The sequence below is a fragment of the Vanessa atalanta genome, chromosome 24, assembly GCF_905147765.1.
Source record: "Vanessa atalanta chromosome 24, ilVanAtal1.2, whole genome shotgun sequence".
Lineage (NCBI taxonomy): Eukaryota > Metazoa > Arthropoda > Insecta > Lepidoptera > Nymphalidae > Vanessa > Vanessa atalanta.
In genome coordinates, this window is record NC_061894.1 from 1,161,557 (window position 1) to 1,269,204 (window position 107,648).

At 33.2% G+C, this 107,648-nt stretch overlaps 3 protein-coding genes across 3 annotated transcripts; 2 read left to right on the plus strand and 1 right to left on the minus strand.

Moving 5' to 3' along the window:
* Nucleotides 1–490: 490 nt before the first annotated feature.
* Nucleotides 491–4,435, plus strand: LOC125073567. Its single transcript, XM_047684430.1, has 3 exons — nt 491–596; nt 3,229–3,362; nt 4,172–4,435. The coding sequence occupies exons 1-3, from the start codon at nt 527–529 to the stop codon at nt 4,412–4,414; spliced, it is 447 nt and encodes a 148-aa protein (XP_047540386.1). The 5' UTR covers nt 491–526; the 3' UTR covers nt 4,415–4,435.
* Nucleotides 4,436–16,119: 11,684 nt separating this feature from the next.
* LOC125073593 (solute carrier family 2, facilitated glucose transporter member 8-like) lies at nt 16,120–84,284 on the plus strand. Its single transcript, XM_047684475.1, has 10 exons — nt 16,120–16,164; nt 74,325–74,395; nt 76,577–76,773; nt 77,319–77,482; nt 79,073–79,223; nt 79,458–79,686; nt 80,088–80,259; nt 80,788–80,902; nt 81,932–82,348; nt 83,230–84,284. Exons 1-10 carry the CDS (start codon nt 16,157–16,159, stop codon nt 83,485–83,487), a joined length of 1,782 nt encoding a protein of 593 aa, XP_047540431.1. The 5' UTR covers nt 16,120–16,156; the 3' UTR covers nt 83,488–84,284.
* Nucleotides 84,285–88,220: 3,936 nt separating this feature from the next.
* LOC125073470 (long-chain fatty acid transport protein 1-like) lies at nt 88,221–103,585 on the minus strand. The gene is made up of 12 exons (XM_047684317.1): nt 103,518–103,585; nt 101,125–101,376; nt 95,866–96,016; nt 95,187–95,424; nt 93,589–93,823; nt 93,217–93,418; nt 92,195–92,387; nt 91,746–91,824; nt 91,428–91,501; nt 91,154–91,349; nt 90,285–90,375; nt 88,221–89,685 (listed from the first exon to the last, which is right to left on the minus strand). Exons 2-12 carry the CDS (start codon nt 101,337–101,339, stop codon nt 89,374–89,376), a joined length of 1,986 nt encoding a protein of 661 aa, XP_047540273.1. The 5' UTR covers nt 101,340–101,376; nt 103,518–103,585; the 3' UTR covers nt 88,221–89,373.
* Nucleotides 103,586–107,648: the final 4,063 nt, after the last annotated feature.

Here is a 107,648-nt window from a genome sequence, read left to right on the forward strand (position 1 = left end):
AAATTGGCTTCAGATGGAGATATTCCTTAATGGCCAACAGCAGAGACTTTTGTCTGTATTTGGAACATTTTTTCTAGGGTTTCGTACCTCTAAAGTCCAATTGTCCGTCTGTACGTATATTTTTCTATACATCTGTCTGTTTTCTCAGGAACCCCTAAAGATCTGTCTGTTAATATTAAGACTCTAAGTCTACGCAATAACAAGTTAAATCATCAAGTACATCCCGTTGACGTTTGTTGCCAACATTATTATATTATATAGAAATTTTAACGAGAGAATCGTTGTTGACTTATATTTCTTGGCCACTAGTTTTATTGATGTTATATATCAGGCTGTAACGACAGACGGTCTTATTGTGTCGTTTCCTTCAAGACGAGATGGCAGCTGGCAATGCGACATTTGCTTAGATTTATAAAAAAAAAAAGTGACTTATGTCAGTGACTTATGACAGAAAATATATTCGATCCACATTGAATGTAATGTTATTTTATGTGTGATGAATAATGTTTAAAATAATCAAAATTAGATGACAAGTACAATTGCAATAGTCATTGCACTTTCCTTAATGATCAATGGAATCGATCTGCTTTATAATCGTAAGTTGGTGTTTAACATAAAAATGAAATCTTGTCTATTCATGAGACCCTAGTACTTTGAATATAAACAATTTCTAAGTTACCCGGATACGCTGTTGCCAAAAAGTGTTCATGTGTTTAACATCTTTATTAGTATATATAAATAGTTGTCTTAAGACTCCATATGGTAAGTACACTACCATATTACTGGTAATATTCTCTTAGCAGTCATTTGCGTTACATTAAAATGAATTGTACATTATTCAAACCAAAACCATTTTCCTATCCAAAACTAAAAATAGACAAAAAAATAAGTTCTTTCCAAGACGCGCAATGTCAAGTGCTCTTTACTACACCTTACAGTTCTGTATTCATGAAAATCTCTTCACACTTATCCCTTTAATTACGTGGAACGAACGTCTTTATTGTTTAAAACCTTAACTGACCGTAAGTCATAAATACTGTTGATATAACTTTATTTGGGAGTAGGATTTTGTGACATCCTATCTCAGTAGGTACTCCCAATTCATCATATATTCTACCACTAAACATTTATACTCAGTATAGTTGTGTTCCGGTTCGGTAGGTGAGTGCACTGCACAAGGTACGTAACATTGTTCTTCTCAAGGTTGGTGGCAGTGAGCCAGTGTAGTCACCAAGGTTGGTGGCGCATTGGTGATGTAAGGAATGATTAATATATCTTACAGCGCGTTTGTCTATGGGCGGTGGTGACCACTTACCATCAGGTGGCCCATATGCTCGTCCGTCAACCAATGCCATAAAAAAAAAATCAAGTAACTGTCCTAACGCGGTATACTTACATATTGTCCTCCAAAGGAGAAAGTGGTTTAATCCATTGGCCTGCTTGACTGTGACAAGATTGTGTGCAAGATATCATCCATAAGATTTAGTTTCCCTTACGATATGTTACATCCCCGTTGAAGACTAAATAAATTATTATAAACACAAATTAAGCCGTCATCATCAGTCAAAGTCAAAGTCAAATATCTTTATTCAATATAGAAGTGATTACACTTGCTTATTGATAGTCAAAAATCTGCCACCGGTTCGGAAAATAACACCTCAGACTTGAGAAGAACCGGCGTAAGAAACTCTGCGGGATTTTATTTAATTTTGTTTTTTTAAGTTACAGTTTTACAGCCATTGTTTTCATGTACAAAAACAATAAATATATTTTCGTTATTTGAAACAGTCTGGAGGCGATCATCTTATTCCCAAGGTGTGAAATCAACTAAGAAGTCATTAGTGTTGTGATATCCTTTCCAGTGAAAATTCTATCATTTGATGCACTGATCATCTCTAATGGATATTAATTAAATGTATCTGGATATTTTGTCTGCGTTTCTGTTTTTCTTTAAGTTCCATTTTTTGTAGACGGCAAAAAGAAAATATTCATCTTTAACGTAACGAACCGAACCTCTTTGCTAAATTAAACCAAATAGTATTCAAATTTCTGGCAGATTTTTTAACCCACAAAATGGAATGGTAACAAAACCACAGACGCAACACCATTCAATTTGAAAACCAAATGAAACTGAAAATTTTGAACGCGAATTGTTAAAAGATTTTCGTATTTTATGATGCGACAAATGAAAGGCGAATTCACACAGCTGAGATAAGACGCCTGAGATGAATATGGGCGACGGGAATGTATAGAATAGGTAATGATTACACAAGAGGAGCTCTGGATGTGACCTGTGAGAAGTGAAGCGATTATACGTGGCAAGTGGAAAGTGTAGACACTTGGTACAGAAATATTGATGTTATATTATGTAGTCGAGACACGAGTATGTACATTAATGATTGCGGTTTTTAGACTTTTCATGTGTTTGTATGATGTTCGATTTGTGTTTATAATTCATGTCATGCTCCGCAATGGAAAATATTGTGAGGATAGTTCTCGTGTCCGGTGAAAATTTTTCACATGTATATCCTCTAACCAACATTGAAACGGCGTATTATATAACGGAGTATTGTTGAATATGGTCCACCTCTTTGTCTCGTTTAAAAGGAAATGAGGGCTTAGCCCAGCAAAGGGATATTACATTTATTCACATGCTGTTTTATTTTATTTTTTCCGCTAAAATTTTAATTGCTTCTGTTATCTGTTATCGTTATGCCAGTTGAACTTCTCGCTGGTTTAGTGGTAACGCTTTAAACCTCGAAGTTCTTGATTCAAATTCTGGATCTGACCGATTTTCAATCGCTTGCCGCCCTAGAAATGTAATTTGAAACACGTAAAGCTGAATTATGTCCGATTTTTCTGTCCAACGGGATTATAAGAGTAAGTTCATGGAGATTGCACTTGAATTTGCGCCCACACATCTATGCTATAACATTTCCCGCAATACTCGGTTCACCAGGAAGTTAGGAATGAGGAGGATGTCCTCCCTGTCCATCATCAGATTTGTCATCACTCTGTAAAGCTATAGACCAACAAAATTCTCTCCAATTACATTGATATACCAAGTTTTTTCACACAAACATACTATATTACCTATGTTCGTCCTAAAACTGCTACCATAATCGGAAAGTTTTATATCAAGCGCATGAGGATCTTCTGTAAATTAAATATAAAATATATTTATTGTATAAAGTATTATTCTATCATAACTTATAAATATTCTTGCAGCTAAATTAATCACAGACGAACATCCAGAATCGAAGTTAACCTTTCTTTTGTCAACATGTTTGTTGCTGAAGAGAATAAGCTTATTACCAAGTTTCATTTGGAAGATATTCTTGCCAGGATATTTAATTTTGGAAGTTAGTATTGACATATATAATTAGTGGACAATAGCGTGGGATACTCAGTTGAAACGAAGTTGCTTTCTCTATATATTTTGTATGAAACAACAAACACAACAAAAAAGAAAAAAAAATTGAGAATAAAACAAATAAACAATTGCAAAAAATAAGTTTTAATAATATCATACAAAACCGTAGTCAATAGTAGTAATAGAAAGAGACAGAGATATGGGAAAGAGAGAGAAAGGTCGCCTGGATAACGTTTCTTCCATATGTGACAATTTCTGTCACTTTACTGTACTGTAAGTCTCGTAAAATAACTTCCTTCTAAAGGTAACTTCAAAAGTAAAAATACATTTGCCCACAAAATAAGCAAACATCGCACAGAAGTAATTTATAATGCTAAATCTAGGGGGGTTGGAAAGAATAACCCTTTGAAAATTTATGTGTTACATTGTAATTAAATACCAGACGTTAAAAATGTTGGCGCCTTCAATGAATATTATAGCAATGTTGTCATAACCTTTTATTGCTCACGAATTAAAACATCGGTATTTTCAATGTTTTTTTCAACACCTACAATAGTAACTTTTATGTAAACACTAACATTGTAAAAACAACTATGAACGATGCAAGAGCTTGTAACCTACTCATTTACCAAACTCTTTTCGATCCAATATCATATAATAACTTTTTTTTTTTTAATTTTTTTTTTATTTATTTTAGGCTACATTTTTATTTATTATCTAAGAAAGTATGACATCATCATTGTTTGAGATTAAATTAATAGAAATATGTATTTATTTTTTATTTTTGTATCATTTCAGATTCCATTGTCATTAATCTTTTTAGAAAGTGCACTTCTCTACGTATGGACGCCGTTCAAAGACTGTTTACTCCTTCACTCGGATGATATCCTGGTACATTTGTACGAGAATATGAACCTCGAGTGGCTCATATGTCCTATGTGTTGTGATAAAAGTGACTGCTCCTACGCTTTTGCTACCCTGGTTGTTAAAGTGATGAGTTTCATGCTGTTGTTGTCAATCTGTTTTATGACAAAAAAGTAATGTTTTTTAATAATTATTTAATGTATTTTATATAACCGTTTGTTTATTAATATATTTTATTACATGTGCAAATATTGTTTTATTTTTGTTACCTTGTACATAAAGAAAAAAATGTGTTTTTTTTATTAGCAGTTTTACGTATTGCGCACACTGTCGAATAATTTAACTTTATTACATTTTTGCCATCGTCACATGTAGATATACGACCTCTTTTTAAATTGGATACGATTTTTACGCCAAGTTAATGAAATTACTTTAAAAAATAACAATCAATAACACGAGAATAAATCCTTATAAATATAATGACGTGACCATGACGAAGATGTACTCCTGACTGGCCTTGGTCACGGCGGCTGTTCTCAAGAAAGACAAAACAATTGCGTAGAACATACCGTCGAATAAATGCATGTACAAACAATTGCACATAATCCGATAGAACAAGAAATCCGACAAGACCGGACCCAAGTTGAACGTATCAACGGCTTAACTTGCCGAGAATACTACTAGGATGAATTTCAAACCTTTGACTCTGAATTTTTAACCCAGAATCTCAGAAACTTCAGGCTTGTAAACTGGCCATTTGACCATCAAAGCAATAGTAATAAATATATGTATCTTAAGAAAATATTTTAATTAAGATTATAATATACATGTTATATTTGATCATTTAAGTTATTTCAGCAACAGAAGTTTATAACTAAAAGATCCGCTGAATAACGTTTAATAAGCCTGTAGCGCTTAATGCTGTAAATGGAATTTACATCATACTGGGAAATAATAAAAATAACTTATAAAAAAATTAAGCCGATTTCAAAATTAGAAACATCTCGTCAATTAAAAATAAAAAATAAAAATATTTTTTAGGACTTACGGAACGACAAACAAAATTCAAAAACGGATTTTGTCTAAGATATATCTAATTCACTTTCATAATTTCACTTATACAAATAAACAAATCTTCAAGGACACGAAATACACGCCTGTCTTTGATGTTATAATATATAATTACTTTGACTGGTTTTATTTATCATATTCTGATATTTTTAACATTTTTTTATGATATAAAATATTGAAAACTAAAAATTAGTTACGCTCGAGATCAAAATAAATCCTCTTTCGTTCGAATAATGTTTAAAGTTTCTCAAGTTGTATAAAATCTTACATTGTTACGTATTTTATAACTTTGTCATAATTATGCAGCTAACGACTCAGTTTAGTATTCCGTATAAACTTTTCTTCAACGTAATTATAAATAATACTATAAGTTTTCGGTTGATGCGTCACAATAAGTCCTGTATTGTATAATAAAATATATATTTGTTACTATTTTTTATAAATAAATAATAATATTAAATAATTTTTTCTTTTAATTTTTCAAAATTCGTCCATTAGATATATCTTTGGTCTGTCTTTGGTAAGTTTGATCACGTTTGTAACGCAGTATCAGTCTCAGTTAAATTGGTGCCAATCAGGCTTCTAACACCTTACCTTAGAGAACGCTTTATATTTTTTTATGTGTGTATTATTGGGATGTAGTTATGTGTAGTTTATTATTATACTTCAGTATAAATATTCTTATATTATAGTTTTTATCTCCTCTCTCTATCTATTTCTGCGCTTATCTGTTTCCGTTCCAAGCTTCTCTATCACCAAAGGTTGTGTGTGAGAGATCGCTATAAGCGATAAGCACTTTGCGGACCATTTCTCTATTTTTTTCTTCTTGCTTCTCTTATGTATTTATGTGTTGTGTCAATGAAGTATTTTAAATAAATAAAAATAAAAAGCCTCTATTTCTACTGCGATATTTTTCATGAGTTCATACGTATTCTAAATATATATGTATAAATAAATATCAATGTTTGTTCGTAGCAGTCGCCTCTGCTGCGTTCGCCTTACCTCAACCTATCCATACATCTCTTTACCGTGACTTTTACCCTAAAGTGAGATCCACATATCTGACTGAAAATATCTCTCCATATATCATTTGGTCTTCCTTTCTTTCTTTTCCTCTCTTATCGTAACCACAGACATACACACAGTACACGTTACACGTTTTGTGCATCTATTGTTACACATATTATAGAAGTGTAACCCATTATTACTATGACAACTCCACAATTCTTATAATACTGTTATTAAAGACTATACTGGGCCGAGATGGCCCAGTGGTTAGAACGCGTGCATCTTAACCAATGATTTCGAGTTCAAACCCAGGTAAGCACCACTGAATTTTTATGTGCTTAATTTGTGTTTATAATTCATCTCGTGCTCGGCGGTGGCGGAAAACATCGTGAGGTAACCTGCGTGTGTCTAATTTCAACGAAATTCTGCCACATGTGTATTCCACCACCCCGTATTGGAGCAGCGTGGTGGAATATGCTCCAAACCTTCTCCTCAAAATGAGAGGACGCCTTAGCCCAGCAGTGGGAAATTTACAGGCTGTTTATGTATACCAAAGGTATTACAGATTAGTTTTAACTGCAAATATAATTATAAAGGTACGTCATATACAATAATAAATTAATAGGCAGCTGACATCATCGCTTCTACTTAACAAGAACTCTTCGCTAGACCAAGTGATTAAAAAGCAAATTTTTCGCCGTTAAATTCCACGTGAAATGCACTCCGTAATATTTTCAGCAAACACCGCTTTAAAGCGCCATTCCACTTTTTTGATGTTCATTTCGCTGGAATGTTTTTCAAAACACAAAGGAGCCGTGTCCCGAATGCCCGTCGACTGGCGCTTAACTGTGACTTTATTCGAACCATTTTTTTTTTATTTAAATAAAATAAATGGAAATGGGATATCCCATCATCGTATACACGATGAGAAACAACGTTTTTTGTTAACCTGGCTTACTTGGTGGTAGGGCTTTGTGCAAGTCCATCTTTACCGACGAATTCTATTGCCAACGAATAATACTTAATTTTTTGTGTTCCGGTATGGAACCAGTGTAACTGCAGACACAAGGGACATAACATTTCAATGGTGACTTACCGTCAAAGGGCTCAGGGCCTTTGGCCTTGCGGACTTGGTCTTGTGAATTTTTTTTTATAAAATATTTACTTTTTAGACTAATCTTAAATTAGGAAATGCTTGGAAAATTGTTTTTTAAATAAAAAATCTATTAAAATTAAATCAATTTTATTCAAGTAAACTTGACAATGAACCGTTTTTGAATTAAATAAATATCTTAACTGTCTCTAAATACATTTTAATTATATAGATTGATGTGTGTTGGTGTGAATTCGTATGTTTAGTGAAAAATATTATAAACCTAAATGATACCCATACATGGTAGCCAAAATAGATTTACAAGTAAACACACAACACACACATACATAGTACATGTGTAAACACGGTAAGTTATTTTTACAACTCGAGCAACCGGGGCGTTTCCCACAGTTTAGCTAATTGAATGACCACCTACCACCAATTAAAGGAAATTACACATCGTTTATGTACCATTTGTGTAATACGATTGTTTTTACAAATGGAAATTAAACGATTAAAACGAATGGAATTATTCTAAAACATTTATCTGATTAAGTCTTACACGTATTATTTTGTAATATTTACATTTTCCTATTCATATTAAAGATATTTTGTCATCATTTTATAACCGATTGACTTTTTGGTCAATTGGTTAGATTATAAAGCCCGTAGTTCCCGAGTTCATGGGTTACGCTCCAAGTCCGACTAAGAAAAAAATATTGAGTTATCTAACGATAAATTTGCAGAGGCAGCCGGTGTCTTGAAGTAAGTGCTTACCGTGCCTCGGAAAGCACGCAATATCGTTAAAAAAATACTGGCTGACGTATAACGCACAGCCTGTGCCAGTGGGTTTGCCGGGACGAAATTTTGCTCGTGATTTTCCTACTCGTTGTGGTGGTGTGGTGAGAACTATGAAAGGTTTTTTCTAATTAATCTCTTAAGGGATTAAATAGGGGATGTAAGTTTGTATGGAAGTTCGTCATTTTTGAAAGTTATAAATATGAGAGGTAGCCCATCAACCATAAGTCCGCCCGTTGTACAGCACATAGTCATATGATTTCTGTTTATTATGATTGTGGTGCACAATAAGATACATATATTAATATAACCAATAAGGTAAAAAAACATTACGTAACATTAACAGCCTGTAAATTTCACACTGCTGGGCTTTGTACTCCTCTCCTTTTGAGGAGAAGGTATAGAGCATCTTCCAACACGCTTCTCCAATCCTGGTTGATTACAAATGTGACAAAATTTTAGGAAATTAGGTTTCCTCACGATGTTTTCCTTCACCACGTGCACTTCATGCATTGCATATGAAAATTCAGTGGTGCTTGCCTGGGTTTGAACCCGGAATCAGCGGTCAATCTTACAGTATACACAAAATTACAAATGGTTATCTAACCATTGGGTCATCTCGGCTAGGCTTTGCTTTCGAGTAAATTTTACAGTTGCTGCATCGTATTTGAAAATTCATTCCTTAATCAGCTTAAGTTTGCATAAAAGTTAATCATTTAAAAGAATCTAAATATGAAAACTATTCTATAGGCGACACTGTCTTTTTCTTCTTTTTTTTTCTTTTTCTTTTCATTGTTAGGCTAACGTTCGGTTGGGCCACTCAATAGGAAATGGTCACCATTGACCATACCCGTTGGCGCCGCATTAAATCTAGACCTAACCTAACCTAAGCGATGCGTTACTAACCATGGGAACTAAGATGCTATGTCCCTTGTACCTGTAATTAAACTGTCTCACTCACCCTACAATCCGGACCAAAACGATGGTGGATATTTCTGTTTAAAGGTTAAATAAATGATGAGTGATGATGATGATGATGACCCATCCAGGTGGGCTTGCATAAAGCCCATTTTGAGCGATAGAGCGAAATTAACAAATCGGTACCATCAAACTCATCAGTGTTGCAAATGTCTGTAGGCGGTGGTGGTCTTTTACCATCAGGTTTATCACCATAAAATATATACATATAATATGCGTTCGGAAAATTTGGAATCAGATATTCCAACTTTACCAAACGCAGTTTTAGTTTTCACAAGAATCGTCTCCAATAATCCTTTAAAGACTATTCCCTATTCTAGTTTCAAACTTTAACACGCTCGCTCACTTGAAAAATTAATTCTGGACTAACCCCTATTACAATACAAAGGGACAAATGTCAATGTAAGAAAACCTGTAATGTGTATCGTACAATTTAAACGAATCTTACCAAAGGGAAATTGCCATTTTGTAGGAATACGAGCTACTTATTTTGATTCCAATTGCTACAAACGTTTTAGCTTTAAACGCTTTCTATAACGCTTCACTTGTAATACTAAAATAGTATATTAGTAAATTTTGGAAAGTCAATTTAAATCGAAAAGGTGATTCACGTCACAAATTAAAGACAGAAATAATGAGTATGCTTCCACAATAATTCGTTATCAGAGATAATAATAAACAATTAGAGTACGTTAATGATGATCTTTTACTCGGCGTACAGTAGAGTGATCTGACAGAAATCATCACGTGAGGATGCGTTATGCCCCCTAGATGATCATTCTATCTCTTTTCTTTCTCGCTGTCTCTTTTTAATATAATAATAATAGATAAATATATTGGACAACATCACATACATTACTCTAATCCCAATGTAAGTAGCTAAAGCACTTGTGTTATGGAAAATCAGAAGTAACGGCGGTACCACATACACCCAGACCCTAGACAACATAGAAAACTACTGAACTTTTTCTACATCGACTCAGCCGGAAATCGAAACCGGGACTTCGGACTCGACCACGGAGGTCGTCAAATATTTAAGTTTTTATGTAATATTATTTTTTATTGTTTTTAATTCACACGGCATTTTTAAGAACAATTTAATCTTTTGTCATTATATATTCAAAAACGTGTTGAATTATTTTACAATCTGTTATTTAATACATAATATGTATATAGCGGAAGCAACTTCGTTTCTACTGGGTGTCCCACGACACCTCGCATGTCAGGATCACCAACCGCTACAGTGCAAAAATAAATCGACAAAAAATAACTAACACTTGGAAAAAATTTCGTAAGTAAAGTTTTTTTTTACGCCACAACACCTTAACGAGTGACGTTTTGTAAGACATTGTTCATGTTCTGCCATAAATAATGGGCTGGTCACGTGAGCAATGTACCAATCTGTCTATGGGCAGTGGTGACTACTTACCAGTAGCCTATTTTCCATCAATATAAAATAAATGAAAAAGAATCTTCTTCTGATAGAATATATCAGATAAAGTCATTTATGTGGCTTCTGTTAGATAAAGTATTTTCACTTGCATTGAAAAATTTTCCGCCCTGAAAAATATTGTTGATGATAACTATAATTAATTGAGCTTAATGGTCTAGTGCATAGTTTCACAACCCTGGGCTTACGTTTGTTAAAGTAGGTCGTGTTGTGTCAAGGAAAAAATTAACAATCTTTCTATAGCATTCTCTGGGTTGTGTATGTTTATAATTGTTTTAAATGTGTTATACAATAAAAACAAATTATTCTTTAATTTACATTTTATTTTTCTTTATTTTACAGCGAGAAAGAAAAGAGATAGAATGATCGACTAGGGGGCATAACGCATCCTCACGTGATGATTTCTGTCAGATAATATTATAGTTTTACATAAAATATATAAAAAAATTTAATATGAGTATTACATATATAAAAAGATAAATTGCACGTGATTATTACAATTTTATTTTTATTGAAATATTTTAGTTTAACTAATTTTTAAAAATGAAATGAAAATGAATGGAAAATTTACATTTGGAACCGTTAGTAGTTTAATATTATTAAATTACGATTCAAAAGCGTACTTTAATATATTATTATTTTGTTGTATATAATGTAATAACAGTTAACTTTAATTTTCTATCTAGGTGATTGTGGTGAAATATAGTTCAGAAAAAAATTCACCTTGCATACAAAATATATCAAAGCAACATTGAATTTTCATATAACATGCTTTCAACGTAACATCTTATGTGCAAGTAAATAAATAAAAGCGCGTCGGAAAGAAGTCTGAGATACAGACATCCGGCAACGCGCACTCTACACCAAGTGCAACGAAGCTTTGAACCAAAGTGACGTTGTAAAGGAGGAAACATTAGCCTTTTTTATTAGGACTGACGCAAATGTTACTAATTCTGCTGAGATACGTTTTAGTTAATGTAGGATATTGCATTAAGGTGAATTTTTACTATTGTTTTTTAAATAAAGTACTCTTAATTATTATTGGTACAGTATACACCTAAAGACGTCACTACGATTGATTAGCTATTGCGTCTAGTACTGTCCTTGAAATATTAGGTAGTCAATCTCAAATTCAAATTCCTTCATTCAATATAGAAGCATTACACTTACTTATTGATTGACAAATTAACACTACCGGGTCGGAAAAGAAAATACAAGAAGACCTGACCTGAGAAGAACCGGCGAAAGAAACTCAGCAGGTCTTTTTTGTCAAATATATATATTATTATTTAAATAAATAGCCAGGAGGCAATCATTCATTCGCAAGGTGTGCTATCAATCATAAACTCACTAATTCTGTAATAACCTTTCACACAGACGTTCTTCAACAATATTTTTTTTTAATTTGGTAAGTACTCGTTAGTGATTATATGTATTATATTTATTTATATCTCACTAGCTGGAGCCGCGGCTTCGCTCGGTTGGAATTTAGTTAGTGGCGAAAATTCTCCAATATCTTGTATAGTACTTATCCCCAAAATTACACCCTCAAAGGATGAAAAAAGTAGCCTCTGTCCGACTTTGAAGTTCAAGTATGCTTCGTACAACCTTTCATCGTAATCGATTCAGTGGGTTAACCGTGAAAGCGTAACAGACAGACATAATTGCTTTTGGGTTTATAATATTTGTACACATTACTGACTGCCCGTCCAGACCGCGTGTTTTTTTTTAATCAATGAGATATAAAACACTCCACCACACAGACCGTCCAACCGATCCATTTACCGTTACCGTATTATCGCTTCGCGTATTTTTTCAAACCTTTTCTTAAATCTCATAATATATCAAAAGCAATTATTCGTTATACTAAATATAAATATTTATCTTCATAATAAACTATTTAATTTATTCATTAAAACTTTAGAATTTATCTTAAAAATATGTGTCGTTATTTTGTCCCCTTTTCTTTAAACATATAGCTTCTGTACGTTTTATAAAAGATACACATTGTCATCGACTTTTGTATAAGCTTTTTGGTGAACTAGAAATATTACACACAAAGTTTTCTATGTCTGTTCCACTTTTGGCGGCGCTTTCGACTCGCGAGGACCATTAATCGGATAAACATAAACCGTTTTGATATATCTTGGAGTGCAATCGTAATGTGACCTGAACGAGGTATCACATGTACCGCCTGTAAATTTCCTACTGCTGGGCTGAGGCCTGCTCTCCTTTTGAGGAGAAGGTCAGGTGCATATTCCACCACGCTACTCTAATGTGTTAGTGAATTCACATGTAGCAGAATTTTGTTGAAATTAGATACATGCAGGTTTCCTCAAGATGTTTTCCTTCACCGCCGAGCACGAGATGGATTATAAACACAAATTAAGCACATGAAACTTCAAAGGTGCTTGCCTGGATTTGTACCCGTAATCATCGGTTTAGATGTACGCGTTCTAACCGCTGGGCCATCTCGGCTCTTTAACGAGGTGTGGCTTCTATTTCTCTTTCAAAGCCTTAAGGTCATGAGCTGAAGCATCGCTCGCCGTCTTATTGGTTTTATCTGGAGCAATCACAATTACTCTTTTGAAAGCGTTTGGGGAAATAGATTCTCGTGTGACATTTATTTATTTTACTTTGTTCTCCTTTACCAAAGACTTTAACTTTGATTCTGTTTCTTTGTTTTTGGGTCTGTTCTGTTAGATCACAAGATCGGGTTCCTTGTGCAAATAGCCGATACAATAGTTACACAATACGCATGAATTATTTTTGATACACAGGACAGAAAAAGGGTTTATGTATACAACATACATACGTACGTATTTGTATGTACATAGTTTTTACAGGTACACTCAAAAAAATGGTGATACGGCTTTTTGCAAGGCCGTCTAGGTAGGTATCACTCAACCATCAGATATTCTATAGCCAAACAGCACTACTTATTATGTGCAGGTTTAAGGGTGAGCCAGTGTATCTATAGGAATAAGGGACATAACATCTTAGTTCTCAAATTTGGTTGCGCATTGGTGATGTAAGGAATGGCTTATAATATTTACAGCACCAATGTCTATGGGCGTTGATGACCACTTTCCACCAGCTGCTTCATTGGCTTATCCACCTACATTTATCATTCAAAAAGGTACTTCGTTTCGGTTATCGTTCAATCGTATTGTTGCCAGTAAGTAAGCAAGTACTAGGAAATCAGGTGTTAGAAATCCTATGTCATTTCCTTACCCCCAATATCGTGTATACAAACTTTCAATTTGACTGAATACACTCGCGTTATTCATTCGCTAAGAGGAAGTTCGAAAGTGGCACCGGTAACTGAAAAGCTATCTGGAAACCGGCTGTCTTGGTATAGGCATGTTATGCGAAGGAATGAGGACCATGTTGTGAGAAAGGTTTTGAGAATGGATGTGGATGGATATAGAGGTAGGGGACGACCAAAGAAACGATGAATAGATTGTGTGAAAGACGATATGGTTAGAAAGAATGTTACTTGTGAGATGAAGTCCGACAGAGAAGTATGGAAGAAGAGGACATGCTACTCTGACCCCAAGTAAAATTGGGATAAGGGCAGGAGGATGATGACTTGCGTTATTCACTCGACCATCTCTCATCGACCATACAAGCCGGGAATCGAGTCTATTACCCCACCTCAAGCAAAGGTATTAAAGTTCCATCTTCTTTCATAACCCTACATTACCATTAAACCTTGTCTCTTAACTAACAACACAATAAGCGTTCATATGATTGATGCTTTCAATTTAATTTTAAATGAAATAAAGTTCGAACTTCAATCTTATGTAAATGAAATTATAATTCATATTGCAATGAACTCCAGTTATACAGCCTCCGGTAAAACACGACCAAATCAAGAATGTAGTTATTAAGCAGTAAACTGAGTGTCGTTTCTCGTTATATCGAATTGGTCGCGTTTTATTTCTTTTTCACGTGAATGTGGTAGTGTTGCCATGTTTGTTTTTTTTATTGAATGTATATTAATGGAGAAGTTTTCACTAATTCGTAGAGTAAAGGTATTCTGTAAGAAGAAAGATGAAACTCGGAAAGCACACACATGTCAGAATATCATATGTGAAATTGACGAGAATAATTATAAAATTCATTGGATTTACGAATCAAAATGGCGTATCAACGTATGTTGATGTTGATGTTGTTGTATGTCAACATTTCACCTCTAAGATATGAAATTAATTCTTACAGAATTACACCATGAATATAAAAGGTGAGTTAGCCAGTGTTAGTTAGCCTAATTTAAGTGGGTTATACAAACTATACAGGTTATTTAATCTACTGAAAAATAGCAATACATTTTCTGTAGCGTTCAATTTAATGTATCAGTTAGTGTAATTGCAGGCAAAGACTGCCTCAGTGTCAATAATTCGAAGCACAGTGATGGTGCTGAGATTGGTTAATGTTTCTTGCGATGCTTATGACTGCGGTCGGTAAGACCACTTATCATCTGGATATTAGCTGACTGCTTTCCAATTTCTAAATTATACTAGAATATATCTACTAATGAAATGAATAATCATCAACCATAATAATCTACCAGTATCCATATAATTATGATAGGTTTTTGCCGAAACTGAGCAGAGCAAATAATAGAGCACTCTCTGCTCTTATTTTTACTCAAGGTTGTTAAGCAGACGCGTTCATGCCGTTTAAAATAAAAATTAAAACGATTCAATGTATAATCCAAACGTCATAGCGTTATTTTAACTAATTATGTGGGTAATATTAGATCTAGCAACCCCATGGGCAAACTGTTGCTGGGTGGGCGGGCGCGGGGCTCAGTGTAGCTACTATTTCAAACTCAATACGTGAAACTACATAGAGATGTTATTACAGCTCAAATTAATTTAAAAAAATATTTTTTCTTAGTAATATTATAACCATTTCAATGTTTTTAAGTACAACTTTCCGTTATACGTTTCTGTGTTTAAAACTAAATTCTAATTCTGTATTGTAGAGCAAAACGCTTAACTATCTACAAGAAAGACAAAATAATACACATACAATTACTATGACCTAAGAAAAACCAGGGACAGATACTTTCAGTTTCAGCCAGATTTTTCGTCTAATCTGGAAATCGTACACTCGTACTAAGCACGAAATTTCTTTTCGAAATAAATCAAGATCTAATAATGGCTATTAAAAAAAACTAATCATGTATCGCTAAAATGGTTCAATACTTTGAGTTAATTTGAATGATAATATTAAGACATTATCAAGAAAAGCTGACAAAATTGACTCCAATCCTATATATAATAAAGAAATGTAAAATGCGTTTATTGTGAATTACAATAATATTGTAATTTCTCAATTTCATTTTGGTCTACACTAATTTCAACATATATATGCTGTATCATCAAAATGGTAATATAATAAATATATGGTAATGGCAGCTCTGTATATATCCAGAATCACCCCTAACAAATACGCTCGCGTTAGTACGCCCCTGCCCTTCACAGTGCTCGGACGTGTACTTATCACAGAGATGCATAGGTAAGTCCTTTGCGAAATACCTTAAATATTATTTAGTTCCAAACATAAATTGATAAGCCTTTAAATATGTCAGAATATCCTAGATATTAATTTTAAAAGTACCAGGGTAGCATGTGCTCGCAGGATTCAAGGCGTTTTCTAAGGAGATAATTTCCGTCGAACAGGCTCTGAGCTGAAAAGGATCTTATTTCAAACGTCCGTTCTATTTATGCGTGACAAGTCTCCTTCGATTTTACGTTTCGAAAGTCGCCCTTTCGATAAAAATAAATTGTATTAAATCATAAACCGCGAACACAATTCATTCATGTTTGTTTTATCTTGAAAATATCAATACATTTTTATATTAAAATGTTTTACTGTTACAAAATATTTTACTGTAAGATATTTTCGTTAATATAAATTTCTACACGAATAATAACTTAACCAGCGATTAATTAAAGCTTACTAATAAATTTGCGGTGCGTGTATTAATTAACATATTTTAAAGCTGAAAGTTATATATAATTAATGAAAAAAAATAGTTAAATGAAGGAGAGGATTGTTGAATGTTTTGTTTAAAATAAAATATGTATACATTTTTTTAATTTGAAAACATTGAAAGGTAAAAAAGTAATTTATCTTAATTTTCCCTAAACTTTGTTCAATTAACTAATTTTCTTTCAATCGGAATGGTCATTGGTTGATGATAACCGATGACGTAATCGGTGACCAATGGGCGATCAGATACAAGCCAATTTAATCTGACTTTGACCAACGTTTCTGAATTGGAGGTTAATGTGAAATTAATAATATGTACTAAGGCAGCATAACACTTCTCTGAGAATTTCCTTTATTATATGTAGCATCATCAAAATTGATTTTATCATGTTTTCATTAGAAGTTGCTTATATGATATAATTTCAAATGTCCATTGTGTTTAACATATTGACGAGAGATAAATTGAAAGGATCATTTCTTTTCTATTATTGAAATGTATTATTTTCTTTTTTTGAGCCGAGATGGCCCAGTGGTTAGAACGCGTGCATCTTAACCGATGATTTCGGGTTCAAGCCCAGGCAGGCACCACTGAAATTTCATGTGCTTAATTTGTGTTTATAATTCATCTCGTGCTCGGCGGTGAAGGAAAACATCGTGAAGAAACCTGCATGTGTCTAATTTCAACGAATTTCTGCCACATGTGTATTCCGCCAACCCGGATTGGAGCAGCGTGGTGGAATATGCTCCAAACCTTCTCCTCAAAGGAGAGGAGGCCTTTATCCCAGCAGTGGGACATTTACGGGCTGCTAATTTTCTTTTTTTAAAGGCTCAGTGGATGACAATCGTGGTCAATCGTGTTACAATTTTTTTTACTATCGTTACTTGCTTTAATTAAATATCGTAACAGAAATAGCTTGTAAAAGTACCTACCGCTGTATAGGCGCCTATAAATTGTACTTGAAACAGACTTAGTGAGACGGATCATTTTTTCCTGCTCAAATAAATCGTTATCATTATGATCTCAGGTAGAATATATTTGAACAAAAAATGTTGCCATATTAATACAAATATTATTGACGATTATTTAGAATTTTAAACACTCTTATAGCTCAGAAGTTGAAGGTCTAATCCCTGAGAGCTTATCTTGCTTACATATGGTAACGTTTTTCACAATATAAGTCACTTGTTCTTCTACAAGATACGACCTCCCTAGCGATTTTTTAGATTTAGCGTTACAGTCAGAGCAAAGGGTACTATGTGTCACAATTTGGTTCCAATTTTAAAATGGTCGTGTTCTATGAATGTATTTTTAATGTAAAGTTGTATAAAAGTTAGTTGCCAGGGAAACAGCATTGAGGTAAAATATGAACACTAAAAGAACACAATGAAATAATTATATTTGTCTGTAAAACAAATTGTACATACGACCTTTTATTATCATATATTGGTATTTATTCGAACCCGATCTTTAACAATTTGAAATCAATTAAGTACCAGCAACCAAATTTATATTACTAGAATAAAAAAAGCTAATTTTTTTTTTTACCTACCAGTCGATATAAAATAATCATTTTTTTTAGATAATAATATCACGCTACGACCCTCGAGAGCGAAGCAGTAGCACTTAACGCAAGAAATGTAATTAATTCAAGAAATTAACAACGTGTAATTAACCATGCTCATAAAAAAATCCTCTCCTCTTAAGGAAAAGATTTGGAACGCTATTATAATAATCCCCTGCTCCTCTCAAGTTACTGCCTCGTTTGTCTAGATATCAGGCTGCAGACTCTGAGGTCCTGAATGCAAAACCGAGAACAGGCCAATAAATATTATTGGGTTTTTCTATCGGAAAATTCTCAATAGCTGCCTGGAGCCTGATAGTTCCAAGTGTATACATTACCGTGGGTCAGAAAGTAAGTAAAGTCTTGCACCTGACTTCTCCCCGTATTAGCTTTTGTTGCTTCACTATAACATAACAATCCATTAACATTACATACATTAATAGCCTGTAAATTTCCCACTGCTGGGCTAAAGCCTCCTCTCCCTTTGAGGAGAAGGTTTGGAGCATATTCTACCACCCTGCTCCAATGGGAGCGGTGGAATACACATGTGGCAGAATTTCGTTGAAATTAGACACACATAAAAGCACGAGATGAATTATAAACACAAATTAAGCACATGAAAATTCAGTGGTGCTTGCCTAGGCTTAAACTCCAAATCGTCGGTTAATATGCACGCGTTCTAACAACTGGGCCATCTCGGCCATACATAACAATTCGAGACATGAAAAATAAGAAAATACAATGGTGTTAGACCAGAATCAAATAGCGAATTTCTGTTTATTTACACTTAACCACTGAGTCGATATTATAATGAAATTTTCTCATTGATTACTTCGTTATTGACTAATATTGATATATTGAGAAAATATGGGTGATCCAATTACTTTTAAATTATTTAGTTATTTACTTAGAGCTTATTAGAACTGTGCCTGCACACGGCCCTTCCAATTCCAAAATAATAAAAACTAACAGCCGGTTTCTACTATAAAATGACGACAAAGATAAAAATTACCAGGATAATATAAATGCTCAGATGATTATATTTTTCTCGTAATAATGATAATATCACCAAGTTTCTCAGTAGGAAAGTTTTAAGTTGGAATGAAGTTTTTATTTTACTTGAAATCTTTCTTCAATTTTGTTTTTCTTTACGGGAAAGTTAAATCAGTGCTAGTGATTTCTTCGAAATGGATCTGTTAGATAATTTAGTATTACTTGAGATCAAAAGATAGATGATTTATATTAAAGGTAGTGTAAGTGTTCTTAATTTGAAATTTAATTGTATATTTTTGTTTGAAGGGTGAGTGAGCTAGTGCTCCAAAAGTTAGTGGCGCATTGGTGATGAGTGAATGATTAATATATCTCATAGCGCCAATGTCTATTGGTGACGATGATGCTTACCATCAGATGGCCCCTTTGTCCAATCTTTAATATAAATGTATATACATAATAATTCAATCATACCTTTGTTATTTAGTTGGTGAGAAACTGCCGAGTTAAATAATGTTTTATGATGTTATTTTCACAAAGCATACTGTTAATCATTTTGCTTGTATTTATAAATATATATACTTTTTGTTTAATTCAAATTAATTTGTATTCATGCGGATGTTTTGATTATTTTTCTGTCTGGATAGAGAGTCGCGCTTCAATCGTAACAAAAGATGAAGCTAGATTTAAAAAGCTTGTATGAATGTATACATGCGTAACTTTATCAATGTGTGCGTGCTGACGTATTTGACGTCTGACTTTATATATACACTATTTAAATTATGAAAATAATTGTATATATATATATTGTAGATTTTTGACAATCAATAAGCAAGTGCAAACACTTCTATATTGAATAAAGATTTTTGACTTTGACTTTGACTTTGATATACTTTGAGAAAACCCCGATGAGTTTCTTTCGACGATTCTTCTCAACTCTGAGGTGTTTCTACCGCACTGGTGGTAGAATTCTGACAATCTTTATTTCTCAAAATCTAAGTTTAATATTTATAATACTTGATAGGACTTTTTATAAGACCGTCTGGATAGGTACCACCTACTCATCTTATATTCTACTTCAAAGCAATAATACTTCACATCTGTTGTTTTCCAGTTTTAAGGTTGCGTGAGCTAGTTTAACTACAGGCAAAAGAGACAAAACATCTCAGTTCCCAATGTTTGGGGGGCATCAGTTACGTAAGAAATTGGCAAAATCTTATAATGTCTTAATAGGTTGTAGTGATTACCTATTAGATCAATCACTTACGTATATTATAAAAAGAAAAAAGCTTCTATAATGGTGTATGGAGTGGAAGAGGATGCTAGAATATGCACTAAGGCTTCATGCAGAAGTTGGACGTTCACTGACTTGTACTGATAATTACATTTATTTACAAAGAAAACAAGCAGATAATTGAGTCGTTGGTCTAGAAGTTGGATATGAGGCCGCAAATCCCAAGGTCCTGGGCACAAGCGCCAGGTCGGGCAGTTAAGAATTTATTGGGTTTTATTTTAGAATTTCAGTTTTCTCAGTAATAGCCTAGCCTAGGAGTCTGGAAGTTAGAAGAAGAAGATACTCCTGTGGCTCAGAAAGCACGTGTCGGATAAGATTATATGGGTGAGCGATTAGAGACAGCGACCTATGCTTGCACTCACTTGTTCACTACAATATATATTTTTTAATTACTAAAATATAATTCATTAACGAATGATCATCATCAAACAAACAGATATAGGTTTATTTAGGACTGTTGGAATTTTCCGGAGATATGTCTCCACCGTTATAGCATGCTGAACTGGTATTAGACGTGTTATGTATGAAATATGTGCTTACATTGTCAATGTCACCAACCGTATTGGCTACCGAGTCCAATTGTGATCGGAATATCGTGATTTATTGGACATATGCGTGATATGCGGAAATGATTTATGGGTACAAAGGATTAAGTGTCAAAATCAGAAAGCATAACTCGATGTTTTATGGTTTTGTTCAAATTAAATATAGGAATGCAGTACATGGGCTACGGATTGACAGTGTATGAAATTAATCATTCCATTTATGGCCAATGCGAAGGATTTCGTGATATGAACTCACTCATGCTTTAAACTGGAACGTATGTCTGTTATACTAATTTTTGTTTGGCGCTAGAATAATTAATAGGTAAATATAGGAAGGCACGAAACCTTTACCGTAAAGTTATTTTTGAGTAAATACAATATTTTCTTTTTAAGTAGGTTGTTCAGGCAAATCGGTTACCTGATTAAACGTTATTTTTACTAATATATTATCAATGTGAGAAGCATAAAACTTTACTTAAATTATTATAATATAATAATCATGATAATATTACGACCATTGTGAATGTAATCGCTCACTCAGCAAACTGCAACATTATGTAGAGCTTTTTAAATTTACTGGATTAATTAGTACCAAAATCTATCCAGACGCTTGGCCATTAATTTTCTGTGGCCAAACCAACTGCGCAGGCGTTATTTTAGTGCATTATTTTTGTGTATACAGGACACTCTCACCCTTACTGTCACAGTCCTTAAATAAATCAACTGAGGAGCTAATGATCTCTACACAAGCTAGCCACTACACAGCTATAAACTATATAAATCAAAATGAAAATATACTTTATTCAAGTAGGCTTTTACAAGCACTTTTGAATCGTCATTTAACAAACTATTTAAAGTAAAGCTACCACCGGTTCGGAATGTAGATTCTACCGAGAAGAACCGGCAAGAAACTCAGTAGTTACTCTTTTTCAACATCTAAAAATACAGTCATGTTAGTTAAATTACTGTGTTACTGTGGTGTACAATAAAGTATATTATTATTATTATTATTAAATACAATTATATATGTATATTATGTCTCCTGTCTGGAAGTCAATAAGCATTAACTCCACGCTTTTTTACCATCTGTATAATCTTGTATCGAATAAATATGCCTTCTTTACCAATTTTTTTATACAAATGATTTGAATTTACGAAACGGCAAAGTTAAAAATGTCTGCGGAATAGACAATCAAAACATCCTTTAGCTTCTAATATTATATTAAAAAATATCTTAAAACGTATAACTGTGTCAAAATTAATGGAACGCCCGTATTTATTTTTATAACTCGCCAAAAAACATTGATGTAACTTAAGGGAAGGTTCCTGAAACGCAGTTGTCTAGTTCAGGAGCCAGGGTAACATTGTCCAGGGCATTATTTTTTTACAATAAAGTTTTATAGTACTATGAAAATTAAATTTTGACCTTTGTGTTTTATGAAATAAATGGAAGGTTTAAAGTTGGGATACTACGGATAGACACATAAATATCAACCCTTTTCAAAACCGGGTTAGCACCGCTGAGCTTTATAGTAGTTTAGTGTTTACATTTCATCTTTCTGCTTAAAATATCGGTTGGAAGTCAAAATATATTCGCCAACATTCAGATTTAGATAAAGTGCTTAAAGAAGAGTTTACACAGTTGCATGTATGACTTCATCACACTACACCGACGTTGGTTTCAAATCGATGCGTGGTTTCAAATGGGCCAATTGATGGTTGATCTGCTCATATATATATAGACTTTAAGAAATACTAATCATTCCTCACATCACCAATGCGCCACCAACCTTTGGAACTAAGATATATCTGTGTGAAGTTACACTGACTCGCTCACTCTTCAAACCGGAACACAACTATACTAGGTATAACTATACTGTTTAGTGGTTGAATATGTGCTTTTTTATGGCATTGGTTGGCGGACGAGCATATGGGCCACCTAATGGTGAGTGGTCACCACCCATAGACAAAGGCGCTGTAAGAAATATTAACCATTCCTTACATCACCTATGCGCCACCAACCTTGGGAACTAAGATGTTATGTCCCTTGTGCCTGTGATTATACTGGCTCACTCACCCTTCTAACCGGAACACAACAATACAGTGTACTATTATTTGGCGGTAGAATAAAATGCTTAGTGAATACCTACCCAAACAAACAGACATAAATAATAAAAATAAATTAAGCGCGTGATATTCAATAGCAAATGGCAATTGTGTTCCGGCTAGAAGGGTGAGTGAGCCAGTGATCCCAGGCACAAGGGACGTAACATCTTAGTTCCCAAGGTTGGTGGCGCATTGGTAAGGAATGGTTAATATTTCTTACAACGCCATTGTCTATGAGCGGTGGTGACCACTTACCATCAGGTGGCCCTATTGCTCGTCCGCCTACAGATATAATAAAAAAATGGCGTTTCCCGAATTGGAAGCCGCAATCTTCCGTCTTGTGTTTGACACTAACTAACCAACTTATTCATCCGAATTAAAAAAAAAAAATGGCCGGTTCTTCTCTGGTCCGAGGTATTTTCATACAGAACATTAATAGTTCTTTAGATAATAAGTACGCAATGATACGTCATCTATATTGTCTAAATAATAAATAGTTTGTTATTTGACGATTTAAACGTGTTCGTTAAATTGAATAAAGAATTATTTGATATTTGATCAGAGCCGTGTTTATAATACACCTCGTGCTTAGTGTTGGAGTAAAGATCATATATAGAAAATTCTGGCAAATGTGTCTCGACTTTTCCGAATTGGAACATTATGGTAAGGTTTAAGCCTTCTGTTCTAGAGGAAATAAGTTCTATGTATGATATTATTGGATATTTAGTGGGAGAAAAGGCTGTTACTATCATTTACTTATAGTTCGAATAAGTTACTTGATCCAAAATTGTTCAAAACTTGATAACTATATGCAGAATTCTACTTGGAATTATATTATTATTGATGTTCCTCAGCAGTTTCGGAGCATAAAAGCGCTCTATTTGAAGCGTCCGTTGGATGCATTTGAATTGTTGAACTTCACACATTTTTTAAATTAATTTTTCTTTTAAGTTTTATACAAAACTATTTTAATTGTTTCACGGGTAGTTTTATATTAATCTTATTTGATGAGATTCATTTGTTTCTATAATTGATTTAATAATAATCAAAAAATTATAATATATATTTTGTAAATATTTAAATTAATTCAGATTAAAAATAAAGTTTAAAATAAATCTATTTAATATTATTTTTATTTATTAGTTGAAAAAAAAAATTTTACTATAACGAAATACGTGTCCATTTCAATAGGAAAATACATAACGAAAAAACTTTCAGCTTACTAAATGTAAAACCATATTTGATTTTTCATTAAATAGGCAAAGCATATCACTGACGTGTAGGAAATCCATTGTAGACTTTATCAGAACTTAATGTCTATAAAACACGCTAATACCTGAACGCTTGGTTATTTATTTTTGTTATCTGTAACCAGTGTTTATATCTATTTGTTTATTGTACCTAATCTCAAAAATAATAGAACTATGGTCGTATTACTCGATGAAGCATTTAGATAACCACCCTATCTATGATTTAAACACAAAGATAGATACAAAGACAAAAGATATATTAACTATTACACAGTCAACAACGAGATTTTAATGCATTTTCGGATTTTTCTCACTCAAGCACGCTGATGTACGTTCAGCGGTCTTCTTTCCAAACTGATACAGCGTTGCAGTCCTATCGAGTTTGATTATCGATAGTTGACCTCGAAAATTATTCAGGATATCGATAGTACTATCGATAGTATTGTTTGATCAATACTCTTGATACTATAGATAGTATCGATAGTTTTGGACTTTCGATAGTTTAGCTTAAAAGTAATGGTTTTTGCAATACTATCCATGGTATTACTCATGTGGAGCTATCGATACTATCTTATATATAGTATTGACACGTGGCAACACTATCGATAGGCTATTGATACTATCGCTAACATCTTCACTATCGATAGTGGACTATCAATATGCAAGACTAAACTGATATGACTTGGGAACCTTCAAGAAAAGCCTGCTTATATATACATCAAAGGCCAGCAACGCACTTGCAAGCCTCAGGTGTTGCAGATGCCCATGAACTGTGGTAGTTCTTCCATCAGGTTAGCCCCCAATCAATTTGCCACCTATAACATCAAAAAATTGTTGAATAGTCTTTTAACAAAATAAATATTTAACCAGTTTCAAACGGAGTTAATCCATTCATTTATGTATATAGTTAGGTAATTATTTAAAATTTTTGAAGACGGTTTTTATGTTTTTGTAAATAAATATTAATATATATATTCTTTATTGCACTTAAAAAGACATTACAGAAAATAACAAAATAGAGAAAACATAAGCAAAGGCGGACTTATCTCTAAAAGAGATCTCTTCCAGTCAACCTATGGAGGTGAGTGATAAGAGTCAATCAGCGGGCAATGTAGTGCATCATTACTTATAAAAATAATAATAATAATATCACAAGTTCTACATATATTACTCGGAAAATATTTGTTATTAATCTTCACTTCAACCGGAATATAATAATACAATAATTGCAATTGAGTTGGTTAGAGAGCTAAGCTATCAGGCCATAACTGCAATTTAAATGACCTCCGTGGTCGAGTAGTGTGTACACCGGTTTTAATGGGTACGCCACTACGAGGTCCCGGGTTCGATTCCCGGCCGAGTCGATGTAGAAAAAGTTCATTAGTTTTCTATGTTGTCTTGGGTGTATGTGGTCCCGTCGTTACTTCTGATTTTTCACAATACAAGTGCTTTAGCTACTTACATTGGGATCAGAGTAATGTATGTGATGTTGTCCAATATTTATTATAATATTATATTATATGAAATTATTAATATATATACAGATATCTTCCGTTAATCGAGATTAACTTTTTTTTTTTTTTGTAGAAATAAAAAGAGTACCGAGTGTTCTCTTCGCTCGTATCAAGCCCGCATCCCAGCGTAAATACGGCATAAATCTTTCTCCACGTCACACCTTTACCGACGGCAAAAAATATAAATACCATTTCGTTAGTTCTCGGATAAATTCGGAAAATAACAATCGTTCCTCGTTTTTGTATATAAAATTTCAATGTTGACACACATCGTTTATTCAGAGGTGTTGAAATGTCGTACAGCTGTTATTGGCAGTTTCGTAAAGGCTTATGCTGGTGTAAACTGCAATAGGATTTACGTAAAAGTACGACGTTTCAATGTTTATCAAGTATCGCTTAGTTAGAAATATTTGTAGCATTGTAAAGAGTCTTTTAAATATTATAAGTGAATTATAAATGCCACTAGATGGCGCTAGACTCTGGACTTGTGGTCAGCGTGCTTTTCGATCAGTTGCTTAGAGAACGTTGGTCAAGACACTTCCTACCTAGAAACCTCTCAGAGGTTAAATGCAATTGCACAGTATTCAGTAGAAATTAAAAAAAAATGCATGACATGACTGGCATTTGATATGCGTGACTTATTTCTTGTGTATTGAGTCCGTGTGGTAAGAAACCTGTCCATTTTATTAAAAAATGGGGATACGAAAACATCTCAGATGTTTAAAATCATATTTAATATTATATTATTCGACGACAATCTTAACTCCTTTCACCTAAACTATACTCTTGTGATTATAATAGACATGATACAAAAAATACAATAAAACGTCTTACAAATATTGGACGCTCTTTCTGACAATCAGCTTATAAACTCCAACGACCACAAACCCACTACGGTTAAAGTAGTAATCGGTTTTCTTCAAGAATATTTACTGGAAAAGTAGAAGATACTGGGAACATATTATTTCTGGATTATATTTAGGGATAATTCGAAAGCAGGTAAATGGACCGTTGTATATTATCATTACGGTTGTGATACTCTGTGGAACCAGCTTTCGCCAGCGGTTTTTCCGAACCGATACGACGTGGGAACCTTCAAGAAAAGAGCGTACTCCTTTGTGAAAAGCCGGCAACACATCTGCAATCCCCCCGGTGTTGCAATTGTCCATGGGCACTGGTAGTCACTTTCCATCAGGTGAGCCTCCTGCTCGTTTGCCACCTCTAACATTAAAAAAGAACCCGCGTTAAATTGCGATTAAAAGTAATATTGTTTTATTCTGAATTTTCCTGCATCACTCGATTATAAACAGCTTGTAATAGATAGGTTAGACAGCGTTAAGTCAGAATTAAAAGTAATTTTTATGTAGCCTTTATCATCCACTCAAACACAAACAAGTATTTCTTCAAAGTCTGCCCAGTTATTTATGAGGACATAAATACATTATATAAGTACAGAAGTATTAACTTTATATAATTTTAAATTAACTGACTGACATACAACGCACAGCCTAAACTGATGGATTATAACAGGATAAAAAATAATTTTGGGAATTCCTAATGGAATTTAGGTTAGCACTAAGAAAGTAATTTTTAAAATTCATCTCGTAAATATTCGGGGTTAAATGGGGATTAACGTTTATACAGAAACTCGTCAAATCTGATGTTAGAAATACGAAATTCGATATTTAGGTTTCTATTGATGAGGTATAGAGAGTTGATAAAGGTTTTCATCTAAGAGGAAGAAATCTAGGATAAAAGTTTGTATGGAAGTTTGTAATGTTTAATGTTGGATATTTGGAAACCGGTCTTTCGGCTTCTATTTATATTGGGTTATAGTGCAGTAAAAGTAACAGTCTGTAAATGATCTGATGCTGGACTATGAGAAATTTTTTACTGATCTTCTCCGGTAAATGGCCCACGGCTGGGCCGAATCTCCGATTGAGGAAAAGGTTAGGCGCTTATCCCACCCGGTACTCCAAATTACACATGTGACAGATTCTTATCCAAAAAATGCAAATTCACTCACGATGTTTTCCTGGAGCACAGAATGAATTATGAAATCAAATTTATGATCTTCAGTTCGGATTAAGGTGTTCTAATTACTGAACCATCTGAGTTTATGAACTAAATCGTAATTACGATATTTATTTCTCAATTAAAGCTATTATCAAATATATTAAACATTCCGTGTTCAGTTTCATAATAACTTGAACAAATAACTAGAATGAAATATTTCTATGACGCGCTTTAATAACTTCCCCTTAGGGAGGCGCCCATTGTTTGGGAAGATCCGTGGTAGAACATCCAAGCAAGTAAATCTACAAATATTAAATTATACGCTAATACAGAGAGTTTATAGTTGTTGTTCAGTTCATATAATACAAATAACAATAGATCCTGGAAGCTGCGAATCAAAGATAACACCATAATCCAATCCTATTTCTCTTCATCGTTTGGAGTTGAATGTTGGTTTTCAGCCGGGACTTGGGATTTGAAATAAGTACTTAAGCGGAATACGGTTTTCTGATTAACTCTTTTCATTTATTTTTATTGGGTAACTGGTTACATGTTTCGGCTCTACAAGGGTAGAATAAGGGTCTGGAAACCGTTTATATTGAAGGGCAATATTACGAAGAAAAATCTTATTTTATTTGGACCAGAAATTTCACAGGGGTATGCAGATCATCTTATATAACACACACAAGCAAACAAATTCATATAAATTTAAGGAAATGATTTAATAACAATTCATATTTTTTTTATAGACATTGGTACTGTAAGAAATATGATTCCTCATATTACCAACGCTAGACCAACCTTCGGAACTTAAGATGTTATGTCCCTTGTGCCTGTAATTACAATGGATGTAATTATTAGACTGATTATCCTTAACACGGGTTATTTAATTAGCCTAGCTAGGATAGCCAGTACTTGACCTGTGTTTCGTTTGATTAGCATGTTATTATACATAAAGACTTTTAAAGATGATTTTTGTGTGGAATAAATATTATTATTATTTAAAGGTAATTTGAGTTTTGTTTAAATGAATTCTACATTATGGTTATGGTTACGTTACATGTTACATAGTTACAATAAAATGAACGCTATGAAAGCATTGAAGATAAAAACAGTTGTTTTATGGTTCTTTTAGTCCTTTATTGCCGACACGTGTTTGAGTCTAGTCATAAAATTGTATTGAAGTATATGTAGTAGGTATTCAAACAATCATTACTTGTTCATGGTATTGGTTTTGTTTAAGAAATCATTTTTTTTATATTTGAATTAATTTTTCTACCGCCAAACAGCAATATTTAGTATTGTTGCGTTCCGGTTTGAAGGGTGAGCCAGCGTAACAACAGACAAAAGGAACGTAGCATATTAGTTCCTAAGGTTGGTGGCGCATTGGTGTAATATAGGGAATGATAATTATATCTTACGGCGTCAATGTCTATGGGCGGTGGTGGCCACTTACCATCACGTGACCTATTTGCTTGTCCGCCTAAATAAAAAACTTATGTAATAATCTATCGATAGGATTTTAATATAAAAGCTTTTAAATGATTGTCAGACATATTATAAATGCGTAATGCCTGCTATCTCTGTTTGTTATCTCATCACGAATCAAACTGAATTAGCCTAGGGGATATTTATACGCCAATTATATACGGATAAAATAGATTTAACGCAGACGGCTATTACGTAACAGTATAATCATTTGTATTATGATAGGGATTTGTGCAGTCTAAGTAGGTAGCTGGCGACGCGATGAGGAGGGTACTAACCGTTCATCAGATGTTATACCGCCAATCAGCAATATTTAAAAGTGTTATGTTCTAGTTTGAAAAGTAAGTGAGCCAATGTAACTACAGGCACAAGTAACATAACATTTTAATTCCCAAGTATTTACGATGTTAGAGAATTTATAGTTATTGCAATTCCAATGTCTGAGGACAGTGGATACCTCATACTGGTGGTCCTTGCTTGCTTACCCTAAAAATAAAATTTTGAAGTGGCTAGCGCTGAATAGATTTTCTCTTTCCATCATCAGGAATTCGACATTTGAAAGAAGGTGACAAAGCATAGTATAACCAAACAACCATGCAAAGTTTATTTTAAAGGAGAAATATGTTTGGTATATTATTGTTGTGATATAATTTACTATCTGAACGTAGTTGGAGAGTAAATCTTGTAAGCGCTTTTATGGCATACGCTAGCGAGGCGATAAAATTTTGTACATATCATAAATTTTCTACAGATTGCAAGAGTACTTTAATCTATTTTCTATACATGAGTTTGGTCATAATTTACATATTATCGTTTTCTTTTTGTGATATAGGTTACCGTACGAGCAAATAGTGAACACCACCACCCATAGACAATGGCGTTGTAAGAAGTATTAATAATTAACCATTACTTACATCGCCAACAGCCTTGGGAACTAAGATGTTATACCGTTCAAGCCGGAACACAACAATACTGAGTAATTCTGTGTGCTAGAATATCTGATGAGTGGATAGCTTGCACAAAGCCCTACCACCAAGAATCAGTGTACAGTGAAGTTTTAATTAACTTGAATAGACGATAAAATATTAGTTTTAATTAAGAATAACATCCCGATGACGACGGTTCTAAGCTGAGGTCACAGCTTACAGGACCTCAACATCTGGCTTAAGTCTCAATACTTGTTCTCCCAATCAAAACATATTAGAATATTCATGATTCATCGCGTTGGCGTTGTCAAGTTTAATATAATATTTAATTATCGAAATGATATGTAACTTGTTTTGACCTACGTGTACGGGGGCGCTTGATTTATTTTAACTGTTAGGATATTTCGCCTTAGAGAGGATAACGAACCTTTAATTCCTCTATTATTTACTTCTATAGCACCAATTATATGACTAAGCAAATAAAACAATTAACAGTCAAACTTGTACAATCAACGAATATGAACCATGTTTTCCTAGTGACATCAAAAAGTCAAAATAAAAATATTACTTTTTTCAAGTAGGCTTTTTTTACAATCACTTTTGAATCGTCACCACAAAAACTTACGCCAAATATAAATTTAAACTTGCATATCAAAAGGATTGTTAAGGTTTCGGTACCTTGTGTAATATGTTTTTTGGAGTTATTTTTGATGTGTGCTTAGTGAGCCGAGATGGCCCAGTGGTTAGAACGCGTGCATCTTAACTGATGATTTCGGGTTCAAACCCAGGCAAGCACCACTAAATTTTCATGTGCTTAATTTGTGTTTATAATCCGGTGAAGGAAAACATCGTGAGGAAACCTGCATGTGTCTAATTTCAAATTTTGCCACATGTGTATTTCACCAACCCGCATTGGAGCAGCGTAGTGGAATATGCTCCAAACCTTCTCCTCAAAGCGAGAGGAGGCCTTAGCCCAGCAGTGTGAAATTAAATTAATTACAGGCTGCTAATGTAAAAAATGAATGTAATGTAAAATGACTATCTATTTATATCACTTTTTTATAACATAGCAAAAACCACTTTAATACTAAGTAGAAAAAGAGGCACACGCTAATGACTGTCTCACAAACTCGAAGGGCGGTGTCTCCTTGAGACCTATTTGAGATTATAAGATCAAGGTCAAGCCACAGCTTGAAGAATGTTTGACACGATAACTAGAGAGAGTTGATTTATTTCCCATTAAGAACAAAGTTCACTTACATAGGAAACTTAAACTAGTAACATAATAATAAACATATATAGAGTTAATGGTGACCTTATTTATACAAACATTCAAATATAATTATAAAGTTTGACAGTATGTTTTTAATTTAGCCTTAAATTTCAAAAAAGATTTTTTGTAAAATATTTCTTTCGGTAGATTATTGTACATTAGCGTTCCCTCAAATTGTATAGTTTTGTTACCATAATGTTTATTTTAAGACTTAGGTATTTGTAATTTATGTATATTTCGTGTATAGTATTTATGTGATTTAGTCTTAAAAGTAGTTTGTGTGTGTATAGATCCTGAGAGAATTTTTCTTATAAGTATGCATGTTTTGTATTTGTATAATTGTGCTATAGATAGTGTATCAGTTTTCTTGTAAAGTTCATTGGTTGGAAAGCGCTAGTCCAGTTGGTGTAGTGTTTTTAATAGTTTGTTTTGTGATATTTGTAAATCTTTTAAATTAGTTTTGTGTGCAGATCCCCATACTTCTATTAAATATTCAAGTCTGGGTTTAGCTAATGAGTTATAAATAATAGTTCGAACTAGCGATATATTTCCGCTTTGACGACCTCCGTGGTCGAGTAGTGTGTACACCGGTTTTCAATGGTACGCCACTCCGAGGTCCCGGGTTCGATTCCCGGCCGAGTCGATGTAGAAAAAGTTCATTAGTTTTCTTTGTTGTCTCGGGTCTGGGTGTATGTGGTACCGTCGTTACTTCTGATTTTCCATAACACAAGTGCTTTAGCTACTTACATTGGTATCAGAGTAATGTATGTGATGTTGTTCTCTATATATATTCTCTATATTTCATATTACCAACGAATATGTAATGACTATTATATAAACAACACTGCATATTGCATTGTTGTTTAAGAAACGATAAAAAATTTCATACGACGTCAATGTCTATGTACAGTGGTGATAGGTGGCCTTACATCAGGCAGGCCCGGACCTTAAGTTTAGTGGGCCCTGGGCTAACACTACTTAGAGGCCCCCCTAAGACATATCTGAACGTAAACTTTAATCAAATTTATTGAAGGCGTTTGTTTAATTGCAGGACTCGCAGGACTGCAAACCATAAGATCTGTTTAATTTAAGAAAGTGGATTCTTTCGCATTATCGTCTATTTTTTACTTTGACTTGACTTAGCTGAGGCCCCCTTTTACGGGGCCCTGGGCTGAAGCCCAAAAAGCCATATGGTAGATCCGGCCCTGCCATTAGGCGGCTTTTTTACCCGTCATAAAAAAGTAACAGAAGCAATTTGGTCGAATTAAGAATTTATAATTAGTTTCTTTTGTTATTGGTATATCGTTTTGATAACTCACTCAACAGTTCATATTAACATTGGGTGAATCTACTGATGGATTCTCAACTCGTTTTCTACCACACAGTTTCAATACAGATTGTGGATATAAGCGGGTATAGTGCGACACAATTTAAATGTAGCATCGGCAATTAAAAACAATCAATCGTCAATTTTGGGAATGTATTTGGTTATATGACATTACAAATTATTACGTTTGCTTAAAGACTATTTTCGCATAACAAATAAATAAAGATTGATGATTTCTTAGTCACTTAATTCGGTTTTACGAATTTTGCTGATGCTACATCTACGTTGTGTCGTACTATATATTTCTTCATCAGATGCCAATAGCCAGTGAGATTAATAAACATAAAGATGCACGTCACTTAGCAGTGGGTTTAAATCCGAAATATCTGATTAACGACTGGCGTTCTCCTAATTTATTATATCAATTATACATATCGTTAGTGCATGCTAGTAGTTAGTAGCTTTTCTTATATAGAAAAGCCAAAGTGCCAAAATGCTTGGAAATGGTTTAAATTTGAGTTAATAAAACGCATTTTCCAAAAGTACCATTTTGGAGCTATAGTCGTTCTTCCTTTCCGTTGACGATATGTGAATACTCCCGGTGAGTGTCCTTTATGTCAATGTTTGTTAAATGAAAAATTAGTGTAGTTTGCCTCTTGTTAACATCTAGGACATCTAGTCCTTACAAAGTATTATTACTAAGCACAGTATATATATATCAATAGTGCTTGTAAAAACCTACTTGAATAAAGTATATTTTGATTTTGATTTTGATAATGGATGGAAATTTATACCACAATCCATCATTCACATCACCATTTCGTCTCTTGCTAATTACAGTATGCTACTGCAGTACTTATTTATTACAATATGACAAAACAAGTTCCAATTTTAAAATATAAGCAATTCGGATAAGCTTAGCGTACCAGCCCAGTTTTTTGTTCAAAGCTTGTCAAAAATTTGATAGATTTTTCCAGGTACCGTAACTCAACGCTAGAATTTATGAAGGCTGAATGGCAACTATACCAGTCGGCCTTTTATCAACGATATTGCAGAGATGCGTTGTCAGGTTATTTTTTAATACACAAGTAAATTACAACTAAGCGGTTCGTTCGTGTTCAAAGATTGCAGGTTCAAGCCCACGTAAGTATCTCCTTAACAGAGAACGCCTTGGCCCAATTGTGGGACATTTTCAGGCAGTAACTTGTATAATAAAAAATATAATTTCTGACGAAACAGATATAGTATAAATGACAGGTGTTTCATAATTTTAAAAAACATAACCTCAATAGAGTCCGTAAAATAAGTAACCTGTTTATGTCCCACTACTGGGCTAAGGCTGTCTTTCATTTATATGAGAGGGCTTATTAAGTAAATATAAATACATATACAAATGAAAATTTCAAGTAGCCATCGTTTATGCTATTACCTTATCTTGTAATTAGTGGAGACAATAGGATGGATATCTTTAAGATATCCACCAAACTTTATAGGAGTTGCGTGGTGGTCTAAGGTCCAGACCTTCTACGCAAAAAGAAGAGGAGGCCTTAGCTCAACAGTGGGTCATTTTCAGGCTGTTAAATTACGTTATTAAATTATTTTAAGGTATTTGATCTGAACTGGTCGAAGGAAACACAAAGATTTGGACTTTAATAGATATTTTTAACGAAAAACTGTATTACTTTCAAGTTTCACTGGACTCTAAATCTCCATATAAAGGGTTAGGTATATAAGGTTATATTAGTGATGATTTAGTTGGTTTTCGATATTGTTTAGAGATTTATTTGTTATTTCACAATTTTTTAGTTATATATCTGTTAATAAAAAACTAACATCGAGAATGTTTAGTAATAAATTGTATGAAAAACATAGTTGAGACGAGTTGCTAGTAAAAGATATTTTCTCAAGCTTAAATGTTGTATGAAACTTGTGTTCAGATCGTTAGTTCCATCTCTTTCAAGGCGATTAACTTCACAATAAGTGGGACAAAGACAGATACCGTGGAACTATTTTCTAAGAATTATATTTTATAATGACGACCTAAGTTTTCTACTTCGTACCTTATTAAGGAGAAACTTTTGCTGATGATACTTCCTACTTTTCTTAAAAACTCTTATTCGTAAAAGCAGAACGACTTCTGTTTGTCAACATTTGTTTTTTTTTCATTAATATTTAGTCAACAGTAGTAATTAAAAGATACAAAATTTTCGGACCGATAAATATTCATAAGTATATTTTGGGCCCCACCCAGTAAAGCGTGTACAAGGACTGTCATTTTACATTTAAAAAAAACGAGCCAAATGCGCACATAAGTGAAATCTCTAATTGAATCATTTTAATACTCTAAATTGAATTATAAAACCCAATGTCAACACCTTTACTATTAGAGGTGTAGGTGGTAGGGCTTTGTACAAGTCCATCTGGGCTCATTGAACATAACATCTTCATTCCTAAGGTTAAGGGCGCATTAGCGATGTAAGGAATGGTTAATCATTCTTATAACATCAATAGGTGAACACTTACCATCAGTTAGCCAATTTCTGCATCCATAAAAAAAGCCTTTCCTCATTCTAATCTGCTGATATGATATAACGAAGAAACAACATATTTATTAGACCGACTAAAGATTTGAACCTAGAATTATGGGATCATGAGCCTTATAGGCGGCCTATACAAGACGAACGAGGTAAGACGAGGAAATCTAAACTAATACCACAGACCAGTTAAATCAATGACACGCCTGCATCATGTATTCCGTTTGGGGAATACAGAAGACACAAACTGAAATGAACTTCCTGTGGCTGTCTATATATTATTTAACACACGGTTGTAGCTCTAATGAACACCGGCCATTCATTAGTTATTCCATTATTATCAATCAACGGTATTTCTTTTTCGTATCTGCTTGAAGGTGCCAATAAGATGAACGGAGTACATCGATCTTCTGAAAGCATAAGAAAAGCAATAGGAAATAGCACTATTTTTTTGACTCGATACTATAGTATCGGCCTATGTTCTTATACAGGCTTAGAATTGCTATCCCAAATATTATTTTCCGCAGATTCAACGTATAGAATAAACATATAATGTAACTTATACCCTTTAGGGAGATCACCGAGGTTATTTAAGATAAACTGATTCGACTCCAATATCGCTAAGTGAAGTCTGAACGCAATCGATACAGAAGTTATATTTTGGTGTGTTTTTGGCAAGAGGAACATTGTTGTTACTCAAATTTCCCTTGAAAAACCTTTGTGTGGTATATTTACTTTGCTGTTGGTATTTCATTATACATTTCTATTCTTTTATATGTTCATTTCAATATAGAAAGTCATTAATGCTATGAAATGTTTACAGTGCTAATATTTGGTTATGAGGAAAGTTCGTGTTGATTTGAAATCAAATCAAAATAGTATTTATTGTACACCAATAAACAAAGACATAAATTACGTACAAGAGGCGCCATTACCGCTAAGATCAGCGATTACAGCGATCTCTTCCAGACAACCTTGAGGTAGAAGAAACAGTAGAAAAAATAAACATAATATTCACGTATATGTACATACACATTGCACATACGTACATATACATTGTAATTATACTGTAATAAGCTTTATACAAAATATTAGATGTGAAATGTGGAAAACCATGAACTTAACGCATTTTGGAAAAGTCCTAAGTCCAGCAGTCGATTGGTTAATGACAAAAAAATCCCAATGATTTTCTTGCCCCGGTTCCGCTAATCATGTTAATTTTTCCAGTCAATGTGAGCCCAAAAATACGAATTTGATTCATACAGAATTTTTAAATTATGGTAGATCAGAGCTTAAGAAAGGCTAAACTTCAAAATCGATAATTTTTCAAACGAAAAATAATTGTAAGTACTTTCAGATTTCACCTTGAAAATTAAATAGTTTAAATGAGTTACAATTCAAATATCTGAAAACGATTTAGTTCAAAAAATAAAATACAAATGTATGGAAAAAACAAACTAGGAAATTAATTGGTGAAGTAAATTGGTACGTGAATGTAAAATGAGTTCGGTGTATTGGTTCCATAAATATCAGATAATAACCGACCGTCGATTCTGTGGGTACTTCTGACGTACTTAGACGCGATTTTGAATATTTTATTACCCACACGATGGCTCCCACTTCTATTTGTGGATGTCGAGTAATTCGATACTAGTTTTATTATGACTTTATAACTGAGTCGATCTTATTTTGTATTTATTTTTATTGACTTTATATATTATAATATTACTTGGTGATAGGGCTTTGTGCAAGCCTATTTGGGTAGGTACTAAATCACTAATATCTTATTGTACCGTTAAACAATTCTTAATATTTTGGTGTTCCGGTTTGATGGGTGTGTACTCTGCAAGTTTGGCGTTGAATTGGCGTTGTAAGGAGTGGTTAATATTTTCTCAGCCCGTGTTGACAGTTACTACGTGGGCTAAATGAAGGCATTTCTGCCTACCTATTTAAAATTTAAAAATAGAACACCAATAGTCGATAAATAGTGCTGGTGTATTAATCGACAGTATTTATAACTTGTCTCTGAATTATTTTTAGTAATAGAGAAAACCACAGCCTCAAATGTTCTTACAAAATGAATTTCAAATTTTATAAGATACTATAGCTCGAAAACATTTTTGTGACATTTTTCATTTTAATCGTGCTAATAAAAATGGTATAACACTAACATTTTTGAAGTACTAGTAGATTTTTTTTAGTATAGTTATAAGATATTTATAGAAAACCACCACTTGGTCTTGAACGACATGGTGATGACGACAGTGACGTCATGACTAATTTCTGAAAATATATATTTAAGCAACTCGAAATGGAGCAGCGTGACTAAACCTTCAAACAGGCGGCTTGGTACTTCTTTTTTAATATTATAAGGAAAAAAGATAAGATCATCCATTAGAACTGTCTTGTGCGGTGTCTTACGTCCGATCCTTTCTCCTATCTAGAATGTTTTTGACTTGCAGTAATTAATCTTCTATTGGTTTATATAAGTATTAGTTTTATCACGCGATCTTACTCGCTCTAAATTACAATTAATGTTTCTGTTTCCGAATCAATGATAGCCCTTCATTTATTTAAGTATACGAATAATTCATCCATCAATTATGATATTTAAAACGTTATGGAAGGTTAAATTTTGTTTTCTGAGTAAGCGTTGTCATAAGACATATTATCATAAATTTACGATTTTTATTTTGTAGATATATATTTTTATTATATAAAATACAATTTCAAACAAATGAAACTTTTCTTTGTATGTTCGTTACATAACTGTGTGATACTAAGATACCCTTTGGTGTGCGCAACTGGATACAAGATTTCCTGAGGAAGCACTCAGTTTGAGTAGTTGTAGACGGGTACTTGTCTGACTTGAAGGCTATCGATGTCGATGAGTGCCTCAGACATCAGTTATCTCTGTTACATTGTTCTTGCCGGGAATCATAAATCTAGACCATACTTGGTATTTTTGGATACGTAGATTAGAAAGCTGTTACGAAGAAATGTATAAGCAGTTCAAAAGGCAATGGTGCTGTGATCTTAGCCCAATAAGAATCCTTAATAGAATGCGTTCATTTCATTTTATAGGAAATACCAGATAAACTGATTAAACTTGACTTTGGCATGTCATAATAAACGCCTACACAAAAGCCGCAAATCTCCATTTGTATGAAACCGTGAAGCATACCAAGCTCTTAAAAATGCTGTTCATTTTGTAAAGTGAAATTAAATGAGATACATTTTAAGCGACTTCAAAAAAACAAGGAAATTAATCATTTCATTTAAAACTATGTTTTTTGTTTTAGTTTAGAACTCCGTCAGTTCTGAGCCGATTTGGAAAAATATATATTTTTAGTTTGGAACGATATATTTGGTCAATTTAATTTTGCAGTCGGTATATTTTCTGTTAAAATTTTATTTGAATCAATTCCCTTTATTCTAATAAGCATAAAATATTATGTTCAAAAACTGTCAACTGCCAAGATTACACTAAATTTTTATAGAGCCATAATTAAGTCATTGGTATTCAGGGGCGCTTTTACGAGCCCACGAAAGTCTTATTCATTAAATTCTGGCTCACAATCATACAAAGGGAGGTAAATTCACTTTATACGCGTTCTGGTTAGATAAATAATTCTTCAATTGAATTTTCGAACGAAAAGGGAGTGATTTCCCGTTCTTGATATGAGGAAATTGAGCACGAACACGGACCGAATGGGGGAGTAATGAGAATCGAGGCGACAAACCGATGGTAACACATTTTATCAACAGATTCAATGCATTTATTATCTTAGTATGTCATCTTATATCAGATTTACGAGCAATTTTTATAGAATCCAATTTCAGAAAGAGCGATTAATTAAGATCGCCCAATCGTAGATCGGAAATTAAGTCATATGACCATCTCTAATACATCTGCATAAGAAACTCTTTTTTTAACTATCATTAAACGCGTATCTAATTAGTTTCCAGAACTTATTGTTATTAATTATTCAGTTATTCATTATAATATCTGTCGACTGCCTCTGCTCTGTTAGTTTAGTGCCTAGTCTTAAGTCCACAGATTCCGAGGTCCTGGGTTCAAATCCGTTCAAAAGTTATTCGGTTTTTCAATCGAAAAATTCTCATGATGTTGTTGTTGGCTGTATGCATTTCCGTGCCTCGGAGAGCACGTAAATGCTGAACTCGAACTCTTTCCGGTCTTGTCGGATTTGCCGTCTGTGGATTATGAGAGTAAGGGAACAGAGAATGTACCTGTGTTTGCACACACACTAGTGCACTATAATAAATCCAGCGTTTTTGGTTGATCTTCCTCGATATTAGACGCCGTGGCCGATCGGCCAGGACATCATCATCATGATATGTGTCATTGCCTTCTAACTATCTTTCACCTATAACAAGAGATATATGCATTATATATATATATATATATATCTTATATGGATTTATTTGAAATAAACGCCTTCGGTGCATTTTCGTACTTTCAATCCATAATGTTCTTATGAGACGGATACTCACAGTTACGAAGATGAATGGTTACATCTGACTTCTATCGACTTAATATTCACAGTATCAGTGTTGCTGTCGTTTGGAGTAAGATGGAATGCACATTACGTTATCTCAAATACTTTGTGATATTTAAAATTTAAGTACCTAAATGTTCATATTTCATTAGTTATATAAAATATTTAATTTAAAAAACAATATTCCAAATTATAATCTGAGAAAATAAATTATGATTAAAAATTCGAGTCCTTAAAAATTTTTACCCAATTTTACACCCAAAGCGGTTTTTTTTTAATTTAACCAAACGGAAAGTATTATTTATATTGGGGTAGGTAGCTTGTATATTACGTATTTGTCAAGAGTCCTTTAGAATTCTCTTTTATGGAACAGAATGGCTTTAAAATCAATCCCTATAAGCAAGCGAGACGATTGCGTTTCTATTCAATACATTGAATTTATTTTGGTGTGGAATTTTCCAATACGTTTAGTATTTGAAGTTGATACACAGCACGTGCATTATAAATATCAGATAAACTTGTCCTCAAAACCAACTTCTAAAATCACAGTACATCCATGTTATTATACACGTAATTTATTTCGTGCTCAGTAGCAACTATTGTGAGGAAATTTACATCTTTCGGATGATATTCTGCCACACGTTAAACCAACCAGCAATGAAATAAAGTTTTTGAATCAGCTCTTTTCATTATAAATGCAGACTGTCACATTGTTTTATAATAGCTAGCAAGATTATAATGACTGGCACGTCGGCCACCAGATGGTTTGTGGTCACCACCATTCATAGACATTGGCATTTTAAGAAAAAATTACATCGCCAATACACCACCCAACCTTGAGAACTACGCAGTGTTGATGTAGCTACCTGTAGTTCACAATTCAAACCGGATCACGACGATACCATTGCTGCTTGGCAGTAGAATGAATTAGGAATTGATGGTAGAAGTACCTACCTAGACAGGCTTGTACAAAGCCCTACTCAATGGTATGGTCGAAAGCTTATATTTTGAAAGAGTACCATATTAAAATAAAAATGGGAAACAATTTTGTAGTGAATCCATTTTCATTGCTTTAATATGGAAGTAACCTCAGACGTTTCAAAGTCCAGTAATTATTCTGTACATAAATATAAAATAATAGTAGACGAGTTAGAGTTTAATTTTCCACTGAGAGTCATTATTATACGTCTCATTTAATACAAACAATTAAAAGCGTTTCAATAATGTAATTAGAGATCCTTCCTCGAGAGTTGAAGGTTGAATGGAAGAACGAACAATGGTTCCGTGGAACGATAATTATTTTTATCTGCTATTATATTTAAATGGTACTAAATATTAAATTCTTATAAGAATAAAGTGTATGGAAAAATAAAAACGGTGTCCATCGATCGTTTTTAAATATAGCCATTGTATCGACCATGAGATTTCTGGTGACGTCATGAAGTTTTGTAGGTTTTAAGTTGAACGTTATAGCATATTAAGATGGAAAAGCGCTTAAGGTAAAGGAAAATATCGTGCAGAATGCTGAACATTTGAAAATCTACCAGAAGCAGCTGAAGAAGCTATCCGCATAGAAGCAGCCTGTGATAAGCTTTTAACCAATACAGGGATATTCTTTCGTATTACTTAAATGAAGCATATAAAGTCTTTATATTTTTATGGTATTAGTAGACGGACGGGAAAATATATTAACATGGTGCTGTAAAAAATGTTAATCAATCTTAGATCGCCATTGCTCCACCAATCATGAAAACTATGATGTCCCTTGAGTGTATAGTTACACTGGCTTAATCATCAAACAAACTGGAACACAACAATACTAAGTATTTCTGTGTGTGAGTGGAATATATGATGAGTGGGTGGTAGCTACCCAGACGGGCTTGTACAAAATCCTACCATTAAGTACCGTAAATATTGTTAACTTAATTAAGGACGATGACAGCGTAGGTTAAAAAAAAATCATTAAATTAATTTATTAAAACTAATTATTATTATTCCGCCAACCCGCATTGGAGCAGCGTGGTGGAATATGCTCCAAACCTTCTCCTCAAAGGGAGAGGGGGCCTTTATCCCAGCAGTGGGACATTTACGGGCTGCTTATGTAAAACTAATTAATTCTGAAATACACGTGACGATTGGTCGACGTGAGAACCAATGTTAACAATTTAAAATAAAATATTTACTTAATTTAAATTCACACAGAATTACCAAAACTTGTCATCAGTGTCAACAGTGTCATCAACTATTATTATTTCATCACTTGAATCAAAATAAAATCAAAATATTCTTTATTCAAGGAAGCTTTTACAAGCACATTTGAATCGTCATTTAACAAACTATTTAAAGCAAAGCTACCACCGGTTCGGAATGTAGATTCTACCGAGAAGAACCGGCAAGAAACTCAGTAGTTACTCTTTTTCAACTAAAAATACAGTCATGTTAGTTAAATACAATAATATACGTACGTTATGTCTCCTGCCTGGAAGTCAAAAAGCATTAACTCCACGCTTTTTTATCATATATATAATCTTGTATAATCACGCCACATATTAACGTAATCAGAAGATCCCACGACGCGGGAGAATGTATCAATTTTAAACCAGTCGATCAATATTGATATTCATCAAGAGAACGTGCTTGAATCAAATCAGATTGTAAGGGAATTGCATGCAAAACCGATGAGTATCTAAACAAACAAATATTATTGGCTGTGGCTTGAGTCTTCCTTTGCAGCATCTTTGAAGATGAAAATTAATTGAAATAGTTGATTATATTATCATTATAATTATAACTATTGTAACAAAAACTGAAAAAAAATATCAAAAATAATAATAATAATTATTACATTACATTTTGCAAATTATAATATAACAATATTATAATATAATATAATGTTGGTGGTAGGGCTTTGTGTAGGTGCCACGCACTCATCAGGTATTCTACCGCCAAACAGCAGTACTCTGTATTGTTGTGTACCGGTTTGATGGGTTAGTGAGCCAGTGTAACTACAGGCACAAGGGACGTAACATCTTAGTTCCCAAGGTTAGTGGCGCATTGGTGATGTAAGGAATGGTTAATATTTCTTACAAAGCCATTGTTTACAGGTGTCATAGGCGGTGGTGACCACTTATCATCAGGTGACCCAATTGCTCGTCCGCATGTCATAAAAAAAAAACAATAAAACGTACCTATGTAAATAGACTTTGGTAATTCTAATTATGATGATACTTTTAAAGCTTTAAGATTATACAAAATTAGGACATTTAATATTTTACAACCGAACGAAAAAGATAATGTCACTAAAAATAAACCGATAAACTCTATCGCCCTCGTAACTGCTGAATTATCTTTAATCAAGAAATCTGTTAGACGGTCTAACAGATTTCTCTTTGTCTTTCAGATCTATTTATATCTACTGTAATAAATAATTATATGTTTGGCTCCGATTTTAAACGAAATGCCTTTTCGTTCTAAAGTTAACATATGTATGTATGTATATCATGTCGAATCTTATGATTGAATTCATATTAATGTTTATTTTGTAAAACAATGTACGAGAAATATATCTGTTGTCTTATAGTTTTTGTTTTTCAGTGATTTTTATCTTTTTCATCTGATAACATATCATTACCAATAAGAAGTCGAACTTAATAAATATACCAGCTGAACCTGTGGCTTTACTTTATAAATTTATAAATTACAAACTTCCAAACCCCGTTTTACCCGCTTAGGATAGTTTCGTAAAATCCGTTCTTAGCAAATTTTAATTTTGTAGGTGTTATAGTTTCTGAGATACCGTGATTAATCAGTGTGTGTGTTTTTTTTTTTTTTAATATATCGTTTTAAAAAAAATCGGCTACGGCAAGTATTGAAAAATTTTATTAGTACAAAATACTCTTTTACATTACATCACATTAGCAGCCCGTAAATGTCCCACTGCTGGGATAAAGGCCTCCTCTCCCTTTGAGGAGAAGGTTTGGAGCATATTCCACCACGCTGCTCCAATGCGGGTTGGCGGAATACACATGTGGCTGAATTTCGTTGAAATTAGACACATGCAGGTTTCCTCACGATGTTTTCCTTCACCGCCGAGCACGAGATGAATTATAAACACAAATTAAGCACATGAAATTTCAGTGGTGCCTGCCTGGGTTTGAACCCGAAATCATCGGTTAAAATGCACGCGTTCTAACCACTGGGCCATCTCGGCTCTTACTCTTTACAGACTTAAATACTCTTTACAGCCCATAAAAGATGTCCTAGCTTCTGCTGGGCAAAATCCTCTTCGCTTTACGAGGCTTTAGGACTTATTCCACTTCGCTGCTCCTGTAAGACTTATGTCTAAGACATGTGACAATTTATTCGTAACGATATTTCTTCATGATGCTTTTAACAGATTACAAAAAATTATCGATTTCCAAATCGGTTTGATTTTTTTTAATGTGTCTTATCTTAGAACTCCATTATTTATGAACCTATTTGGAGCATTCTTTTTTTTGTTTGAGAAGGTTTACTTATCGTTTTGTTCCATTTAAATTTGTAGGAAAAATACTACCCTAAACCTAAGGGAAAAAAGTAAGAGATGATATTTATTATGGTGTCGAATTGTATTTTTTTTTTTCTAAGTTTTTTTTTTGATTAAATTTTATAATATTCTTGACCGCCTAGTACACGATTACATTTATGTCAAAAATACACTGAATCTCATTGATACTTGGATTCGAATCGGCGATATTTGGGTGATGGGTGATTTCGGCTTTTAACGCTCCATGAATTTAGTAACGATCGAAATTAATTCTGATCTACGACTCTCGACTGTCAGATCTCTGCATAAATTTACTCATGTTGTAAAATATTTATTATTCGAATCGCTTCTATTCGTATTGTCATCATTTTCGAGTTTAAATATTCGATTATGATTCGTTAGGAATCATAATCGAATATTTAAATTTTACGAGTAGATCCGCTAATTAATAATTGTTTCGCGTGTTTCCGCTTTGTTCTATTTATTTATAGACACAACGTTGACTGATCCATTTCCTTGATTTGTTTCATACTTTATAAAAAAATATTAAGTTTTTCTTCAAAGCATTCATGGTCACTCATAAGCGAAGATACAGAAACAATTAAAGTTGAAACTTATATGATGATGTTGACTATTAGAATTAATCAAACAAAATATATTGAATATAGTTAGTCCCAATTTTGTTAAATATCCCTTCCAACTAACTTCTTAATGGAAGGGTTTCCATTTCAAGTACAATAATATTAATAACATTATGAGGTAACATTTATTTGTTTGTAAGTCAGGGGTAAAATCAAGAACTAATTATTAAATTCCAAAATTTATTTCATTAGCAAGATACATTATTCCTGAATGCTTTAGGGTATCAATTATATTTATATCATAGCATTTTCTTTATTAATAAACTGCACCCGCGCGAAGCCTGGCCGAGTCGCAAATTATATACTTTTATGTATATTCGGGATTAACTTTTGTTTATGAACCGATTTTGGTAGTACTATTGCTGCTTGGTGGTAGGGCTTTGTGCAAGCCCGTCTGGGTAGGTACCAGATACCACATCAGATATTCTACCGCCAAACAAGAGTACTCAGTATTGTTGTTTTCCGGTTTGAAGGGTGAGTGAGCAGTGTAATTACAGGCACAAGGGACATAACAGCTTAGTTCTCGAGGTTGATGGTGCTTTGGTGATGTAAGGAATGGTTAATATTTCTTACAGCGCCATTGTCTATGGGCGGAAGTGACCACTTACCATCAGGTGGCCCATTTGCTCGTCCGCCTACCGATAACATAAGAAAAAAGATAAGAGATTTAGACTGATTACTCAAAAATTTTATAACTGAAAACTTCACGTAATCTCGCTGCTAGCGAGGGTCGTCATTTTGAGGACATTGATGGACAATTTCGAGCATAAATTCTTAAACAAATGGTAATTACCTAGGCTGCTAAACCAGCACGTAATTAGGACGGCAACTGAACTCTACGGAAAGTTAGGTTCTAATTAAAGTTTCCCTCGCTTCCCGAAATTTAGGTTATTTGGTTAGAAAAACCTCTTTAACCAATTTTCGTTCTTTCCCTAGTCTATTTTTTTTATATCCCGATGAATCCGGATGTCCAGATCGTATCGAACGTAAGTTCAAAGATATCTTTAAAAAGGTATATATTTTGTAACTTATATAAAAAACACCTTTTATGTGGTAGGTATTTACTAGTAATTATATTTAGTACCTACTATTTATACATATACTGACAGTAAGAGCCTATAATATTCCCACTTTTGGGCTAAGGTCTCCTCTTTCTTTGAAGAGCATTTGGAGCATATTTCACCACGCTACTACAATGGGTGTTGGTGGATACACATGTTGCAGAATTTCGTGAAAATTTGACACAAGCAGCAAACACGATGTTTCCCTACAACGAGCACGAGATGAATTATAAAAACAAATATCCGCCCGCAATGATCAGTTAAGATGCACGGGTTCTAACCACTGGGCTATTGGCTTATTTATATACATATATACTTGTTTATATACAGTTTTCATATAACACTTATGTGTGATGCTCACGTATTGTGATTCGTATGAATTTGCAAGCGTATAAATGCACGAGCCACTCTAATTTCAATTTGTCAAATTGTCTGGTGATAAAGCCGGCGCTTGTAAAGTAAAGTGACTGTCCGTAAATGTTCCACGGCCGCTCAAGGCCTCATCTCTTCTCTCTAATAAAGCTTGGAACTTATTCCAACATACTTTTTCAATGTAGATCTATGAATGCAAATTTGAATGATTTTTATCCGAAACATGCAGAAGTATGCCTCACTATTGACTCCTTTATTTGGCCGAATTATAATAACGAATTCAACATATATAAACTTATTGGTTCTTTCAGCACTTCTTAAAAAATAATGAATATGATTTTAAAATCACATTTAAAATTCGAACACACTAAGTACAAGCTCACACCTCGTTCGATATAACCAAGTGATCATCAAAATGTGTCGGTATTATTAAACTTCGTGTTCACTCGCCTGCCGCTGTGAATCGTTTAAGCTTACATATTTAGGATTTTTAAATTTAGAATGTATTATGGTTAAAGAGTACAAAATATTCGCCTATACTAAGTAAATACACACACACATAAACGTTAATTAAAATCTTAACGAATATTATAAACGTGTGAGATATTCTGTCGCTTGAAAGTAACCCGGCATAAACAATGATATTACTAAATCTTTGAGAACTTAATAAATGCGATATCATTAGTGTCATAATGGCCAGAGTCATTATCTTGCAGGGGTAGTGAAATCTCGGCAGCATCGATTAATACCGTCGTATCTTCGTCCTTCGTGACTGGCGAAATAATCTTTGCCCATAGGATAAAAAGAAAGGAAAAATAGGTCCATATTTAATGTACAAAAACTGGAATATTTTCTAAATGAACGTGACCCAACTTTATATAAATGAGCGAAATTACTGGTTTTATTTATATCTTGCCCGAGAAATAAATAATGCTATTCACTTAGCATTCATATTCGGTGTCAAGGGTATTGAAAAATATTATAATATTTTGGGTCTAATATTCAAGTAGGCTCCTATAAGTGGTATGAATAATTTTGTTACTGAATTTAATTTAATATGAATCTACCATAGGTAAGAAGTTTTGTAACAACAAAAAAAAAGGCAAATAATTCAGTAGTTATATTTTTCTCAAATAAGGTACGGTTGGTATGGCTTTTTATAATGAAAGGACCTTGAGGAATTCCTTCTTTCTTAATTTTACTTAATCATTTGTACTGATCTGACCTGATCTGGCCGTTGATTTGTACCCGCAGCAGCGGCAAGAGGATAGCCCAATGAAACAGGATAGAACCTGCGACTATTCCATCGCTAGGCGACCCGTAAACCATTACGCTATTAACGCTTTGTAAATATATTTGAAATAAATTTGAAGAAAGGGTCAGGAAAGGTACACTACCAAAAAAAATTTAAGTAATTTATGGGATATCAAATTGTTTCCCAAAAAGGTTATATTTTACCTTTTTTAATTTATACAGAAATTTACGTTTTATATACAAGGAAATACGTTTATGATCAGTCTGTCTCGTTGGTCTAGGGATCCTGTTGGCCAATAAAGAGACGATTTGGGCCAAGAAATTTGTACACTTATTTGCGTTGAACGACCGCTGTGGCTTAAAATGGTCAAGTGGATCATAATCACCTTTACTTGTTGGTAGGGCTTAGTGCAAGCCAATCTGGGTTGGTCCAATTGTCATATAAGTTAACGCCAAGCAGCAATAGTTTATAGTGCTGTGTTTCGGTTGAAGGTTTAAGTGAGCAATTGTAGCTACAGGCACAATTGACGTAATAACTTAGTTTTCAAGATTTATGGCTTATTGGAGATGTAAAGAATGATCAACATATCTTATGATGCCAATATCTAAGGGTGGTGGTGACCACTTATCACCAGATGGCCCATGTATATTTACTACCAATTTAAAAAAAAAAAAAAATATCCCGCTGAGTTTCTTTCGCCGGTTCTTCTCAGGTCCGAGGTGTTAAATTCCGAACCGGTGGTAGATTTTTGACTATCAATAAGCAAGTGTAAACACTTCTATATTGAATAAAGATTTTTTACTTTGACTTTGATAAAAAAACCATCAGCGAAAAAATTACCAAGGAAAATCTATCAAGTAAATATGTAATATATGACCATTAAAGTCAAAATCAAATGCCATTTCAAAACTGCCAAGCAATCAGGGAACACCGAGTGAATGATGATGAAATACATGTATAAAAACCATAGCTAGATTATACTCTTGTATTGAAATATCTAGAATGTTTCAACAATGGTATTCTTTTAACGGTCGTTCTATTTTTATGTGAATTAATGCAGCTACTATTATTATCAGTAATGTGCCTTTACAATGTTACGTTACGAGTTATTTTTATTGATTGTCACAGCAAGGCCACGTGCTGATTCTCACCTTTATCCGTAATACTTTACAGGTGAACCTGGTGACTTGATCATGTAGATATTAATCGTAAAGACCGTAGGGGTTGTAGGTTCGATTTTATTTTTTGTGCTTAACTTGTAGTGAATTTCTTGAAGGAAAAGATATCGCCCCCTGGTAAGATGGGAAGACGAGCATATAAAATTCGCAAACAAAGGCTGGATGATCATAGCACAAGATAGGAAAAAGTGGAGTGGGATGGAGGAGACCTGTACTCGACAAGAGGACCTTAATTAAAATTATATAAAAAAAAAAACTGTTTTATTGATACTAGGAATTAAATAAATAATAAAATAATTTGTGGTGAATAGTTCTCTCGTGTTAGTCAAAATAGAATTCTTATAGAAACCTACACATATTGATGGAATTCTGTAGTAGCGTAAGCATTCAGTGGTAGATCGTTTAGAAGTTCAGGGGATTCTAGTACTGTTACTGTAGAACGTGTTTATTTGTGTAACCAACAATCATGGCATGCTGCCAACTATACGACTTTACTTTTCTGTCGCTGAAATCATTTTGTGGCTTTAAAATTAAAAATATAAGTGGCAGCTTCTAAGTATCCCCATACACATATAAATATATTTAAAACTGGCTGAGCCTGCGGCCTTGCCCACACGATATATAAAAAACCTTTTACCTCTCCATATATATCTTGATTCACGTCTATATAGCACACCGACCATCACCCCTATTTTAGACCCTCGAGGGGTAAATATTATAAAAAAAGGAACTCAACTAACTCCATATCAAAATTCACCTAAATTGGTTCAGCGGTTTAAGCATGAAGATGTAACGGACAGAGTTATTTTCGCATTTTTAATATTAGTATAGATTTCTAATGTAATTTCTTCTCCCATAATAAATATATAGGAGCTGGCTAGACTTAAGGCATAGCAGTCCTGCTGAGATAGGCTGACCGTCTGGACGTCATGATAGATACGTGAAAATTCCTTTACAAAGCTTGATAATTATATTACGGCTGAAATTAAGAAATTATTTAATAACCTCGTTGTTTTGTATATATCTCACACAACTAGTTTAATCAACCCTTTAATTAACGGCCTAGCTATTTTACTGTGACGTTCAACTAGCGGTCTGAATGACATACAGCTAATATATCTTCCGTTCATAGAATAGGATAATATTTCTTAGGGTTAGAATGTCATTATTTGGTTATATGACATTCCATAAATTAAATTTTCAACGTAAGCAACTTAACCTATTCTATGAACAACACCTAGTGGTCAAAAGGCTAGGCTACTAATTGCCAAATATATATGCCAAACATATACATATATGAGCTGAGATAGCCTGATTAAAATACGTGAACCTAAGATTCTGGGCAAAACCCACCCAAGCACCCTTAAATCTTTATATGCATAATTTGTGTTTGTAATAAAACATTTTGTACATAATAAACAAAAAACGATTGAATATCTGCTACCTGTGTATTCCCGCCTTAGAGCAGAGCAGTGGCATAAGCTCTAAAACCGTCAAGTGTTGGAAATACCTTAGCCCATCAGTGGGATATTTACTTATCTTTTATACATATATTAAATTAAATGGACAACAATATCTTGTCGTCTCAATATAGACTAGTCACGAGTGAGTTAATCGATTGGAATTTCTATTATTAATTCAAAACTACTGCCCCAAGCGCTTGGAATATTGAAGGCTTTGAGACATAAGCGGGTTAGTTTTTTATTTATAGCGCGTATTAATTTGTCATGTGAAAAGGCTTAGCGTATAGTGCATTATGAAGGGCGCTTATAAAGGTCCAGTTACACGCAACGATGTTAATAAGAGTTCGCGCAATGAAGCGCAAAATAATGGCATATATTTGGTTGCATGCAATGTAGCATTATATTTTTGATTTGAACTTACAGTAGAGTATTGAATTAATATTTTGTAACGACAATAAAACTTCAAATCACATAAAGATTGCCTAGTCAGTTGGACAGACAGGCGGTGTGTTTAGAAAAAAAAAAAATCAGAAATAAATAAAATACTCTTGATTCATACTTATTGCTTTATGATTCAAAGTGGTAGTACAAAGCACAACGATAAAACCATACTCATCATTTCGCTGTATTCTTATAATCGTGCAAACCGAACCAATAATAATAATATTCAGTTAGTAAATAGTCGTTATATTATATAATTGGTGTAGGAAAATTCATACAAAGTTAACCCTTCCACTCAACCCCTTGAAGTAGAAATTTCCAAAAAAATTTTTCTTAGTCTACGTTGCGTAAGGAGTATCTTTAAGTCAGTCAGTGGTATTTGAGTTTGTTTACTCGAGGAAAATATGATTCCACACTGATAAATAATGACGCAGAGTATTTAAGCAAACTGTCATAAAAGTAATGTAAATATGACTATTAGTACCAGAGTAACGTATTTAGTAGTAAGTAATCTTCAATTTAGATTCTCGTACTTACCACGGAAACGTAATAATAATTATAACATTAACATTACATTAACAGCCTGTAAATTTCCCACTGCTGGGCTAAGGTATCCTCTCCCTTTGCGGAGAAGATATGGAGCATATTCCACCACGCTGCTTTAATGCGGGTTGGAGGTTACACATGTGGCAGAATTTCGTTGAAATTAGACACATGCATGTTGCCTCACGATGTTTACCTTCACCGCCGAGCACGAGATGAATTATAAAAACACAAATTAAGCACATGGTGCTTGCCTGGGTTTGAACTCGAAATCATCGGTTAAGAAATCGGCTCATATAATAAATAGCGCCAATATTCGATGAATCGTTTTTCTCACGCGACCATACGATGCAAGAATTTGATGTCTTTCATAGTTGACAAACTTTTCAGTACCTGAAGAGTTACAAGGAACGATCGTGTGCAAGAATCCGAAAGCCAATCATGTGTCGCTTCAAACTAAAACCAGTTCTTTGAAATATCTAGAACATTCCGCCGAGTATATATCGTGACTCGTCACGTATAAATCAAAGCAAAATTGGATTTACATAACATAGGACAGCTATATTTTTCTGATCAAAGAAAGATACATTTAGATCACTATGATCGCAACATTGCGCAATTATGTAGACTGATGCATTTATATCCCGGGGGTAAGGGAGCTAATATTAATATTGTGATACTATTATAATATACATACATGTACTGCCTCATTGGTCTTGGCTGACTGTCGGTGGAAAGGACGTACTAAGTTCAAGTCAACAGTAAGCAGTAAGTTATTATGGAGCCTCGGAGCTCGTTAACTGCCTGAAATGTGAAGTCGTATTTGTCATCCTGTCCGATTATGGTAGTGTCATACTCTCGCTCCTGAGTTGACCAAGAAGACGTACTTGTATATGTAATTACACATGGTCCTGCTCGCCAGTTCTTTTACTTGAACTTGGCTTGACTCGCTACCGCGTGTCTAGATCCGACATGATTATAATTCGCAGTAATTAAGTTGGCATGGTTGGTAAAGAGAGTCAGGGTTTAACTATAATAAACCATCGGAATAAAGAATAGTTTTCATAGACAATAAAGCTGTCCAAAATTATCTTATTTATTAACTCTGAACTTCGGCCATTTATCCAAACAATTGATTTAATCTACACATTTCTCTTATCCAACGTACCCGTAGTGAAACTAAAATCACAGCTTTTATTGTGATTATGAAATTAGCAAAAGAGTAATTAACTGGAATGGAATAGTGGTATCACCATCACCATTACAATCGTGAGGGAATTTTCATATATTGGTATATTGGTAAACAATACTGTTGTGAAAGCCATCTCAAACTTCAAGAAGCGTAGTGTACGCTTGTGTGTGTGTGTGTGTAGTGTGTACGCTTCTTGAAGTTTGAGAAGCTTTATATCACCATGCGATAATTGACTCTAAAATAATTATAAAAACTTTATAAATTGACCACAATAGTCGTAACTTAAATGTTATTTATACTCATTTCGTTTTGTTTTTTTGTATGTAATAGGCGGAGGGGAAAATGGCTATGTGGTGGTAAATTATCACCACCACCCGCAGACAACGGCGCTGTAAAAAATAATAACTATTCCTTACATCACACTTCTGAGCAACTAACCTTGGGAGGGATATTAAATCCTTTGTGCCTGTAGATACACTGACTCACTCACCTTTCAAACCGGAACACAACAATACCAAGTTTTGCTGTTTCGGTAGAATATCTGAGGAGAGTGTGGTTCCTACCTAGACGGGCTTGCACACAGCCCTGCTACCAAATAAATTAATACAAATATATAACAACAAATCTAAGTTGTAACTTCTGAGTTCCTTGCCAGATTTTGTTTTTCTCATTAGAGTCTACATTTCCACTTAGTGATCATTATTTTCTCGTTAAGCAGAAATCTGAGAAGTGATAATAATTGCTTAAATGTTCAGTTTTGCGATTTTGTAAGAAATCGCTTCGCATCTCACTCGTGAAATGTTGACAATCGATTTACGGTGACACGCCATTATGATACGTGTACTTACATATATAGTCAAATTCGCTTATCTCATCCGACATTTCACGTTTGTGTCCTACGGTGAGGTACTAGATTTTTCCTACCCAATACTTCTACAAAATAAATCTTAATTTCAATCGTTAAACTGCTGTTTTCATTAAGGATTTTTGTCTTTAGCTTTACTTACATTATATTTAATCTACGTACTTGAAATCACACCAATATACCAATAGTTGTTTAGTCTATCGCAAACAAACTCGTACATAAAAGGCCATACGTGATCGGGCAACAAGGTTAAGAGCAACACAATCGATCAACACAACCTAAAGCCTAGTTCAACAGCAGCCTAACTGACCTTGGAACACTCGATTCGTTCCGCAGCAGCGCTTTTTTTGAACAATGCCCTCAATGGATCCTAAAGAGCTCTTCGGTAATCTTGGGCTAGAGGCGGCTACGTTTTGTCGACACACAGAGATCATGGGAGTGTATTTTGAAATAACTTCTATTAATAACATATTAGAATAATAATAACATATATCACATATAAAAAAAAAAAAAACAATTTTAGTCTCCAGAATATTTATGATACATAAGGCAGATTTAACGCCATTTACATATTACCTACCAAATATATCCTTTTAATAATAATAACATCATATATAGTTAAACAAAAAGACACAAATAAGAGGACTCGTACTACAAACCTAACAGCAATAAAATTCTGAATCATGAACGTTTTATTTGGAAACTTTGCGTTGACCTTGAAATTTTACTTACTTCCAAAGGAACCTTTTTAAATACCAACAAACAATCTTAACTTTGACACGTAGATAATTGTTGCAATTATAGATAAATAAAAATGTCAATAAACTGAATTTTCATTAAGATTACTAATTAATGTATTGAGTAAACGAATTTGCTAGCTATTATTAGGTTATCGAGTTAAAAAAGGGCGGGGTGTCTTACGACATCCGGTTGGAATCAAGTTGTTTCCACTATATTATGTTTTAAAAACACACAATGAAATTAATTACCAAAGTTTGAAAACAATTGAATGACAATGATATAATTGTTTTAAAAAATCTCGTGTGCATTAAAACAATAACAAAAAATCAGTTAAAACAATTTTATACAAAACCGTATACACCAGAAAGCGAAAAAGAGGCATAACGATTTTTCCTTACGTGACGATGTCTACCAGCTTACTCTATCATAAGCCGTGTAAAACAACTTCGTTCCAAAAAACCTTTACAAAACAATTTTATACATAACGTACGTACTAAAATAAATTCAACATCGTTAACTATATTATAACATCAAAGTATGTATAATAACATCTCATTGACTTAGATGGAACTGGATAAAAAATTCAATTGGAAAAATCTACGTACTTATATGACAAATAAAAACCTTACGAAAAGTAATCTGTGACCTACGACCGTTTTGAGGTTTCATTTAGTCTGGACATAACCATGACTCAACAGATATTTTATATCAAACAGGATTGCTCAGCTTACTATAATCTATATGAATCTTATGATCGTGGATATTACAGATACACACATTGAAGAAGTAGATAGCGACTTGGATACGTGTGTGTGTGCGTATCGAAATAGCAATTTTACATTTATAAATTTTTATATAAGAATAATTAATGAAATTCTCATTCATTTATCAGATCACCAACAAAATATATACTTAAAAATTACAAATCATACAGTTTAGTTGGTTGTAGGGCTTCGCAGGAAGGCCATCTGGGTAGTTACCACCAAGTCATCATATATGAGTGAGCCAATGTTACTACTGGCACAAGTGACACAATAACTTCAACAATCATTATCATAATCCACACAAAACCTTCCTTATAAATCACTGACTACATTAGTACAAATCGTATCAAATTCGTTTGGTTATTTTTGAAATTATTGAAGTTTTACTGGAGAACACAGTGTTAATTATCATAATTACACTGCAATAATCTAGTGAATATTCCAACTTCAAAGGTATACTTAAAAGTTTGCAATAGAAAGTTTGAGGGAATTAAAGCATTCCCAAGAAAAGAATGTTAAATTTCATTATTTAACGAATAGTTTTCTTAAAATTATGGGACTAACAGTTTATAAAACATTTTAAATTTTGAGAATATAATATAATATCGATCACAACTACATAACTGGTGGTCGATGCTCCAAGCATAAAGACAACAAGATAAACTAACTTATTGTGACATAGAATCATAATAAGAAATAACTAAAACATGTTACAAAATATCGGGTATTTAAAAAAAAGGTAGGTAGTTTGGTCGTCAAATGGCAATGTTAGATGGTCGCCAACATGCTCACCTGTAGTTTCACTGAATTATTCAATGTCAAAACTCGAACCCAACATTACTCAAGTATTTCTGTTTAGCGCGATATGTACGAGCCGAGACAACCCAGTGGTTAGAACGTAAGCAAGCAACATTGAATTTTCATGTGCTTAATTTGTGTTTATCATCTCGTGCACGGCGGTGAAGGAAAACATCGTGAGGAAACCTGCATGTGTCTAATTTCAATGAAATTCTGCCACATGTGTATTCTACCAACTCGCATTGGAGCAGTCCAAGTTTACTTGGTGATACGCCATTTTTGCTCACCTTATATAAAGTCTTTAATTTTATCTGATTTACAAAAAAATAAACACACGCTATAAGCTAAAAATATGTTATATCCTCATGTTAATATTAAAAAAAAAGATTTTCATTGAGATGTCTAAGATATTTTATCCGTTGCCTAAATGAAATTTTTTGTTCAACGTCGAACTTTGTTCAATTAACCGAAGAAAGAGTTGGACTCTTTTAATTAAGGAGACATTTTCTAGAGACATTTTCTTCTTTTTTAGAACAATGTTGGATAGTTAGTTTGTTTTGGTTGCTTTCGCTCTCCTGTAATTTATTTTTATTCACAAAATTCGTAGGAAGACTAGCAAATAGGCCATCTTATGGCAAGTGGTCACTTTCGCCAACAGACTGCGAATTCGCCACCAACATTAGAAACTAAAATGTTATGACCACAGTACTTACTGGTTCACTCACCCTTCAAATTGGAATAAAAAGTACTATATATTGCTGTTTGGCGGTAGAATATATTATGATGAATGGTGGGTACTGACATAAAAAGCGTGTATTAAGCCCTATCTATAAGTACGTAAATAACCTTCTCCTCAAGGGACGCGAGGGGAGGCCTTAGCACAGCAGTGGGAAATTTACAGGCGGTTAATGTAAAAAATATGTAATGTAAGTCATACCACCAAGAAATGTATGATATTGTGTTAAAAGAAACGAATGAAACAAAGCAAATGTATTTGCGTCTTTTTGTAATCACATATAATTGTGGCTTGTCACTCAAAACCGTATATGTGCACTTAAGACTTATTTCATACTCTCATTATGTTATTCTTGTTCGTCGACGCCTGGTGTGGGAATTTCCGCTTGTGTGAGTTGGTAACTAAACGCATTATTAAGAGTAAGAGTATTTTGTCTGGTTATATATGCATGTGTGAGTAAACTGTCTGTATAATAATATATTTGTCTTTTATTCGACTCTTTTTTTGTCCGTTTTGTACTTTCCTAAGATTTAACAGTAGAACAAGGTTAGTAGGCAGTTGTTTTGATTAAAAGCTTGAAATCAATATTATTTTTTCTCAATTATTCTTTATATAGATTCTCGTTAACAATACAGACGTTGTACGAAAAAAAAACAGATTAAAAATAAATAAAATATATTAATCAATTTAAATAATAATCTCTCACTTTTAACAAATAAACAAAAGCATAAAAAACGATCTTTCTCATTTTTGTTTTAAAAATAGAAATTTTACTTGTTCATTTCGATGTCAGAAAAAGGCAATTCTAGCGTGATAGAATCGACGTCAGGTACTAGGGAAACATATTACAGTAAAATGTAGCGCGGACGTGTTATGCATCCGGTTGTAGGCGCTGGATAGACTTTAGTAGTTACGAGCTAGGGCTATTGATCTTCTGAGACTTATAGTCACCTGGTATCATTTTGTAATTTGAGAAAGTGATACCAACTTACAAAGAAAGTGGGCTGATTTGGTTCATAGATAAAAAAAGACATATAAATTTTCAATTTTTCCAAATGCATCCTTAAAAAGTTCTTTTGGTTAAATAAAAATATTATTTATTTTATGATGGATTGTGATAAAATATTTGTGAGGCGTTCTGAGTAGTCCGGGGAAGGCTCTTGTTCCCCAAAAAACAAGATATGTCCTTCTAGCACAAGCGTTTTTATAATGATTCTTATTCTATCCGCGTTAAACGTGATTGGGTAGCTAGAATACAATCAATACTCCAACTAATTGCAGAAATTGCTTAATGGTTGTTTCACGTCTCAATTACTCAACCGAGCATCAAGACACTTTGCATACACGTTCCCTAACATCTTCCCCGCAACGCCCTTCTACGCAGGCAAATCCATGTTCGTCAAGGACAGAATTTCGTTGCGTCGAGAACACTAAGTTTGTACATCATATTTATTTAAAAATGTTGCTCTTATTTAAATTATTATTTAAATATTTTTTCAGATATTCAAATTACAAATTACACGCTTAACAACTTTTAATTCGCTAGTAGTTTATGTATGATCGTTCATGATAGTTTTGTCAGTTGAATTTGATAAAAAGGCTGTCGTTTACTACTACAGTAGACTTTTTTTGCAAGATGAAACTTGATACTCACTGTAGAACAAGGTCGTATATATCAGAATGTGATAAGCGATACTGAGTTTAATAATTATAAAATTTATAGGATACACGTATCAAAATGGCGTATCAGCGTAAGTCGGTTGTCAAAATTTTACGAATGTGTTACAAAGTGAATTCACACAGAATCACACTACTGGTCGCAGCAAATGAGTTTTGTTGTTTGTTTTATTTGATATATTTTAATTTCTTTCTTTAATGTATTATTTAGGCGTACGTATGGACATCTGGACTCATGATGGTTAGTAGTCAATGTCTAGCTTTGTAAGAAATATTAACCATTCCTGACAACACCAATGCACCAACCATGGAAGCTGATATGGCAATCACACTGGCTCACTCATCCTTCAAGCCAAACAACAATCCTAAGTATTGTTGTTTGTCGGAAGAATATCTGATGAGATACCAACCCAGACGGGCTTGCACAAAGCCCTACTACCAGGTATAATCAAACTCCTAGTAATGGTATCCGAAAATAGTTTATCAATGTATCCACTTGACCGGTTATGTAATAAAATTATTATAATACGGTAACCTAAAGAGGGAAAGTTGCATAAAATTTGCATAATGCCTCATGAAATTTACATGACATGCGAACTGTCCGTGAAAACACATCAGCTGTGACTAAAGTTTATTACCTATATGAATATTATACATACCTTACTTACAACTCTGCTCTGGCTAGATGTTTTCCTTGGAGGTCCAGGGTTCAAATCCCGAGAAATTTTGATAATAAACATATTATATTATTATTTTTATTTTTAGTGAGATTAAGTTTTATCAAGCGTTTTAGTAATTAAGGTGTCTTTGTTTTGTAGAGCCATAGTAATATTATTCCCCATTTACTACTTATTAATATTACTAATATTTGGCTTAAAGCTTACAGAAGTAACAGCGACAATAGCCCAAGGGGTCAGGATCGAACCAGCGACGTTTTACAGACGGTTCCTAAAACATTGCGCTGTTGATATTAATTATTTTTCCCTTATTGCGTTATCGCCAGGGTAGTGTATTTAAGACAAAAAATATCTTCGTTAAGATAATATTGGTCTTGCGGAGTATTATTTAAAGATATTTGAAACGAACTAAAGCCATTTATTTAACGCTTGACAATCAACTGTAAGCTCTGTTAGCGAGACGTCAGAGTTGAAAATGTCAGAATACCTAAAATGAATGTCCATCGGTTTAAACAAAATAGTATAATATTTCGCAAAACGCCTCCACTGCGATTAACTAATGAAAATATAGTTATCGTCTATTAAATCGTTTAAATTGCACTTTGGATCGTTTTACTGAGGTCATAGTGATTGACATTGCAATCATTTTGAAATAAAACAAGCGGCCTTGCTGTCATCACTAAAGTATCTTTGAAGCTAGCGATGATATGAGGTCGTCATTATACATATGTGTGTATTATATATCTGTATAAGTGTACACTGTATCTAAAAGAGCCTAGAGGGCTCAGTGGTTAAAACGCATGTTAATGTGCTCAACTTGTATTTGTGTAGTTGTTGTTCTGCTTGGCAAAAAAGGAAACCATCGTGAGGTTACTTTCATGTGTCTAATTTCAATGAAATTGCTACATGTGTATTCAAGAACTCATATTAAAGCACCATGGTAGAATAAACTCCAAAAATTCTCCTTAAAAGGGAGAGGAGCCTTAGCCCAGCTGTGGAATATTTTGACGCTGTTACTTTTACATAATACCTATAAATATTCCACTGTTTGGGGTATTCACTAGTCTCATTGTGCAGGATTCGGAGGTCATTTCCCAAAGATGGCCATACGCGGCCTGATGGATAAATTACGTCAGTTACGTCTTTAAATGAACACCAGTGCTGAGATTATAGTGCTTACTGCTCGAATGCTGTTGGTGGACACACACGTAAATGCAGCTCATCCGACACATGGGAGCCATCACCGAGCACCAGATGAGCTAAAATCGTTCATTTAGCATAATCAGTTATTTGAACTTCAGCTCTTATAATAAATAAAATTATCAAAATTATCAGATTTATCAATCCATTTTGAAATTTTAACACAAATTTAAAAATTTTAGTTAAAAATTTAAAAATAGTAAGAACAAATGAAGAATGAACATTTATGAAAACCAATCGGAAGTTAGGAAAACTAAGCTTCGTCCGTAAGCGACAATCAGATTTTTATTGAAAAAAAAATGGAAAAACATTTCAGCTATAAGATTTAACGCTCTCGCCATAATAGAAAACTTCAGAATTTTCATTGGCCTAGTTTCATTGTCAGTTATTTGAGAATCGTATCATAAATTGCAACTATACCTACTGAATATACGAGGTAAATAGAGATGAACTCGTCACGGCTGGCCGAATACCATCCAGGTCAACCTAAAAATTCAGAATCCACTAAGATCAATTAAACAACGATGGCAACCGACACATAACTATAAAGAAATCACAAAAAAATATGACCACGAAAACTAATTGTAATACCAATTTTAAACTGTGATGATGTCTGGAAATTGACTGGATTGAGTTAATGCTGTCACATCAAACTTTCATATAAAGGCTTGGTGGTAAGTTTTTTTGTGCAAGTCCGTCTGTGTAGGTACCATCCACTATTATATATAATGTACTACCAAGCAGCAATACTAAGTATTGTTGTGTTCCGGTGTGAAGGTAAGTGAGCCAGTGTAACTATAGGTTGGTTAATATTTCTTACAGCGCCAATATTTATGTAGTATGGTGACCACTAACCATCAGGTCGCTCAACTGGCCGTCCGAATATCTATATAAAAACAACGGACAACAAGTCTGTGGAGTTTAGTAAAACGAAATAAAAACAAATACATAAAAGCTTCAGGTATTACGCCAAAAGAGCTTTCCCAATTAAGCGTTGCGTTCGAATGAATTCAGGGTCGAAAATTTAAAAACAATCTAATCGCTGAACTGTGACCGTAGCGCTGTTTGTATTTATATGAATGTTTTCGCGAAACATCCAGATGGAATGTGTCGAGTAGATTACACGAAAAAATTTTGTTCGACGACTTTTGTTAGAAACGAAACCGGTGCGATTTTTTTTAAGCTGTTTTCAATTATTTTATCTTTATAAATACCAAGGAAAACAATGTTTCAATTTCAAATGACACTTTTTTAATGCGTGTGTTTTTCTAAATTATGAGAATGATAAAACAAAAAACACTATATAATGTACATTACCATGCAAAAGTAAGTAGTTTTTTTAATACGTCATAAATCGTAAACCACAATTTGCCTTTCATTCAATAAAATAAAAATAAAAAAAAAAACATTTAATTTCATAAACATAAGCAATATGCATGAACCGTGAATGCCTAAGTAATAAAAAATACGCTATTATTAAAACATCGATCAAAGTTACAACGAACAACAAGACCTTTTATATTAAGTTACTCGCTGCTACGGAACCCTACATGGGCGAGTCCGACTCGCAATTGGTTGCTTTTTAATTTTTTTTATATAGCCTCTTATGTCACATTTCGTATACATCCAAAAAGGGAATTAAAACATTTGATCTTCCCGTTGAACCATAAAATTTGGCAAGAAGCAACATCTGTTAGCACAAGTAAAAAAATCCGAAAACAGTAACTTTGTTGTTTCATAAGTGCCTGTTTGTATTTGTCTGGTGGTACGGACCCTAAGTAGACGAGTCCGAATCGCACTAGCTGTTTTATAATATATATACAAAGTATCAATTACATCTAAGTCTAACTTGCATCATATATTTTGATATATAATATTTACATATAATTCGACGGAAATATGATTAAAAATAAAATTCCGTTAAACCAATAATAATGAAACAATAATATTTCGGATATTAGAAACAGCAAATATGTATAACGTACAAGTAAATTTTATCCAACCAGTACACGACTTGAAGGCAATACCACTAATCTCAGACAATTATTGTCATTTTACATAACTTTCGAATGTTACGTGAGAATACTGGATATATTCAAGCGTGCCAAAACTTTTGGTCACAAACATAGCAATGAATCTTATTAGTTTTAAAAGTTTCAAGGTATTATCTAGTATTACATTCTATTCCTGGAGGAGTTAACTGGGTTTAGATTTTGGTACTGATAGGAAGAAAATAAACGACTTACTGGACCGCATTTTAAGTGCGTGTGAAGATATTTTGGCAACAATAGGTGATGGCCAAAAAAAAGAGCTGAGATGATCCAGTGCTTAGAACACGTGCATCTTAACCGATAATTTCGGGTTCAAACCCAGGCAGACACCACTGAATTTTCATGTGCTTAATTTGTGTTTATAATTCATCTCGTGCTCGGCGGTGAAAAAATACATCGCGAGGAAACCTGCATGTATCTAATTTCAACGAAATTCTGCCACTTGTATATTCCACCAACCCGCATTTGAGCAGCGTGGTGGAATATGCTCCAAAAACCTTCTCCTCAAAGGGAGAGGAGGCCTTAGCCCAGCAGTGGGAAATTTACAGGCTGCTAATGTATGATGTATGTAAAAAGGTGATGGCCATTATATTCACTAGCGTTTTTAAATTGGCGGCTTACATCAGAGGGAACTAGTGGAAATCATCACGTAAGGAAAAAGTGTTAAGGCCCCCCCAGGCGACCATTCCCTCTTTTTCTTGTCTCACTATCTCTTTCTGTAATATTATTTAAAGCTTTTTTTTTATTTACATTGAATTTTTAATAGCAATTTTATATCTTGTCATTTACTAATTCTCAAAAACAACAGCAAACCTAACTTCATTCCGACTGGGTGTCCTTTGACAACTCTAATTTCGTTGCGTTTATGAACTTTTACAATAAGAAATTTCTGCTCTTATAAGTTTATGAATTAATATTGAGCTAATTATTTGATTAACCTTGTTATATTATGAATATTAAATAGACAGGCGAATAAATGTTCTACCTGATTAAAGCGATCACCTTCGGTATTCATGGTATTGCAAAAAGTCACTCTGACAGTATGCCCTGCCAACCAAGTGATTCAAAATGCTATATCCCGCAATAATTACGATGTTTTCGTCCTTCAAACTGGAACGAAGAAATACTGATTATTATTGGTGGTTTAATAATTGAGGAGTTGGTGGTACCCAAGCCTAATAATAAAAGGTTGAAGATGACTAACCTTATTTTTATTACACAACGATATTTATAATGAAAGATAGTTGGCCTATTCTTCCTATTTTTCTCTTTGCAGTTTTTCTCCCGTGCCTCGTAAAACAGGTCATCTATAATCCTGCGCCTGAACTCATGTCAGTAGTTTCGAATTAGACATCCCATCGGAAATTGAGAGTGAGTTTAGGGTGCATCACTTGTGCACTACGCACATAATTGTGCACTAATATTTATCCTGCGCATTTGGCTAGACTTTTCTGAGAATAACCACTGTTGCTTATGTCGGTCAAAAGGCCATCATATAATAATAAAAATCAATAATTAAACATTATTAATCAACTGTGCTGATAATCATTATAGACTAAATACAAAAAAAAAACGTTTCTCAATACTAATAAAAAAATATATTATCCTATCCAAAAAGATAGCAATATCATCCTTATAATTTGGTTTTTTCATAGTCTCTTCTGAATTTGTTACCATTGTCGCATTGATGTGGGTGTTTAACCGCGTCGCCCACACTGTTCCCCAGAGGATTATATCAAAACAAATTGATTGAATGAAAACATTAATCAACTTTGCGTAGAAGTACAATAAACTGTCATTGGTAAATAAATACGCTGTTTTAGTGATGATTAATAAATTATGAACATAGTTGTTCTTGTAGAAATTTTATTATGTTAAGGCTTCACGTCCGTTTTATTAGAAAACGAAAGTACCACTACCACTGTACTGGTTATATAGTCATGTTTCGAAATCAAGCGTATTATCCATTTTCTTAATATTTGAGGTCGTAGAAGTATATTAGAAAAGTTCTTCAAAACGATTTACCGTGCCAATTCTGGGAATGTTATATCTCTTTTCTATATCAGATATTTTACTCGGTGGTAGGACTTTATGCAAGACCGTCTGAGAAGGTACCACTCATCACATATTCTATATACATACTTAGTACTGTTGTGTTTGTCTTTTAAAAGGTAAGTGAGTCAGTGTCAGTACAGGCATAAGGGACGTAACATCTCCGTCCATAAAGCGCAATAGAGAGTTAAGGAATAGCTAAAATTTCTCACGTGATCCATAGTCCTTCTATGGGCTATGGTGACCACTTTAGCTGAACTATTTTTGTATTTTAATAAATTTTATTAGTGTATTATTTATTATAATATGATAAATACTACTACGTTTTCCTCCAAACCGAAGACTTCCAAAACACCTCCAGCATACCTCTACAAATAATATCCGTGAAAACGGAATAATAATAATAACTATTATTTTATTATCTCTTGGCAACATTATTAAGACGCTTTATACACACCTCGCAAACACACGCACACACATAAACACATAACAACATTATGGAGTGTTATGATAATGGCGATGGCTTTTTTCTGAACGGGGACCAATTCTACTAACAAATTGACACTTTATCGCGATCGAATCGAAAAACAATTGTGGCTGTTAAGCTGTTTTCCATTTCTATTAACACAACAAACCAGATGCGGCTTGGTCGGATTTGTATCAAAGTAGAATCGGGAAGGTATCAATAGTCAATGTTGAATCGGAATTACATCAGAAACTGGAATAGAATTATAATAATTACATATTTTTTTAGGTTTCATTTTATATTTAATTATAGATTTTAACTTTTGCTTTTCTACTCTTAATATAACGCTTTAATTTAATTATAAATTAAACGATACTTTGATTCCTCCTTTATCTTATTCATTAAGCTTCCCCGCCTATATTAATCCAAAGAGGCTGTTGAAAGTTTTAGACTTCAGAAATTCTTACAAAAGTCCCATTGAATATAAATAGTTTAAACTAATTTTAAAGCCATTTAATTTAACGTCCATATTTAGAAACAGCTTGTAAATATTTTTTTATGCTTCGCGGACTTGCGTGTTACTTTATTTACACTTAGCCAAGTAAATAAGTACTACGGTAGGTCTTTGTTTATTCGTGATTGTATCTTTTTAGTATTAAAAAGTCCTTCGTTTCAGGAAGTTAAGGTAATTTTACTGTATGTCGATTTTACACACGAACATTATAATTTAAGCCTTGTTTAATTACAATCGTCTTGTTTCCGCCCACAGCTTTATTGACGTGTGTGTAAAATTTCACGATGATCGGTTGAGTATATAAGATTAGGATGAGATGTAAATGAATTTCTTTATGTAGTTTTGTTTCATTTACAGTAATATTATTTAAAAGTAAGTAAGTAACGACGATCATAACCAGTTTTGTTCCTTTCAGTGCCTTACGAAGGTCAATTTGTATGGAAACCGCTCGCTTCCCGACTATTCTACCACTGTCAAGTTTATATATAGTGTTTATATCCATTCGTTTGTTCGGGTTTAAATTATAAGGAAGCCATATAGAAAACAACTAAGTAAATGGCCTAGTTGACGAATCATTGACTTTACGATAAGTCAAACTTATTTCGTCATTATAAGTTCATCGTAATTATAAATCCGTAGTTGAATAAAAGTAAATGTGGCAAGGCTAGAAAAAGTAAAAAACTAGCTCTCAGACGACTCACAACATCCACCGCTTAAATACAGTACGCCATTACCACTTGTCCTTGTCAAAAATAAATGCCTGAAATCCATATAAACATAGCCCATTGGGTAAGCTGAAGTAGCAATGGTAAGGCTACGTCATTCATATCCTACGAATCACGTGGTTAAGCAGAAATAACCTTGAAATATGTAGAACGATTCGGAAAATGCAGGCTCTCAAAATAATTAGATCAGTTGAACTGGTAACCATGGCAGAAAATTGGATACAGACGGTACAGGATTCATTTAGTTACTAGGGTAGACGTTTAAGGGTTGAATAGAGGGAGTTATCTGGGAACTTAAACGGTGTTTAATATTTGCACGACTTGTCACTTAGTAACAACACGTAATTTGCATCAAAAATGCATGCAATTTTACCCGTTTAAGACGGCTAGTCGGTTCTTGGTCATTACATGTAGACGTTGCTGATAGCTAACACGCGATTTGACGTAAAACATATACAGGCGGAATGAGAATATACTGCTTTTAAACTCGTTCATATTCAAATTATACGTGCGTTAATTAATATCTTGAGGTTATTCCCGGGTCATTTCAATCCAAAGGTAGTCATTTTAATTCAGTTAGTTTATTCATAGATAGACACCTTTTAATTGTTCACACCAATAAGAAATAAATACAGATGTATCTATACTAAAAGCTAGTATCTTTTCTGAACTAGGTGGCCTTATCGTAAAATGGCGATTTCGTTGAGACAACATTCTTGAAATATATATCGCGGGAAGTGGCGGAATAGTATATAAATATTATTTAAATTTTAAATTATATCTGTAAACTATTATTATTGTGTAAAATATTTATATAATATGACATCATACGTCACGACCAATCAGAGTAGAGTCTAGGCATCGCTTGGTTGAGACGCCATCTTGACTCGTTCCCGCCAAAAAGTCAAGATGGCGGTCATTTGATTATATGAATGGCGGAATTCACAATCAAGGTGCATAATTGTGAGAGTTAATATTAATAAAAATATTGTTGAGTGAAGTTCGACCGCATCGAACCCACGACTAGATTGTAACTGTTTGATTGATGTTTTATATTAGTGACTGTGTAATGTAAATTATAATTATTATGAGCCTACTTGAGTAAAGTATATTTAGATTTTTGATGATGTCAAGCAGGATAACGTTTTTGAAGTAATAATTTCTTATGGGAGGGTAAACCGCTTCGTTACGTAACGCGTTACGGCGTCAGTTTGTCTGGCTTCCCTTTCTCTTAAGCATACGGTAGCGGTAGGCAGGCTCCTCTTCTCTCACTCTTACCCACAGCGCTAATCATTTCCATCGGGCTTCCCGATACACAAACGTATATTTACATATATTTTTTTATGTTTATAATAGGTTATATAAATTCGATCTTTTACTTTGGTTATTTTTACATCTTAAAATTGAATAAATATGTGTTGTGTCATTTTTATTACTAAAATGGATATAGATTGCTAAAAATTCAAATGAAACCGACATAGATCTATCCCCGTTCCTCCACAATGGCTTTTTTGTTTGATTTAACCAAAAAATTTGAATTTAAAATACGGGTAGGTGCTTTCATTTTCGCTACACTCTGTATAATTAATTCGGTTTTTGGCGTTTTAACGAGGCCTAAAGACTTATCTTTTTTGAATACTAGTTTACTCAATATAGGCGTGTTAAGGTTACCTAACTTGGTAAGTAGTTCTACCGAAAGAACTACTCCTCACACGCGGAAACGCCGAGGGCAGAAATAATAGAGAATGATTATATTTCAAGGTTGAATTCGTCTGTGGTTTCGGATGCAAAAAGATTTCTTCTGTAACTGTAAAGTTGCACGAGCTTTACTTTATTTCTTTCATTTTAATTTAAAATATTATGAAAAGTTCGTGTTATTAACGAGCGCAATGTGACACGCCAACTTAGTTCGGAACTTCGCTAATCAGCGCATTGGCCTTCTAAAGCGTGACTCTTCTTATTTTGTATTGTATAAATATACCTAAATAAATCATTACAAAAGCCATTATAATACCGTTGGAACGATAATCTATAACTTTAACATGGCGTTGATATTATATTATTTTACGAATTTTGTATTGCAAAATAAGAAAATGAATATGAGTTTATAAATAAATATTTATTATTTAATGATAAACGAAAAAATCTTAATTCAAAATATAAATATATAAAATTACATTACTTCAAACCTCATTTCGAACGGCTGCGTTTTTTCTGTGTTTTTGCCCACACTTGTGTATTTTAATGTGTCCTGCGTAGTTAGCTGGTTTCAATTTTACGTCATCACGACATCATCCCAGGGATATATAAAGATGAATATATTATTTTTTAGGTAATTATAATATTTGGAAGGGGTTTATAAAGCTGTAAATATAATATCGAGTAGATAAAACGTAACTAGAAGATAAAGGCGATCTCTTGTTATAAAATACAAACTAAATGAACACTGAAACTATTTTAATCCCATTTGACGTTTTTATTTTAAAGAAAAGTACATCGGAATCTGAGCGTAAATTAAAAAAAAATTGCTATCTTTATCTATCGGTGATTATTATTATTATTTATTTTTATATTTATATTGTAAATATAAAAATTATATCAATAAAATCATTTCGCTTTTATGTATCACGAAAGCTACCAAACACCATAAATTATCATAGACTAAAAACATTTAGGTTTTTCCGTACCTCAAATATCGAATTATTTATTATACGATTTGATTATTTTTATATACATATTTATGGATAGAGTTTCGCACCAAAAACTAACTAAAACCAACTATTCAACTGTATTATCTTTGTATGTGTGACAGATACGCTTGACGCTCGCCAGACATCACACTAATTTACTAGTATGTATGTACTTAGTAGCCAACCAATGGCTACTATTTTTTCAACGCATTCTCAGTTTTGACAGTCTAATGTGATTCTTCGTGACTTCTCCTTTGATTATATCTTTAGTTGATTATTTTTAATTTTGTTTGTGAGATATTTAGTAGATTTCGTTTGGTTTCTTTAGTTATTTTTTTCATTCTGTTTTATCATAAACGTACCGTACCATGCGGAAAAGATTAATATTCAGCTCATTTGCAGCCTTGTTGTCCGACAAGTTCGTTCGGACGTGACGTGTGTAATATTTAATCAAGTCAGCCTTTTTATATTCAAATTTATTCTTTTCAGTTCATTATAATCGTGCTTAGGCCTGTATTTGTCAAAGTTCAACCATGAAGGTTGATCAGCCGAGAATTAAATAGAGAAGTTACTCTGTACGTTACTTCTTTGCTATCTGAAAACGATGTTCTTTCTCATTTCGTAGCCATCCGTCTGTTTTCTCAGTAACATCACACTTTCTAAATTCAATGTATATTAGGTCAGTCCTTGTCAAACTGCTATATGCAGTTTGATAGTGTTGATATTTAGGTGGAAATAAATAAACGATTACTGAGAAAAATGCAACGAACGTATATTGTTTGTACAAAAGGTTACAAGCTTACATGACAATCACCGAATATGAAAAAAGAATAAATAATTAGTTGTCAACTAATAACGGAACAAATAAGGTTGCGTTCTTATATGCCAACAGATAGGTACTGGCCCCGTCAGATAGCAAAGACTGGAAGATAAAGTTAATTGTTAATCTGCGTCTTGTTATTCAACCAAGTGTGTTCGTCCACGTCAGTGTTTCTAAATTCAAATATATGACTTTTAAATCTTTTTAATGGTAATGAAGCCAGTCCTTGTCGAATCCAACCATGTACGTTGGACGGCAAAGACTGAAAGATAAAGTTAATTTTATTCATCTGCAATCTTACAATCCCAACGCGCTTGTATTTTCCCGTCACATTGTAGGACTTCATTTTCAGAGTCACGTTCTAATTTCAAAAGTTTTTTTTTTTAATTTACGTCTAAGTTTATGCTAGTTCATGTCCATAAGTCTAATTATGTAGGTCCTGGACGGCACTTTACAATTTTTGTATTATACATACAAAAAAAATAATTCGATTATACCTTACGTAGTCATTTAAAATGGACTCAGTATAAGGAAATTTGGAGTTTTTCCCTTAGCATGAATTTTATTAAAAAAGTTTATAAACATTGAAGTATGAAGTAGGGTCGAAGTGAGGGTCACATGGAAAACAAAAAACTTCTAATTTCTTTGTTAAAAGAGGAAACATGTTTTAAGAGAACAGTGAGATTACTTTAAAAATAATAGATTTTTTGCATTAAGTTTTAAAACATTTTTTGATTAATATATAAATCATTTCGTTTATTTATTTACATGCATTATTGCATAATTATGCTTCTCTACATGTATTACAAATAGTCTGAGTTAATAATGCATTGTTTATAATTAACGCACAACAGCAAAATAGGACCCACAAAAATGTCCTCGAGATCACGATAGAATAAATTCTAAAACGTTAAAACGACCTTTTAAAATTACAAAAAAGTTATGTCTATTTTTTTTCTATTTACAAGTCATTTCGAGTACAAATATTGAATTTTAATCATGTTACAACATAAAAATCACACACATCTCTGATTCCTATTCATAAAATTGTTGGTCAAACTGGCTTATAAAAATGCCCGTAGAAATACTTTACTGTCAAAATATTCAGATGCGAGAAAATTGTGCCTGATAAGCTTCCACGGATCAGCAAAAATACTATACATCCTAGGACATGTTCCTATGGCCGGACTCTCCTGTTGAATTCCAAATAAGACTGAGGGAGCAGAACCGTTGCGCACAAATTTTTGCAATATAATATCACAGACGACTAGTTCTTGAGATTGGTTGCCAAAATTCGCACAGAACATTACATACACGAAATGAAAATGGAATATCAAAATGAAATTTTCATAATACGCCCGTTGCTTGAATGTATTGAAAGCATACCAAATGTGCGACGTTTAAATATGCAAAATTCTCTGTTTTGCATATTTGCATAAAACGTTACTGTGATTTTATGACACGTCCGTCGTGGAAACTGCGCTTCTGTACTTGACTTTTAGTATAAGATTAGAATATTATACAATAATGAAGTTATTTATTTGATGAATTTTTAATAGAAGATGTTTTTTATCTTTGCCTTTTTGAGTCCAGGAAATATAAGCCTTAATTGCGAAAAAATCCTTCAGTATTCATTAGGGGATCCTTCCGGGGAATTACAGTTAATGTAATTCCCTAAAAGTATCCCCTAATGAACATATCTTATACATTAAACGAAATAATTATTTTAGCTTTTAAATTTTAGCTTTTATAATATGTTACTATATGTTCGTTCAATTTTATAGTTCTGAATTTTACACTAGTGCCACCATTAATTAAACAGATTATTTGCACTAGTAATTATTTTTTTTTTTAATTATTTACATTGAATTCATTAAAATGGTCGTAATAATTTCAAAGGTCACACTGTCAAATTTGAGTTATCAATTCGAAAAGGTATTCTAAATAAATTATCTTGATATATGTATTCTTTTTTGTTTTTTTTTTAAATTAATAGCAAAAATAAATCGCCCTAAATTTAAAATGGCGTCTAGTGCAACGCTGCAGTGATTATAGGTTATAGCAATTCATTTTATGAGAAGATCTTTTTAAATAACAGATTGGATAAAAACAACTAAATATTTTATACAAAAACTTTTGACATCTGATATTTTTATAACAAAAAAATGCAACCTGGTCGCAAGTGTGAACACCGCCCATAGACATTTGCACTGAAAGAAATGTCAAACTTGGCGATTAAGATGTCCCTTTTGCCTGTAATAACACTTACTAACTCTCTCTTTAACCACAAAACAGTACTAAGTATATTTAAAACTCGATACCAGTATTTGTATTCGTGTAATATCAGAATTTTAATCGCTTAAGTTTTACTAACTTTTTTCTTATTATTTATTTAAATGCAATAATAATATAAAATAACAATTATTTGTTCCCGAAATACATTAACAAATAAACATGGATTTCACGCTTGTCTCATCAATGGTATTAATATATAGTGGGGTGTCTCGGTGTAAATAATATTATATACAAAAACTTTACATTATATACTTTCCGGAGCACGCTGAGTCATCGGGTATAATTTTTATTTATATTGTTTTCGGAGTATATCATTACAAAAAATAACATGTTTTGTTTGTATCGCGTTTCTAAACCATTCGCCTCTTTGAGTTGCCGCCTTCTATGTACATACATAACACTCGTTATTGACACTCGCGTGAATGCTCGTGGGATAACAACGTACAACGTACGTAATAGGTACCGCGTGAGTAATATTACATAACCTTGTCATTATTAAAAACCATCATTGAGTCACCTGAAAGCAATCACGGTATCCATGGACGGCGATGACCATTTACCATCAGGTGGTCCTCTTGCCAGTATGCCATACCAATAGTTCACCAGGCCGAGGACCTTAAATCCGAACGATTTTGGATTTGGAATAAAAAAAAAAGCCTTCTACTGAGTTAAGATGATTTACATCAGTAGGGACGCTAAATACCACTTCTAGCCTTGGGGGGTCTAAAAGTGGGTTGAAGTCGAAGAATCCATTACATTGGTGATTGTAAAAATATTTGCATACGAATAGCAAGTATTTCAATAATTGTATGTAAATGAGCCTGGTTAAAAGCTTAAGCGATTAGACACACCTGCGCGACTGAATGAGACAAATATTCCTAAGAAATTGGTCGCACAGATGTGTTCCGTCTTTAATAGGTTGTCATTTGAAGGTAATTTCTCGAACGAATTTCCTTTTATAAACACCCTTATATAAAATAAGTTTAAATTGAAAAACAATTTTTTTTTTTTTTGGCTAGGTAAGTTGAAATTCTCGTCTTTTCTCTACCAAAATATGTATGTATTTTACATAAATAAACCTTCATTACGTATAATTCTATTTATTGATGATAACTGCGTTAAAATCCGTTGCCTAGTCTAAAATATCTAAGGGTAGAGACTGGTTAGTGACTTTATACTATGTAGAGATCTGATGACGTACTATGACTTTAATAACCAACTATAAAGTGATTAACTTTTAGTTTTCAGTTTAATTAATAAACAATCGGTGTTTGATTTACACATATCTATAATATACAAATAACTCTCTTCCGCAACTAACTTCATAGTGTAATTGTTTTGACGTAATTTCCGTTCAACCGCAAAAAAATTTTCGTCGACTCGTTTAAAGAAGTATGTTCGTTGGTGTGTTCGGTTTTTTTTATCTCAGATGATATCGACAATCAAACGCCAATAGGCTAAGTAAATAAAAATCCTAAGTCTTACCCATTCGTCATTATTATTAACTAAATTTATTTAAATTATTTTCCCGTTTTCTTGAAACTCTTTCAATTTCTTCCTTGTAAGCTGTGGCATTAGTAAAAGAAACTTTCGACAGTAACTGGATCGCTCTGCAGAATTGAAGGTTTATTCAATTTAAAATACTTTGTAAGGAATAGACAAGTTAGTAGTCTCAGAGCAAGGTCTGCTGGACTTGATTTTCCAATGGCGTCCTTGCTATCGTATTACAGAATTATGTTCATACGTTTGACGAAATTGACTATCCCTGATTTCTTCTCTTAAGGTTTCTTAGTTAACTCTTTCAGGCACAGTACATAAGATAAAATGCTAAATAATTCTTATGGTCTAGTTTGCTATATGGCTTGCTTGATTGTTATGGTATGCTTGTACACGTTTACTGATCCAGAAGGTGGTGATCAAAATCAGCTTCATCTTTGTTAACATCGTGCAATCCATGTCAATAAGAGCTACTTTAATGATGATATGTTTTTTGACAAGACAAACACGAATATTAGTGGGTTTTCTTGTTCTTCTAGTGATTGAACTTGGATAAATTATACCATCAACTTTTAATAAATAATCATTCAACGTTTTTAATAATTTACCATTACATTCAGAAAGATTGCTACGGATTATCCTGTTGACTGTATGCATATGCACTTTTTCATATAAGTATTATATGCTCACCAATTACTCAGGAACGGCTAGGCCGATTTAGGTGATTCATTCTATTCAGTGCCCAGGTGCGCTCCATATATTTTTCAGTAAGGAAATAGGTATATAGTTTTTCAGATAAATTTACAAATATGTACCAATTCCGTATAGCAATTTAAAACAGTTTCTGTGCATAAACACTGATTTAATTTTACAAGTTCGAATTAAAATCACAAGTAAAAATTATGAGTGGGGCTTTCGAATGCATTCGGAATTTGAACAAGTCCACCCAGACGTTTTTGTACAAAACCAAAAAAATATGAACCAACGTTAAATATAGCGGAAAATGGTTTAAAAGGCGAAAATAATTTAAATGAGTTTTTAGTGAAAAGGTTTTATATGCACTGTTAAAAAAAATGGTATAGTGTAATATTTGTTTCAGAAACCGCATAGAAAGAACAGCCTCGAAGCGTTGGCGTGGTTCAGTCCGTCGAGTGGTAGCGGCTACAGTTTGTGAGTTTGTTGTAATTTCCTTCTCAGATTTTTTTTAAACCAACCTATTAAACTAAATAGAAATACAAGGATATACCTTTTTATTATAAGAGCCGAGATTGCTCAGTGGTTAGAACGCATACATCTTAACCGATGATTGCAGTTTCAAACTCAGGCAGCACCACTGAATTTTCATGTGCTTAACTTGTGTTTATAATTCATCTAGTACTTGGCGGTGAAATAAAATATCGTGAGGAAACTATGTTTCTAATTTCAACGAAATTCTGCCACATGTGTATTCACCAACCAGCATTGGAGCAGTATGGTCGAAGATGCTCCAAACCTTCTCCTCAACGGGTGAGGAGGCCTTAGCTTGGCAATGGGAAATTTACAGGCTGTCACTGTGTTACCTATTCATATATAAGGTTATATCAGTAGCCCTATAATAAATATAATATTACAAGTCCCAGCAAGATCTCATAACAGTTTCCAGATAATTGCAGCAATAAGAAAATATTCTTGATGACCGATAAAAGTTCACGGGGTTCTATTCTTGGACCATTTATCTTTATAGTTTATATGAATGGTTTATCATCTTATCTTTTAGATAAAAATACGAGATAGTATTGTTTGCTCATACATATACATTTTAATACATTTTTTTAAATTTTAATTCATTTATTTAAATATATTCTATCTAAATAATGTAGCTAAGTATGAATAACCTATAATTAAAAAGCAATAGATCAAAACATCAAAATAACTACTACAATTGCACATTTACAAATAAATTTATATATTTATCTATATTGCTAATGGTTTGATTTCATATAGAATTTACAAAAATAATTGTACATGAATAGTACTTTAGTATTCGTTACCGATTATATTCCGAATCAGTATAGGTTCATATTAAAATTACTTCTAAAATTACGAGCTACAAATTATTTTCGTATTGTGTTAAAAGTTTGAGGTAAAAAATTAAACTTCCTCTCAAAATCAAAAACAAATATTTTTTATGTAAGAAGCTACCACTGGTTCGGTATGTAGTTCTACCGAGAAGAACCGGCAGGAAATTCAGTAGTTACTATTTCTAACATTTAAAATACAAATATGTTAGTTAAACACTATTATATATGTGTATAATATATCCTGTCTGGAAGTCAACAAGTATTAGCTCCACGCTTTTTTATCGTCTATACAATTTTGTATTGAATAATATCCTTTTCTTATCAATATATTTTTTAGAAATTAGTTGAATTGGCAAAGCTAAAAATATCTTCGGATCGAAATGATCGAACCGAATGATGCTTTAGATTTTATCGTCAGAACATTCATAATGCCTTAATATCGTTACAAATGCTTAACTGAAGAGAGCCGAGATGGCCCAGTGGTTAGAACGCGTTCATCTTAACCGATAATTCAAACCCAGGCAAGCACCACTGAATTTTCATGTGCTTAATTTGTGTTTATAATTCATCTCGAGCTCGACGGTGAAGGAAAACATCGTGAGTAAACCTGCATGTGTCTAATTTCAACGAAATTCTGCCACATGTGTATTCCACCAACCCGCATTGGAGCATCGTGGTGGAATATGCTCCAAACCTTCTCCTCAAGGCAGAGGAGGCCTTTAGCCCAGCAGTGGGAAATTTACGGGCTGCTAATGCTAAAAAAAATGCTTAACTGAAGTAGGATGCTCTTATTAATAAACTAGCGATTACGCTCAGCTCTGTAGCATTCATGGTCAAACAAGCATGAAGTTATTAACTCTGTTACACAGGGTTAGTAATTCCGTCACGGGTCAACAACCATTGCATACGCTTTATAAACAACATCTCAGACAACATTTAAATTTGTCAGTCATTATATTTAATTTAATGTAATTTTCATGCTAAAATGTAAAGAAAAATTTGTAAAAGCCCGTAAATGTCCTTCGACTGGGCTAAGGCTGCTTCTGTATTCAAGAAGATTATAAGTTTATTGTACCGCGATGCTCCAATAGTAGATGGATAGAATTTTATCCGAAAAATGTAGTTTTCCTAACGTTGTTATTCTTATATACTAATAAATAATTAAAAATAGAAATTAAGTACATGAAAATTCAGAAGTGGTTGCCCGGGCTTGAATTCGCAGACAAAGGTCTACTAAACGTTATCCTATTTAACACATATAGTATTCCTTAAGTAGTATATTTTATTGCAGATAACCTTTCTTGCTTCACGCACGGTTGCAGCACTGGCTGGGTTTCTGGCGTTCTTGGTAATGAAGCACTAACTGGTGGCGCATGGCTGGCAGCGCTGCCATGCTTGGTTGCGCTGCCAGCGGCACCCATGTTCGCTGTTTTAGCTGACACGCGTGGAAGAAGAGCAGGAGCGCTTTGTATATGTCTTAGCTTTATTGTAAGTAAGATTTTAATGAAAACCATGAAGTTCAGTTTGTTCCTTGATGTTAGGGTTTCGTAGAGTGGTGGCAACTTACCATCAGGTGGTCAATATGCACGTCCACCTACGTATTATATAAAATATACGTAATATATGATAGTATTGCATGTTAAAAAATACGAAATATCATCCCGTGATAAAAAAATAACACTTTTGAAGGATTGTAAATGTAAATGATTATGAATTTTAATACAATACACTTTTAAATCAGTTGGATCGAAAAATAAAAGAAATTGAATTCAATTTCTATAACAAACAAGAAAACACGTATCTACATACATATGAGCAGAAGTTTTTTTTTCACTATATAATGCAATAACCGTAGAGTATATAGTAACTATAGGGGGGATACAGGATAACGGCAATAGCCAACTAGAACGAGCCTGTGTTGCCTACAAAAATAATTAAATTATATTAAGCAATATAATTTTTCGATAGGAAATTGATTGCTACGTCTCATGAAGTATCATTTAATTTTATTGTATTAAATTGTTCTATTCCAGATTAGCTGGTCGTTAGCTGCCTGGTGTGGAGCTCGTGGAGTGTGGGCGGCGAGAGTTGCAGCTGGAGCAGGTGGAGCCGGTGCACTTGCCTTAGCACCACTTTATTGTGCAGAAATCGCACCCAGAACTAGAGGTCTTGCTGCTATGCCAGCATTGGCATGCAGGTTGGCAATAAGATAACTGATGTATTCTACAGTCAAACAACACCTATAATATAACAACGTTTTTGTCGTAGACAAGTAAACCAAGTCATAAAATTCCTAATTAGTTTACTTATCATAGAATTTATCCACTCCTTCAATATATAAAGAGTTTTTAATGTAATTAAACAAAATGAACTCTTCTATTTAAGAAAAAATACAAAAATAATCAGAACGTTACGTGAAACAATGGCATACTAGATATAGGAAAACGTTTTGAAACAAATCAGGAAATTAAATGGCAAGAAAAACACAGAGAATGTGTATTAATTAATTAAAAACAATTTCAAACATATGTGACCAATCTTTCGCCGAAATCCAAAATTATTTCAGCTTGTCCTGTATAAATGTGAATTATGATCACCCTAATTTATTCACTTCACCGGAAAGTAAGATATGTCCTGTTATCAGGTTTGGCTCGAATCCAACTTCCGAAAGTGAATAATTTGATTTGCTTTATTTGTCCAACATTTAGAGGCGAGACTTCGCGAAGACAAGCAATTTACTAGCCAAATATTCAATTGCAGCTCCAAGATATATGATTCATTTAGTTAATTTATTAGGCCTTGAGGGTAATTAGTAAAGACTCTAAATTTTAGCTTTAAACAGTTTCATATTTATTTTTATCAATCAGGCGAATATTTTCAATTTCCAAGTAATCAGCAAATATCTAAATCATTGTACGTTACGCCCTTTGGGACTTTTATAATTTATTTTGTCTTCGTTGCTGGATTCATAAATATTAGAAGCAGTTAGATACTATAGAATATTTTGGCTCAGGAAATATAAAATTCTAAGCTCTGTTCAAAAGATATTCTGCGTAGATTCTGATAGTTATTTATTTATTTTTAATATCTAATATTACTAATTTAATTTGAATTGTACGGCTCACATGTTATTCTATATCGATATGTTAATATTTTTTATTAAATTTAAACTTTGATTTCTTAGTAGTCATTGTAGAAATGAGTTTGATTTTAATGAACTCACGAAATGGTCATTATTGTCACTTTAAAAAATGTATGCCCCTTTTCTTATTTCGTCTTTGTATCTATCGCTTAAATTAAATTATGATAGCTTAACAAATCTAACATTAGCCTCGAAATCATTGATAAATCAATTTGATAAATTACTATTATTAGTAGATAATATATGTACATTAGCAGCCTTTAAATTTCCTATTGCTGGGCTAAGGCCTCCTCTCTCTCTGAGAAGAAGGTTTGGAGCATATTCCACCACGCTGCTCCAATGCGGGTTGGTGGAATACACATGTGGCAGAATTTCGTTGAAATTAGACACGTGCAGGTTTCCTCATGATGTTTTCCTTTACCGCCGAGCACGAGATGAATTATAAACACAAATTAAGCACATGAAAATTCAGTGGTGCTTGACTGGGTTTGAATCATCGGTTAAGATGCACGCGTTCTAACCACTGGCCATCTCGGCTCTAATAACATCTTACGTTAATTTCTCGTAGTAATGTAGTTTTCGCCGAACTTTTATCCATCGATAGCTCCTAACTTATATTCAATCAATACGTTTAATTATTTTCAGTTGCGGTATACTCTTTGCCTATTCAGCTGGTGGTATACTATCTGCGCATGCTCTATCCCTATCAATGGCTATACCACCAATTATTCTACTACTATCTTTGATTTGGTTGCCAGAAACACCTTCGTTTCTTATCAGCGTTGGGAAGATTCAGGTATACCTCAAGAGTAATATATAATTCTATAGCTGTATTCATTACGTTTACTATAATAGGAATCGATATATTAACAGTTTACAAGTCTCTATGAATTTAAAGTGTGATATTCATAGTAAGCTTTTTCATTATCAATTTACAATAAAAAGGCTTTATGCGTCTGTTCTATTGGGTGTTGCCAGTAAGACGACATTTTCCGTGCTGTCTATTATAATACCGAACTTTTGCATTCAGGAAGCAGCAAAAATTATGTGCTGGTTCGATGGATCTGACTTTCGAGAAGACTTGACTGATGTGATCGAGCAACAAGAGGTGCGCATACGCATATCGGAAGGATATGGAAGAAAAGAAGTTATGAGAAGACAGGACTCCGATACTTTTCAACCGATGCTAAAACGAAGTAGCGGATTAGAGTCCAACTCTGATCGTGAAAGAGCTGAGAAATCAGCATGTAGAGAACTATGTAGGTATTATAGGAAATTATATGCCACTATTAGGATAGAGGCCATGTTATAGACAAGTTCGGATAGATAGTTTTATCGGAAAATTAGCCTAAATATACGTTCCACTAAATATATTTGTCTCATATAACTGTTCCATAATAGTTGTCTGAGGTTAAGTGTGAACTGCCGATGGTAAATAATCACCACATCGGATACATTTCGTTCCATTGGTTTATCCAAGATATATATTTCCTGTGCCTAACTGTATTGCAGGAAATTTTGGCAATAAAATAGCTGATAAGTAAACAGGAACCCTACCAGATATAGTATGTAACTAGACGCTGTCAAAAACTTTTATTGGGGATTTATCTTGGGGACTTACTTATGTCTTAAATTCGTATGTGTTTGTTCCCATTTGCAGTCCGTCACGGCAGCCATCGTCGCGCTCTGTTGTCGTGTTGCGTGGTGCTGTGCGCGGCGGCCGGGAGCGGCGCGGGCGCTGTCAACAGCTTCGCAGCCGCCGTACTGCGTCATTCCGCGCACACCGTACCCGTCTTAAACATCACCGCTTATAATTTTACAATCTACAATGGGTAAAGCTCCGACAGCTATATAATTATACATATTATTAGTAATGAAAACCATTTTAACTCGAACCTTACCTTTGATTGTTATATACTTAAAATCTGGCTAACGTGCATACAATACATCATATAATAAATAAATACTACTTACTAATACTTATATGTGTAAACCTTAAATGTCTCATCTGTAAATGTATATGTAACCGTACACCTCCTTAATAGTTGGTCCAATTTCGATTAAATTTTTGGTGTGTTTTTGAATGGATTGGATGGTTTTGATTGAACCTGGAAGGTGGTGCTGCGATCGGAAAGTAAATAAATTTCTTATTTCATACAACCCACTTTGTTCGACTTTGTTTGGGTACCATATAATATTTGGTAATTAGCAATAATAACTCTCCTTTGAAAATTAAATTATCTTTCTTTAATATCGTTTATAAGATTTTTTCATCGAGTAAATTACGTGAATTAGGAAATCTCAATATTTAAATAAGTAGTTGTAAATGTAATTTTTATCATAATACATTTCTTTTGCAGAACATTACCTCGTGCCATATTCGAGTCATCCGAGGCCGGTTCAATGCTGTGCGGCACAGCACTGGTGTTGGGAGCCGCCGTTGCAACTGTCACCGTTGACAAAGTTGGAAGAAAGGTACTAAAGCTGATACTAGTAGCGACCAGTGTTATCATAAATTTATTTTCTGATAGTACAATTACACGAGCCATCGGCTCAAGCATTAGCCAAGAAACTATGAGTATATTCCTTCGTGTTATAATTACTATAAATCAGTCTCATTATCAGAACATTGCTACACGCATTGCTGTATGGTGATAACATAGTTCCCCAATAATGATACCATTTAAATATGGCTTACTGAATCAGTTATTCTTCAGTTCAACAATACGTCGCGTTTACGTTACGAAGAGTGGTCTCTATATTTTACTAATATTTATTTTTAAAAAAGCAGACGAGCACATTTCCACATGCCTCATGGTATTTTATCTTTACCCATAGATCCTGGTTCTCTAAGGATTACACGCCACTTTTAATACAATCAATATCGCCAAGCACGGGTTCACTCACCTTTAATCACACATATACCTACAATCTACATACATATTATATAAAGTGTTTCTAAGAAATTATAGATAGGTCTCCAAAAAGCACTTGGTGGTAGGGCTTTGTGCAAGCCCATCTGAGTAGGTACCACCAATTCATCAGATATTCTACTGCTAAATAACAGTACTCTGTATTGTTGTGTTTCGGTTAGAAGGGTGAGTGAGCCAGTGTAATCACAGGGACAAGGGACATAACATCTTAGTTCCCAAGGTTGGTGGCGCATAGGTGATGTAAGGAATGTTTAATATTTCTTACAGCGCCTTTGTCTATGGGCAGTGGTGACCACTTACCATCAGGTGGCCCATATGCTCGTCCGCCAACCAATGCCATAAGTAAAAAGCTCTACTACCCGTAGGTATACCTATACATTATATGACTTATTTGAATATTTAAAACAGTGTGAATAAATTCTCTTTTTCCATATAAGTTCCTTCACGTTTCCCTTAAAAATTAAGACAAGGTAGGCTCAACAACATCAGGCTTGGAATTGAAATGCCCATTGAATTTCATCGTGTTCTCTAAAGTTGACATTTTATTTATGAGTTTTACATATTATTTCAGACTCTACTGCTATGGTCCTGTACTGGTATAGTCTTGGGGTTGACAATATTAGGAATATACTGCGATCCTCACTTACGTATGCACTCCTGGTACTTCCATCGTTTGTGGCCATTGCGAAAATTCAATTATAAGGAAAAGAACATTCGAGAAAGAATTGAAATTCAAGGGAATTTTACAACATACAATAACACAGTCGGCCAATTCCTCAATGACACTGGAAAGTCATGGTATAAAGTTAGTGTTGAAGAGCACAATTATACATCGGACGCTAATTGGTCGGTCAAATTCGAGCAAAGAGATAAAGAAGACATAGCGATTTGGCTGCCAGTAATTATGCTATCGTTGGTACTATTCCTTTACAATGTAGGACTCGGTTCTGTGCCCTATGTCTTGATATCGGAACTATTTGCTGTTAATGTAAGTATTTTTTGAATATGATGACTAGTTAAAAATACGTTCCTATATAATTAATATTCACTTATGAAATATTATGAGCCGAGATGGCCTAGTGGTTAGAACGCGTGCATCTTAACCGATGATTTCGGGTTCAAACCCAGGCAGGCACCACTGAATTTTCATGTGCTTAATTTGTGTTTATAATTCATCTCGTGCTCGGCGGTGAAGGAAAACATCGTGAGGAAACCTGCATGTGTCTAATTTAAATTTTTGTACGAAATTATGCCACATGTGGTAACAGCGTGGTGGAATATGCTCCAAACCTTCTCAAAGGGAAAGGCTTTAGCCCAGCAGTAGGGAATTTACAGGCTACTAATGTAAGTATTTGAAACGGGATATTTACCATGTTTTTTATTTTTATTTAATGGAGCTCGATATTTCGACATTATCTACAAATGTCTTGTTCACGAGACTGTCTCGTAAATATTCCGTTTCAAATACTTAAAGTAAGATTATAAGAAGTTCATTTTCCCAATATATATATAATGTTAACAGTTAATATTATTAAAAAAAGTCACCCGCTGCGTCTGTCTGAACGCGATAAATAAAAAAAGTGGAAACCGATACATATATTATTTAAATGAATAAAATGCGTTTTTTAAAGTTTTATTATTTTTTTGTTCTTCATTCAGAATATTTAATTTTAATTGTATTTTATTGATACAACTTCTTTAATTAAATTGGTGATAGAGTCGCTTATATAATTATAGATATTTTAATTATATTATATATAATTAAAGTGTATATAAGAGCCTATTTAAAAAAAAGTATATTTAAATTTTACCTTTCTAAGTATAACTGATTGTTTTTGTTTATGATATTGATGTAATATTTTCATTCAGGTGCGCAGCCTGGCATCCAGCTTCCTCATCGCTTGGATGTGGTTCAGCAACTTCCTTGTTCTACGCTACTTCGGAACTGTTGCCATTTCGCTTGGTCTCCACGCAGCGTACTACATCTGCGCCACCATCACACTCATGAGCGCCGGGTACATTTACCTAACAATACCCGAAACTAAAGGTAAAAGCCAAAACCAAATCACCGAAGCCTTGGAGGGACCTTGGATTCTTTTTAGAAGTAAACGGAAAAATGAACGATGACAATTAAGAACCGGTGTCTTCACACTATCCGAGAGAAATTTCGAGGATAATTGAGATAATATTTATAGAAACGAGTTGAAAAGTTTCGGTTTGTAAAGACGTGTTCACACTATAGAAAATGATAATTAATTATGAAAGGTTAATTACGGTATGAGATGAATTGATTTAACCACAAATGAATATGATATTATAAATGCTCAAGTATTTTCTTGATGAAGTCAAAACGATTTTTGAAATTGATAATTGTTGAAGTATTTTATTAATGATTAAAGATTATATAGTTTTAAATCGAGCTCAATGTAAGGAAACTGAAAAATATTTGAGTAAATATAGTTTTATAGCAGATAGTAAACTTACATATGAATAGTTCGAAGCTTTTTCAGGTATTAAATATTTTTATAGGACTAAGCGCTTTAGACTGTGTCAATTACAGTAAGCCTATCAAAGGTGGATTAAAATTGTATATGAGGATTATCGATTAAATTAATTAAAGATTTTTAGTAAATATAAAGTAAATCCTCGTGCCTGCTGATAAATACAGATTCCTGATGCAATGCTAGTTCCATATAAATCGATGTGCATTTAATAGTTAGAATAATCGATGTTGTAATTATAAAAATGTAATTATGTATGTGAGTTAAATCTTGTGGATTTTTTACGTGAATTTTTACGTATACGTTAGCGAGTAATATTCGATTGCAGCGTTTTCGGCGTATTGTGATCTGACATTCGAGGGAAAGCATGTTTAACTAAATTATGTATACAGTTTAGGAAGAATTATTAAGATCTGTGTTGAATAAATCAATTATAAAAAAAAAAATACAGTCAGTTCCATATTTGAAAATAGTATGATAGGTTTGAAATTAATAATTTTCAACATTTGTCATATCATGTTTATTAAATTTTATCGTGACCTTGGAAGCTTAAGTACAAAATTTCAATTACTTTATCCTTATTTGTGAATTTCATTGACATATTCTCCCATAACTTAATTATTATAGGGGTCGCTTCTATTTCAGACGCAAATGCGACGGCAAAAGTGACGTATTTATACGTTATTGTGAAAGTTTACGTTTAAAATTCATAATAGGGTTACTGATTGTGGGTTGAGTGGTTGCAATTAATCTATTTTAAATTTAAATAATGACCATATCGTTTGGTTGATTATGTTAGGTATTATTTCTTGAAGGAATTAATAATCTCGCTAGCTTTCTTCGCAATCAAAGATTTTCAATGTCGATTGCAACGATAACTCTTTTCTATTGACACTCTATTGGCTGTATGCACTCGTGCATCATCTCAGTATTCTAAGGTTTTACAGAAGACAGCTGCCTCTTCTATTTGTAATATTGGAAAAGAATAACTTCTGAGTTTCTTATCGTTTCTTCTCCGTAGAATCTACGTTCCGAGCCGGTAGCTTTACTTAACATATTTTGTAAAAAGACGATTCAAATATTTCTTGTAAAAGCCTGCTCGAATAAAGTATGTTTAGATTTTTATTATTTAATGAAACTCAGTTATAATTGTCTACCAATAGTGTTATCGTACCAATGACATTTCCCATTTGAATTACAGACACCATTTATTTTATTGGCAAATGGGCTAACTGTGAACGGTGAGCACCAATAGACATTAACGCAGTAAGAAATTTTAGCCATTCCTATCATCGCCAATGCGTTATCAATCTTAAGAACTTAGACGTCTCGTGTGCCTATAGTTACACTGGTTCAATCGCTATTAAAGCGAAACACAACGATACTAAATATTGCTACTTGGCGGTAGGTACTAGCTACCTCTACTTTAACACAAAGTAATTATTATTTATTGATTTCAATTCATATCGTACTTAATATAATAAATGTTCCTTAGTACTACATACTTGTCTCTAAATATTTAAGATAATAAAAAAACACTAATGACGTCTAATTAAATCGGTCAATCGAATGGTTTTAAATGAAGGAGAGGCAAACACCTTTAGTAAATTTATTTCATGTGCATAATGGTTAATTATTTGTAGATAATTTTAAATGCCCACAATCAGAAGATCTCGCATATTTTAAGTAAAACAATTATAAATTGTACCAAAATATTAAAAGAAATGGATTTGTATTTTTAAGAATTGATGTTTTAGAAACGTAAGTATTTTTATAGTGTTGTAAAAGTGTAATTTTTATAGGCAATTAATATTTATACATCAATGTTGAATGGTATTCATTTTATATACAATAAATAGATTATTTTTCGAGTAATAACATTGTAAGTACAACCATGTAAGGTTTAACCATTTTAACTCGTAATAGCGAAATAAAAAGTTTTAATTTAGACTGTAGTTACAAACTTATTGCCATCTCGCTCACACGTACATTTTTAGAAACAGCTTGTAATAGAACTCTTATTTTTTTTAATCGAATTCAAAAAGTAATTGTCCTGTTACTGTAATTGCGAATTACATGTGTATTTAAACTAAGATTTTATTTACTTATGTTTTATAATGTTATATGTAAGACTTTTACTTTAATATATTTTGAAATAAGCAAAATCAAGTGTCTCGTTAGTCCAGTGGGTAATTGACAGATCAGATCCCGAAGTTCTCTCTTCGGTTCCCGACACTGGCTAATAAAAGTTTGAAAGTCAGCTCACTTGCACGTGTCAACTATTCCATAAGGACAAACTCGAAACTCAGGAATTCGATTTTGAAGTGTCAAGTTATAAACGAAATTGACCATAATTATTATGTATGTGATAATATATCAACACAATGTTCGTTTTGATGTAAGTTGCCTTGTAAACGTTTATTTCTTATTTCTGAGCTGGGTTATTACCTATTGCTCTTTGTGAATACTATTCTTCAAATATGAGCGAGATAGCAATCTAAAAATGAAAATAGAAGTTGTCTGAACTTAAATCAAGAATCATAAAAAAAACATAGAGTTATATAGATACAGAATTGTCAGACCACGATAATATTTTTGCTATAAAGATTAAATGTATTTGTTATTTGGTGTTCTTTATGAAGTTACAGAAGTTCAGTATGAATATTATAAATGTAATGATATTTCTGAGTTTCATTTTTTCCACAGCCATTATTAATATTATTGTTTTGAGCCGATATGTCTCAGGGGAAAGAATACATGAATATTTATAATTATATCATTGTATGATAATCTAACACGTGGCTGTCCTCCAAGAATCCTAGCCACTATTTTAACCGCTTCGTTGGTATAATGACTAGATATATAAGAATCTCAAGTTCTTGTGTTCAAACCCCAGTTCGGTACGATATGAGTTGCTGCACGGTAGGAAAGTACTTAAAACCGTAAATGAAGCGTCTAAACTTTTTCCGGTCTCATCAGAAGCCGTCTTGGATTACGAAGCGTATTGGATTATGAGAGTAAAGGAATTGAGAGTACATCTGTCCTTACGAACACACTTATGTCCTATAATATGTCTTGCATAGATGACTAATCTCCCTAGACATTGGTCGCTGTAGCCGAAATCAGTTCGAGGCCAGTATCATTATTAAACGGCAATGGCAATTTTGGATCTAACTCAAGGAGCAGAGGACTTTATTCAGTATTGGGATATCTAGATGTTATATATTAAGCTATCATTCATTATTACTATGGCAATTAAAAAAACAAGTTATAATATGACATTAATATCACAATAATATATTTATCTAATTACACTGCATTGAAGGTATATTACATATATCTTAAACGTATAGACAATTGTAATCTATAAACAAAGGTGACATCTATAGAGCTATTCTCTAATAACGAACTAGACGAACACAGCCGTTAAACGTCGGATAAATCAAAATTGATATGCGATATTGATTACATTAACTGTTATATTTAAAGATACACGCATCAATATTCCGTGTCATATGAGTCGATATCCAACATTTTACGACCGGATCGAGGGTATATTTATCTTATAAAGTCTTAGTTGCTCCTTTCAATTATATAACTTATTTATAAAAGTCACATGTATGCTAAATGGTATAGAGCTATAGAGCTAAAATATTTTAGAACTGTCAAGAATAATTCAGTTGAAAGAAAATTTATTGTCAGCCCAGTGCTTGAAATTCAAACTATTTTTGTGTCTGATATAGACAAAAAATATATACAATTAAAATTTTTTTTTCTTATAGGCGTTCAAGTGCTATAATAAAATTTACTTATTAAAATGGCAATATAAAATCAGTAATCACCACTTAATATATAAAATGATATACATCTAAAAATACTAGAATCGTCGGTGTTACATATGCTCTATTTTAAAATATGGATCCACTAAAGTCCGGCTTAGATAATGCGTTACTGATGTGTGTCAGTTAGTCGTGACTGGCGATACACCACATAAACAGAATAAACAGCTGATATAACATAGTATGAATATAAAAAAAACAATTGTGATTTTTTTTATCTATACATATAATAAAATTGGAGTGCCTGTTTGTAATATTAAAATAACCCATTTTTACTAAATGCATATGTATGTATACACGGTACATATACCAAAATAACATTTTTTACAATTTTTGTCTGTCTGTCTGTTTGTTCCGGCTAATCTCTGGAACGGCTGAACCGATTTCAACGGGACTTTCACTGGCAGATAGCGGATATAATAAGGAGTAACTCTTTAATTTTATAATTATATATAGAATAAAAATAAAATCACGCTACAATATCTAAATAACTTAAATTCAAAGAACGCGCACGAAGTCATGTTTGTTTGTTTGTTTGTTTGTTTGTAAATAAATTCAGCCTAAACTTATAACAATTACTACAAGTTGTAAATATATATGTATCAATTATATTTTTAATTAGTAGGTAACATAAATGAGCCGGTTCCATCACGGAGCTGATAGGAACTCATTCTGCCAGCAGCTAGACAATAGCTTTGTGAAACTCGAAGGTTAAAGTAAACTCAAAATCTTCTTAAAAGTTGAGCCCAGTTGTGGGACATTTGCACGCGTTTTCTACATGATATGTGATATGCAGTCGTGGTTTAACAATGGCTTAGGCTCAATAACCTCAACTATAACAAGCAAAAATGTCAATATCAAAATACGGATAATAAAAGTTCTTTGAAATGGTACATTAACCTTATCTTAGTAAAGTTATGCTTTTTTCATTTTATTTTCTAAGTCCATATAAAAATTAATGACGTTTAAATATATGCAAATGAATTAAATCTTTGTTTGACAATAAAAATGAAGTTATTATCTTTAAATTTATAATATTGATAAAGCCCTATCTTAACAATTTTAATGCATAAAAGCGTACGTACGCTTACGTTAAAGGTAATCCTTATTAATATAATAAAAATATTGATTTAATTCAGAGGCAAGTGGGTAACATAAATCTCTATCTCAGTCGTGGTAGAGTCTGTGGTATGTAATATTTGCCAAGACTGACGCTCCTAGGATAAATCACATAAATAAAAAAAATAGAGCATTGAACACTTTCAGATTTATAATCGTAACACAAATCACAGAATTAATAAACAGTAAAAGTAAATCTTTGCATACTTGTTTTTAAAATTATATCCTTGCACAAAAAAAATAATGTAAATAATACAATTAAATTAAAAAATATATATATTAAATATTTGGCTCTTTAATTTTTATTTTTTGGCATAAAAATAAATAACCAGTATACAATATTTTGACATGGCTAAATACTATATTCTTACAGGTTAATTTTCATTTAAAAAAATATGTTATCACTTAACCCGCTTTTACAGATTTTGAAAAACAATCAACGTCAATGAGATTTTTTAATTAATTTCTTCCTTTATTTTCATGCAAAACCTCATTTGGTTTTAAAGTATGTTTTTTAAAAATAAAAATAATTAATATAATTAATTACTTTATAATCAAAGCCTAATTACACCTTGAATGAGGTCGTCATAGAGCTTTTGAGTTAATGGTGTAAATGAACCACTTTTCTGATCAAGAAAATAAATTGGATCATTATGAACATTTATATTAAAACCTTGTTCCATTAACACCCTTTTCTTCAGCTTAAAGGTTGCTGTCAGTGGTGGTTCTGGGAGGATTCTGACGAACAAAGGTCTTGCATAAGCTGGTAGAGAAGTCTTGAGTCCGTCTGCAAGATTTTTTAAATCTACCTTCTTTTCTGGGTCTGCAATTGCTGCCATACCCGCTTTTCCTTCTACGTAAGGAATCTAAAAAATAGTAATGTAATCATCGGAATTGTCTTTAAAATGTGGTAAATTATTGATAATAATGTCGGTTGAACCTAGAGATAAAAAATCATCACGAATAGAAGAGGAATAAATATTAAGTATATACAATGGACCCCCGGGAATCCGGCAAACGTTTTGCAGGGCAGTGTCGGACTATTAAATTTGTGGGATTATAGAGTACTACCTTAGTACCTTGTAATCCAACAAGTTACATATCCAATTGTAAGATTCTATATGCTATACTCTGAAGTACCAATCATACTTCGTACCAAACTACTATAACGAGTAGTCCAGTTAAAACTAAGCAATCAGAATCAAAATAAAAAATGTGTCGAGCACAAAAGTGAGCGAAAATTTACAAAAAAATATTCAATAATAATGTCGGATTACAGGAGGTGCCGGATTAGCCAAGGGCCGGATTAATTATATGAATAGCGGTTACAATATTGTAAATGGGTAAATTCCCATAACATAAACCTTAAATGATCATTTTCTTCTAATATTCTGATTTAGATACTTGATATTTGTTAATAGATTATCATTTCATTAGAAAACTCTATAACTAAATTGTTACTTACGGGAACTCCATAAACAACAGTATCTTTTAAACCGACCAAATTACTGATCACTCCTTCTACTTCTGCAGTAGATACGTTTTCACCGCGCCATCTGACAAACAATGTATTTTGTATAAAACACTTTTCGAAAAAAAAAAGAATTATCTCGTTCCGTACCGGTGGTAAGTTTTCAGACAGGATATATATATATATTACTTTGTTGACAAACTCAGTAATTGAAGTAGAATCTACTTTTCATTTAATTAAATACTGTAACATAACATTTCAAAAAGGCTTTTATCAGCCTACTTTTATGGCATAAGTAGACGGACGAACAAATGAACGATATGATAAACAAAAAAAAAATTTTTACACTACAAAAATAATTACTTCAGTCCCATTTATTATCTAACATCAACAAAAACAAAACCACATTCGTTATAAGTAAAAAAACTAAATACCGGTTTTATTTTAGATACGAGTATTTTCTTTACTCATACATATTAACGATAATTAAAAAAAAAATAGAGCGTCGTAATCAATTTTTCAATCGTACGTATTCTTAGTTTGATATTATAGGCAAAAGTAACAAGTCCCGTAACTAACTATCTACCCCTGTGTTACTTCACTGAGGATTATTTAGTATAAAATATTAAATGTACACGTAGCAGTATTCCATCTAACCTACAGGTTTCCTTGAGTTGTTTGCCTTCACCGTCATGCACGACTTGAATTATAAACGAATTATCCGATCTTGAACTCAATATATTTGGCCTGACGTATCTATCCATGTGATTATTCACTCGGCCTTTGCAATATTTAGATACAAATAAAACTTCATTAGAATCTAAATAAGTGCGAGATTAGTTTATATTGCTTTTGTAATTTACCTAAACGTATCCCCAGTGCGATCTTTAAAGTAGAAATATCCGTAATAGTCCATTTCTAATATATCTCCTGTGTTGAAGTAACAATCGCCTTTTACTCTGACATTTCGCACCATTTTCTTTTCTGAGGCAGTTTTATCAGCATATCCAGCAAATGTTAATATAGCTTTTTTTGGATCAATTTTGCCTAACAGTAGACCTGAAAATTCATAATCATGTTAAAAAGACTTGATAACATCAAGATTTCTACTAATTTTGTGTATAAAGGATTTTATACCAGGTTCGTATGGACCACAGTTGATACATCTTCCGTTTTCATTTCTCAAAATTTGACCAGTTACTTCATCGCACCTGAAATTATCATTAAAATTAGGTTAATGATTAAAACAGTTATAGGAAAAATCACGTTCTGACCAGAGTGTAACATGGAAATATTCAACATCTTGTCATGATATTCGTGTCTATAAACTATTCAATATTGATCATCTAACTAGACAACATATTATAATTGATTTTCAGAACACAGGCATAGTTGTATGCCACCTTGACCACTATTGTGACCAACATTTGTTCAAATAATAATTGTAAAACTTACTTCACTAAAGTCAGTGGGTATATAGAAGATACAAGTCGACTAAGGAATCCAATCGCACCGACTTTCGAGTCTAAGTTTACTGAAAATAAAATTTCATCAATTAATAATGATTTTTCTTTGGGGTAACTATTGAAGTGAAAGTATAGGTTTTTGTAAAAAATAATGATCATCCAAACTTCCGAGGTAGTACAAACTTTTATTTTTATGCTTCTATTCTCTTCACTTATACTCTAAGTAGAAGTATACCTTCATAGATTAGCAAAAAGTCGTTAAAATAGACTTCCGCGTCTCTATTATTACTGTTAGTATACCGATTAACTTTGGAGAATTGTAAGATTAAATATCACTGAACCTTGCTCCAAAATAGTCTTATCACCAACGTATGGATAACGCAAACATTCAAACATTCAAGTTTATTTATCAAGAAGAACAAGTTAAGGAGAACTTACCCAAGTTGCTATTACCCTCCGTGGCTCCATAAAATTCTAATACTCTTTTAACACCGAACCTATCAACAAATTCTTGCCATATTTGTGGTCTTAGTCCATTACCGATGACAATTCTTACATTATGAGCTCGGTCGTTATCACTAGGCGGCACCGTTAGCAAGTAACGACATATTTCGCCGATATATTGTGCTGCCTGGAAATAAATGTTATATTTGTATAAAATATAAAATATTTTTAACATAGGTAGGCGGACGAGTTATTGGGCCACCAATGTGAAGTCTTCACTTATGGTGCCGCAAGAAATTTTAACCATTCTCTATATCGCCAATGCGCCAACAACCTTGGGAAATACAATGACCCCTGTGTCTGTACTTACACTTCTAACTATAATAATACTAAGTTTTGCTGCTTGGTGTTAAAATGCATGATGGGTAGCTACCCAGTATGTGGGATGGGCTTACACAAGTAATGCAGATAAGTCTATATAATTATCTCTAATAGTTCTATTAAGTGTCAGATTTTGAACCCAAATCTAAAATTGTTTTTCATTATCATATTCAAAAATTAGTAAACCAATAAAATTACAAATTCCATTAACAATATTGAATCTTAATTTAGTTTATCATGGCTGCTATTAAAATGTCATTATAATATGTCTATAATTAAACATCTAATTAGTCAATCAGCGAATCAATCAAATTTCAATAATTGCAGACTATATTAGCGATAATGTTGTCTTAGATTTTCGCGATTATTACACATTGAAATAAAACTAGTTTTTAACGGATTTAATCGCGTATATTAATTATTTTAACATCCCGACGTTTCGAGCACTTTGCAGTGCTCGTACCACGAATAATATAATAACGAATAATATACGCGATTAAATCCGTTAAAAACTAGTTTTATTTCAAAATATATTAGCGATAATTATCGCTATTAAAATAACATCTTCACATCTCGGTAGTTTTTCTTAATTGAATACCTAATAATTATAAGAAAAAAACTTTTTTAATAATGACCGTGCACTTATGTTTGGCTACATCAGCCCAATAGTTGCTAGCCGAGAACTTCTTCCGCAACACAACCGTACAGCCAAGAATGAGACACTGTCCAGCGCCAAGGACTCCACCCGCAGTGTGATGCAATGGGAGAGGATCGTAAATAATATCGGATGATACGAGCTGTCCTGATGTATGTACTCCAAGAGGTATGAGGAGATATCTAGAAAAAATAACTAGTTATTATTATTAATTTTGTATTACGCAGCATAATAAGATTTATTGCTAGATAATTTCAGCATCAATTGTAAAAAGTCCTATGAAGATAAATGATTATGAAGAAGGATAATGCATTCAGTATGGACTTATGTTACTTATCTATATTAAACTTACCTGATGTTAGTAATGATAGCTGCTTTTGGAAATCCAGTTGTTCCACTAGTGTAGATATACAACAGAGTATCTCTTGGTTTAGCTGGTTCTACGTCACTGAATGGTTCATTCGTCATTTCATTTAATTCAGCGGCCAGTGGGATCGTATCCTGTAATACTGGTGCAGTTTCTCTTTCCGGTGAATTGAATTGGAATAGAGGAATATCTGGTATCTCACTTTGTATGGCTTTTATTGCTAGAAAAAAAAAATATAATTAGGCTGTTATCAGTCCAGTTGATGGAGGGGCGATCCATGGTAAAATGTTACCACACCAAATAATCGATCGTCGATCGATGTTAGAATAAAACGAAACTTTTAAATTTGGAACACGAAATTGTACAATATATAAATATGTATATAAGGTAACAAGAAAATGGAAATTATACGTGACAACATATTATTTATTTTTTATCATCGTTAATAATTAATATCAAAATGCAAACTAACTACAATTTAATTCAAAAACAAATTCCAATTTTATCTATCACTTGAATTGGTATAATTGAATGACGTCGGCCAAACTAACCGTTTTTATAAGTCTGTGTCATATTTCAAAACAGATGCATGATTCATTTTACCGCGCAATCAATAATTTCGTGAATTACAAGCTTAACTAGTAAGACATTTAATACGGCCTCAATTTACATTATTGCATCTAGAAGAGGAAGTTCTGGAAATTATTTGCGACGGACTGAAAATGTCTGCATTCAACTCAAGTAAAATTCCTTTATTCAATATAGAAGCATTACACTTGCTTATTGTTTGTCAAATCAAACACTAAAGAAAATACCCTGACCTGAGAAAAACCGGCGAAAGAAACTCAGCGGGTTTGTTGTTGTTTTTTAAGAAATAGCCAGCAGGTGATCGTTTCATTCCCAAGGCAATTGTTAGAGTTTATTCAAGTAGGCTTAAAAAAAACCTTCGACTCGTCATTCGAAAAGATTAAATATTTAAATTTGCAACAGGATCTGAATGTTGATACCAAGAAGAACGGCAAGTTAATCAGTATTACTATTTTCCGGCTTCAAAATTACATATATAGATATGTTAATTTAATACTGAATTTATTTATCGCACATAAAAATGCTAACGAATGCTAATAACTCCTCGCTTTTATTTTATCTAACTATTTAAGCGCATAGTCTCAGTGACAAACACATTAACCAGTATATATTGGATGATATTACACTAAATGCATATCCACCAACACAAATTGAAGTAGTATGGTGGGAATCATTCAGACTAAGCAACACTACTATAAATATAATATGTAAAAGTACGACATAATACGATATAAATTTTGTAATTTAAACAATTTCTATCTTAAATAATAGTTTATATTTTTTACTTTAACTGCGGTAATTTATAACGACTAGAGTCGCTCTTATGGACAATAAAATGTCAGTAAAATGTTCATGAATTAGTATTTTTAAGAATGAAATTATATTACTTTTTATTAATAAAATCGTCAAAAGCTTTAAAACGAAAAAACTAATATCGGCAAACGACAGAGAAAAAGCCTACTTATGTAAATATTTTCCATGGAAATAATTCTCACCATCCGTCATTTCATCTCCGAACACCACAGCCTTACAACCAGCTATCCTCAAGCAATGTATCAATTGAGCACCCCTAAGGTTCGTATTCACAAGTGCAGTAGTCACTCTCAACTTCGCCAGTCCAAGCCACAAGAACACGTATTCTGGTTGTGTCTCCATGAACAGAGCTATAACTTCACCAGTTTTAAAACCTTGACGTTTGAAGTACCACGCTATACGATTGCTGAATTCATCACCCTGAAAAGGACATTGTAACGTCATCATACAAATAAGCTCTATTGCACACCAAATATATAAAATAACAAATACCACCACCAAATATATAAAATAACAAAGACCTTTGGATAGAGGACTTGTAGTTGATGTTGCGGTGAGGAGGATTGAAAGAGAACAAATAAATTCATTAAAATAATTATGAGAGATAAAAGATATTTTTAGAGGTATTAGGTATTGCCACGATGGAGAAGTTGCTAAAACGCGGTAATCGTAATCAGAGATTACGGTTTGAAACACCAAGCACTACTGCCCATTCCAGCGCTTCATTAGTGTTTAGAGTAAGGACACGAAGTATAGCGAACGAAGAACATCTTTCATATTTTAATTCACCAGTTTGTCGAATGAAACTTACTCTTTTCTAAATGTTATTTATTAATTACACATATTTTAAAATTAACTTACTTGACGGAATGTCAATGATCTGTCGCCCATGACAAATGCCTCCTTGTCTGGTGTCTTTTTCGCAACCTTGGACCATCTTGTGACGACGGTTGTCCCCGTTCGTTCCCATACCCATATCGTAAACATTGTTACGAGTAAAACTCGTAAGCCTCTGAAAGTTATAATATATTTAAGAACACTAAAATGTTTCATAGACCTCTTAATAAAGTTAAATTTAAAAAAAACTATTACTTTTGAAAGGCAGTACATTAGCTACTCTATCGAACTAATTTCAGAATACAATTATGTACGTTTGGTTTGATACCATTTGACACACTTCTTTGACATCTATGTTCTGTGTAAATAAACTCATATATAGAGTTTATGTAAGTGATATAATAGAAACAAATAAATAACATGGGGTTATGTTCTGTGGTCGGAAAAATCGTAACAGCGTAGGTACAGCGGACGCTTCTTACAATGTAAATGTAGAAATTAGTATCAATTACGCTCACGTGATCAATTTATTCGCTTGTCTTTTAAATTAAAGTTGCATTGACATTCAGATCCATAATTAAACGTAAAGTAAACCTTTATAGATAATTATTGAAAAAGGATATTTTTTTTATTTATTTACATAGCATCTTTTTTGACAAATCACACATTAAAGTTAACATTTCAGTAGGAAAATAAAAAAATGTACTGCGTTTTTTTATCGCCATGTCCCCCGTAAACAAATTACCAGGCGATCATACGATGCCAAGGTCCAATCGGACACCTCACTTAATAGAGTAATCAGCGACGTCCGGCGAGCGATGGAAAAATTGTCAATTTCTTCACAACACCTATGTGTGGGACTGAAGTCCAGAAATATTCCAAATTTAAAATAGTTTTTCGATTATAATTTTTATATATAAGCACGAGACCTAACATTAGTCCGAAATATAATTAAATTTTTAAAATACATTTTTATATGATTGTTTAGCTTTAAGGGAATTTTAGTGTTTATCTAATGTTTTGTGATAATATTTAAAAAACATAATTTTTTTGTTTGTACTCAAATAAAAAGTAGAAAAAGTAGATTTTGTTTAACAATGTATTTATATGATAGTATTAAGAAAGATTTGAGTTAAATTATTGTTTGTAGTTTTTGTAAGGAGTTTATTTATATTTGGAATCATTTATTTTTATAGATATACGTCAAAAATCAACTTTAAAGTTGTGTTAAAAGTCCGGTCAGCCGTTAAATTTCCTAAATAGCAAAAAATGAACAAACAAACAAAACTACATAAATTTTATTCAGATACAAGTGCACCGGATGATACCTATTGTACCAGGATCGCAGCAAAGCGTAAGAGGTGTTGAGACCGACGTTATTGAATGATTACATGTTGCGTAACATGTGTTGACCGTCCGCATGTAAACTACATACATAAATTAGGTACTAGAATCCTCGTCATAATTGGAACATCGCAATGATAATTAGGTATTAAAGAAGTAAATTGTTTTAAATTGAAACTTAGAACAGCAGAGCCATTCTGTGAGAACTCACTTCATATCTTGCTAGTAATATTACGAAAACTGGCCTATGTTGATACGCTATTTATGTAAATAAATAAATAAATATTGGACAACATCACATACATTACTCTGATCCCAATGAGCTAAAGCACTTGTGTTATGGAAAATCGACGACGGTACCACATACACTCAGACCCAAGACAACATAGAAAACTAATGAACTTTTTCTAGATCGACTCGGCAGGAATCAAACCCGGGACCTCGGTGTGGCGTACCCATGAAAACCGGTGTACACGCTAGTCGACCACGGAAGTCGTCATTATAAATAATATTTATATAGATCAATGTTGCATATCACTTTATGAAATTTCATATCTTTTTCTGCGGCGAGTTTCGAGTTTCTTCTCAAATAATAGTTCTCCAAATGGTTTTTCTTTCATTCAACTTTAACTCAACAGATACCAAAATGGTGTTAACTTAAATATGAGATACATGCTCAGCACTTTTTAATAATTCGATTTTTTTTATATATATATCCAAATCATAATATTTTTATTTTCGAAACCGACCCATTACAAGTTAAGGGTTAGGAGCCGGGTAACGAATACCAATGATGAAAAGGATTTTGACTGGCATTTACATATTTTTATTAGAAAACATATCTAAATATTAATCATTTCAAACATTGTGAATGAACACCACACTCGTAATATCTAGGTGTATATATAACTTAAATTGGCCAATATATTATACTGGTCTTTAGAAACCTGAGGGAGGTAGTTGATCTGTAACGTATACACTGGCCCAATCGTTACCTTACTGCATTTCAGCTTGGTGGGGTATAACCACAAACAAGAGCCGAGTTAATTTGTGTTCATAATTCATCTCGTGAGGAAACCTGCATGTGTCTAATTTAAACGAAATTCTGCCACATGTGTATTTCACCAAACCGCATTGGAGCAGCGTAGTTGTATATGCTCCAAACCTTCTCCTCAAAGGGAGAGGAGACCTTAGTCCAACAGTGGGAAATTTACAGGCTGCTAATGAGTAATGAATGAGTACAACAAGTACAAAAGTTTCTTATATGCTGAAAGTGGAAAGAACGCAAAGAGCATTAAAGTGATTCTAGAAAATCCAAGATGATACCTAACAGAATAACTGTTTAAGGAATCAAAGCATCTGAGTGTACCTACACTAACTATATAATGTTTGCTGTGCATTATCACATGTGCGTCATCATGATACATCTGCCATATAAGGGGGTCTAGGATGTAGAATCTTTATTGCCTTACCCAAAATCAAAACAAAATTCTTTAGACAACAATTATACTTAGGCGACTTCTCGTATAGATGTATAAATAAAAAAGTCAAAAAGAAAAAGCACAGACAGAGACTAAACTATCTCACACTTTTAACTTACTACAGCTATGAGTATATAGAAAAAAATCATAAATATATACTTAATTCACAACAAACAATAATTGAATATTTAACATTAAATACCTTCCAGAACAAATGCACACAAAAACACACACACGCCCATGCGGACACTCAACTCTTACATACAAGTTATTTACTAAGCAACGTGCAATACTTTTATCGCAACCTGATATTTTTTTTATTATTTGTTCAAATTTTTTTTTGATAGAATATGAAATAAAAATCTCGTAATTGTGTATAAAATCCTTTGTTAAAGTGTCCCAGTAGAGCTCAAATATGATGAAACTGTCTCCTAGGACACATGATCTCCTAGTTTATTGGTCATAGAGTTTTATTAATAAATATTTCGTATACTCCTATATTTTAAGAAAGTCTCTGGACGAGACTGAAACTCCTTCTGATTTAGGAAATTAGGCAAATTTGATCATTTTTCGAAATACAGATCATTGAAATGGAGCTACAAATGTATTAGGCAGGCAGACTGGCGAGTTGGCCGCCTGATGGTAACATCTTAGTTTCCAAAGGTTGGTGCCGCATTGAAGATGTAAGATGATTAATATATCTTCCAATGTCTATGGGCAGTGGTTACCACTTACCATCAGGTGGCCCATTTACCCACCTGCTTAAATATATAATTAAAAAAACTAAGAAAAATTTATAGCGATAACAGGACGCAACACAAATTAAGTCATAGTCAAAGCAGACTTTATTCTACTGAATAGGCTTGTCACTTATTTTGAACTCAGTTTGAATGAAAATAAACTGCTTATATGGGTGTTTTACCAGTATCGTTAAAGTATCAAGAATGATAGTTGCTATATAATAACCGGCACTTGACTATTGTCCCCGTTCACTATGTCTAGACAACAACCGCCTTTAAATAAACTTCCTGTAAAACTCTAAGTTACCTGTAGTACCTGAAGACCAGTATAACCTGACCTCACTTTAAAAATCGTTTTTAAAATTTTTGGGAAATCTCAAGTATCTTTTAGCAGGGGAAATGGTTCAACTCAGTAGATTTATATATAAAAAACTTTTAGTAACGGAGTCATCGATGATAAGCAATGAAAAAAATATGTACTGATGTACTTTCAATAACAATATTGGATTATTTAATACAGTAATTTAATCTTCATATAAATTAGAAACAAGTTATTATAACTTGTAGTTAACTAACTTAAGCCCTAGATTTAGTTGATAAGCATTGTGTACATTGGTTTTATTGGGTGTGTGAATAAATAAATTATTATTATTATAAAACAAAAAAAAATTGAAATCATGGTCCGTCATTATTTTGTCTAATGATTATATTTCTAATGAGTTTCGTCAATAAATATTTCCCAAGGATTAATGTAATAGAATATTAATCATTTTGCAAAGTTGTACAAAATTGTGGATGCCAATTTCATGCTCATAGTCAGTATGCTACTGAGGCCTTTCTCTATCAAAAGTACTCAACTCAGAGAGCACGCTTTAAGGATACTATCTTGTATCAAACCAGCATTAATAGAATGTCAGTGGATATAATTATATTCAACCTTCATTTTGTCCTTCGTTTAGCTTTAATTTACTGCTTATAGCGGATTGAAATTGAGAAGATATCTTCTACTTGCTCTTCAGTAACAAGACTTTTAACTTCGACATGTTACGATCAGTAATTTTTGTTCTATTTTTAAATTTTTGTTTCTTTTTTTTATTTATTCAAAACAATAGCTCTGACGATCATTTACGGGTATAATTTTTTTTTAATTATATGTCATACGATTAATATTTAAATATATAAGATATATATTTTAATTTAGTATGTTAATAAATAAATAAATATCCATAAACTCAACAAATATATATAAAGTAACCGTTGTGGATGGGGATATACGAGAAATTGTTTTGTAAAGCAAACGATCGCATGTACTAGGGCACAATGAACGGTTAGTGTTTGATATAAAACAAACTCCGACCTTTGAACGCTCATCCATTTATGTTTTCTTTGTAGTCAAGGAATCTTTGACACCGATCACTGTCGAAATTAAAAAGTTATTTTTTCTGTCTTTATTTTTAAACTTTGCAAAAATAGAATTATCCCGAAAAAAAAAACATATCAAAACTTTAATTATTTGGTTTTCTTGTAATAAATTTTTAATCTCAATTTTATTTAAGTCCTTATTATTATTATTTATTCTCTACGCTTGCGTTTTTTGCGTACTCTCTATGCGTTCTCGACGGATCGCAACTCGCCATACGCGCTATGTTTTATAATTTCCTATAGCTTTTTACAACTTATGTTATAATAAATTCAATATTAAACAAAAAATTACTCACATCATATCCCTGTAAAACGTTTTCTTCCAAATATACACCCATTGGTATCTATCTCCAGTTAATAAATATACAGACAAGATCGTAACAATGCCCAGTAGTATTGGATACTGTCGGACGAGCCAGGATAAAAAGACGCATATTACAGCGATTAATGTCAGTATAAGATTCTTATATTTCTCGGCTTCCTCGAAGCGAACCTCTGATTTTTCTGTCATCCTGGTACTTTCACTTGCCTTGCATAGTTTCAAAAACCTGAAACAAAAAAAAAAAAATTCATTAGTTTTCAAACCTGGGTTTATTATAATAAAATAAAATAAATTTCACTCAGAGACATAGGATAGAAATTCGCGACCAACTATGGTGGTTGATTAATGGTAACAACTTTCTGAGAAGTACCTTTGAATCGTCATTATGCTAGTCTGATTAAATATAAAATGGTCAGATTTTAATTTAAAAATTAAATGTCTTCTAAAGTGAAGACCATTACGCAAGTAAGTACTTCTACATATTTTTTAAAGACAGCATGAATCGTCTTCGTGACGCGAGAATTAGTCAACATCAGCGGCGAATGGACTCAATAATAATATAAGTCCCACCGCGATGTGGTTTGGTATAAATAGGCCATAGATATGTATGTAATCTAAACGTGCATTGCGGCTTTTATTTTAATTGTAAATAAATTGCAGCCGATATTAACAGCAACTAAATAAAAAATAAATACAGGATATGAATTAATCCATAATCTTAACCATAGAAGAAGGATTATCATATAGGCATAATTTTGTCAAAAACATCTGGATAATCTTCTATTCTGTGGAACATTAATCTAAAGAATGCTACTTTATGGTCTCTTGGCGGAACATTCTGGACAAGGACAAAGATTTTTCTTCTAAGAGTGAGTTGATTTAATTTCCACTCTTTACGCACTTGTTGCTAATAACAAGTGGCTGACCCAAAAGTGACAGAATTGTGCCAGCAACCTTGGGGCAATATCTTCCTACGGGATTGTTTGAGGGCTAAACCTGCTCAGTCAACTGGTTTCCTCGGCCTTTTAAATACATGCCCTTAAACAATATTGTTGAAATGTGACACGGGAATCTTACAAGTCCTTTCAAATATACTAGAGAACGGCAACTGGAATGCATGGTCCATGCACTGCTGTAAAACACCGATAACTTCGTACCTGAGTCGGTACAGAACGCTGACGAAATAATTAAGCTAAAACCACACGTTGCACCGCAAAGAATACAAATTCGGTATGAGAACGATCCCGTAGCTTCTCCGAGGCCGACCATCAAGAGTTTCAGTGTGTACGATTCCCACTTAACCTACACAAACATGCAAATAAACTTAAATTGATTGTCATTCATGCTTAAGAATCATCCTACGTAAATTTGATTGACATAGACGTATCCAAAGTGGAACTATTAGGTAGAATACGCAGAAATTCCTCTTCTCCTAATCAGGGAAGACGAATCAGACGTAGAACATTTACAGGTTGTTACCGAAAAGGGTTAACCCATCGTAGACCGACTGCACCAAACCGTACGACGTTTTATCACTGACAAGCCATACACATAAAAAATACTTAGTATATCTCCTCTAATAACAAAACAGTATTATATATCGGCAAGTATACTAATTATTATAAGTATTACTAAGACTTTATTTAGAATAATGTACCTATCTATATAAGCTAAGGGTGATTATAGAGTTTCAGTAAATGACATCTATGTCCACATAGTCAATTATTTGATTTAAAGAAAGACTTATAAACGATCAATTAAAACCATTAAAGATGGACGATGAACCCTTTCCAAAGGTTACTTAAATTTTATCTAAGTTCAATAATACGTACTAACAGCTGTGGTAGCCCAATACAATACACTACAATTTAGACACGAATCTTATTCAGACATCATATTAAGAATCATTAGAATTTCTTGTGCTTAATTATATTAATAAAAGCGTACCTGATGGTGATCTAAAATATTGTAAAGAAATGGGTGTGACGAATAAAAATCTACCACTTGTAAATTTACCAACTCTTGTAGGAGGAGCGTGGTAGAATGAGCTTGTTCTAATAGCAAATCGATCTACGAAAAGTTTATTAGTAATTATCATTTGTCTATATTATTAAGATTATTTATTTAATTATTAAAATAATAATTATATGTAAACATATAATATAATACCTTCCTAATTCATGTTCAATAATTTAAACCGCGAAAATTAATTATAAACAACCAAAAACCAAACATAATTTCACTAATAAAATAATTATTATGAGACAGACGACTAAATATTATTAATGAATTTTTTTGATTAACACTGAAAATTAATATTAAAAATCATTAAATATTACTATATACAAATTAAATTTAAATATTTACCGTTATGTACCACAAATTGAATAACTTTAAAAAGTCAGCCTGTTGAACAAAAGCAACGACACTACTGACCGTGGAGATCATTGTGTCATAGTGATGTCAAAACATCGATGAGTATCGTCGATGGTTCACTAATTTGTTATATTTTTATCGATATTCAAAACAAATTCTTTGTTACTGTAGACATCTTTAGATTTAAATTCCTGTAATTAATTTTAGCAATGATAATAGTCTATGTAATTATTTTTATGATAGTGACAAATATTTTTACTTGATATTATTTAAAGAATATTAGAATCTGATTTAAATTATATTAAATTTAATATATTATTTTAAGTTTTTTTAACCATATAATATGCCGAACCAAGATGGCCCAAGACAGTTAAAGCGTGAGCATCTTAATTGATGATAGCGGGTTCAAACCTAGGCAGGCACCACTGAATTTTCTTGTGCTTAATACACACTTACAATGTTATACTATATTATTATTTATCTCGTGTTCGGCGGTAAACGAAAACATCGTGGAAACCTGAATTTCTGACACATTTGTATGTCGAATAAGCTTTAAAACATTTTCTTTAAAGGAAGAGCAGGCATAAGCCCTGCCAACGGGGCCGGCTTGAGCTTGATCGTCGGCCACGGCTAAGACTGGCGGGAGGGATGCCGCGGGGCTGCTCCTGGTACGTCCCTGATCGGCGTCAGGGCGGACCATGTGAGTGGCCTCGTTGGCTAGGAGGGAGTGGGAGGGCTCGCTACTCGAGCCTCCCAGGTGTTTTACACCGGCGGTTTGCGGCGGAGCCTACCATCTTATCCGCCGCAGGGCGTCAGCTTCGTTGACGCCTAGCCTCCAGTGGCGGACTCGGGGGAGTTCGCCACATTCCCGCGTGGAGGATGAGGAGGAAGGCGCGCACTAAGCGCGCTTTCCATGTATATTCAGCCGCCTTACGGCGGCTGCCGCTGGTGGGGTCGCGGTTGCATGCCCTTGGCGATCCCGTGGCCTCACCACTCGGCGGCATGGTGGAAACCCGAGGATGGTTTTAGTGGGTAGGACAGGGCATTAGCACTAGCGTGCCCTGGCACGGGGCATTAGTTCCCGGTTGAGTCCCACATACCCGTCCCGGTCCCCCGACCGGGCGGCATGCGTAAATGCATTTCCTCCTCGTTAAACAAAAAAAAAAAAAAAAGGCATAAGCCCTGCAGTGAGACTTAACATCATATTATTGTTTTGGAGATGACAACATATCTTCTCGTCATATTAGAGATAACAATATAATAACAAAGGTGCATTTATTTTTCTTTCCATGTTTATTTTATATAAGAGTTAAAAATTAAACAGTCACAAGTTTTTGTACATATTACATACATATATATATTTATGATTATTTTAATATGTATATACAAATCAAAATTAAAAAAAAAGCTACCGTACAAATCATGATTACGTGAAATGGTAGCAAAATGATAGCAGCATTTCCCCATTGAATCATAATTTATTGATTGATTAGATATGATATATCTATTATTGATAGATATGATGTATAGATACAGATATCTGTTTCATTTTAATCAAAGACCGAAAAGGTAAACAAAACTGCAAGCATGATAATATAACTTTTATTGAACTAGTTGTTACTCGCGGTTTCGTTCGCCTTTTAGAAGGTGGTCGTTAGGCAGAAAAAACCTATGGAGTTATTTGAGTTCAAGCTTTCTTTATAGTAAATTTCATCAAATTCGGTTCAGTGGCTTGGCCGTGAAAGAGCAACAGATAGTCGGACATAGCTACGAAACAGATAGAACAGATAGTCAGACATAGCTACTTTTCCATGTATAATATTAGTAAAGAGGTTACAAAGATCCATCGATTGCTTTTTAATGTATTGTTTCATTAATAACAAAAAATTAACAAAATGTTATATCAAAATTAACCAAATAAATTAATATGTACGAGAAAGTACGTTTTTCACTAATAGAATTGATCAGCATATATGATACATATTAATCCAATAATAACTCTGCTGTGTATTTTCTCGAATGTACAGCAAAACAAACTTAAAACTCAGTGCAAAAAGTGACATTGACTCTCTTAACTATGAAATTTTTAAGATGCTCGATTGAAAATAGCGTATCACCGTGTTCGGTTGCTACAATAGTTACCATATCACGAGTAAGTTACGCAATGAACTCTTACAGAATAACATTATTTGCATCATCACACTTACATCTGGTGACTGACCAAGTAAATCCAACAGGGAGATCTTTCAAAATTTGATCAATCTTAATGCGAGATCTTTCAAAATTTTTGTTTTTCTTATGTATAATTTCTCTATAGACGTCCCTGTCGTTATTATATCATATCATTTCTAATACTAATTATGTTATTTTAATGTGTCTACATTTTATTGCCAAGCAATCTGAATTTTTGGTTTTTAGATTGATATCGAAAAGTTTGGATTGAACTCAACGACGTCTTTCTCATTGACTCGGAGTTTGTCTTTGCTGGTGTTTTTCTCTTCGTGGGATTCTTAATTCCTTAGCTGGTTAGATGGTATTTGGTCAGTTTGTCCACAATCTGGTCATGAATATTATGGATCACCGATTTTGAGATTGTAATCCAGAATCTAATTAGTACTTGCCATTTATGCTCAAATTAGCGACAATTCATATTTAATAGCGACAATGAATGCAAAATCGTTGTCACAGTGTAGCAAAATCAGTACGTTTACATTTATTTTATTTTAATAATGTAGCATTATTTAATGTTTTTTGTTTATTTGAAATTTATAATGTTAACTTCATTATCTTATCTTATTTTACAATGTTTATTTTATTACAAATTTAAATAGTGAATTTTTGTGATTGAATTTTATACAAGCAGTGAAAAAAGGAGAAAAATCACATTTATTTCAATAATCATGATAATTTTATTGTAATTAAATATTTGCGTACAATTAAAAACTATTTTTAATTACGCCGATGAAGTAGCATCTTTTTTTACATATTTTATTTCTTTATCGATACAGTCACTAACATCACTAAGAAGTTTATCGGCCCCGCTCTCACACCGGTTATCGGCGCCAGAGCATATAAAGCTGTACGATTTGAAATAACCTTTATTGCGTCACAGCAGAGTTTATTATCCTTTGAAATACGTACCAGTATTTTTAATGCCACTACAATAAAATAGGGTCCTAAAAATAATGAAGTTAAGGTTCATTTTCGAATGTAACATTTTGTATTGTCAATAATTATGATTGGGACATTTAGTACAAAAAATCATGCGATTGTGAACCTTATTATGTTAGACATAAAATCGACTACTTCCTTTGTTTATCATCAACAACAAAGGGACATATAAATCTTTCAAAATATGAGTTCGTTTCAGGGAAGATTAAATTATACTCAATTACAGTTTGTATATTATCTGAAAAAACACCAGTTTTGACGAAGTTTTAATTTTTGTTACCATATCTCAGCACTATAGGCACCACCGTTTAGGGTTAAGAACAGATTAAACACTGTGGAAACAATTCTATCCGCCTGTCCAAAATAATTAAGAAAAATAATTGACAGCCCACTCCCATTGATGTTCGTAAAAAATAACTCTTTTTTTAATTCCTAGAGCACGCTCTCCTCTGTTCACGAACGAATAACATTCCACAATGCAAACAAACTGTTACTAGACATTGTCGTATGCTCCGCGTTGAGGCTCAACTGATGCTTTTGTGTAACCAGGATAATAATTACGTACCTATTGTACTCGCGGCTCCATAATAACATTTGCAATCGCAGGACGTACAATTTTGGCGGACGAATTATAGCGTAGATATTAGTGCTGCAAGAAATATTAACTATTCCTCACATCATCAACCTTGAGAACTTAAGATGTTCTGTACCCCATGCTTGTATTTACGCTGGCTAACTCAATCTTCAAACCAAAACACAACAATACAAGTCATTGTACTCTAGACGTACCATTAAAATAATCGTATATTATTAAAACTTTTTGTATAATTATATAACTAGTAGTCGCTCTCGGCTTCGCTCGTCGAGCTCCTGAGATTATAAATAGATCGGACTCTTTCGATAGATCAGAGCTCGTTTTTAAGAATGTAAATAATTTCAATATGTGTAGCC

Bases quoted from the DNA above. Each gene is read 5' to 3' on its own strand.
- LOC125073567 (XM_047684430.1), top strand. From the start codon at position 527: ATGACAAGTACAATTGCAATAGTCATTGCACTTTCCTTAATGATCAAT. The intron at 597-3,228 runs GTAAGTTGGTGT...ATATTCTTGCAG, and splicing joins AATCGATCTGCTTTATAATC to CTAAATTAATCACAGACGAA. The intron at 3,363-4,171 runs GTTAGTATTGAC...GTATCATTTCAG, and splicing joins CAGGATATTTAATTTTGGAA to ATTCCATTGTCATTAATCTT.
- LOC125073470 (XM_047684317.1), bottom strand. From the start codon at position 101,339: ATGACAGAAAAATCAGAGGTTCGCTTCGAGGAAGCCGAGAAATATAAG. The intron at 96,017-101,124 runs GTGAGTAATTTT...TATAACTTTCAG, and splicing joins ACGTTTTACAGGGATATGAT to AGGCTTACGAGTTTTACTCG. The intron at 93,419-93,588 runs GTAAGTTTAATA...TATTTTTTCTAG, and splicing joins GCTATCATTACTAACATCAG to ATATCTCCTCATACCTCTTG.
- LOC125073593 (XM_047684475.1), top strand. The intron at 77,483-79,072 runs GTTGGCAATAAG...AATTATTTTCAG, and splicing joins ATGCCAGCATTGGCATGCAG to TTGCGGTATACTCTTTGCCT. The intron at 79,687-80,087 runs GTAGGTATTATA...TCCCATTTGCAG, and splicing joins ATCAGCATGTAGAGAACTAT to TCCGTCACGGCAGCCATCGT.